This window comes from Pogona vitticeps, chromosome 15, assembly GCF_051106095.1.
Source record: "Pogona vitticeps strain Pit_001003342236 chromosome 15, PviZW2.1, whole genome shotgun sequence".
In the NCBI taxonomy this organism is placed as follows: Eukaryota; Metazoa; Chordata; class Lepidosauria; order Squamata; family Agamidae; genus Pogona; species Pogona vitticeps.
The window spans coordinates 3,089,811-3,227,999 of NC_135797.1; the positions used below are offsets into that span (position 1 = coordinate 3,089,811).

Consider the following 138,189-nt stretch of genomic DNA (forward strand, 5'->3'; position numbering starts at 1 on the left):
TAGTGGAGCCTGCAGGCCCCCTCGTGAGTCATACTTCAGAGAGAGACCCCTTGGTTATGAATCCTTGTTATTTATTTATTTCTTTATTTATTTTCACTTCTCTGTTTCCTTTCTTTGTGGAGAAGTAAATAAATAAATAAGTTACAAGGAAGCATCATTCAATGTGGGAAGCTAAGTAATACCATTGTGAATGGCCCAGGAGGAAATGAAAAGACCGTTCTCTTAATTACCCTCCCTCACAGCTTAAGCAGGTGCATCCGGCCTTCGAGAAGAAGCCGGCAGGCAGATTAAAAAGGAAGAAAACATAATTCTCGCCACCCCGGTTCGGACGCCGTCTTGTACCAATCAACCGCTGACGTAGAAAAAGCTACATTTTGGGAAAGATAAGCTTGTACATTCCGTGCAAAAGCAGAGATGACGAGGGAACGATGTGAAATCAGAACAGTTTTTTCCCTCCCCGGATCTATTTAAAGCCAAATTAGGAAATGAAGTCCATCTTTCGCTCCGTCTTGCTTACGTAGCCTGGTGAACATCGGGTCTCCGTTTTAGTCACAGAGCCCTGAAGTCCGCCACGCGGAGCCGGGAGACCGAAAAACAGACCCTCGGCCGTGGTACCTTTGCGCCCGTGCTGAGCGGAGGGATGCGATCGCCATCCCAAAAAGACACCTCATAGTCTTTGCACCTCGGAGTAGGTTGCCACGAACATGCTCTTCTTTCAGGCTAAAGTTAAAGGGGGAGAAGTCATTTCACTCTCATGGTGGGTGAAACTATTTGGAGCCAGAACCCCCCCCCTTTCTGAGCTGCTTGGCCACCGAACCCCACTTTGCCTTCTCCCTTCCCCCACTGAACCCCAAGGTTTCAAACAAGACTACGCCTGGGTTTGGGATTCAGTACAAAAGCCTATTGGGGGCTTCTTAAAGCCCCCAATGTCAATGATGATGATGAACGGCATCAGGTCCAAACCCTCCCCCTGCTCCCAACGGGAATGATGTAGCGCAGGGGTCCCCAACCTTGGGCTTCCAGATGATCTTGGACTTCAACTCCCATAAATCCTGGCCAGCAGAGGTGGTGGTGAAGGCTTCTGGGAGTTGTAGTCCAAGAACACCTGGAGACCCAAGGTTGGGGACCACAGATGTAGTGGATTGCCAACAGGTTGACTCGCCAGCATGTCTCCAATGAGGTTCCACCATCCTCCATGTCGATCTGCTTCTCTCTCTCCAGGTCCTGGGTTCAGCATCCAGAGCACCTGCAACCTGGCCGTGGGGCCCGATTCCCCATGCTTCGCGGGTCCTCCCGTCCCCGGGGCCAACGGCTGTTGGCCACGTCGTGGGCAAGGAGGTCCACCTCTGACCGCCGACCTCCATCCTTGGCCCGTCTTTCTCACTCTTTCTTCCTGCTTCCCCTGCTCTCTTTCCTTCCTCCTTGCCTCCTTAGGCTCCCTCTCTTTCCCCAACAGAAAGGCGTGATGGAAGGATGATGCCTCCCTCCTCTTTCCTCCCCTGGAGCAGGAGATAGATGGCAGCACCCCTTCCAACTCAATTATTCCGCGACTCTCTTCCGAGGGCTACCATAAAGGTTTCCGCAATCTTGGGCATCCGGTGCTTGCTTCCAAATCCATTCCCATCCTTCCAGAAAACTCGCTCTCCTCAACTTTTCTATCATCCTCAAAGCCCGCTTCCACTTCTTCTCACGCTCATCCACCCCTTTTTCTCCCTTTCTATCCCGTTTTATCTCCAGCCACCTCTGCCTCTACCCGTAGGACACTTCACAGGCTTGGCAACTAGGGTGTATGATTTCGGATAGTGGCCCTTACCCCTTTTCTAGGTTTCAGTGAAATAGGGATGGGGGGGGGATCTGGGAAATCATCCTATATCTGGGGTTGGAAAAGCAAGCATACCGGCAGGAAGCTTCTCCTTCTGGTCTTATTTCTTACACAGACGTAACTGGCTGGTTTCCACACCGATGCGTGTGCTATTCAGAGAGCTAATATGCTCCAAATAAGATTTCGGTGGGGCAGACTAAGCCCCTGAAAATTTGCTTTAAAAAGAAAAACAACAGGAGCAGCAGGGACGAACGTCTTGGGTCAAATCAATTTGAAAATCCATTTTGCTTTAGAATTCACCCTGGGCGATTCTACATGGACTCAGGCGACCCTATAAATCAGCCTGAATCAGGTCGATTCGGTTCGCCTTGGGTTGTTGGTTTTTTTTTTAAAAAACCAAAACATTTCCCTTTGTACCGCCTTCCGATCTTAAGTGCTGTTTGTGCATCGCCATGATCATAAAGATACTTTTATTTATTACGGGGTGAATTTTTTATTTTAACGAGAAACCCTAATGCCATCTTTGCCCATCACGGTGGTAGGGGAGGACAACTCATTTAATTGTGATTTTAAAACAGGAGAACAATTTATTTATTTTTATCCGGGATGACACACAGCTCAACAGCACCTTCTCAACGGCACATATCCCAGCTTCTCGATTCTTAAACTGTGGGAATCCAGAACCAAACACCGCTCTCCAAGCAAGGTCGGAGGAAAACAAAACACAGTCATTCCCTCTCTTGATCTGTTTGGGAGAACAACACCCATTTTCCCTGCCTGGCCAGCCCAAAGAGCATGGCATCTGGGGGAGGAGGGTCATTGTAGTCCAAACCCTCCCAAAGGATGCCGGATTGCGGAATGAGGGTTTAAACTCCCAACCCAACATGGGTGCATACGCACATATTCACACATCCTTTCAGCCACAGGTCAACGTGGAATTGTATTTTTTTTCCAACTGCGTAGGGAGTGAGGTAGCAGCGGCAAGCGACTTAGAGCATGTACAGAGTGTCACTTCCTCAAGGGCGACGGTCATCACAACCAGTCTATACAGAAATGAAGACGATGGCGAGCAAGCGCTTCCAAAGCCGTGTCCATTCGTTCGTTTTATTACAAAACGGAGAGCTGTCGAAAAACGGCGGGCGCAGGAGGGTGATCTTAAGAGACCCACCTCTGTATTTCTTCCCTCCAGAGTTGGGTGGGATCCTGAGCGCCATTTTGTGGACCCACCCCCAGCCTCTGTGGGTCAAGAGAGGCCACAATAAATGCTCCACGCCTCAACCCAGGATGAAGCTCTGGTGGACCTCTCGTGGTGAACCTCTCGGTTCCTGGAGAGCCAGAGAAAAATGCCAAAGGGGAAGAAATCAGTCATAGTCCTGTTTGACCGCCCAGGTCACTGGTGCCCTGTCCAGTCTTTGAGGGTCCGTATACGATGGAGGCCAAGCTGTGGGGCATAAGGACCATGATGGGTTTTGGCTGAGGAGAGAGGATCCTGCAAATTCGGTCCAGATTCTCCCTGACCCCCCCCCAGCCAACAGTTCCCAGGTGGAAGAGCCTTTGGCGATGTGGTTGAGAATATACCCCTCAGCTTCCTGGGGAGCAAGAAGACACAAACTCTCCCACCGGTATCCAGAAGGAGAACCGTCAGTTCCTCAGCCCCGGGTGCTGCTCACACGTTCGCCTAATAACCAGTAGGTCCGGAGTTTTCCCTTGCCCTGTGGGGAAGAAAAGGTGAAGGGCCATGTCCAGCCTCGGGTAGAATCACCAAAAAGATTGCAACAGGAGCCACCTCCCACCATTACTGACAAAAAAGAGAGAGAGAGAGAATAGAAATATAGAGTTTTCTATTCGGCCGGCCCTACCGTTGGGTGCTTAGAAGAAGCAGAGTCTAAAGGACCAGAAAGCAGACCGAGATGCTGATAAAAGATGGAGATTCGCCCCAAATTGGGGCCCGTTTTCCCTGCTACCCACACACCACTCTGCCCCTCTCTCTTGACCCTTGAGGGGATGTTCTGTGTTCGCCCCCCACAAGGTTACAAAGATGAGCAAAGAAAGGAGACAGATCTAAAGGCGAATCTCCAAAATTGAAGCCATAGCCGGACCCCGACACAGGATAGTTTCCCTGGGAATGAAACCCTACAAAATAGGTGCCTCCTTTTAGAAGGTCCTGCACTGGGATTCATGAGGGAGGCAGGGTTTCAGAAGAGGCCCATGGACTGGTATAGGAAGCATGGTTCCATAAAATGCCCTGGAAGTCTAGTTTGGAAATAAGGAGGAAAATGTTCCCAGAAGGTTTTGCGTATGTGTGTGTTACAAGCTTCACGCTTACCTTCATCTCCACATCCCCTCGGAGTTCCAACTCAAAGCACCCAAACTCTTCCAGGATAGATTTGGTGGCTGCCGAGAGGTGGATCTTCAGAGCTGAAAGGTACAGAATTTAAGCAAACAATGAGAAGACTTGAAACGGATGTAGTAGATTGTAATCAAGCCTGCATGGGCCATGAGTAGGTGTTGCTAACCAGACAATAATAAAGAGAAGATGGAAACAATGTGCAGAAGAATTACACAAAAGAGATGGAAGGATGCCAGATTTCCTTGGAGAAGAATCATGTGATGGAGAAACTGCAGTTTTAGAAAGTGAAGTGAAAGCTGCTTTCAGAGCACTTGGAAGAAACAAATCACCAAGAGTAGATGGGATGCCAATAGACTTACTTTAATATAAAGATTATAACCATCTCTGCATGGTCACTGTGGGAGTGTTCTTGAATCTGAAATCAGTGACACTTCTTGCTCAGTTAACAAGCTGGGACCACCCCAGCTTTCTTTAAAGGGTTTCCTAAAGAGTCTGGGATCATCCACCACCACCCTTCATTGGTTGTTCTACTCTTGTGCCCATCTAACCCCTTAATTGCTCAATTTGTGGGAAACACCCCGACTTCTGTCCTTGACAACACACCCATTTTCACAGCCTTCATGCACCCCCCCCCCAAAAATGGGCAGCTTACCTTCACCGTTGGACTCCATGCGTGAAGCTGTGTTGACCGTGTCCCCAAAAAGGCAGTAACGGGGCATCTTTAGGCCCACGACGCCTGCGCAGACAGGACCTTGAGGGCAGTACATGTGGTAAGACAGAAACCAGATTAGGGGGCATAATCTCCCCAAACCATGGTTTGCAAACTAGCTCCAAACTCTGGCTTTACCAGCATGTTTGGCAGTTTCTTCAGACCATCGTCTGTCAAACCATGATGTCGGTTTGAACATCACAACAAACTATGATTGGGCCAAACTGTCTCATTGTTGAACAAACATGGCTCTCAAACCATGGTTTGTCAAATCTACAGCATGTGTGGGCAAGACGCAATAAACCATGGTTTGCAGTTACATCTGAATCATACCAAATGTTGAACCAACATTCCTTTCAAACCATAGTTTGTCTGATCACGGCTTGTGCTCAGCTCTGCAACCAACTCAAGGCTGGACAAACTAAGATGCTCTTTCAGCTCCAGCACGGCTCTGAGAGGTCCTTCTTCCCCCCATGCATCTCCACATCAGCCCTGCTTTCTCACCACTGTGGATCCCAATCCGCAGTTTGAGCTGCTGGTCCGGCCGGTGACGGATCTTGAAGTTGCGGACGGCTTCGAGAAGTGCCAGCGACATGCGGGACACCTCGCGGGCATGCAGCCGCCCGTTGCGCACAGGCAAGCCAGATACAACCATGTACGCGTCACCAATGGTCTCCACCTGTGTGGGAGCAAGAGGGAGGGAGGGAGGCATGGCTCGGAGAGGCTGAAGTCCCTTCCATCTGTTGGAGTTTTATTTGCAATCCTCCATGCCGTCTGTGGTTTGAATGGGAGGGACTTTTCTGTGCTAGGGTGATTTATCTATCAAGCACTAACCAATTATTCTTTCCAGATTTTGAATTCAAAGAGAGTCTCGCCTCTCTCCTGAGTGCTCCCCCCTCCCTTTCCTTAGTCGATGACAGCTGTTTGTTTGCTGTTGACCTGCTTGGATGGTGATGTTGTGCAGTAAACAAAGCAGTACGCACGAAGTCTGTATTTTTATTCTACTGTAAGTAAATAAATGTTTTTCAATTCTTTCACCTACAAATGTCTCAGAGTGGAACTCTAAATGGCAGTGAGTGAGAAAAGGGGTGGACTCTGGGGAACTTATAGCTATTCTCCTCTGTGGTTCTCTGTACTTCTACTTTGTAGCAAAAAGGAATTTTACCAGAAATTCAAAGATCTGCCACACTCTCATGGGTCAGTCTTTTGCCTCTTCACCCCACAACCCAGCCTATTAGCCTATCCTGCTCATTCTTTTCCCCTTCAATCATCCAAGCAGGGCAGGGCCCTCTCACCTTGTAGACGTCAAAGTTGTCAATGATGGCGTCAAAACAAGTGTACAGGTCATTCAAGAGAGCCACCACCTGCACAGGAGACACAAAAACCCAGCACTCTACGGGGCTGAATCTACGGCATACATAACGCCACCAAGATTCCACAACAGAATGGTTCTGAATTCCGCGATTTGTGTGCATAATTAAAAGGAAGCGCATGAGATCACACAATGTGTATAGTACAACTAGACTCCAGAAGCACATCTTTACAAGCAACATAGTTCAAACCTAGAGGTTCTGAGTTTGAGACCCTGCAGTCCTTGCCTGGAGAAGAACATCTCGCACCAGTGCCTCCCAGTTCAACCTCCTAGGGCAGTGGAGGCAAACATTTTTCGGCTTGAGTGCCAAAAATGAGGGGGGTGGGGAAGAAACCGGTGGCTGCCGTGCCGCCCGGAAGACCAGAACCGGAACAGGAAGTGGCAGTTTCAGGGGGAATCATGGGGACGGACAGGAAGTTAAAGGGGGAATCATGGGGACGGACAGGAAGTTAAAGGGGAAATCATGGGGACGGACAGGAAGTGAAAGGACCCAGAACAGGAAGAGAAAAGGGGAATCTCAGTTGCAGCCACTTCAAAAGGTTTGTCGTGTGCCAGAAGAAAGGGCTTCGCGTGCCAGCTGTGGCACGCGTGCCATAGGTTTGCCATCACTGTCCTAGGGGCATCATCCCACTCCTGGTTCTACCTGCATGGGGGTGCTCTCTGCCGACAGGGCCGTGAAACCCACAATGTCGCTGAAGTAGATGGTGACGCTGTCAAAGGCTTCTGCCTGCACCGTCTCGCCACGCTTCAGCTGCTCGGCCACGGAGCTGGACGGGAAGAAGCGGCAATCAGTCCAACTTCGAAGAGAGACTTTTCTGGACTACAAATCCCCAAATCCCCAATGAGGGAGGCCCAGAGACCAACGATAGAAGGCTTCTGGAGAACCCACCAGCTGGGCAGGAGCAGAGTGGTTCATCTCCCGCCTAATTCCTCAAGGATAGACTGCTCCTATACTGGATGCTTTGCTATGAGACAGGGCCTTCTCGGTGGCCGTTCCCACGTGGAGTTCACATCCATGCGAGGCAAGCCTGGCCTTATCATCTTTCCACCAGCAGGCAAGAAGCCTTTAACGCTGGCTTTTAGCAACTGAGAAGTTGATTTTTGATCAGAGGGGCGCTGTTCTTTTGAATCTGCTTCAAAACCGCTTCTTATGTAGTCGTGTTTGAAAACTGCAGCCTTTTTGTGTGTCAATATGGTAGATATTCATATATTTCCCCTATTTTTAGGTGAAGCTGATTTTAATCTCCTTGTGAGCAGCCTGGAGTCCCAGTTTCCAGATATAAATCATATAAAGGAATATATAAAATATAGCTTTCGCCACTACAGTATTAGTAGAGGAGATGGCCAGCAGCCAAATCAGCTCAGAGATTCGGAGGACCAGAGTCTAAAAAAGAAGTTCTCCTAAGCTGAAAAAGGACTTTCTTTTGAGAACCAGGTTCATGGAAAAGAGTGGGTCGGGAACCCCTATTAATTCATTTCAGAGCACAAACCAAACCATTGATTTACTGGCCTTAAGCAAGCAATGTGCATCGCTAATTGGCTAGCCCTCGTTGCATCACTCATTGGTTGGCCCTTATGTTAGCCATGAAACAGAGCCAGCCGGCCTGCATCACTAATTGGCTAGCCCTCGTTGAATCACTCATTGGTTGGCCCTTATGTTAGCCATGAGATAGAGCCAGCCGGCCTGCATCACTAATTGGCTAGCCCTCATTGAATCACTCATTGGTTGGCCCTTATGTTAGCCATGAGACAGAGCTGGCTTGCATGCATCACTAATTGGCTAGCCCTCGTTGAATCACTCATTGGTTGGCCCTTATGTTAGCCATGAGATAGAGCTGGCCTGCATGCATCACTAATTGGCTAGCCCTCGTTGAATCACTCATTGGTTGGCCCTTATGTTAGCCATGAGATAGAGCTGGCCTGCATGCATCACTAATTGGCTAGCCCTCGTTGCATCACTCATTGGTTGGCCCCTACGTTAGCCATGAGACAGAGCCGGCCGGCCTGCATCACTAATTGGCTAGCTCCTGCATACTGGAACAGGAGAGACAGACTTACTGGGGCAGAATCTGGTAGAGCAGAGCCTCCGCCTTGTGCTTCTCCTCCAGGTAGGCCTGCGTGCGCTCCTCCACTAACTCCTCCAGGTTGTTGGCGTACTGCTCCATACGGGACAACAACGTATCCAAGAGGTTGCTGCTGTTCTCCCTGTTGGGCAGACATTCAACAGGTTGAAGAAACCAAGGCACATATTCAACAGGTGGAATCCCCTGCCCCCTCCCCACATATTTCCAGCTAAAGTCCTGGCTCTTACACCCCTTCCGTGAGAAAAACCTGTTGAACTGTGTCCCAACCACTCATTTTTAAGAGGTGCACAAACAGCAGGAAGCAGGCAGGCAGGCTTCAAGGCCCGGCGCCCCACCTGTTGAACTTCTGCAGCATGCCTTTGATGTGGTGGAAGTCGGGGCGCTCCTGGGGGTCCTCGGCCCAGCACCGCTGCATAAGGAGCACCACGTCTTCCAGGCTGGGGGGCAGGTTCACCGAGGGGCGGAAAGGAGGCCGTTCGCTCCGTTTGACTCGGTCGATAATTTCTGGAAGTTAGAAAGAGGTTGAAAAAAAGTAATTTTGGAAGGGAGACAGAATTCACTCCGAGTTTTAGCTCAAACTTTACAGGCACTTTCCTTGATGCTGTGGACTGCCCCCCCCCAAATTAGAGCCTCCAGTGTTGAGAGCAGCCTATCTGTCAACGTTTACCACCCATCCCACACCCAAACGCTCACCCTTGGGGCTCAGATCCATGCCTTCCACGTAAAAGACGCTGTTACGCAGGGCGATCTCCTGGAGGATGATGCCGAAGCTGTAGACATCTCCTTTCTGGGTGCCGGAGCAGGGCGCCATCTCCATCCGCAGGAGCTCGGGAGCCGTCCACAGTTTCTCTAGAGTTCAACAGAAAAGCGGAGTCAGGCAGCGTGAACGTATTCGCGGTCTGGTGGGGGAGGACAAAGGGGAAATGCGCGCGAAGGTTGTCAGGATCCAAGAAAAAAAAAAAAACAAGAGGAGCAGGTCAGAAACATTAGGGTCAAATTATATGTTACAGAAAACCTGACGGCAGAGGGAGGAAGTCCTCGAGGGCTGAAGGACAGTTGTTGTCACAGCAGCTTTTCACCCCTCCTGTAGCTTGCCAATTAGCTCCAATTTGCTTTCTGATTGGCTGTCACACCCTAAGCCTAGCCTCCCTTTGGAGATCTGATGCCTCAGACCCACAAGATGGACACAATCATGTCTCCTCCACAGTGGTTTGAGTTCTAATAACGGGTCGCCTATAATGTACAATTTGGTTTTTATAATGGAGGGTATAAAACGAGACTTTCGAGAGGTTCTGAATAGGAACCAGGGTCCGTTTGGGGGGAAAAGCAATCGCCTCATTACGGCCTTACCACCACCACCACCCTACCCCCCCGACTCTGGCGCCCGTCTCACTGGCGAATAAGGCGTATGCATCATCCGACTCGGGCGCCTGGCGGAAGCTCTCCAGCCCGTAGTCCGTGATCTTCAGGACGAAGCGGCTGTCCACCACACAGTTGGAGGACTTGAGGTTCCCGTGGGAGATGATGGCGCTGTTGTGGAGGAAGGCCATCCCCTGGTGTTGGAAGGGGGGGGGGGGAGAGAGAGAGGGCGGATAATCAAGAAAAAAGCAGAAGAGAAACAACCCAAGCAAGCAAGGTGGGTGCTCTCTGGGTCTATGCGGTGGAACGTGGCGGCCCTCCTGATTTTCCTGGTCAGACTACAATTCCCATCATCCACTGCTTTTCCTGCACGCGAGGGGCCAAGGGCCTGTTTAAGGAAGGTTCCCGACCAGTTACCTTGACAATGTCGTTGGTGAGGGAATAGCGGAACATCCAGTCCAGCGTAATGCTGTCATTTTCTAAGATGTCCTACAAATAAAACAGCCGAACATGAACAGCAAAGAAACTTCCGCACACAAAGCCTTCAGAGAGTCTGTCTTCCCTAGGGGTCTCAACCTACGTCCCTAAGCTTTTAAGCAGAGCTTGGAAATGAGACTTCTGATTCTTGGCCTTCCACACGTTGCTGGACAACAACACCCACCGTCTCCTAACCCTTGGCTTTCATGCCAATCAAGATTTGCAGCAAGAGAGACTGGAGAGTCTCCAGCGGCAGAGTCCTGCTCTAACCACTACACCACCGCTGTCTGGCATACCTTTTCCTCCACCCCGTGCAGCTCTTCATTCCCACCCTGTTTCGTTCATTCCTCCCTCCTGTCGCAACCTCTCCGGCCTCCCCCGTCGTCTCTTTCCGAAAAGGAAATGCTTATCGGGCCAGAGGCAGCCAGGAATCTTGGCCTGTCGAAATCGCTCCTCTGCGGCTCCCACACACACACACATCCCACCCCGAACCCTCCCTGTGTCCGATCCTTTCCCCAGCTCATCCCCCTGCACCATAAATCATCCGTCTTGGAATGAACCTCGCCTCTTTCTCCGGGCGGAGAAGACAGCAGGGCCTCGGTGGCTGGCTGTCCTTTTAATTAAAAACCCTCGCCCGCCCCCGCTGCTGGCGTTTGCACAGCTTGGAGGCCCCGTATAAAAAATGCACACCCGAGAATATTCTCCCGGCTGCCGGAGACGTCTCTGGATTAAGATCCTCAGCGGGGAAGCCCTCCGCCGAGGTTGCCACATGTGTGGAGCACAGACACGTGCAGGGATGTGGCATCCATATATGCATACATTGATCTCGGCAGGCCATGTAGGGTCGTTGCCCCCCCTTTCTCCCTCTAACTCCACAGATACCTGGAGACTCCCCCGGATGCAGTATTCGGTCAGGATGCAGATATTGGGGGGATCGATGCAGGCCCCAATGAAACGGGTCAGGTGCTTGCTCTGAACGTCCCGCATCTGGAAAACAGATCCGCGGCGCGGTGTTGGCCGGAAAAAAAACAAAGCACAAGAAGGGTCGGTCCCGGAGAGGAGATCCAGGATCCCCTTGAGATTTCAGTCTGGAAATCCGCTCCGCCGGCCCCCACACATCAGGTTTCGGAAACACGCCGATAAAGTTCAGGCTAAAACCCAGAATGGACTCAACCGACTCCTCCCCACCGGGGCAGAATGGGAGTCGTCGGCCCTCTGTGGACAGATATGCAAAAATCGCATAACGTGGGTTTAAATTTGTGAAGAGCCGATCAACACCCCCTTACATTCCCTTGTCCACCCTCTTTCCATAGAGGAAATTTTACAGCTCATTTTTACTGCCCAAAGGAAGGACCTTTGGCCTTCTCAATGCTTCGGCTCGCAGCTCCCATCATCCCCTCCCAGTACGGCGTGGAACGAACGGCTGTTGTCATCCACAACGACCGGAATGATTAAAAATGTTGACACCCTAACCGTGCCTTTAGCTTCCAACGCTAGGGTAGGAATCGGAGTGCCTCAGTTTACCCAACCCAAACGCTCAGGAGTGAAAGCCCCCAGGATGGGGGCCAACCCTCGAACCCCAGGCGGTCCTAACAGGGGGAGAAATCAGACACGTGCCATCACGGCCACTGGCAATGCGCGGCTTTTCCCCTCCGATCTGAAAGCATCTCTTGCATTTTTTAAAAGATGCCCACCGGTGAGCGAGCAGGACTGGAGGAAGAGGGAAGGAAAGATCCCCTTCTTAAGCCTTAAATGCCACAAAATCCCGTTGGATCGAGACAGCCGAGGCTCTGTTACAAATGTCCTCCTTCAGGGAAGGACGGAGAAACCAGGATTTTATGGAACGCTGCGTCGAAGATTTCCAGACCTCGAGGCGACCGCGTTCTTTCCGTCTACTCTCCGATGCTCCCATCCCCTCAGATCTAACTGACCCCCTTGGAAAAGCGAAGAGGCTCCTTCAAGCATCCCTTAAGACGCCCTGGCTCATGGAGGATCCGCGCCCCCCCTTGCGCTTGGAGGCACTCGGCTGCCTCTCCCTCCTCTTCCCTGGCAACCGGTCCAGGGTCCATTTCTCCAAAGGTTTTATGGGGTTTTTCAGCTTTCCTCCAGATTCTGGCGTGCCAAAAGAGGTGCGGAGACGATCTTTCCAGTTGGATCTGATCTTTGGCACGGCTACATGTGTGTTAAAGATTATCATCATCCTCTGAGAACGGCAGAGCTGGAAGGGGACCCCTCCGGATCATCCAGTCCAGCCCCTGTTCAAGGAGGGACGGCAGGGGGATTCGAACTCCCAGCCTCTCCGCAGCCAGAGACCTAAAATCACTGAGCTATCCAAATCTTCTGCAAGGAGCAACACACTACAGATTGCATTATCCCCTCATTAATGTGGTGGTGGATACTGGGCTTTGTAGTTCAAAACCTGGATCTCTACCAGACTGCATCTGGCCCCTTTTCCAATGATTATCTTTGCTTGTTCAGGTGGCCCCGGTGGCGATCCAGGTCCTTGTTTATCTTCTTAAACACACAGGACCACACAACCGCATGCACACATACACACACACGCGCGCACACACAGCGCTCTGGCTGTTAATTAAAAGGGGAGCAGATGGTCATCTCCCTGCCGCTTCCCTGCTAATGAGTCATTAAGCTCTCTCTCTCGCCCGCCGCACAGCCGGTCCAGACCGCTCCGACCCCCTTCCGTGGCTCGTTTCCTTCCCATTAATGAGACTTTTCCCAGCAAACGCCCCAGCGGTGCAACGCCCCCTGCTGGTGCCCCATTAAAGCACCGAGGAAAGGACAGGAAGAACCAGAAAGAACAGGAGGACAATGTTCGGACCGAAACCCAGATTAGGACCGGGTTTTTTCCCATCCCATTTCGTGAATTGGGGTGTGTTAGCAGAGAAAAGGTGGTGCCCTCTCCCAACCATGTCTTCTTACAAGCCTGTGACCCATCCTTCAGAAAACCTCCTCTTGCCAGGAGAAAGGATTTGTTTTTAATTTAAAAAATAATTAATTAAAAGAAATCCTTAAGAATTTTTAAAAAAATGCTTTCACCACTCCTGCAGAGGTAATTTGGGTTCACCAGCAAATCTCTCCAATCTAAGCAAGGGACCGTGGCCGGTTGGGAACGTCCAGTTTCATCATTTCATCATCTAGGGGGAAGATTTCAATGACATGTCATATTTTTTTCTGCAGCCTGGGTTTGGACAACATGTTTATGAGCATTCCGGTGAGGCCAGCCAGATCACTCACAAACATGTTTGAACTCGCTTGCGGGCTCAAGCCTAGGTGGCAGAGAAAGTATGACGTGTCATGGAAAACCTCCTCCCCCCTCAATCATCATCACCCTCTTAGAACTGGAAGGGGATGCAATGGATCATGGAGTCCGGCCCCTCTCAAGGAGCCCCGGTGGGGGGAATTCGAACTCCCTGCCTTGGGCTCTGGAGACAAGATTTAAGCCATGACCTATCCAGTTCTTCAATTCTTTGTCAACAAAGGTTGGTTTTCGAAGGTTACGATGAAAGCCGAGCAGGGTACCTACGTGTTTCAGCTCGAAGAGCACCTTCCGGGTCAAGTCGACACGCTTCCGGGTCACGTGTTTGATAGCCACCAGGTTGCCCTGGAGAACGAGAGACACCAAACAGGAAAGAACAGCAAAGGGAAAGGGGATCAGGAGAAAAGAGGAATGCTTATTTCACTGCCTTCCACGTGGGTCTCATCCACCCTCGCGCCCGCGGCCAAAGTACAAAACTGACTCCGACCCCACGGGGGCGGTGAATCCACTCCGGTCTTTACACGGGCTGAGCCTGATTCCCAGCACCGTGGGGAGCTCCTTTTACAGTTCGGACAGAAACCCGGAAGGGATTCCCACACCTCTTTGTCTCCAAGGCAAGGCCCCAATTCTGAGGGCAGCCAGCAAGTCCACTTGCTTCAGCTATAATAATAAGTAATAACCGGAGAAGGGCCAAGCCGGAAGGGACCTTCTGGATCATCTCCTGTCAAGGAGGCCCAGTGTGGGCGGGATTCGAACTCCCAACCTCCATCTCTCCAGCCTCAACCATTGAGCTATCCAACAGGGGCAAGGAGCAAGGGAGGGTGATTAAAAGCTACGAGGCCTTTTCCCCTACGAAGGGGAAGCTGCACTGTTTCCACTAAGACATGCACGGAGAGAGCTTTTTTCGTGCGGAAACAGGGTTGACCCACACACTGGGGTACGGCTGGACTCTCCTAGAGACCGAGACCCCCCCTCCCTCATCCGCCAGTAAAAAGTGAAAATCCTTTCTGAGCCTTACTTTGTAATAGGCTGTCTTAGCATAAACCTGGAACTGTCCTTCCGTGGTGAGTAGGGAGCCGTAGTTTGAACCTCTCTGTGGGTTGGGAGAAAAGCAGTGAGAGAGATGCCCGGCCGAGGAACGTCATTCTAACCCATTCATAACCCCACATTTCACACAAGCGCCATCTCCTGTTTAACACCTTCTCACCGGGAGAATCAAAAGGCCATCGGTCCTTCCCCTGCGCTTAAATCCACCTCTACAACCTGCAAAATATACTTTCTGCCGAACTTTGCGGCCAAGAATCAAGGAGCTACGTCTGCCTTTTTCCTCATCCCTCCCCTTCCCTCTTTCCTTTCGTGCTACGTCCTTTGGCTCATCAGCCTCGCGAAACGGACCGGCTCGTTCCCAAGGCTTGTAAGCTCTCCTAGGAGCCTTTCTGAGTAAGAAAAAGAGTTTAAAAGGTGTTAAATAAATACAAAATCACACGATTCCTAGAAAGCCAGAGGGGGTAGGTAAACATCTACGGTTACCAGGCAAATCCTGATCTGGAGCTCACCTCTGCCATAAAAAGACTTAAAGCAGACCAACCTCTTTCTCCTTCTGCATGATCTCTGATCGACTCAGTGCCAGATCCAGGGATCTGGGCTCCCAAGGAAAACCAGCAAAACATTGCCCTCACCAGTGAGAGAGTGATCTTGCTCCCCATGCTGCGTAGATTTTTCTCCAAATTGCTTGACTGGACATCCTCCCAGTGGACGCGCCACAACTCCGCCGCCAGCTCCTTCTCCAGTTTCATTTTCCTGGGGAAGGCAAGGAGGGAATAAACACATGATCGGCGTCCACGTGCTTTTTGCCCCCCTCCCTGCAAACCTTCTCATGCTTTCCTTTAGATTCATCCGTGCTGCCGGTAACAAGAATGCATACTTTAGGACTCTTCGTTTTTCCTCCTCCCTCCTCCTCCCTCTTTCCTTGTGTGCCGGTTCTTCTTAGAATGTTACGTTCTAACTCCCAACCTCTGGCTCTGTAGCTGTCCAGCGGTGAAGGTGAGTTATGAACGCTGATGGTGGACCAAGCCCCCAGGTATCAGGGACCCAGTCTACTGGTGTGATGAGGCCGATAAGCTGTGCATAACCGGAGGACTTCGAAAGTCCAGTCTACCAGCCCTGTACAGTAAGGATATTTCCAGAGGGTTGGTCTATTCAGGGACAACATCCATGTGCAATGCCTCTTGGAGGCCCGGTCTACTGCCACTGGGGCATATTACTGGGAGATCTATTAAGGTGTGGGGGCAGTAGACCAGCCCTTGGGTATACGGAGGCTTGGTCTACTGGCCTTATAAATGGTGTTTCCTGCAGTCCCAGCCTGCCTCCATAGGTAGACCAAGCCTCTCTCTGGTGCCACAAAACAGGCATCTGAATATATACCGTATTTTTTGCACCATAAGACACTTTTCCCCCACAAAACAGGGGGGGGTGGAAGGTCTGTGCGTCTTATGCAGCGAAGAAAACAGATTATATTTTCCTGTTTTCTTCTCCTAAAAAATTGGTGCGTCTTATGGAGCGAAAAATACGGTATGTTGTAATGAAACACGGTCAAACAGAGCAGCACTATATACAGTACACTCCACCCTATTCCCACCCATCTCACCAAGTCTATGTGGGTTCTACTGGGACTGTTCCTAGAATAACTGAACTGCTGGATAGCTCAGGGGTTTAGGCCTCCGGCTGCAGAACCAGAGGCTGGGAGTTCGAATCCCCCTCCCTGCCTCCTTGACAGGAGCTGGACTCCATAATCTATAACGTCTTTTCCAGCTCTGCAGTTTCAAGATTACCTACTATATACAAGACATAGACAAAACACCACCAGCCCATAGACCCGCTCTCGCCGGTTGCCTCTTCACCTCCGGTAGCCTGTTCTCTTTCTCTCTCTCACACACACACACACACACACACACACACACAAAGACACTTATAAACTCACCGGTAGACAAAGAAAGCGGCAATGATCACAATGGAAAGGATCAGGGTCATCACAAGAGAAAGGATCTCCAGCAAGGAGAAAGACGCTGGGGCAAAAGAAGAAAAGAATAGGGGTGTCAAGGATAAGGCCCACGATTCCCCCATTTAAGCAGCTCCTTTCTCTTTCTTCCTCAAGAGCTCATGAAAAGCTCACCAGCGGCAAAGAACAAAGTATTTCAATTGCACGAGGTTCGATTCTCCTGGAGGACAGACTAGCAGCTGCAAACTTAGCAACCGCTACAGAATAATCGGGGTTTTTTAACTTCTAACAGGGTAGGGACAAGGTCGACACAGCTTCGTAAGGAAACTTTAGGCTCCAGCTGGAGAGCGAGACGCGGAGTGTTCTCTCTTTCTCTCCTCCCCCCCAGCTCTAAATGTCCACAATTTGGACATGGTGGCCACGCATTGACCTGGCGTCCTTTTCGGTTCAGAAACCAGGCACTCCCATGACAAGCGCAACACAGCTGGCGTGGATGTTGAAAAAAAGGGATGCGAGCAACCCATACAAGGCTCCTCTAAGTCTTCAACATCTACGGAAGAAAACGTCGGCTTTCAGAGAGAGGTTGAGGCTATTTTTCATCCTTTTTGGTGAAAAAAACATTCAAGTGGAGAGATTTCGGTCCGGACCAACAGGAAAATCACCCACTCCTTTAACAGGTGTGGATTTTGAACTAGGAGGACTTGGAGAAGGTTAAAAGATTAATCACCCACCCACTGCTGGATAGCTCAGAGGTTCGGAGTTCGAATCCTCTCTTGACAGGGGCTGGACTCAGTGACTCCCTTCTAGCTCTGCACATCTAAGATGATGGTGCTTATGATGATGAAGAGAAAAGATCAGTGACCTCATTGTCCCTTTTATAGCCTCAGACCCCCCAAGCCAGAGAGACAATCAACCCCTGATTTAAGCCCGCAGAGACGTCACTGTGCCATTGAGTTCGGAAGGGACAATTATAGCATTTAAAATGCACAGCTGGCAGCACTCGAACTCCGTCCCTCTCCACCCAATACCTTTCTGGCAAATCGGGTTGCTGTTCTCAAAGCCGCAGATGGGCACGTCTCGGGGAATGGCATTTCCCGGCCAGTGGATCTCCTTCCCGGGGACCATCTCAATTTTCCTGGTGGTTCCATTGTAGTTGGCCACGATCTGTGAGGGAGAAAAGTGAAGGGGGGGAAAAAGAGAGAGTTTTCTTGGCAGAAGAACTAACTGGTGTATGGAACTCCCTGCCACTTCGGGTCTTGCGACTGCTCTTAGCTTCCAAACCTCTGAAAAAAGTTAGGAGTTGGCATGTTTGTGGCACAACAAGCTGATCCGTGGTGATTTTCTGCAAATGAAACCTCCATAGTCGGGGGCAGACTATCTCACAGACTATCCATCCGATCTACTAGGGAAGGTTATGTCCTTAGTTATTTAATCCATTCGCCAACTTCTCTCCTAGCGTTTTCTCCACGACCTAAAGTCAAGCTCTCTCCCCCATTCCTACTTTTTCCTCACAACCACCCTGCGAGGTAGAGCAGTAAGTGAATGTATCCAGATTCCCGTGGCCCCACTAACCTCAAACTCCCCCTTAACGGGGTCCATGTCCCAGAGGGAATAATCTGTTTCTCGGTCACCGTTCTGGTCGATCTTCAAGACGCCCGTAACCCCTGGAGCAAAGAAGGGCGGAAACAACCACGGCGTTATCCACATGGATCCCCAAAGGACGGCATGACCTGTCCAAGATGGCCACCACCCCTGGAAACATGACCTTTTTAGATCTTCCTAATTCAGAGGGACCTACACCTTTCATTAAATTTTCCTCTTTTGCCTTAGAAAAACCTTAGGAATCCAGGTTCAGGGGCACTGTGAATCCAACCCGGGTTTTATTCAGCACTTTCCAGAGGTATTCCAGTACTATGGGACTGCATTCTCCAAGTCAGTTCAGCACTTTGGAAAACTATAAAGTGCGGACTAAAACCCAGAGTGGATTCACACGGTCCAGAAAAATTGAGTCACCAGCAACCAGTGGATTTATTCCCTCCTTCTAACATGATATATGCCATCCTCCATTATCAGCAATCTCTATGCAAGGGAAGAATCTGACGTGAGAAATGGCAACAGACAAAAACCAGTTCTGCCTCCCGGGATACAGTATCTCGGGTCTCAAACTAGCTATTATAAGGAGGAATAAAGGAATACAGAAGGAGATTCGAGGGGGAGATGGCTGAACTGGGATATATTCATAAATTCCACTCTGCGGCTGGTGGCTTAAACAAAGACCATGACTTCTCAGTACACAACATATATGACTAAGTTGATTTTCACTGCAGACTATATACTCTAAAAAGTGGTTTTCTTTCTCACAGCTTGCCCTGTTTGCAACTTATTAGTGACCCAATACGTACAATTCACCCAGAATTTTATTTCAGCCTAAGGATCGGCAAGTTACTTTTTTTTTCCCTTGTGTATAAAGAAGAAAGACCAAGAGCCCCCCGAGAGACACTGACCGTAGAAAGTGCGGTTGCGCATCTGGCGGGTGATGGCCGTGGCGTTCGAGACGGAGCCGCCCTGCTCTAAGGTCTCGTTCACAGCTTGGGCGTAAAGCCGGACCCCATCATGGAAAGCCGCAGCAATATAGTTTTTCTGCAAAGCAAGGCGAAGATTGGGGCAGGACAGGGACCCCGCAGGGCGGGCAGGAAAGGGGTACGCTTGAAGCCTCGTGCAGTTCTGCACAGGTCTTAAACCCCATGGAAAAGGCGAATAACTCGTGGGTCGTTTTTAGGGACATATGCAACAATATCTTCCCTTCTCCGGTGGCCTGTCTCAGTGGGTTGGAGGGCCAGGATGCAGAGGCAGGAGCAGGGAATTCGAATCCCCAAGAAGAGGGTGAGCGCAAAGAGAATGGACTCGCACGTCCATACATTCCTTGGTGATATTATTAAAGTCACCATGACTGGCAATACTTCGGAAATGTACAATCCGTGGTGGGAATCTCAGAATTGTTTGTATTTATAACACCTAAAAGGGTCGGGCAAAGCGGTCCCCGATAGGGCGGAGCCTCCGGAAAAATCGTGGCTGGGGGCGGAGCCTCAGGCAAAATGGTGGCTCACGGGGGGCGCTCACCACAGCCCAGTGTGGGTGGAACTCCCTCCGACAGCATATCTGCTCCTTCCTAACGGGTGGTGGAGAAACAGAGGTCCCGACCCACCGTCCTTACCAGCCCATCTTCCATGGTGAAGTTGAACCATGCCTGGGCTTCCCGCTTGACCTCCTCCAGGAACGGACGGTATTCCGGGTTCGAGGGCTCGGCGTACGTGATGATCATCACAGCCTACAGAGGGAGGACGACCAGGGACAAAAACTGGATGAACACCATGATGCCCTTCCCGACGGGCAGATGTTTTAGCACGAGGGATTTAAAACATCAGCCTCGGGCCTTATTGAACATCACTATTATTCCGCCTCATGGGGTGCCGATTTGTATTATCTATTGTTTAACACCTTTTAGACTTTACATCGGCTTCGCCACCCTGCGTCCTGGAGGATCAGCTGGACGGATCGACACCCATTTATGTTGTCTATTTATGCTCTCTTCTTGGAAGCCATCCAGAGCAGTGGCTTGACGACTAGACGGGACGGGTATATATTTAAATGAATAAAATAAATAATAAATAAATGTTTCATCTTCTCCACGGAGTTATCACTTTTTTTTTCTGAGCCACCCGGTGTTGCAACCTTGAGGCACTGAATCTCGGTTCTCCTCATGGTCAGCGTCCTACCCCTCCCTGCGATTCATTCTGCCTTTCAGCTCCCTGGGTTTATTAATAGCTCCAACCCAGCCGGTTGGTTGTTTTATCACGGGGAATTCTCTTGCTTCCTTCCGAAGGCAGAGGAAAGGAAACGGCAAAGCGAAATCTAGTTTCAGCGATCCGCTCTGTCTCTCTCTCTCTGTTCTCAATGTTCCCCTTTGCCTCTTTCTCTCCTTGCGATCGAAGAGGCGCCAGGCGAGATCCGAATTCAAGACGCCACGGTTAAAACGGCAGGGCGCGGACAGAGGAAAAGAGGAAACAGGGCTCCTCAATGTGAATACAAAGGAGATCTCTTTTTAAATGGATTTGTGGGAATTGTTTGTGGGACAAGGCCGAACCTCAATCAGCTACCTCATGGCAAACTGCTTGTAACAGCCCTGTGAAATCTGCCACTGGAACAATGAGGGCTAGAAACTTGAGGCCCACAGACGACAATAGACTATTTAGTGGCCAAAACCTCAGGTGGCTGCCCCGGTCCCTTCTCTCTTCCTGGCCAAGGACCCACGCTTTTCAACCACTTCACGGGCGGAAGAAATTCAACCCAGCCAGTTTTTTCGCCCTTCACCAAGGCCTCCGAGCTACAAAGAACTTCCCCAGTTGGATTTCTGCCTGTCCTTCAAGCAGCTGGAGGCACAAGAACCATCGGACGAAAGAAAGGCTCCTCTCCCTCCACACAAAAAAAGGCAAACAATTCAGCTTAAAATATTCGGAATCGCCTCCACAAAGATTTCAACGAATTTTGGGCCGGAGCTAAACGAATTAAATCCTGATCTTGAATGGGATATTTGATTTTGAACAGGATACTCATGGGGGAATTGCCATTTGCGGCTTATTTTTTAGCTGGCTGCTGACCTGCAACAGCGTATCATTTTTCACCCTCACAGGATTTCTGCCATGCAACGACGTCATTATGGTTTCGCTATTTTGTTGAATGCAGTGGGATACGTTTCTGCCTCAAGGTGCACACAATCAACAATAAGCGTAAGGCATTTGTTTGTGAGACGGTGGTTTGCATCGTGAAGAGAGTCAAAGAATATAGGCGGCTGCATTCATTGGTACCAAAAAACACAAACACCAAGCTTCAATGATTTTCTCTCCACCAGGAGCGGGTCTTTTGCAAACCTTGTGGCCTTTAATGACCCGTTTGTAACCAAGCCAACAAGGCCTTTCTTGCCAACGAGTCTACCAACAAGCCAGGCCCATGAGACAATCGTCCCTCGGGATAAAAGTCCGAGGACTCCTACAATTCCACTCAGCCTCAGTCATGAAACATATGGGGAAGGAGACCCGGGGCGGGGGGGAGCTTTACCTTGTAAGCCTCCCGGGCAATGGCGTCGTGTCCATCTCCTCGGCGCCACGGCAGCTGCCGGTCCGGGAAGTGAGAGCTCTGCAGGCTGGCCCCGAAGGGGTCGATGAAGAAGAAGGCGTACTCGCCGGCGGTGAGCCCCTCGTGGTGCGCGTGGAGCAGGAGTTCGTGGAAGATGTCGTGGGCGCAACAGACGTAGACGACTGTAAGGCAGACAAAAGGGCGGCTGTGAGCAAGGGGCGCCCCACAAGATGAGACAGAACCCCTCGACCTAACCTCTGCTCTCCGGGCAGCGAAATAACCATGTTTCCAAGGAACGGCAGTCCTTTTGCGTTTATTTTAATCCTGTTCTCGCTATGCGTGGGTGAGCCGGATAAACCCAGCTACCTTACAGCAAACTACTCTTCCACAGCCCTGTAAAACCTGCCACTGGTCCCCAGTACAGCCTAAACGGATGCTTTAGTTTTGATTTTACAAACATTTTTCTAGCACCCTCCAGCTAGGAGTTTATGGAAGTTTCCAAGAAAATCAATGCCAAAGATTACTTAAAAGAACCAAATGAAAAATACGAATCAGGCAGAACTCAGCAAGACCAGTGACTAAGACAACGTCTGACTTTCCATCGCATGGCAGGTACAGGAACCAACGCAAAACCATGCTATTTTCCTAGCCGGTAATAGCATCCTAGATCTTCTGGAAAGGCTCAGGATGAATTATGGGGTTATGAGTTCCTGAAGCACAACAGGGAACGCCGTACCTGAGTGAGGGAATTCGAACCCAGATCTCCCGAGTCCTAGCCCATCACTCCACCCATCACACCACACTGCATGCGTTTAAAGTCCCCTAGCTGCACGAGGCAGCAAAGGGACATAGAGAGAAGGTGGTTTTATGTCACTGTCACCATTGGGGCAAAGTTTTTTTTTCAAGATGGCGAAGGATGTGGCTTGCAACGAGGAGCCCTTCCGGCCGTTGCAGGTGGTTGCAGATCCGTCCGTCCGAGCGGGGAGGAAGGCTGGATGTGTCCCCTAGTGGCACCATTACAGAGGAGAAGGAAAGGCTGAGAAGCCAAGCAATACCGAGAAATTCCACTCTCGGCGTGCCAAAGGGAGTGTGTCACACACCCATACACACGCATCTCCCAGGGGACAAAAGAAAGCAAACACACACATACTCAACAAGGACGGATGCCCTCACAAGGAATAGGAAGGGCTCTCGTCTACCCAAGTAGACGCAGATTTCCGATCCAGGTGACGTCTTTCTAAACCTCGAAAGAAAGCCGAGGCGTACATCCTTTGAACATAACATCATGTTCACTTCCATCGCCGTCCCATCTTCGGCTTCCCTTCTGGGACCAGCGAGGAATGGGGGTGAGTTCTCTGCAAAGGGTCCCCACACCCTTTGGGTGCTCGAGTTTTCGGAAAAAGAAGGAAAGGAGAAGCCGGAGGCTGGGTGCCCAGAAATGTCTTTGGCCATGCTCTTTCTCTTCCCCCTCCGTGGGTCCGAATCCCTCCCCACTGGGGAGTTCTGTGTACACTTTCCCCTAAATTCCTTCGGCACGGGATTAGCAAATGAAAAAAAAAGGACCTTTTCCTCCAACCACGAAAGCTGAGCTCTGCATACCCCGTCGGCCGCCAAATTCTCCCCTCGGGGAGCCATTAGCACCGGCAGAAGGTTGCACAACGGAGGCCTGGATGTTCCTTGGTTCAGAGGCCAGCGCCAAAAGGCCCTCTCTTCCCGTTCCTTGGCGTTCGCACCCATGGCCTCTCACGAAGGAAGGCAGCCGGACCTCCCTTGCTCCCCCCCTCCCCAGATCTGGCCCCAGAAAACAAAACAGAGAAGTCGGAGTGGAGCGAAGAGGTGGCCTGGAGGAGATTCTGATGGAGAGCCGGCCCTACCATGAGGGAGAGTGAGGAAGCGGCCTCAGGTGGCAGATGCTGAGTGGCACAGAAGAGACGTAGCTGCCGCCGACAAGAACAGAAATGGAAGCTGCCCCGTTCTGTCGCTGTACGAGTCCCCGACCCAGCCTGAGACCCTTTCGATCAAAATATCCTTGAAAGCCAAGCCATTTTAAATGCTTCTAAGAGCAATAATCATTTTTCGCTCAAAAAGCAACCAGGGGGTGGGTGGGGGGAAGCTCCCGGTTTTTCACAGAGACAAAGGGAGCGTCTCTGAGTTTGGGAAAAGCCGTTAGCCTGGAGGAGTTCGTGCCAGCTTGGCAGGAAGCCCGTGGGTACCCACCTATGGCGAGGCGAGAGCCACGCAGGGCGATCCAACAGGTTTGTGAACTGCAACAGGCCGAATTTTCTGTCTCTTCCCTCTGTTTTTTTTTCCCTTTCCTTTCGAGGTGTCACAAATGACTTAGAAGTTTATTTTGCAAGGGGCGGCTAATTGGGAGGTAGGACGAAGCCACACACACCACCCCCTGAACATGAAGAACACACTTACAACCTGGCCCTTCTTCTCTTCCTGCTCCTCCACCCGTACCCGGCCTCCCTTTCTGGCCCAACGCCGGTAACGGAGAGCTTCTGCCCAGGCATGTCTTAACAATAAGCGGAGGAGAATAAGGCCCCCCCTGGACCGAGAGGAGAAAATCTGGGCACGTTGTTCCTTCTTAATTGCACCATCCCCTGACGAGCGGAAAAACCTCTCTTTCTAGAGAGGTTTCAGAGAGCCGAGCAAAGCCCATCATCTCCTCGCCTCCAGATTTCCCCCCAAAACGGGCTTTCGTGATGTATGGAAGTGAGAGCTGGACCCTAAAGAAGGCCGACCGCCGAAGAATGGATGCTTTTGAATTGTGGTGCTGGAGGAGGCTCTTGAGAGTCCCCTGGACTGCAAGGAGAACAAACCTATCCATTCTAAGGGAAGGACAGATCCTGAAGCTGAGGCTCCAATCCTTTGGCCATCTCATGAGAAGAGAAGACTCCCTGGAAAAGACCCTGATGTTGGGAAAGGGTGAGGGCAGAAGGAGAAGGGGACGACAGAGGAGGAGATGGATGGACAGGGTCACCAAAGCGACCAACATGAATTTGACCAAACTCCGGAAGGCAGTGGAAGACAGGAGGGCCTGGCATGCTCTTGGTCCATGGGGTCACGAAGAGTTGGACACGACTAAACAACGACGAAAATGTATGAGGAGACCCCGAATACATAAATATGCACAAAAACCAAAGCAAAATCTAAGTGACAGGATGCATCAAATTAATGTAACACTTTTTCTTCTTTTTTGGCAGTGGTGTGGAATGTCATAAATTGGGTCTCGCTTAAGGCCGTGGTGTGTCTTAATGTGACCCTGGGTGTGTGCTGATGATGTTAAGATGGAACCTCCACTGTCAGGAATGGTCTATCTCAGATCAACTCCTGGGCCACAGAAGAGGCCGGGGTTGTAAACCCCAGAGGCCATTTCGGGTCTTAGGCAAAGGGGCTCTACTTCGGACGTAATCCGAACCGCAGTCAAGACCGCCGCTTCCTCTGAGGACCCCTTCGCAGACGCCTCCGACCGCCTTTCGCTTCCTCGGACTCGGTTAAAACACGGAGAGGAAGGTGGCTGAGGGAAAGGTAGCGCCCAGAGGCCTCGCTCCGGGCGGAAGCATGGACTACACAGGTGTTCGTAGCCGGGGGTTCGGCCCCTTTTTCGCTCGCTCGCCCTCCTCCAGGCCTGCGGCCAAGAGGTTTCCTGTTATTTTCCTGCCGGGTGTCCGTTCTTCCACACACACCGGCAGCCGAGGTCAAGGGGACGCCTTCTGTCCACCCCGGGTGGGGTGGCCGCTGTCCGGGGGGTGAGCCCCCCCCGAGCCAGCATTTTCCTGTTTTGCTGACTCGCTGTTTCCACCTCCCACCGGAGAGGCATTTAATCTGGCCCGTTCAAGATGGCCGACCTCTCCGTGTGTACAGTATGTGTGTGTCTTGCACCGGCCTTGCCCTGCCTCGGCCTCACTCTGGTGACCCCCCCCCCGGTGCCATCTCCTCAAGGACACAGGGACACGCTTCGGACACCCCAAGGGCTGTAGGAAAAAAACACCAAACGTTCCCCACAAAGAGCCACTCAAAAACTGCAAAATTCAAATTTGGGCTCTCCCGCGCTTGGCATCCGTTTATTCCCTCGCCTCTCGCATTTCAGGGAGTCAGCGTCAAATCCAGGACCCCTTTGGCACACCCCACAGGCCCCGGTTTCGACCCCCAGCTTGAAACCCTCCCTTGCAAAGGAAACAAGGCGCTAGTCCTCATGGTTCGAAATAAAGTCACATGACAAGGACTGTTGACACGGCTTTAAAAGTGAATCGGACCCACAGCGAGCCTATTTAGCACCAGCAATGAAAGCCCAGCTTCCACGATTTCAAACAGCAAAGGGTTTTGCTGGCATTTCCAGGCCACAGGAGCAGGGCTGACCCCAAGGATTTTGCTGCCTGAGGTCAGCCGGCAAACGAAACTCCCAAATTAACATCGGTCGCGTCCAAAACCAGGACTCCCTTGATACCCGAGGCCAAAGAGAGAGAGAGAGAAACCCTATAACTTTTCTCTTCCCAGGACTAAGAGTAACTATATAGCAGTAAGGAGGGAAATATTTGATTATTTGCTACCTTTTTTTTAAACAACACCCACCAGCCGCTGGTCGAAATGGCCATGCTCTTTGGAAGGGTTTAAAAACAACAACACTTTCCCCAAAAGCTACATTATTTGGGGCTTTAGATCATTAAAAACCGGTGCAAAATAAATAAATACAGGGAGGGGAAATGCCCTCGTTGTGCAACAGGAGGAAAAACACCAGCCCGTCATGTTTAGTATACAAAGGGATCTGCGTTTACAAGCGACTGTTACCATTCCTGGGTGGAAAAGTTACATATTAATTCATGAGGTAAATGATACGCTAAGACAGGAAAGGGGGGGAAGTGACCGCTCGACCGGCGTTTGGGACTTCAGCACTCAGGAGCCTCGTCCGGCTTGGCCTGGAGTAAAGGACGATGGGACCTGGAGTCGGGGGAAAAAATGCCTTGAAGGCCCACATCTTCCATTGCTTTAATGCTTGCATTTGCAAGCTTCGGCGATAAACTGGCCCGGTTTCCAGCCATCAAACCTGCTTTTTGGGGAGCGATGGGTTTTGCAATCACGCACAACGAGGTGGATGGGGAAGGGGGTCCCATAAACCATGAAAAGCAGACCCCCTACCCCCCAAAGGAGCAGAATAATAATAATAATAATAATACTAATAATAATAATACTAATACTAATACTAATACTAATACTAATAATAATAATAATAATAATAATAATAATAATAATAATAATAATAATAATAATAATAATAATAATAATAATAATAATAATAATAATAATAATAATAATAATAATAATAATAATAATAATAATAATAATAATAATGCCTACAGCCTTTTCTTCACGTTTCCAAAGGCCGCCCCTTTTGTCCACTTGGGCTTTTTTTAAAAACAACTTTGAAATTTGGCTTGTCGAGATGCTGCCGGCCCAAGAAAAATAACGAAAAAAGGGGGGCGTTTTTGTTGCTCCGGCTGCGACGTGTGAGAAAAATTTCTGGGGCACATTCCTAACCAAACACGGAGCAGCCCCAGAAATAGCAGCGGCTCCGACGCTGAAATCTAAAAAAAATCCCTAAACATCACCTGGAAAAACAATCCCAGCGGGGGGAGAGATACGGGAGGTGGGTGGGCAAGCCAGCCGTGAAGGGAGAAATCCTGAACCCAGCTCCCCATGGGAACAGCCAGAGGCGAAAAACCCAAGAGATTCGCAGGCAGGGGTGCGAAAGCAGCCGAGAACGCCAAGACCACCTCCGTTTCTTATAGATTTTATTTTCTTTTATTGCCATTTTGCACTTTTAATAATAACAATAAGAATCTGGGAGCTGGAAGGGACCCCTAAAGATCATCCAGTCCAGCCCGTCAAGGAGGCACCGCCGGGAACCGAACCCCCAGCCTTTGGCTCCGCAACCAGAGGCCTCTTCCTCTTCCCCGGTTTTACCCTCAGCACACCCCTGTGAGGGAGGACATGGGGAAAGGAACTGTCCAATTCATGGCCACCCAGTGACTTCTACGGCCCCTCAGGGATTCGAACGCAAGTCTTCTGAGCTTTAACCATCACTGGTGGTCCCGGTTTGGGTCATCCCCAACCCGGCCCTGTTCCCAACGGGCAGGGTTACAACTCCCATCATCCCCAGAGCCATCACCTCCTCCTCCCGGGCTATGAGATCCAATTTCGACAAACCTCAAGGCAAAGAGGTCGGGAACCTTCAGCCGTGGGGCTGAACCTGGCTTAGCAAAACAATTCAAACCTCTCTGTGTCCACTCGCCGTTTCTGGCCTTTTGCTAAAAGGCTTCCCTCCTCCTCCCCCCTCAAGGAGCAAAGAATTTTAAAAAAAAAAAGGGTTATCGTAACCCGGCCAACCCCGAACCGGTTCCAAAATCCACACCCGTTCGACAGCGGAGACGTCCCCATCCTTCCTTCGGCCGCTATCAAGCCGGCCACGGGTAACACCCATCCAGGGTCGGGACTTGGTGCTATTAAAACTCCGCCGGACGAGGAGGAGAAAGGGGGAGAGGTCTCTGCCCCGGGAAGGGCGCCAACCTTCGAGGACGCCAGCATCCACCCCGTCCACACCAGGGTTTAAGCGAAGGCCAGCCACTTCCCTCACACACTCAGCCCTAAACTGGCAGATAATGAGCATGAAAAAAAGCAGCAGTCACCCGAGCATGTGCAGAGGGCCGACCCTCCAGCAAGTGGGATTTGAGCTGGGGTTTCTATTCCTCAGAATTATTTCGGGAGTTTGGGCCCCTCTTGCCTTCTTTCCCGGAGTCAAGAAATGTGCAGCCTCATAGGCATGGGAGAACCACCGCACCCATCGTCCTTTCTTTCCCCCTGGCAGGGGGAAGATGGGAGTTGTAGTCAAGCTGCACCTCGAGGGCCAAACTCCCCCCCTTTAAAATCCTGGCTCTAAATTCAAGCTAAACAGGCCGACAGGGAGGCCATGGCTTGTACGCACCCACGGAGGGGGCTCAAGCTGAAAATGGCCTCAGGGACGCCGATTCCACCCTGTCCCTCGATCGGCCATCAATCTGAACTGGCCACGGTTGTGCTTCCACCCGACCCGATGATTTTCCAGACCCAGGCGTGCCCGCCAGAGCACCAAGGTCTTACCCGAATAATCCCACACTTCGAAACACAACAAGGATGTGTTCTCCACTCTCACCGAGAGGCTACGAACATCCGTGTCTCCCTAGAAGCAGGCGTGAAATCTGGCACGCTTACAGATCTCACAGAAGTCTTGCAACGAGGCTACCTCTTTTCTGAGCCAGCGCGATGAGACCCCCCCTGCTTTGTCACGGAGCTGCTTCCGAACCAGTAAACTCCCGCACACCCGGGCGAGAGTTTACTGGTTCAGAAGCAGCTCTGTGACAAGGCGGGGGGGGGGGGTTCTCATCGCGCTGGCCCACTGAAATATTAACAACAAGCCAGTTTTCCAGTCCCACAGGAGTGTTCTTCAGATGGGGCGCTGGAGAGGTAGAAAAATCCAGAATTTATCCGGGGTCCAGGCCGAAGGTCAGTCCTGCTGGCTGCAAAACCTCACCGATTTCTAAAATAATTCTAAATATTTCTAAAAGCAATATGTTTCTTTTTTCACTTGAGTGAAGGACGGGGTCGAAAGTCTCTCTAAACATGCCCAGAGGCACACTTTTTCCTTCCATTTGATTGCACACAACGCAAAGCTAGGGATCCTCGCAGGAAAAAAAAAAACAACTTGGGGAGCCGTGAAGTGTGGCTTGGATCGCATGGGGAGGACACAAACAGCAGAATAGACTGTCTTGCTCGTTTCTCTGTTTGTTCTCTTTCATGCCTTGTTTTTCCTGCAGCCAGCTCAAACCTGCCCAGGTCGCTCTCCGGCGCCAGCGCTCTACCCTTCAAACGACAGCCTTGGTGTGCAGATCAGGCTGCAGAAATTGGAAATACCTCGGGCACGGGATTCGAACCCGGGACTTCTGAGCCCAACAAGCCAGCCGCAAACAAAACCCACCCAGGTTCCTCGCCGGGTGATCGGCCGAGGGAAGACACCCACAGCCTCCCTCGGATTGTGGGTTCAAGCCCCATGGACGGATCTTTTACGGTTCCCTAGCCGGAGGGCCCACCTGGGTTAAGTCCCATCTTGTGGGAGCAAAGGGTCAAATCCTCCCAAACAATTCTGTAAATAATTGAGGCCAACAAAAAGCAAGCAAATCACTCCAAGCAAGCGCAGCAGGGTTGAAAAGGAGGAAAATCTATGCGAGTTTTCGGCTACATGAAATGCCCACAATTTTATTCCCACCTTTAATGGGTTTGGCTTTTTAAATGCATTTGTGACCCAGTGGGAAGGTGTACAACTCGATCCAGGCTTGACGAAAAGAGGAAGAGGAAATTCAAGAATATCCATGCAAAAGGTGGATTAAAAGGGACCCGAAGGACGGAGAGCAGCCTTCAGATGACACAAGGGGCCGACTGAGCGAAGATTTTTTTTCCCCTCTGGGATGGCACAGGGGGAAATAGCCCCCCGTAGGGGTGTGGAAGACGGGGAATTAAGGAAGGGGGTTAGGGTAAAATTCAAGGCGAGCCACAGAAGCTGGGAATTGAAGCAGAGAACCAGGGAAAAAGATATAATACACTATAAATAAAATGAATTAATTAATAAACCGTCGCTGGAATGAAAGCACAGCCAAGGAGGAATGGTTTTATCCGAGTGCTGGAAGAACAACAAAAAAAAGAGGAACAGGGAAATAGAAATAAAATAGTTTGCTAAACCGGAATCTGACAGGATTTGAGACCACCAGAAAGGGTCACCCACTCCCCACATCTTGAAAAATATTATTATTTATCATCATCATCATCTTAGAACTGTTGAGCTGGAAGGGACTCTGCAGATCATCAAGTCTGGCCCCTGTCAAAGGAGGCTCAGTGATCTCAGATATAACAGAATCAGAGCTACCAAAAATGCAATATTGGGAACAGCGTACACAATGTTATACAATACCAGTCAATGTTTTTATAATTTGGATTGCCTGGGCCTGGTGTTTCTGAATCGTCATAATCTTAGAACCACAGAGCTGGAAGGGACCCTCTAGATCATCAAGTCCAGCCCCTTTCAAGGAGGCGCTGGGGGGATTCGAACTCCCAACCTCTGGCTCGACACGCAAAAAACTAATATTTCCCCCATTGCGAAGTGACTAGGAAAAAAAAACAAAGCAAAGGCTCTCTTTGCAGGCTCAGAGACACTTTTGACTTAGTCGGGGCCTCTCTCATGCCCAGCATCTGGGAGAATGTTCCGGGTTCAAATTCAGATTGAGACCGGGGTACGCCAAGCCGATGTCAAGGGTCAGCGACCTTGACATAGGACCGTCACCAGGCTCCTGAAGAGGGAGTCTCTGGGCATGGACAGAGTGCACTCCGTTCTCCATCCCTCTGAGGAGCGGCGAAGGTGCACGGATTTTTGACGAAACATCTCATGCTTTTGGAAGAGAAATAAAAAAAGTAAACCCAAGAAAGGGGGAAACGGAGTTAAGAGGTAGACTCTGGACTTACTCCGCGCCTTGCGCTTGATGTCCTGGATCAGGGCCGTGTAATTCGTCTCCCAGAACGGGATGTCCTCCACAGTGACGTTCAGAGACGGCAGTTTCTGGTACAGCCCCTCCATGGCGAAGTAACACGGACGTTCGTCCATCTTGTTGTCCCAAAAGAGCAACATGGCGCGATGCATCCAGTTGAAGTGTCGGCTGAGGGAGATCCCGAATTCGCCCAGTTTCCCGTGGCTGGGCCCGGTTCGGGTGGTCAGCGAATATTCGTCCCCCTTGTTGCCGAAGCCGCTGGCCTCGGCCGCGGCGGTCACCAGCGGGATCTCCCAGTGGCGGGTGAAGCGGGCCACGGGGGCCGAGGTGTAGACGCACCCGGGCCCCAGGAAGGCGTCCGGCTCGTAAGCCATCTTCAAGTCCACGGCCGACAGCGGGGCCCGGGCGTCGGAGCAGATCCCGTGGTCGTCCTCGCTGCTGCCGAAGACCCACCGCACGGTGTAGCCGGCCAGCAGGTCCGGCTGGGCGTTGATCTTCCGGATGGCGAGGGCCACGGCGGGGCCCACCCGGGGCCAAGCCCACGGATACGTGGTGTTGCGCTCCGGCAGCACCACCGCGATGGTTAAGTTGGCCCCGGCCGCATTGCCCAGCGGCAAGAGGGCCACCAGGAGCCACCAGGCGACGGGGCCACGGAGCCAGACGTGGCCGAGCCGTGGCCCTCCGGGAGCCACGACCTCCCTCGGTCCTTGACAGCCCCTAGCCCTCATCCCCCTTGGAGATGCTCCAGCCGACACCTCTGACTTCTCCGGACCTCAGATCTTCTTAGAGAGGGGGGTCACCACCGGGCTGGGATGCCGAGCCCCCCCAAAAAACCACCCCAGCCCTGAGCCACCCCTGAGGCTGTGAAGCATCCCCAGAAACCAGAGGGATCAAGGTGTTCGGATACACCTTTGGCCCGTAAAATCAGACACCCCTCCCAAGGAGGGGGCAACCTGAACCACCGCCACCCTTGTGTCCCTCTCCTCTTAAGAAAGCCCAGCTGATCCCCTGGCACCCTCCTGAAGTCTTCTCCCTGCTTTACCGCCTCTCCAAAGCCTCTCCCACCCCGTTGCCCCTAATGCTCTCCCCACGTCCCCCCAAGATCTAACCCTCCCTGTCTCTCCTCTTGGGCTTCCACCGACTCCGGAGAGTTTGCTCGACTCTGGACCACCTTCCTGGATTCCCACCCGAGACTCCTCCAACCTCGGCCGGGGTTTTTTCCTCCTTCCTTCCTCCCTCCCGTGAGCCGCCCAGGCAGGAGGAGGACGGGGAGTGAATCAAGAAGCAAGAGGCGAAGGTTTATCTGCCACTAGCTTGGAGTTGCTTTTCCTCCTCATTCAATGAGAAAAGGGCTCCTATCAAACCAACACACAGGGCAGCTTAACCCCTTCCTCGCCAGGATTCCCTTTTCTTTCCAACCCGGGCAAAAAAAAGGAGGCGCCAGATCTCTTCCCACCCACCCCAAAAGATCCCCCCCAAAAAAACCAGCTTCAGGCTGGCAAACCCAGGACAGACGGAGAGAAAAATGCTATGGGTACAGTTAAGACATTTTTTTTTCAAACCCAGGGTTTGACTGCAAATCAGTTTTAGAAATTCTAAAACCAAAGATGTCATTGCAAATCACACAGACGTTTTAGAATTTTGTTGACACCGAGAGGTCGAATGGCAAACCATGCAGACTTTTTCGAACTTGTTTAAACCAAAAGGGCGAATTGCAAACCACACCGAAGTGTTGCAAATGTTAAAAAGAAGGATTGAATCGCAAAGCAGGCAACACATTTTTAAACTAAGGATTTAATCGCAACTCACACCAGCATTTGAGACGTTTTCCAACCAAGGGTTGAATTGCAAATCATACAGCTCTAAAGGGCCCGACCGACTTATTGAAAAATCTCCGGCGCTGTGCTAGGTGCTGTACTTTTTTAAAAAAAATTATTAGTCCAACTGCTTTTTGAAAATTCCAACATTTAAAATTCTTTTTTTTGCTTCTGTTTTCTTTCAATCCGAGTCGGCCGCAGCTTTTCTTCAAACAGTGAAGAAAGGGTTTATCCCCGGATAGTTTTAACCCTGCACGACAACCCTGTGAGGTAGGCCAAGAGCTAACCCAGCTGGATCCGTGCACAGGGACGCTTGGCAAAACTGTAGAGTTGAATGTAATATTTTAAAATCTGGGTGGTTTTGCCTTCTAACCCCAACACTCTCGAGGTAATACAAGCCAAAAGGGGTGCATAAAATACCAGCGAATGAATGAGAGGAAAACAGACCAAAATATCTAAACAATTTTAAAAAGCGTTGTGGCTTGACCGTTAGCATTAGCCTGTTCGGCTGCAAGATCAAGGCTGCAGTCGTCGTGATGAAGGCTCAAGTTTCTAGTCCTCAATGTGAGAAGTAGGAAACTCCCAGGTAACCCTAGGCCAGTATCTGCTCCTGAGTGAGATCCTCCCTCACAGGGTTAGCGTGAGATGCCGTGTGGAGGAAAGAAGCCCCCCTAACCCCACCTCGAGGTGATCCGAGCAAAAATAGGATGTACAGGCAAACAGCTTACAATATTAATAATATTTTTGTTTTGATGGAAGGGAAATATAGGAGAGAGGGAGAACAGCACGAAGAGAAATAGGTGCAAATACCATTAAAGGGAGTTAAATATACTGTACAGTATATATAATAGGACAGTCTTTTTCCCAATGGACCCCGTCCAGATGTATCCAAGTAGAGCTCCCACCGTCCCCTTCACCTGACTGGGGGATGATGGGAAACGTAGTCTGATGCCTCTGAGTGGACACAGGTTGGAGGGAAAAGCTGCCCTCGGAGAGGAAGATAAAGGGGTTAAAGCTGAAATGTCTGAAAAGGAGATTTATGGCAAGGGGGGGGAGAGAGGAAGAAAGGTCCAGATTCCAGGAAACAGCGTCACCAGGATGAGGCGTTGTTTGATTTTTCACACGGAGTCCACCGTGCAAGGCGCTGTATTTGTTGCCCAGAACGATACCACCCCTGCCTGCCCAAATGGGATAAACTTGGTTTTTTGTCCTGCCTGAAGATCACTCTGTCTTCTAGATAAAGCATATCTAGTCTTCCTTGTGACCCATTTATAGTTCACCCGGCCTTGAATAATTCCTTCCTTGGTCGCCGTGGGTGAGCAGGAATGCCACACAGGCGAGTGAGAGGTGTGATCCGTGAACCCCCTTCTTTCCCAGTATCGGAGCCTCAGCTTCAGGATCTGTCCTTCCAGTGAGCACTCAGGGTTGATTTCCTTCAGAATGGATACGTTTGATCTCCTTGCAGTCCAGGGGACTCTCAAGAGCCTCCTCTAGCACCACCAGCATCAATTCTTCAGCGGTCAGCCTTCTTTATGGTCCAGCTCCATACACCACTACAGGAAAAACTACAGCTTTGACTACGCGGACCTTTGCCGGCAAGGCGATGTCTCTGCTCTTTAAGATGCTGTCAAGGTTTGTCATGGCTTTCCTCCCAAGAAGCAGGTGTGTTTTAATTTCGTGGCTGCTGTCACCGTCTGCAGTGATCATGGAGCCCAAGAAAGTAAAATCTGTCACTGCTTCGATCTCTTCCCCTTCTATTTGCCAGGAGGTGATGGGACCAGTGGCCATGATCTTAAGGGTTTTTGTTTTTTTTTTTGATGTTGAGCTTCAGATCATTTTTTGTGCTCTCCTCTTTCACCCTCATTAAGACTTTCACCCTCCTCACTTTCTGCCATCAGAATGGTATCATCTGCATATCTGAGGTTGTTGATATTTCTTCAGGCAATTCCGGCTTGGGATTCATCCAGTCCTGCCTTTCACATGATGTATTCTGCATATAAGTTAAATAGAGAGACAATATACAGCCTTGTCGTCCTCTTTTTCCCAATTTTGAACCAAACAGTCGCTCCATATCATAGTTCTTTGGGGCGTGCTATGGGTCTCCCCAAAGTAAGACTTACCCCCTGCCCTTAATTTAGGGCATCTAGCAAGGTCCTGCTAGCTAAGCGGTGGAATCCTCTTCAAAGTCCAAGAGCGCCATCTAAAGGTCAGACCAAGCATTTCACCCTTAGCTTTGGAAAACATCCATAGGAAATTATTTACACTTTTCTCCCTTGATTTGCAAACTCCTTTGGGTTTAAGAAGCCTGCTTTGGTTATAAATGTTTTTTTTCCCCCTCCGTTAAATAAACATTCCAGTAAATTCATAAAGATTTCACCAATTCGATAAGCATTCTATAAATCAATATGCAATAAATATATTGTAAATAAATTTTCTAGCATCAAATGAAACGCCTATTTTAAAGGCTCTTTGGCTCAAACCAAGTTTGTTTTTAAAGTGTTTTCACCCACCAATTGCAAAATTGTAACTCTTGCTTCTGCAAAAAAACAGGAATCAAACAAAAATCTGCAGGCAATTGGTTTCTTAAGATCAACAGATAATGTGCAAGCTTTTGTACATATTTTTTTAAAAAAAGGAAAACTAGGGAGAACTTTCTTTCTATAATTTAAGCACAATTAAAAAAATAAATGGGGAGATAACTCAGCTATAAATTCCAACAGGAGCCCAGAAAACAAGATTAAGCTTTGGAAAATACATTGAACTGCTTAGAATAAAATATATTACTGATTTTAATTTCCCAAACCTGTGTTTCCTTTAGGCAAATCAGAGTACAGTATATTCTTTTGATATTTAAGGAAACGTTTCAAGGTGTTGCTAAAGTTATCCAAATTTTCAGTCCCTCTTGACATAGGAGATGATTTTTTAAAAAAAATATTTAGCCTAGCAGAGGATGGTTTCGATCCATCGACCTCTGGGTTATGGGCCCAGCACGCTTCCGCTGCGCCACTCTGCTGCCTCTGAAGGAGCCTTTCCCGCTGAAGGTACAGAAATGACATCTGCGACGCGCGCATGCGCACCAGTCACCCTACCTTCCTTTTCTTCTCTCATGCATTCCACGCCTTTCTCTCCCTCTAGTGGTTTTGAAGCCGCGCTCTTTCTCCCTCGGCGCATGCGCATTCCAAACTCTACCGAAGCCCCGCCTTTCCCCCCACCCTCCCATTGGCGGCCGGCCTCCAGCGCCTGCTTTGGCGATTGGCCACCCCCGTCCAATAGCCCGGCGGCGCGAGAGGAGCCGCGTGCCGGGTCCGGAACGAGCCAATCCAAACCGCCCCGACCGGAGAAAAGCGAGGCCGGGATTGGGCGAAGCCTGAGGGCCAATCAGGACGGGTCTTACTCCCCCCCCCTCCGGCCAATAGCGGCGAGGATTGGTGCGAAGTGGGCAGAGCGGCGACCGCCAGAAGCAGGCCGGGTGCTCTTTTCTTCTTCTAGCCGCGTTTCTAGGCGAGAGAAAGAGTTTTTTTTCCTCTTGAACGCTCGGCGACGGCTGTTATTGAACCATGAGGTGAGGGAAGAGGGGGAGGGGAAGCCCATGAAGAGGGGGAGGGGAATGGGGGGAGGGGAAGTTCACGACGGGGGGGAGGGGAATGGGGAGGGGAATGGGGGAGGGGAAGGAATTGGCCTGGAACCCCACCCCCACCCCCTTCGCCAGCCAGGCTAGAAGAACCAGGCCTGCACATTTTAAATTTATTATTATGCTTCCCCCTATGAAGAAGGAAGTCTGGCTCCCTGGAAGGGCTCGAGAAGCTAAACACACACACACACCTCTTTGCATGCCTCTAACCCCTTATATATACACACACACACACACACACACACACACACACTTCTAAGAGTGGTTAACAAGCAGAAGAGTGTATACAGATATGGATACACAGAGAGTGACATGGATAGCTATTGAACGAATCCCTCAATCTATTAACAGTTTAATTCTTAATATAATAACGGGGGGGGGGGAAGCTCAAAACGGGGTGCAAAGGCTCGAATAAGGGCTGTTGGGGTAGGGAACCAGTCCACCAGGTCTTGTGAAAAGCCTTTTTTTGAGTATCCGGTGGCCTTTTTGGGCTGGTTTCACGAAGGCACTGCCCTGGAAGGAGCAGTACGTTTATTTTTTGAAGGCATCAGAGGAGGAAGGGGGTAAGGAAATGCAAGCCACCATAACAGCTTGGTGGGGGGGAGAGAGAAAAAGAGCTCACCAGGGAGGCAGGATGAGCTGGAAGAGACAGGTGGATAGTGAAGGTTCTTGGGAGGTCCATTTTTGCAATTTCCAGGGGTAGCAGAGCAGAAAAAAAGGATTAATTTTCCCGCCACGTTGCCCAGAGAGAGATGCAGGAGGGTCTGTGCTTTGCTGGCAAAGAGGAGATGGCTGTCCCAGGAGGGAGGGCCCGGGAAGGAAGCGCCACCAGCCTCCCGGGGTCCCCTTTGCTTCAGCTAACCCTGCTCTTGTTCTTCCTTGGCTTCTTTCAGAGGTGACAGAGGCCGTGGCCGTGGTGGGCGCTTTGGTTCCCGGGGAGGCCCTGGCAGCGGGTAAGTCCCACATAAAAGCTGGAGGCTTGTGATAATTGGAGGGATGTAGAACACAGCCCTCTGAAACCCTGAGAGGTGCCATCTCCCACCACCACCGGGCTCTTCCCTGCTTTCCCCGGCCTCTCCTGTTTAGGGAAAAATTAAGCCACTTTTGCAGCAGTGGGAGTTTTAACTGCACAAAGTTGAAACAGGCAGACCTACCTTGATGCTTTTTTCTTCGTGATTCTGTGACGGCTGCTTGGCTGCTCCTGAGCCTGCTTGGGAAAGCTTGGGGCCAGAAAGAGGTGGCAGCTGCTTCCCTGCCACTGTGTGTTCTTCTATTGAACCTGCATAAGGTGCTTCTGCTTTGCAAAGGAAAGCTTCCCTGGGCCCTGCTCAATTTATAACTTCCTGACTTCCTGTTAACTGATTACCTCCCAGCTGTGATCCCATGTAGCCGGGGCCTCATCCTGATACTACCTAGCTGCTTTTCTAGACTCGTTTTGCTTTCCTAGCTAGATAATCAACACTCTTTCCCCAGTGCCATCCCTGGCCTTCTCTGTCCCCACATGAGAAATCAACCAGACCTCTTCATTTTATAATGTACCATAGCTATACATCAAATCATTTGGGTCCCTCCCAAGGTGGGAACCAGGGCTTTCAGGGAAACAGGACAGAACCATTTTCAGGAGCGGCTCTAACCATCTGCTTTGCTGGCTAGGGCTGATGGGAATCGTAGTCCCAAGTTTTTGGAAAGCTTGCTGGGGATTAACTCCCCCAAACCCATTGGAACATGCATCTAAAATTGCAAAGAGTCAGGTAGTTCTCTCTCCTTCCCGCCCCTCCGTAAAATCCTTAAACAAATTGCCATTCCCCTTACACCACCCCATTAGCCTTGTGAGATCAACCAAATACATCTGTGAAGTGGCTTTGGAGAGACTTACCTGTCTTTGTTACCTGTGTTTCCAGGTTCCGTCCGTTTGTGCCTCACATCCCCTTTGACTTCTATGTGGTAAGTCGGTCCTGCCTCATGGTTTAAATAAGGTTTTATTTCAGTTTGCGGTGTGTGGTTTCTTTCCTTGGGTACTTAGAAACATAAAAAGCAGGGTGCTGTCTCACCAATTAGAGGTGTCTCGGCCGCTTGCTATTGTGGGATGTTAAGCATCAACACAGAGACATTCCTTAAATCATGACATCGGAGGGGAATATAGTAGGTGGTGTTTCGAGTAGAAAAGCAGTTAAAAAGATCATTCTCCTCTGCCTTCAGTGTGAAATGGCTTTCCCCCGGGTGAAGCCAGCCCCGGATGAGACAGCCTTTAGTGAAGCCTTACTGAAGAGAAACCAAGACCTTGCCCCAACTTCAGCTGAGCAGGTAACCTAGATTACTGTTAAAGCTAAGCAGTCTCTCATCTTAAGCACACTTTGACACGAAGGACCACGTCCTTGACCGCTCGCTTTTCCTTCCCTTGCACTAGGCTTCAATCCTCTCCCTGGTGACCAAGATCAACAACGTGATTGATAATTTGATCGTGGCCCCCGGAACATTCGAAGTGGTGAGTTTTCTGCTCCCAATTCCCCAAGAGGTCGCGGGGAAGACATTTTGCCTTCCTCTTGAGGCCTGGTTGCTGGCCAGCCCCGTCTCCTTCAGCGGCACGGACTGGAATTTGGGCTCCCAGACCGCCTTTTCTAAACATCCTCCTCTTGGATCCGACTACAGTGATTCACGAAAGGAAACAAGCCCAGAGTTTGCTAGGCAGGCGGGTCCAGAGGGTGTCTAAGAACAGACCAGGGGTGCCCCATCCATAGCTGGCAGCAGAGCATCCCAATTTTTTTTCTGTATTTATAAAGACTTCTGGGGTTTTCTCTCTCTCTCTCTCTCTCTTGCTCCTTACCAGCAAATTGAAGAGGTCCGCCAGGTAGGATCCTACAAGAAAGGCACCATGATGACCGGTCACAATGTGGCTGATCTAGTTGTTATCCTGAAAATCCTGCCTACATGTAGGTATCCGTGGTGAGAGAGGGAGGGTCGGCTGGACTGGGGGGGGGGGGGCTCTGACACGACGGCCTTGACACTCGGTCCCTTTCCGCAGTGGAAGCCGTGGCAGCTTTGGGGAACAAGGTGGTGGAGAGCCTGAGAGCACAAGACCCGGCAGAAGGTGAGTGCCGTGACCCAGATCCAAAGAAAACCGCTTCAGAGGGAAGGCAGGCTTGTCACACCCAAAGAGTGCTCGTTATTCCCTTCAAGGATAGCCCAGATTTCCTCTCGCACCATAGAAATAGAAGCCCACAGTCCTGAGTAGAATCCGGTAACCGCCGGGGTGGGGATCTTGATTCGCCAGGCGTCAGAACGGTTCTCTTAAGTGACTTTCCGTATTGCTGTGTTTCCCCCTCTTCCATTATTTTCCCCATCCAGTGCTGACCATGCTGACCAACGAGACCGGCTTTGAAATCAGCTCCGCCGACGCCACCGTGAAGATCCTCATCACCACGGTGCCTCCCAATCTTCGCAAGCTGGACCCTGAGCTGCACTGTAAGATTTCGGGGGGGGGGAGGCTTGACCTTGAACTGTGAGGGGAGGCGAATAAGGGGCAGGGATTGGGCGAGATCTGGGCGAGGGGGGGGCGTGGAGGAGTTAAGCCCCAGCCTGGCCCAAAGGGGCCTTGCCACCTTTTCAGAACGGCTGGAGGGTTTTCCCCGGAGGGCGGGCCACAGGGTTTACCTTCCAAAGGAACCCAATGCTCTCTTCTCTCTTGCTTTCTTTCGGCCTTCATCAGTGGATATCAAAGTGCTGCAGAGCGCCCTGGCCGCTATACGGCATGCCCGTTGGTTTGAGGAGAACGCCTCTCAGTCCACGTAAGTCGTCCTTGTGCTTGCTTCGTAGAGCTGGCCTTATCCCAGGTGGTACGGCCTCTGCCACGCATCTCTTCCATAAATTCACACAGTTGCTTTAGAATGCAGCCTCGACCACCTCCCATCAGCTGGTTTTGACTAGACCAGTCCCACAACCTTAGTTGTGCATGAGGTGGAGTGCTTTCTTGGGCTGTGTTCGAATTTGTCAGATTCTTTTCAACCGGGAGGAGGGCGTAGCGTAGTATTCCAGAGAGAATGAGCGACAATGCTTGCTGCTGGAATGACTCCCCCCCCCCAATCTTCTTTCAGGGTGAAGGTCTTGATCCGCCTGTTGAAGGACCTCAGGATGCGTTTCCCAGGCTTCGAGCCCCTCACACCCTGGATCCTTGACCTGCTGGTACGTGGAAAGGGGCGCAGAGGGGTGGAAGGGTCTCCTGTTTGAGTTTACATCTAATAGCAGATTCATCTTTGCTCACTAATTCCTTAAGAAGTGCCGTGAAGCATCTTGTTTTATGGAGCTGAGCGTGTTTAAAAGACCTGATTGGAATATGCTCCACAGTCCTTTAACCTTCTTGATGGGTTATTTCTTCGTCTGGAAGTTCAAAAGATTAAGGAGGACAGCGAAGGGGAAGGGACCGAGGAAAGGTGTGGGGATGGGTTGACATTCCAGACTATAGCCTGATTTTACGACACCTGAGTTGTAGGAGATGATGCACGCCGGGCCCTTTCTTGTGTATCCCTTTCCTCCACTTGGGAACTAAATATACATCCCCCTGAGGGTATTGCAGAGACTTATGGATAAGGCAGGGCTTATTCCAAGCAAGCAGAGTGGCGGGGATGCGGAAGAGAAGAAGGAGAGGAAAGCCGGCTCCGAAACCCATGTTCCTCATCTCTCCTCGCCTCTTCTAGGGCCACTATGCCGTCATGAACAACCCGACTCGGCAGCCCTTGGCTCTCAACGTCGCCTACAGGTAGGGTCGGAAGGGATGTTGCTTCTCTGAAAGCTGGAGAGGGGAGCCGTCTGTATCTCTGCGGCCTCCCGGAAGTTGTTAAAAATCACAATTCCCCATTATTCCTCACTGCCGCTTAATACAGTTAAAGCCCACTGGCTGCGTTCAGGCAAAGCCTGGAGGTCTGCAAGTTGCCTGTTCCTACCCTACAGCTGTTCTGAAATCTGGGGTTTCCGGGAAGCGAACCATCAAGCGGTCCCAAAGAAGCTTGCTGCTCCTTGTGCGCGCTGGACTCGGAGTTTTCTCCCTCCTTTAAATTCTCAGTTATATGGGAAATGAAACCAGTAATAAGTTACGAGTCAAACACAGAAAAAAATCAGAATTAAAGGGCTCTTTATGCCTAGTCTTGCAGCCACTGTAACTCCAGGGCTGCAGACCCCCCCCCCCCCGCCTGTGTTTCCTCTTCATCAAGATCTCATGGTTGAGTATGGCTGGAGAAGAGAATCAGTCTCACAAGACTAATCTCTGCTAGCAAGGAATTCCCATTTTAAGGAATTCCCATTTCTAAGTCAGGCAGTGTCTGGGGAGTGAAGCTGGGTGTTGTTGTCCTCAGCTTTGCTGCTTTTAGAGTTTTTCCTACCCTGTTTCCCCGAAAATAAGATGGGGTCTTATATTAATTTTTGCCCCAAAAAAACGCATTAGGGCTTATTTTCAGGGGATGTTTTTCATGTAAAATAATCTACATTTATTCAAATACAGCCCTGCCCTCTTCTTTGGTTGCTGCACAAGTGTGGAGGGTGGGGCTTCACTTCACTGGGGCTTATTTTTGGGGTAGGGCTTATATGACGAGCATCCTGAAAAATCATACTAGGGTTTATTCTTAGGTTAGGTCTTATTTTCGGGGGAACAGGGCATACACAGGAAATACCGTATACCTTTCACCAACTTTCCCCCCGAGCCTCCCATACACGCATTTCATATTTGTTGGATCCCACAGTGCCTCTTCGAAGAGACCCACAAAGAAGGAGCGATGACTCCCCCCCCAAAGCACCCTCGGATCATCCTAACCGTGCGGCTTCCTTCTTTCCAGGCGCTGCCTCCAGATCTTGGCAGCCGGGCTTTTCCTTCCCGGCTCGGTCGGCATCACCGACCCCTGCGAGAGCGGGAATTTCAGAGTCCACACCGTCATGACCCTGGAGCAGCAGGTCAGCCTGGTCCCTGTTTTGTCTCCTTGGTGGCAGAAGGAAGATCCTAGCCGTCGTGGATTAAACCCTGACCGCATCATTCCCTTGGCCATTCGAGCAATCAGAGTTGTGGCGATAAGAGGTTTATTACACACTGGCTTTGACGATGTTTTCGCACATCTAAGCCCAAACAACTGTTTCATACCTATTAGATCATGTCACTATTAGCAGTCAGGAGGAAGACGTGCCAAGTTGCCATTTCTATATTACTAAAAACACCAGAGGCGGAATAGCGATTATAACACGCTGATCCCTTTTTTCTTCCACCCTTTTTTTTTTTTAGGACATGGTCTGCTACACGGCTCAAACCCTCGTCCGCATTCTGTCTCACGGCGGGTATCGGAAGATCCTTGGCCAGGAAGGAGATGCCAGCTGTAAGTCGGAGCCCCTTGAAAGGAAGGGAGGTTTGGCGCGTGTGGCCACAAGGGATGTCGTGTGTACATAGGCATTTAATTCCCTGTTTACCACGGCATGCTAATCTGGGGCCTGCTTAAACTGGATTTAGCGCCATCTTGGATGGAGCGTTTTAAGGCTGGCTTGCGGGCGACTTGCTTCCAAACCAAGCCAAGGAACGACTTTCCTCAGTTCTTACATCTGTGAGCAGCAGCTCCAGCCCCCATTCCCTGTGGTGCTTTGCAGATCTGGCTACGGAAATGTCCACCTGGGACGGGGTGATTGTGACCCCATCAGAGAAGGCCTACGAAAAGCCCCCCGAGAAGAAGGAGGGGGAAGAGGAGGAGGAGAACCAGGAAGAGCCGGCGGCTGGGGAAGAAGAGGAGAGCATGGAGACTCAAGAGTGACCTCTCCGGTAAGCGCCTCAGTTTAAAGAGGATTGCTAAGAGCGGGAATTCAGGCTTCCTCTCGGCACCTCCAAAAATCAGGGGGAGGCGGCGGCTTCTCTCTTAACTACCAAAACCAAGATCACGTGGGAATTAATTCTTTTTCTACTACCCTGGCAAAGTGGTCTCCAAACACAGCGGTTTTGTACGGTAACGGGCAGTGTTGGGAAGGAAGGTAAAAACGGGCGTTCAAAGCATGTGTTTGCACCCGGTTTGTTTCTGTCTTCCAGGGGAACGTTCTCTGCCTTCAATACTTGACGGATGAACCAGCTGACGGAAATTGTAGTCCAGGACCAAGCCTGGGTCCTCCTCTTGTTATTTCTATTGTCTTTGTTTTTATAGTTCTGACCATTAAAAATTGTGCTTTCCTTTTATAAAGCTGTGGAGGGTTCATCTAAAGTGCCGGATCGCCCCCTTGGGCAACATGCTGTGGTTCGTCCTCCCCCCCCCTCAGCGAGTGGGCTCTAGCAGTGTTAGGACACCTCACCTCGGATCCCTGGCCAACTTAAGCCACTCCTAGACATATGGCTGCACTCTTAACTATGGTATTTTAAAACGAACAGTGGCTGTGGGAGGGTGCAAAAAACCCCGATCAAAGCAGGAAGCCTCTCACCCTTCAGATCTTTCTGTAAAGTTTGCCCTGTTGGTCTCTTCCCCGAACATCTCGATTCCTCCCTTCAGAATTGGAAGGAGTTTTACTTTGCCTGCAACTCTGAACATTCCTGTCATTCTTATGCAGCGGGGGCTCAAATATATTTCGCTGACTACTCACTCTGGACAGATAAAGAGAGAGACACATATGAACATAGCATCCTTTTACCCGAGGAAAACATGAACAGCACTGAACTTGCTCCCGGGCACAGGAAGCTGAGGACGGCTCTGGGGAAACCTTTCCGTTTTGACAAAAAAAAAAAAAAAATTGTGGCACCTTCAAGATGAACTTCTGTATTTTTCACTGCGAGCTTTTTTTCGTGGAGAAAAGTTCGCACTGAGAAAATACAAAAGTTAGACTTGAAGGCACCAGCACATTTTTGTCCTTTTAAACTTTTTATTTCTAGTTCTGCTTTTACCTACGACACTTGCACAGACTTAACAGGGCTTTTATATCTTGGCATTTTGAGTCTCCAAGAGTGCTACGTTCTGTCAATTTCCTTCTGCCTCGCTCCCATTCCCGCCCCCTCGCTCGGGTATATTTACAAACAAAGCAAACTGTTGTTTGCAATCCCGTCTCCCTTGGTATTGAAACCAGCTTCCAGAAATAAACAGCCGGGCGCTACAAAGACAGAAGGGGGGACCATATTGGCTAGAATATTTCAACTTTATTGCACCAGCGAAAAGCCGTATTGCAGAGCCCGAAGAGGCTCCATCGTACCACCTCCGTCTGTGATGAGTAGCGTGTTAGAATATTTTTTTTCCTGTGCATGAGCCCACCCACCCTTTGGTTCAGCTTACTTCTCAAAGGAGGCAAGAGGAGTTTCCACGCATAGCAGTCCTTTTTTGCTCGTCCGTCGGCTTGTCTGAAAGTCCAGCTTGATCCTGGTTGAACCCCACAAGTCAGCAATATCTGCACGTTTTTAAGAACCCTGCAGGTCCAAGGAACAGCACCTCAGTCAGTTCATGATGCCCGCAGCATTCCTCACTTGCTAGGGGAGCCCTGCGCGTAGCTGCCGCTGGCCTCCAGCATTGCTTTCCTGCGGGCCGTCTCCTTCCCCACGTTGTGGTTGAGCCTCCTCAGGCGCTCCTGCAGTGGGAAATTTCACAAACAGTCTCACCTTAGCCTCTCCCAGCTCATTCTTACCTTTTAAGTTTCTAGTCCTCTTGAAAGGGAGAGAGAGAGACAGGCCAACTTTCCCAGATCAGGAAGAAGCCAACAGTGAGGAGTACTCAGACTGTCTTGACAAATGCAGCTGCCCACATCACTTGCGGTCGGCAGTGCCGCCTGGGGATGATGGGAGCTGCAGTCTGGCCACACTTGACCACTCCCTGGCCTATCGAACCCTGTAGAGCTGGCCGGCTTTGTGTGATTGGTTTTCTGCTACAGCTAACGCTTGGAAGACCTCCTTTCCAACGGGGAAGCAAGGATCCCATCAGGATTTAAAACAAAAACAGCTGGGGGGAAAAAAACCACACAATCCTGCAGTGCGAAGGAAGACAAAAACCTAGCAATTAAACCGCGTTGTGCAAACTTGCATTCTAGCTGGGCCGCACTGTGCAAGGAACGACGGGACCTTACACACGCTGCGCATAACGAAGTAAAAGAAGCTAATATTCGAATGACAGCCATGGCTCAACCATGCGCACCTGGGCGTTCTGCAGGATGTTGTTCACCAAGACCACCCGGCGCCGGGCGTTCAGCAGCTTCTTGACATAGGGGTCCAGGTCAAGCGCCACCTTCTGGTCGTCGTTGATGCGGCAGAGTTCTAGCCGGGGATGATAACGCAGAGAGGAACACTTTTCAAGGATCCCACAGAAACTGGATGGTAACACCCACCCACCCAATCCCATACTATTAACTTTCTTCGGTACCCACTGCTTCACTTATCTGCAGTCAGAAAATATTTGAAGAGAAAAAAAATCTAGAAATACGTATTTTCATGATGTATTACATGGTGAAAATACTTCTTTCCAGATTCCCACTCCACCTTTTCCCATGCTACGTATGGGATTCTCTATTATCCGCAGTTTTCAGGACCCACAGAGGGGCTTGGAGCCAGTCCCCAGTGGGTATGGGGGGTCATACTGTACAAATCTTAGGGCTCCCCCCGAGCAGAAACAGGCAAGAAGGGAGGTTGTCCAAGATCCTCCAGAATCAACCCGATACTTGAGGGCCCAGCACAAAACCCTGAAAACCTTCACAAAAGGTGCCTACAAAAGAATGCAGAAGTGAAATACTTTTCACCCCTTTGAGGAAGTTCTTGCCGCTTCCTGGTTGAAGGGGGTGGTGTATATTTAAGCATGAATGCAACAGGCGAACCCTCGCTCCGACCTCTCGTCCAACCCGCCTCCTTCCTGCCCGCGGTCCAACTTACCTGTGGCCAAACTGTCAATGTGTTCCCGCAGCTCCACCTGACTGACTCTGAGGTGGAAAAACGGGAAGGGTGAGACATAAGAGAGAGAAAAAAATAAATAAAATCGGATTGCAAAATAATTCCAACAACTAATTTTTATTCACGGCATCTACCCTGCAAGAAAATCTCCAGGAAAAGTTTCACCATCCAAACAAAGGAGAACCGCTATGTTCTCTGCTCTCTGGATTACAGCCCTAATAAAAACACAACTTCACAATGGCAAAATTGGGGGGCGGGGGGATCAGCCACGTTACAGCCTGTCACCCCCTCCCCCTGTCTTAACCGATGGCTGACACGCCTAAAATTCCCCCGCTCGTTTGTACAAAACAACTTGAAATACTATATAGCAGGGCCAGAAAAATCCTCACTGAGATGTGCTTCTTGGAAACAAAATAGGTCTTAAAATGGGAAGGGGGATTTGAGGATAAAGGTCGCTCAGCACCATTTATTCCTGGAGTTTGAATCCCCCACTGTTGCTCCTTGACAGAGGCTGGACTGGATGGCTATTATTATTATTATTATTATTATTATTATTATTATTATTATTATTATTATTATTATTATTATTATTATTATTATTATTATTATTATTATTATTATTATTATTATTATTAGCAGCAGCAGCAGCAGCAGCAGCAGCAGCAGCAGCAGCAGCAACTGCACCAGATTTCCACCACTGTTTCTGATCCCTTCTCCGAATCTCAAAGCTGTTATTTTAAAGAAGAAACCAGCCTCCAACCCTTTTATTTATTTCTTTAACGTATTTTGAGCCCACTTTTCTCAAATCTCATAAATCTTTCCTAATGGTGTTTCGGGCGAGCGCTCCTTCCCGCCAGCAGCGCCCATCCTCTAGCAATTCAGGAAGTAAACATGAAATTGTAGTCATATGATTTTCCTTTTATTCCCCTCCCCCAGCCCATTCATCTGAAATAAACTTCCAATTATAGGAATGAATCTGTGCTAATTGGGGTTTAAACAGATCAGAAGTGTCTGGCCCAAAACAGCCTAGATACCCTTTTCTGCGAAAACAGCCAAGGTTTAAGGCAGAGGCGCTGCACCTGGTGGCTTCCCGCCTGCCCTCAGGCGCAATGCAACGACTGCATCTCTAAGGCAAGATAGCTGCCAAGCCAAACACACTGCAGAGCTGGCCTGGCTACACCTGCCAGATTTCTGCCTGCATCCTTCAGCTGTCAAAAAACAGTCAAAAGATTCAACAGCAAAACAACAGCAGTCCCACTCTAATATAGCTACAGTATATCCAGAGACCAATCTTAGAGGAGGAGGAAAGGGGAGCAAAAGCAGTTGCACCTGATGGATTTCTACCCGCATCACACCCACACTTAGGGTTTTTAGTACTAAACCAACTGCAGTCCTACCCTGGGGCTGTATGAAATATCAGGGAGGGGGAGATGGGACAGGAAGCAGCTATACCGGATGGATTTCTGCCTAAGGTATAGCTGAGCGATTTAACAGCAAACCCACAGCAGCCTCCCCTAACGGACGTTTCCAGAGGCCGGGGTTGCTGAAGGCAGGGAGGGGGTGGGGAGGGACAGATGCACCGGACGGATTTCTGCCTGCACCCCCCAGCTATTCACAAACCCCACCGCCAAGGGACTGAATAGTAAACTAAGGGCAGTCCCGCCCCGTGGCTGCGTCCAGGGTCCCCTTTTTGTGGGGAGGAGGCAAGAAGAAGAGGAAGGGGCTCAGCTGCACCGGACGGACCTCTGCCTGCCCCAGCCCTCCCTACCGGACTGCGTGGACGTGGGTGTCCAGCTGCCTCACGGCCGGGCGCAGAAACTCCAGCAGCCCTTCGGCGAAGAGGTCTCGGGCGGCGGGGCCCGCGGGACTGGCCGGACCCGACGGAGGAAGAGGAGGAGGAGGAGGAGGAAGAGCCGCCGCCGCCATTGCAGCCGCTCCGGGCGCCGCCATGACGGTTTGTGAGGCGGCCTCGGCGCAAAGCCTGCCGGGAGAGCTTCTCGGGCCCCGCCCCTCTCGGGCGCGAAGGCTCGCGGGAAGAAAGGGGGCGAGGAAAGGCAGCCCCCGAGGCGAAGTCTCGCGAGATTTCTCTAAGGAGAGGGCGGGGGCAAAAAAAAAGGCCTCACGCGGTGCCCAAAGGGATTATGGGGGATGAAGGCTTTGGCACCCAGGCCGGTGGGAAATGTAGTCCTGAGCCTCACAAGCGTCTGCTGTTAAAAGCCTGGGCTGAAGCCCATAATGTAATAAAAGCGAGACACGCACACACAGAGGGAGTCATATTAGATATGCTGTATATAACATTTGTATATAATGCGCATGTTATAATTTATATACCATAATATACTGTATCAGGCAGTGACAGATTTTACCTTCTTGGCCTCCATGATCACTGCAGAGGGTGACAGCAGCCACGAAATTAAAAGACACCTGCTTCTTGGGAGGAAAGCGATGACAAACCTTGACAGCATCTTAAAAAGCAGAGACATCACCTTGCTGACAAAAGTCCGGATCGTCAAAGCTATGGTTTTTCTAGTAGCGATATATGGAAGTGAGAGCAGGACCCTAAAGAAGGCTGACCGCCGAAGAATGGATGCTTTTGAATTGTGGTGCTGGAGGAGTCTCTTGAGAGTCCCCTGGACTGCAAAGAGAACAAACCTATCTATTCTAAAGGAAATCAACCCTGAGTGCTCCCTGGAAGGACAGATCCTGAAGCTGAGGCTCCAGTACTTTGGCCATCTAAGATTCCCTGGAATAGACCCTGATGTAAGGAAAGTGTGAAGGCAAGAGGAGAAGGGGACGACAGAGGGCGAGATGGCTGGACAGGGTCACCGAAGCGACCAACGTGACTTTGACCCAGCTCCGGGAGGCAGTGGAAGATAGGAGGGCCTGGCGTGCTCTGGTCCATGGGGTCACGAAGAGTCAGACACAATTTAACGACTAAACAAAAACATTATACTGTAACACTACATATACTATTATATAAATATAATACGTAATACATATATAAATTTCTTAAATGACCACCTCCGTGATCAGCAGTAGTAGAGGTCAAACCCCAAACCTTCTGCGTGAGAAGTTATCGCCTTTCTCTTTCTATGGTTTTTACACACTGTGTTCTCCAGCTTTTCTGATTTCTTAAATTCGCGTATAGACATATACCTTTCCACCCTTGACCTTAAGGAGTAGAAACTTGTTCTTAAAACAACAAAATCTGGACATAGGATTCTGTGCTCATTACCTGTTGTTCCTCCCATTATGCAAGACCCCCAGACATTTCTTGGCACCCAAAAATCAACACATATTAACAGACGACGACCAAGATTTTCAAAAGCCTGGCACTCCTTCGAGTTCAGAAATCAACACCTTTCATACCCCTGCCTTCTCAGGACATATAAAACAAAACAATTTCTCCTTTAAATAAGGATTATTTCAAAAATAAAGAGGGGAAAAAAGACAAGAGACAGAAGTTTAAATTAAGAAGTGCTCATTTATAAAGGAACTTCAGTGTTAAAGTTAAGGCCCAGCGATAGACAGGGTGAGCAAAACTGTGCCATTCCTGTTAGTGTACTTTCAGCATCCCATACTTGAATTAGGGCAGATTCTCAATTTACCGGGGAGAAAAATGGCACGTGTTCCTGAGTCTTTGGTGGCTGCTCCGTCTCGAGCGATCAGCAGGGGAAAGATTTCTAAACATTTCCCACTTAACCATACTTAACCACACTTAAACCAAGCTGACATTACAAGAAACAGCGACAGAGTCCCATTAAAATTTTGGAAATGCTTCAAATGAGGTTTCTGGAACTCTCTGAAGCACTTTTAGTTTAAAATGTTATTTATCATTTCCGCATTTTTATTTTTATTTTTTTGGTATTTTCAATTATTTGGTTCTTGAGCTGGCTAAAATCCCAAGGAGGCCATTTGAAACCCATGATCTCGAGTAAGAGCCGTCTACCCATATACCTTTGCACACGAGTAACACCATCATTCCTGAATCAAGGTCTTTGTTTTCAGAAGCATTTGCAGAAATTCAGGATCCCATAATCGAGTTGATCCGTTTCAGCAAATAGCTGCCCCACTTTTCTAAAAACATTTCTGACACATCTTAGAGAGGGCAGAATCCTGAACCGCACATCCCCTCTTTGTGGGGCAGCAAATGGACACTTTTTCTTGAAGAAAAGAAAGCATCGGCCGCTTTTGCAGGTCTGACACTCTTTTTTAAGCACTTGTACTCCTTATAAAATTCCCTAAGTGCATCTTTTTTAAAAGAAAAGGAAAGGAGGAAAAAAGTCCAGGTAAGGTGTTTCGAACCAAATAAGCAAGCTGGCTCATTGATTAACCATAACCCTTCTTCTCTTGATGTGGAATTTAAAATTTGAGAATAAATCTAAGGTGATGGTTTAAGACGAGAGCTCTCGGATGAGGGCTGAATCAGTGGAAATATCTCAGCTGTTTGGATTCTCTGCAGGTGGATCACTGGCGCTCGAGGAGCAAAGGAAGTCCGCATTTAATTCTCCTTTAAAGGCTGGTGTTCAGAGGCATGGAATTAAGGTGAGGCACCGCTTTCTCCAAAGGACAGGAGTCCAGGATGAATTCCACCATCTTGCTCCCAGTGAGAGCATCAGGAAAGGGGGTTTTGGTTCTCCACCCCCACAATCCTGAAGCCGGCGGGCTTCGGAGACCTGCCCTCTTCTCCCGATCTAGTGGACGGGAGCCGGATCGGCCAGCGGCATGGTGTGGAGCACCTCGTCCAGCAGCTGGAGGGCCCGGTGCAAGTGGACCTCAATCCAGCAAGGGGTGTGCTTGATACTCTGGCGAGGATAATCCGGCCCCCAGCCCTTCACAAAGCTCAGTCTCAGGATACAAAGCCGCCGGAGGTCATCCACGCCGATGCCAGCCGCCGCAGAGAGGCCTGGACAAGATATAAAGGGCAGAATGAGGGAGAGCTCAATGACTGGAGGCCGCTCCGGATTTTAATCCGAACCACACACATTCCCCCGTTTGAATGGCTGTCCTCAGCCTCAAAGCCCACACCGTTTAGGAAACCTATAGGTTTGGAAAAGACCTGAGAAGCAGACAATTAATTGTTTCTGGAGGGTAATGAGGTGCTGGCTGCCATCAAAACGGTGTCCAGGAACACAACCAGCACTTTGCAATTGAATGCTGATATACCATTGTGACTTAGACCGTTTCCCTTTACACAAGTGTAAACTGTCAGGTCGGAACCTAGTCTCACATAAGGCACTATGGGTTTTTTTTTCCAAGTTGGAATCTTGATTTTACTTAGTCATGTCTTGTATCTGATACATTTCCATGGGATTTCTGATTGATTTTTGGCAGTTTTCGTCCTTGATCCTGTAGAATCAACTGCACGGCAGGGCATATGGTGTTGGAGCTATTACAACCTCGCATTCCACCTTGAGTAGATTTGGCTGAGAGGGACATTTTGGGCCGGGGTGACTGTCAATCTATCCAGTACTAACGATTCGTTCCTTCCCCGCCTCCGAATTCAAAGAAAGCCCCGCCTTAAGCTTTTTCCCTTCCTGTTGCCTGTTGGAAGCAGTCAGTTGGTTGAAAACCGTTTGTTTATTTATTTATTTATTTATTTATTTGATTTATATCCCGCCTATCTGGACTATAAGTCCACTCTAGGCGGCTGTTGAAAGCAGTCATGTTTCTCAGCGTGCTGTTCAATCTCTTCAACTGTAAGTAGTGAAACCTTTTATTCTTTCTCTTACCAAAAAAATTCTGAAGAGTGAATTGTTGAGACTGCAAGCACCAGTTAATAAGAAAAGGGGTGGACTACTCTGGAGTACTTGAAGCCATTCTGCTCTGTGAATCCCTGCACTTCTGCCGAACGGTGAAAAGTATTTAACCCAAAATTCAAAACTCTGCAACATACGGCTGACATTTCTTCGGATGATCCGGCTACAACTAGAGCACTTTCTACTTTTCTGCCATTCCTCTCCCTTCCTTGATACGTACCAACAGCCGGAGCAATGCCTCCCACAGAGCCAGGCCCAGGGATGTTGCCGGATACGGCTGCCGCCTGCGCAGCGGCTGCCGCCTGAGCCGTAGCCGCTTGCTGGTGCATTTGCCGGTGGCACTGACGCAGATCGAACACCTGGATGGGGGTTAAGAGAGAAGAGAGGAAGAACCGCTTGTCTCCAACCTATACTGATTACTCCTACCTGGGTTCCCAGAAAATATTTCCCAGGCAGGAATAAATGAGTTTCTTTTCTTTTTTTTTCCCAGCCTTGAGCATAACTTTGTACATTCCTGTGAGTGGTTTCTTCAAACCAATATAATCGACATGGTCACTTCATGCGGGGAAAAAACACCCACAAATAATCAAGGCTTTGGAGGCCCATCCTCTGGATCCCCCCCCTTTTCTTTCTTCTGCTGATGTCTCCGGCCAAACAGGTTGTGCAGGTTTCTGTAGCGCCACAGAACCTGAAGCACCTCTTTGACCAGTCTGCTGGTAGAGCTTGGCTCATGTCTTCCAGCGCTCTTCCATGGAGCAGACCTGTTTCAGCTTCTGCTGGAACATAGCAGTCTCAGAGATGATAGCACTGATTCAGGACAGGGTGAGTCACTCAGGAAGGCCGTCCCCAGTCTCTCTGCCGCCTGAGGCCCAAGAGAAGACAGCTCTCCCTTTCCATGCGCAAAAAAAATATTTTACTGGGCTGGCAGATTAGTCTTGGAAAACAGGACTGCCACCCCTGAAGGCCGCAGGCTGGCGTCAAGGATTCAAAAGCACAGCTTTCTTTCCTCCAACAGCTTGCGGCCGCCCCTAAAAGTCTTCCGCCTGAGTCAACAGCATTCCCCTCACACACCCTCAAAAAAATCCCCCACTCCTCTCACCTTGATGTAAGCACCCGGGTAGATCTTATGCACAGCATCTCCCGGGGCCCGTCCAGCCTCCCGGTCGAGGTAGTAGCTCTGCACGAAGACGGCGTGATCGCTCAGGCACCGCATCCAGACGTCCCCTTCGCCACGACACTGCAGCTGGACCCCTTTCCCAATGTGGAGTCTGCGGGCAGAACCGGGGCTTATTAGAGGGACTGAGCTCCGAGCCAGCATAGCTAGTAGCTGAAGGATGCTCGCCAACCCACAGGCATGCAAAGAAAAAAAAATGGAAAAGCAAAGGAAGAAAATCTCTCTGCCCCACAGAGGTAACTAAATTCGAATTTAAAATAGAGCAAGAGAAGAAAAAGAACAGGTTTCAGGCATTCTAAGCACCATACCGTGTATTTCGGGGTTTCTGTAACTAAGTCTAGGGCTTTTTTCCCCCTGCTCTATCCCTAAATGGAATTCCTGAAACGATAAGTACCGTATTTTCCGTATACAAGACGCCCCCATGTATAAGACGCCCCCCCCCCCACTTTTCTAACCCAAAATTAAGAAATCTAAGTGGGGCTTAGCAAGTGTAGGGGGAAAGGGATCAAAGCGCTGCTGGATCGCTTTGATGCATGCTTCTCCCTTCGTGCTAAGCAAAAGGAGGGGGAAAGGGATCAAAGCAATCCCACTACTGCATGATGGCTTTGATCCCTTTCCCCCTTATACAGCCATGGGATTGTTTTGATCCTTTCCCCCTACACTTGCTAAGCCCCATGGGACTTAGTAAGCAGAGGGGAAAGCAAGGATCAAAGCCATCCTGCAGCGCATTGATCCCTGCTTTACTTTTGCTAAGGCTTAGCAAGTGGAGGGGAAAGCAGGGATCAAAGCCCTGCAGGATCACTTTGATCCCTGCTTTCGCCATCCACTTGTTTTTTTCTCTCCTCAGCTTACTTCCGTGTATAAGACGACCCTCAATTTTAAGTCTAAAGATTTTAGACATAAGTATAGTCTTATACGTGGAAAAATACGGTATCCTATTTCAAATGGCTGCCTAATCGTGAGTTTCCAGGAGTTATTGCTGTTCATGACCATGAGCCTGTGGCACCCTACTAGTTTAAATAACAAATAATCATCCTGACCTGGCACGCTCACTGGCGTCAGTGCGATGGACGTTCGAGAGCTGCCCCAGGCAGAACCGGTCCCCTCCGGAAGGGTCCACATAGCCGTCCACAGTGACCACGGAGCAGTTGGCGGGGACCTTGAAAATCTCCCCCACTTGGACGTCCATCTCAAAGTAAGCAATGGAACACCAGAACTCGGGACCTGCAGAGAGCCAAGAGTTCAAAATCCGGGCTGTTCTGGAAATGGAAGGAAACTGAGGGGGGTGGTACTTTGCTCACCTGGATGGCTAGAGACCGGCTGCTGATAGGGGGCATTGTTGTGGTGTGTTGACCCTAAAAAGAAAGATTAAAAATAAGAAGCTATGTCGGGGGAGCACCTGCATATGTTCTTGGCCTGCAACTCCCATCATCCCCACCAGTGATGAGGGAACATGGGAACTGGAGTTGAGAAACAACTGGAGGGGCTATTCACTCACTCCAACTCTACCATCAGCCTCCCCTCCCCCCAACATTTAAGAAGGTAAGACTTCATAGACCCGGTCAGGGATCTGTTACAAGCATCTTGTGGCAGGGAGTCCCGCAAGCTAATTCCACATTCCACAAGGGAGGATCTCTTTCTTCTGTCTACCCATCCTCTCGAAAGAATGATGCTAAGCTTCTGATGTGTGAAAAGGGTGGGTGGGATAGTTCCTCCTGGATCCGAAACAGGCATCCTTGCATACAATTCCAAAATTAGAAAAGGGACTCTTTTTTGGACGGCAACTCAAAGAACGCCCCAGTGACTATGCTGGCTAGTGGGCCTCCTCCCACCCTCTTCACCCCTTTCATCGATCCTCTTCCCACCCTGTCCCGTCCGTTCCCGTTTTTGATTCTTCTTCTTGGGGACTTACAGTAATGGTTGGAGTGGTGGACAGGAGGCGGCGGGTGACTCCGTCCATTCTGCGGTGGTGGCGGTGGCGGAGGACTGGGGAGGGGGGGGTGGGGTGCACGGCGGACGCCTCCCTCCGGCGCCAAACTGGGGGGCGCCGCCGTTCCCCGTCCAATTGACTGCTGCTGAATCTTGAAAAGGAAGAAATGGATAAAAACAAGGGTCAAGTTGGACATTATCTGCCCTATTGACCCCACCACCACCCCCAGATTCCTCCATGATACTTACTCGGATAGGATAATTTGGGGATGCTGCCATTTTGCTGAGGCCCCAGAGGAGCCGGTGGCTGTGGGGGGCTGGAGATCCTAAGCAGGCCCTCGCCGTGCACGAGAGGAAGCAAAGGACCAGTGGGAGGACCTGGGGGTGAAAAAAGGGATGGGGGAGATTCGTGTTCTCGCACGGCACCCCAATTGTGTCCTTACGCCCATCGCTCCTTGGAAAGGAACCACCAGGGGAGTCTGTCCTGATCTCAGGGACCCAGTGACCACACCCTGCTGGACTACTGTACTCTGCTTAACGTGGGTCGACCCTTGAAGGCTATCCAAAAACCTCAGTCAATTGCACCGTAATGGAACAGATGGTAGGAACTGAAAAATGGAAGGCAGAACATCGTTCCTTCACATCTACCACATAGGCCTACGAGTCTTTCATTTCTTTTGACACCATTTTTGCGGTGGAGAAGCTTTGGAAAGCAACTCTCAAATAATCAGGCAAAAAACCCAACAACCTGGGAGCAGAATGGAAAGATGCTCATTATTTTAGCTTCTGTTTACATTCTCCTTTTCTCTCCCACTTCCCCAAAAAGAGAAATCTTAACTGGATTTTACATGTAGAGGAATGTACGATGAAGGGGACAAAGATATAAGGACAGACTTTAGGAACCCTGTATCTGCGGGATCAGTATCCACTGATTCACTTAACCTGGGTCTGAAAATATTCAAATATAATTCCTAGAAATACATATTTCTAAATATGAAGTTTCCTATGGTCTCCTCGTACAGGCTTTGGTTCCCTTAGATATTCTTAGAAATATATTTTGCATTTTTGGTAGCCTGTGGAAATTCGTTCCCTGTCAATTCAACTGCCACCAAGTTTTGTAAAAAGATCGGCTCTTTTTAATTCTTCTCTCTCTCTCTCAATGTTAATTCCTCGCTTTCCTAAATAATGTGGGGTCCCCAACGTTCTTACCTGGGGGAGATAAAGGCAGGGAAGTATAGATGCTCCCAGAGGAACGGGCCGGTTCTGGGAGCTGAAGGGGTGATAGAGGCCGGAAATGCTCAGCCTGAGTGCGAGCGCTTTTAATCCCAGGGCCCGGACGCTCCGGTGGCGGCGCTGCCATTTCCATCTGAATGCAGTCCGGGACGAATTCTTCCTTCACCAGCCGAGTGGGAGGGGCTGGAGGGAGCCAAAAAAAATACAGCAACTCACAAAGCTTAGAAAACCTACTGAACCTTCTGATCCCAAGTCACGATTCTCAAAAGGGCTTCCCATGGGCCCCCTTAATGAAGGGCAGAGGATGGTGCCCTTTTGGTCTTCGGGGGGGTTGAGCTAAATGAAATTTGGTGCCCCCTTCCAACTCCAGAACCATCTAATTCTAATCAAGAATTCACTCATTCTTGCTTTTATAGCCTAGTCTCCCTTATCCCACACAATTGGCTTTGAGAAGCCCGTAAGGACGTCTGGATCAACGGCGCCGGTCATTTCTGGTCATTTTCGTATTTTAAAGGTATACTTCACTTGCTGCCAGAAGCTCCATTGCCGTATCATCCAAAGCAGGGAGGAGAATGACTTCGGCTGCCAGAATTCCCCCCCCTACTCAACCCCATATAATAGGTGCTGAGGGGTTCTGGAAGGATTAGTCCCCAAAAGTAACTTTTCCCAAAACTTTGGGGTCTTCTGTCAATGTGGCGTCACTCACCTGTGTTCTGGATATTTAGCCCTGTCACGGAAGAGAGAGAGAGAAAAAGAGAGAGTGGTTAGGAATTCCGGGAGAATTCATTCCTGCTTCTTCCCGCTTGGCTTTCACCCTCCCCATTCATAATTTTTTTTCTCACAAAGCCCAGATCATGGTGGGTCCAGTGCCACCCCAAAAGACCTGGCTGCCTGAGGCCGGCCAGCCGGCCGGCAAACGTTCCCTTCCACAAAGCCTTCACATCAAGATGTGAGCGCCCAAAGCTGAGGCCTGGAAAAAGTTAAGTCCGAAGGATCGATGACTCCCAGTATGGTGGAGAGCGGCAGACACGGGACTCAGGAGACCCGAGTTCGAATTCCCCTCTGGGCCACGGAAATTCCCAGGGGGAAGATGGAACGGTAAAAAGATTAGGAAGAGTCGGCCCAAATGATCCGTGGCCTGGCAAGTCCCCCACCTCAACCACATGAGGCCCGGTTCTCGGCTTCTGTCCCACCCACCCACCCCTTCTTGGCCGCTTACCGATGGCCGGAGACACCACCCGCTCGTAGTGGTAAGGGTTGACGCACACGCTGTCGTATTTCAGGTCGAAGGCGAACTGGCAGAACTTGACGTGCTTGAGTTCGTTCTTGTGCAAATCCGGCCAGCGCCAGAGGCGGGCGTAAATCACGTGGGGGAAACCCTTGCGCCCGGCCACCTTCCGAGAAAACACAACAGAGCGGATGCCCCCCGGTTATATACGTGCCCGTGAGCTGCCTGGAGACCCTGCGATACAGGGAGGGTTGTTGGCACTGTAACCGGCTGGGTAGCTCTGTGGTTTAGATCTCCGGCTGCGAAGCCAGAGGCCGAAGAATTCGGCTCCTACCAGAACAGCCAGCCTGGGTAGCCTTGGGCAAGGGGCACGGTCCCAGGGCACCCCAGGAAACGGGAACAGTAAAACCCTTCTGAGCGTTCTCTACCTAGCAAAATGTAGAAAGGGGTTGCCCTAAATCAGGACCGACCTCATGCCGTGCAACGAGGAATAATTTTTTTAAAACAAAGAAACCAATAAATATCAAGACAATACTAAATGATCCTGTGCCATTCAGGATTGCGATGACCCTTTGTAGGATTTTCCAGGTAGAGAATACACGGAAGTGGTTTACCCTTGCCTTTTTTTTCTCTGGGGACCCCCACGGGACGGCGCAGCTGGCCCAAGGCTACCCAGGCTGGCCCTTCTCCCTGGACGTACAGCATGGGGAATTCGAACTCCCAGCCTCTCCGGCTCTGCCACCAGAGACCTCCACCCCTGAGCAACCCAGCCAGCTTTACCAAGACAAGGAGGAAGAGGAGATCCCTACAGAGCATCCTCTACCCCATGTTCCCTTAATCCGAATCTTGGATCTGCAGATCTGGAAGGGACCCCGAGGGATCCCTCAAGCCAGCCTGCTCTCGAGCTTTCTCCGGCAGGACGAGACCCTACACAAACACACACACACAGACAAATGCACCTCTCTGCCGCTGGACACCCGCACGCTGCCAATTGTGTGGGATGGATGCCAAAAGCCAGCCAGACCCTGCAACAAGGGCTGAAATACATCAGCCTCCTTCCATGCAAGGCAAGGTAACCATGTTCACCTTCTCTGGGTAGGAGAAGAAGGAGGGGGGGAAAGGAGACAGGGGTTTGTGGTTCTTCCCCTTAAGGCTTTTGGCTGAGGCTGAATCCAGACATAACTAAGAGTCTCTCTCTCACACACACACACACACACACACGCCTCCTTCTCTCCTCTCCGACAGGCTGGAGAACCAGACAGTGACTCATCTCGGTGGCGGCTGGGCGCGGAGGATAAATGAGTGATCAGCGTTGGGGAGTGATTAAAAGGGGTTAATGCCTTCCCGGGCTTGACCCGAAAAACCAAGAGCCTCCCCCCCCCTCAAACCCTCCCCCTGTCTACAGAAGCAGGGAAGGGATATAGGAAGGGGGAAAAACAACAACAGATGAGAAGACAGACAGAGACACGTACCCAGAGGATGTTTCTTCCCTGGATCTCCTCTAAGTGTTCAGAAAGATTCAGCTCTTCTGTCTCTCTGGCTGATCTGTGCCTTAATCCCACAGCGGCAAAACACACACACACACATACACAAAAGCCACCACCAACCCAACCCACACACGCCTGCCTTGGCTGCCCACGAAGGGAGGGTGTCGGAGAAGCCGAGGGTGGGCAGGAATCCGGAGTCTCTCAACCCTCGGTCCCACATGGACTTAAAAGCAAACCAGCGCATCACTTCAGATTCAAGCGGAAGGTCTGTTTCCCAGGATAAATAACCCCCTCGGAGTTCCAGAGAGAGGGAAGGATAATGCCAGGAAGAGGATCCAAAAAGGATTTGGCGATTCACAACAAAAAAAGGGGGGGAGTTTGACTCTCTCCTCATGCAGAGAGAAGCAGAAGGCAAGCTTAAGAGAGGTGTCGGCTTCTGGGTCACACAGAAGGAGACTTCACAACCGCTTCTGCTTTTCTCAGCTTTTGTGAGGCTCACCAGAGTCGAAGGAGCGCAACCTCTGGGTCCCACAAGATTCTATCCGAGGCTCACCACCCCAGAACCAAATTTAAGGGGATAACCAAGGTTTCAGAGGCGCCGTCTTCCAGATCTCACAGAATTCTTCGGATTTGTCTGACTGCGCCCAAAAACCCTACCTTAATCCCCTTAAAGTCTAGCTACGGTCAAGCAAGAGCTTTCAGTGGAAGCTATGCTGGTATTTGAGCGCTACACCCCTTTTTCAAGCTGCCCACCCCAGACCCCCTCCACTCACCTGCAGGCGGCCGTCTAGCGTCCGCTGGATGGTGACGCACTTGGTGGGGTGGGCGCCGTTGGTGGTGATGGCCGTGATGAGGGAGTCCAGCTCGTCCTTCTTCTCCTTCAGCTTCTTGACCAAGCTCTCGATGGCCCGCTTGGCGAAGGACTCGTTCTCGCCGCCCTGGCGGTGGCACAGCAGGCTGTGGACGATGCTCAAGCAGGCGTCGCTACTGCTGGGCTGGTTCAGGGACATGGCGAGGGCAACGCTTCCCTGGGAAAGAAGGGGTGGGTGGGTGGGGGAGGAAAAATATAAGCAGAGAGGGTTGTCTATCTTTGCCGCCACCGTCCCCAAAAAGGAGACACACCTCCGTATAACGGCTCGTCTAAATCTGTCAGCCACCAAAGAAGCCACGTGGAGCCACTGTTCATCGATACCGCCAAGATCAAACTCCTAATCTTCAAGAGAGTAAGTGAAGTCTAACTTAAGTCCCATTGGATGCACATTCCCTGTTTAGACAGGATTGTTTAAAATGGGCTCCCAGAAATCAGTGCTGAAAATCCTGTTGGGTAGTTATACCTGAAGTCAAATAGCGCTAACCTCATAGCAGCTTCTCGTTGGCGTGGATTTTCATGCCAACCCAGCGCTGACACGCACCTGGGAATCCAAGCTGAGATTCATTGATTACCAGCAAGAAGCCACTCAAGAGATACCCTCTTTGGCCTTCTGCAGGCGTAGCTACACGATAGGATTTTGACCCTTGATTTCACTGGGTCCGACCTAAATAGGCCTGCATTCAGATTCAAGGAAAGGCACAACCTAAGAAGGATTGTTACTACCCACCTCGTCCTTCCATCAAGTTGGAATTTTAAAGATTAATCATGGAACTGCTGGATAGCTGGCTTAGGAGCCAAAGGTTGGCAGTTCAATTCCCCACTGTGTCTCATTGACAGGCACTGGATTCGATCGCCAGGGTCCCTTCCAGCTGATATTATTATTATCATTATAGTTACCATTCCTAAACCCAAACATTATAGCTTCAGTCTTTTAAAGGTAACAATTTGCCTTCCTGTTTTGAAACAGAAAACTACTTATTTTGCTATTATATTTTGGGGTGGTGGTGGTGGGGACACCTTTCATTCAATAGCTGAGTCACAATGTGAAAACGTCCTCCACCCATTCGGCCACGCTGCCATCACAAAATGGTGAAAAACAACCCACAAAAGTTGGATTACAGCGCCAAAGAAAAAGAAAAAGAGGTTTTCCTATTAAGTTACGCTCATAACGTAACTCGGTCATATTTGGTGAAAAGTCAAAAAGTAGAGTCTGCGAAGGCAATAGAGCCTAGCGGTTGGAAAGCACAAGGGAAGGTCCTTTCAGCAAACCCCACAGGCATCGCGAGCAGGCCTTAGAGAGGACGTTCGCCCCTCCGAACCGCGTGGGACAAGGCAGGAAAAGAAAGTTACAAACCAGAGAGGGCCAAGATCTGGAGCATCATTAGAAACTCTGCCCGCGTGCAGAGTCCTGCAAGGGGGGGGGAGAGAGAAAGCAGGCTGGGGGGAGATCCCCCCAAAAAAGAGCGGGTCCAGAATCCAAACCCACCTGGCTGTCTACTCACCTGCTACCGGCCTTCCCTCTTTGGGGTGCGCAGGGGGTCACGAGGGGCGGCAGGCATGCTCTCCGTCAGGGCCGGCCGGGCATACACACGCTCTCCCTCCTCAAGGCATATCTGGGGCTTTCCCCCTCCTGCCTCTGAAGCTTCCTTGGACAACGGGAAAGGAGGAGGAGGAGGAGGAGGAGGAAAGGGGAGGCAGGGGCTTCCCAGACTAAACACAACCGTCCCAGACAGTCCTGCTGCTGCCGATGCCGGAGAATTATGCTCTCAACCGCATCGCCTGGGGAGGGTAGGTGGGTGGGTGGACGGGGTTTGGGGTGGGGTGGCAGAAGGAAAAAGAAAAACAAGGGCTCTTAAAGGCAAGGCTCTGAGCCGCGATAAAATCTTCCCACCTCCCAATTTTTTCCACCAGGAAGGAACGAGCCCAGCCTTTCTTTCTGGCCCCTTTAGGACAGTCTCTACCCACTAGGCCTCTCTGCCAGAAGTTCTTACTCTTTCTCCTCTCGGGTCCCTTCCCTCTACATCCTTCAATTTTGGAGTCTTCCCCCCCCCCAGCTCAAGAACAGAAACCGATTCAGAGGCTCCCAAGCCGGGTTTCTTCCCCCCCCCCCACTTCCTTCACCCCAAAAATGTATTTTATTTCTGTTCAGGTAACCGTGTTTCGATCCCACACCCTGTTCCCACCAGATGTCAGAAAAGAAGCACCTTTCGGAACAAGTCGAAAGAGCTGGAAGCCTATCTTAAAAAGATTGTTTGCCCCCAAGTTTAAAAACATGGCAAAGCAAAGCAAAACAACGGAAGTTGGAACGGCTTTGGTGAGCAGCCACTGAAGACTCGTGCAGAAATCCAACAGGCGAAGTCTTCTCGGGACCAACACAGCTGCCTTCTTAAGAAGCCTATCCAATTCGGAGGGGGGTCCCCCGCATACGCATTGCAGGGGAACCCCAATCTTGGATTCAGACCGGGAGGCATCCTTTCCGCTCGGAACACGGAGAAAGAACTTCCTTGGACTACAAAGCCCAGAAAAATGGGATCTGTAGTCCCTCAAAGCGGCTTGCTTTGGGACAGAGACTTCAAAAAAAGAGATCCAGATGAGCTGCTAAGGCCAGGGAAGGAAAAGATGCAGCCCTTCCGTCCAGATGTGGCTGGACGGCTCGAGCTGATGGGCTCTGTAGTCCTGCCCACCTCTGGAGGGCCTCCCCCATTCCGGGGCCACCCCTCCCCGGCGGCAAAGCCAATGGCCGTAGCAGCCGGGGAGAGCCCAAACTCTCTTCCCTTCACCTACCTCTCCCTGTTATTGTTCTGCGGCGCTCAAAACCCGTCTGCCCGGCCCCTCGCTGACTCAGAGACTGGCGAGACGGGGAGGCCAGGCCTGGCGGCGGCGCGCTGGGAAAATCCTTGGCGACTCAGCAGACAAAACAACAGCGATGGGGTGGGTGGGAAAAGAGGCTTAGATTTCAGGCAAACCTGGGACACCGGCCGAGCGCAGGATCCCTTCCCCGTGTTCTCCAAAAAGGATGCACAGACACACAGATGGACTCCAGAGCGATCCTGTCACCTTCCTTTGTGCTGATCAAATAAACAAATAAAAAATAATTCAATAGGCAGGTAGATAGAACGATGATGACCCTCCTCATCCTAGCCCTTAGAAGGCACCGAAATGTACGAGGTCTCAGAAATGGCAGGGTCATAGCAGAGGACTCGGGAGGCCTGGGTTCAAATCCCCTCTCGGCCTGATCCTACTTTGCAGGGGTGTTAGGGTGATGATAGAAGTGGGAGGAGGGGAGCTATGTATGCCAAGGTTAGCTCACTGATGGGAACGTGAGATGGGAATAGAATAAAGAAATTCTAAAAAGGAAAACTTGGTGGTGTAGGTATAGACATAAATACCTGGGAGAGCTCAAGGTCTTCCCTCCTGACCAAATGTTTACTTGAAAGTATTTAATTAATTAATTAATATGCTGCCCATCTAGACATAGATGGGCGGCATATAAATGTAGGTCCTTCTGTCATCACCGCAGTTACCATGTTTGGTCTTATATCTTTAAACTCCCTGCATTTAAAAAGCTAGCATGTCAAGGAAGAAAAGCGTTCCCACTAGGCCTTTTCCTGACATGCTAGCTTTCAACTTGCAGGGCTCAGAACCTGGATGAGTTTCCCCAGGATTAAGGGTTGTGAGAGATGGAGAACCTGAAACTTCACCAGGGAATGTGGGATCATTAATATATTTCGAGTTGATTCAGGGTCTAGCGTTGCTTTTAGTATTTTGGATATTCTGCTTGGCTAGACCCCCTCCAACAAGATTATGTTGCGGGGAGATCCACTCGGGGCCGGACAGAGAAAACGGCTGCAACTGATTGTGCCCAGAGCTTCATTTGAGGAAGTGTAGAGGCAGCTGTCTCCTCTCTGTTGGTCAGGGGATTATGGGACCTGTAGTGTATACACAGACTAGTTTGCAGTGGATTTTCTCCCCCTTTATCTCTGGATTTTAGTGATGTGGGGAATATTTTTTCTTTCTTGGTGCAGATCAATTTCCCGATGGGGCTCCAGCAAAACTGACCAGGAGTCTTGTGTCGCCTTAAAGCCTGTCACCAACCAAGAGTCTTGTAGCATCCCTTAAGACTGTTGTCGTGGGATGCAGTCAAGCTCGAAAGCTGGTGCCAACTCAAAAACTTTTGACGCCACCAAAACTTCGTCAGGTTTCGATGTAGAAATATGGAAATGCCTGCTTCCGCCCAGATCTTACTTAATTTTAATTTTGGTAAGGAGCCAGACTCCTCCTGAAGGGAGCCATGTACTCACCCCTCCGCCTCGGGCACCGCTTGGACCCTCAGGCTGGGCAACCCTAATTTCCTCCCTAATACTGCAATAATTAAAGCTGTCTGCCTTTGTTAACTTGCTTGCTACAGCAAATGCAAGACATCCTCTGAGGTGCGTTAAGAGTGCACCGGGAAAACGGCCAATGAGAAGCACCAGCACAGGCCTCCCTTAAGATTCTGGCCAATAGAGGCCCTGGACCTGTCAAAGAGGGGCATGACCTCTCAATGAAAGAGGAAGGGACCCCCTAAGTCTTGGGAAGGGTCTCCAGATGCAAAGCAGAGATTCGGATCAGCAATGGATGGAAGTAGCAGAGTGCCTCTGAGCATGCACAGAAGGCAAGATCTAGCTCTCGTTTCTATCCATAACCGGATAAACAGGCAGAAGGGGAATTCTCTGGATACGAGGCCGAAGGGGGTGCCTGGTTCCTCGTGGCCTTTCTTTCCCATCCCTCCTGTTGTGATACTACAGGTCCCACTGGCCAGCAGGGTGGGGATGCTGGGCATTATAATCCCACACATCTAAAAGGCACCAATCTGGACAATGGTCTGTTCAGATTTTCACAGATTCAACCTCCACGGTGCCTCCGAACATCAAAAACACCTAGGTGCGCCCACGTTTCCATTAACAAACATTGGAAGACATAATCCCATTAAGCACACACCATTACTGATTTGAGCCAGCTTTGCCTGATCCTATTTGCTATTTCAATATTAAAATGTGGCTTTCGGCGTGACAGGTTTCAACGCACCTTTCTTACGGAGAAATAGGTAGACAGGCAACCAATCTTGTCTCATGTTTGAACACAGACCAGCTCCGATTCACCATTACAATAGTTTTCAACACCCAAAGTGATTTTTGGGAGCAGATGACACAGTAAACAGATTTTGACTCATTTCCTCCTTTTATTTCCCAGCGAGGAATTCTCCAGTTACAAGTACGTTGCTTATAGGATGTGTCACGAAGCTAAGCCAAATACCTATTTAATACTTTAGTAGTCTTCCCTCTTCCAACCCGGGGGGCGGGATTCACTCCCTGCCCGACACCCACATCCAAGCACCCCTCTGCACCTTAGGTGGGCTTCACTTTCAGGAATTACGCCTACCGATGAAGGAGCAATAGTTAAAACCAACGGGGAATTCTAAGGGAAGTGGGCAACCCTAAACTGCCACTGCCGGGGTGGCACCCCCACGCAATTCCCCACCTGAAACCATAGTGCATTTCACCCAGTGCAAATTATCGGCACTTACCTTTAAATATCTGTGCTCATTCCACTCGGCCGCTCTCGGTTCCTGGTAGGTACACCCAGAGGCACCCAAAAAGATTCCCCCCCCCCACTGTAGCCTCTCTCTGCCAATAGTGGCCTGTATGGAAAAAAGAGGAGCAATCTGGCATACGCCTCTGATAAAGTTAACAAATAGCGTTAAGATGCAGCGGGCTTGAGTCTTTAAGTACCTCAAGCCACTCCTGCTTCTGAGCCATAATGAATTTAAAAAGTGACCACGCTCAAAGCGGTCACTGGGGGATTTAAGAATTTTATTAAGTCTGCTGCTTGGGAGACACCAAAAGGTTCACATTTTGATGTTTGTCACCTCCTTCCAGTTTGAGGAGGAGCCATCGACAAGGAAAATTCTGTAACCAACAGTGTTTCCATCCACCTGATAATTGTTCTGTCCAGTACACACTTAGCTTGCTAATCAAAATATTGTTGGGGGGGGTGGGGCGTCAAAGGATCTGCTGAAGGCAAGATATATTATGTCTACAGCATTCCCACTGTCTACCAGGGAGGTTACCTGCTAGATCACCAGACCAGAGAAATCTCAGTCACTTCAGGGTTATTTCAAAGAAAGATGTGTTAAACGAGGAGGCTGTGGCATCACAAGGTGGCTGAGGAACCACTTAACCAAGCAACATTTCTGCAAGACCTGTTAAACTCTTGCTAGTCAAGGATTTGAGTGAGACTAATTTGCATTGTCACCAGAAAAAGAGAGCATAGGTCTGAAAGATCGTTCTGGTTGGTGTTCAGGTCTTAGAAGAAGGTGCAAAAAGGAGGAGGATCGGGGTAAAGTTGGAGAGAGCCTTAAACATACTTGCTAATGCTGAAGGTTTACCGGCTGAAACAGCCAGGTGAGCTGAAGGCTGTTTGAAAAACGAGAAGGCTTCCAAAATCTGAAATGTTAGTAGGCATGTATTTGTATCACACAATCATGTCTTTCAGTGCCAGCTTTCCACAATAAAAGGAAACACACACACATTTTTTTTCCTTTCCCTGCAATTGTTTCTTACAATAAACTGGAAAAAAAATACAAGATGGCGTTGGAAACTGGAGCAGAACACTAGCGCTCACAAGAAACAAGAGTAACAGACAAGGCAAACGCTTCCTTAAAAAAACCTCAACCAGCAGGCTGGCAACAAGAGCGTGAACGAGTGAGAGAGAGGAAAAAAAGATTAAATGACAATCACAACTGTTTTCAGCCACCTCAGGGTGGGCAAATTCGAGCCCCCTTTGGTTCACAGGGAGAAGACTCAACGAAGACGTATTCACGATCCTGAAAGAATCCATACCATTATGCTCAGGCAGATCAATAAGTCGTGGGTGGGTTCGGGAGCCGACCCAAAATGCAATTATAGCAGCAGCGGTAGCTGCCAGACGTCAGGGCTCACGAGAAGCACCAGACCTACTATTTACAGCAAGCCTCGGCTGGACTGGAGGCGGGTGTGTGTGTGTGTGTTTCGTGCGCTGCATCTTCCCGCTGAAGAGAAATGAAGAGCGTTCTGGAGGGTTCAGCGCTTGTGAGCCACCCATAAAACCCATGCCATCCATAGGGTCTGTCAGTCACATTCATTTTCAAAGTCATTTGAGAAATAGGCGTATGTGTGTGTGTGTCTGTTTATGTATATATAAAAAACCCTCCCCAAAGTTTCATACAACACAAGAGTATCAAAATGGAAAAAGAACACATTAGAGTGACATCTTCTGCCCTGTCCCACCGTGCCCAGTCTGTGGGTCATCCCAGAATTGTCAGCTGCTGTCGGCCTCGGCTTCCAGAAAAGGGGGGGAGAGGGGAGAGGACACACACCCGCGCACACCCGCCCTCTGCCTCAGGAAAGCATCTCTGGCATCAGTCATTGGTTTCCGGATCCGTCTGGGCCATGTAAGCATCCAGCTCCGCATCCAGGTGGCCTTTCGTTTTCGACATGTACGCATCCAGCTGGTTGTCGAGCTGCTCTTTAGTCAGCGCCGGGCGAGTGGCACCTCGGCCTCGGCCTCGCCCTCTTCCTCGGCCAAAGCCGCCTCTTCCCCGGCCTGCCATGCCCCGACCTGGCCACACAGAGGGGAACAAGGAGACCATTAGATGCTGCAAACCGGATCTACTCCCCCTCTCTCGGAATGGGATTCAAAACCCGTCTTTGCTGATCCAAATATTTCCCCCCCCCCCCAATTGTCTGCCACTAGGCACTGGTCGGCCAGCCTGCAGGGTGAGGATGGCGGGAGCTGCAAGGCACCAGGAAGTGAACACAAGAACTGGTACAGCTGGCCTGTGGGTCTGATGTGGGCAGAGCTGGCGCAAGCAGCTGATTGGAGGTACCGTGCCCAAAATCCTTCCAACCAGCAGGATAGAGCAGCCTCCCACACAATCCTAAATACGTCTGCCTTTGAGTCTCGGCACCACTAGCTGACGAGAGATACCCATAGAAAATTGTCCTGCTAATTTCAAGAGGCTGCCAGGGTACCCGGAAAAGGTGTCACTGCATCCCCGGAAAAATCCTGCTCTGTAGCATGCTTCAGGGGGACCTAAATGTACGTAAACACTCAGCTGGGGAACCGCAGTCCAGCATCGTTCTAAGGATCAAGCTGTCAGGCCCAGCCAAGCGGACAGTCACAGCTAAAGCCAATTGGGCACCAAGGAGTTTTAGAAAAGGTCCAATTCAAGAAAAGGGGCCCACGTCCAGCGATGCATTTCAAACAGAAAGAAAAGAAAAACAAAACAGAGCGAGAGAAAGAGATTCCTGTGGGTTACTAGTTCAGTATTCCTTCTCCTCACCCGCAGGAGATTAACCGTTCACTCACCTCGGCCGCCGAGGCCACCACGCCCCATGGTTCCTCTGTTAATCCCACCTCTGCCCGGCCCGCCTCGTCCTCTGAGGCCTCTTCTCATGCCCATCCGAGGGGCGATGCCACGGCCTCCCCGAAGTAAGGTCTGTCCTGTAATGGAGGGGGGAAGGAGGAATCTACTGCTATTTCAGAGAACCTTAAAGAAAGGATTGCAAACAGCACACAGAAGCTATTGACACCACTTCAGAGGGTTACAAAGTCCTACACATGGTGCTTAACTACTGTCTCTCCAAAGTTAAAAAAAGAGGCGCACATTTATTAGGGTAAACTCTCTGCCGCTTGTAGATCTTTTTCTAATGCGTTGCTGGCCTAGAGATCCTATACAGCAAAGAATAAATCAGTTTATACTGTTGTTCTGGGCGCCCATGGTCTCTTGCGTTCCCAAACCAGTGGAAGGGACGACAGCCCTCCCCTTCACAAGCTGTGCTGCTGAAGGCGCTTCCTACCAGGTGTGACCCATTTTTCTGATGTGCTGTTACAACCAGCGAGCTATAGGCAGCAACCCTAGAGTGCCCACAGATTTCCAGCCGGCACGGTTGTATAAAATACGACCCACCAAGCCGTTTGGAGGACACGAGGGTCAACGAAATTGAGAAGTCAAGGGACCTCCTTGCTCTGCCTGTTTTAGAACTGCAATCTTAACCCAAGGTGACAACTCAGAAGGAGGTCCAGCAAGATCTGCTACACCGCCTGGTCTCTGTCCAGGCCTTACTAACCTCTCAGGGGAATTCCTCCTCGCAGCAAGGCTCTGGCGCCGCGACCCCCACGCATCGCTCCACGGGGCAGTCCTCTCTGACCCATCGGCAATCCACGGCCCCCTAAGGCTCCCCGGGCCAGCGCCCCGGCTGGGCGGCCTAAACGTGCCTGGATGTTACTCTTCCCCAGGCGTTGTTTCAGACTCTTCTGGAAGAAGAGAGTGTTAAACAGGGAAGGGCCCCCACAAACCAGCTGCAAGCAACCGGCCCTGAGGACTACGCTCTAAACTGCAAGGAGCAAGAAGAGCTTGCTTTGCGAAGCCCCCTTCTCGGGAGAAAGGCGGCCTATAAAGGAGACAAATAAATAAATAAAAAATCAGTTGCACAGAGTCATCTGATCCATTGTTAAAGGCAGAGGAAGGCCGAGGAACGCAGCGCAGAACCAAAACATTCATTTCTGGGGAACTGGAAAATGCAATAGGACACAAAGATGATAATTACATGACTGACAGAACAGCATTTACTACATGAGCAGCGTGATGGGTGCTTGACTATACTCCCTGCCATGTAATTCAGCTGCACCCCATTAAACATGGGTTTCCAGCTTTTACAGCAGTAATAAAGCAGCTCATGAAATCCTAGTTCAGCGAGGGAATGCCACCATTGTAGTGAAGTCAGGAAAGAAAGGGAACACAGAGGGCCTGGATCTGCGGGTGCAATGGTCTGTTTCTATCCCAGACTTCTCCAGTTAAAGCCATGGTGAGTAATTTGTGGACCTCCAAGACATGGCGGAACAGCCATTACTCCCACAATCCCTTGCAAACAGAAGGCAGCAGGGAAGGATGTTAGGAGAGGGTCATCCAGAAACCCCTGCACAGCCACAGCCTCTCAGCACTGAATTAAAAGAAGAGCCCAAGGACGCTGGCCATGATGGGACAAAAAGACATTTTAAGAAGGATGAGAAAAACCAGAGAACATTTTCTTTTAAGATGCCGAAGAATCAGAGTGCAAAGGGGCGATGCATGTTAGCCAAGTCCTTTGATTTTATGTTAACACTCCCTTTAGTGCAGCCAGGCTATTAAAAGAATGTGAAGTCCCTTTAAAGAGGATGGCTTTAAAGGCACAAACACCTCAGCAGCGCTGGTTTGGGGGGGGGGGGATTCTGTGTTCTGTTGCCTTGAGGCGAATGGAAGAGTATCAGCTAATCCTATTCCCCCGTGTTCTATCTCTCTCCAAACCCTTTGGGGTTCGTACAAATGAGGAAGGGATCCACAAGAGCAAAGTGAACGAAAGTCGGATTTCTGCTTCTGGCAGGCCAAACGTTTCTCTGGAATACTTCCTCTTAAGCAGCCAGCCACCTTGGCAGAGCGGCTTCTCAAGCAACCTCCCCGGCCGACGACAGGATTAAAGCGATGGCCTGTTCGTCCCTGCCAGAGCAACTCCCAAAGGGAGGTAGCCAGAGGGGGGGGCGGCTGTAAGGGGAAGGAGTGTCTCGTTGCCAGGAAGGCCAGGCTACTCTCCAACTCTGCCAAGCAGCCGGCAAGAATCCCAAACTAGGCAGCAAATCCCCTGTGGTCTCCCACCCCACATGCCAAGGAACCAAGGCAGGGGTGCTATATTTAACCTTTCCCCCTGAGTCATGCGAGGCTGTCATTTCAAAGTCAGAGGCAGCCAAAGAAGCAAGCTCGCCGCTGAACCGTGGAAGCAATCTCTCCCTCTAGGACAAATACGGGGCAGCTCAAGAGGAACACAGCCACCCTTCGCATCTCGGGAAACCCACCGCTGCCCTCTCTAACATCACTTTTAAGTTTGGGGCTCACTCTAAAACCGGGTCTCAAAATTCAGCCTGAGCTTTCTAGCCATCTCTGTTTTTGATTCGGATTTGCCAAAATCAAGTAGCAACTCGACAGGCCAAGGAGAGCCCTGGGGGATTTAATGAGCCAGTTCCTCTGTGAGACACACTGATTCCCTGGTCCTATTCTAGTGGTGACTTCCGACTGGCTTTCAGTCCTTGAGAGATGCCTTGGCTCTTAAGCTGTGGGACGTAAATGAATCAATAAAATTATGGCACTACCCTCAAAACCTCTCTCTGTCTCTCTCTCTCTTGTGCACACACACACACACACACACACACACAGAGCCGGCGGTCCCGCATGAGTCTTACCTGCTTGAGTTTTAAGGCTGCCTGGACAGAAGGCCTATTTTCCATCTGCTGGGCTAGCCTTCTGTTTCGGGCGCTGGCTAGCTGCTGCTGCTGCATGGTGGCCCGAATGTTCACCGGGATCGGCTGTTTGTTCTTCAGCATATTAGTGAAGCTTCAAGGTCGAACAGAATGGGTGTTTAGATAAAAAGTTTCATTACAAAAGCATTTTTCAACCGGCATTGCACAGCCCAGAGAGAGGGACAGCCGCACCCCAGGAACTTTTATGCAACAACGTGGTACAGAATGTCATGTTAACGAGTTAGATGCCATTTAGTTATTTATTTTCCTCATTTTTTTTTTCCGGAAAACGTGCAAGGACAGAACATTCAAAAGGTGAGGGTTAGTGCAATACATTAAAACCAGGAGGAGGAATCTTAATCAGGCTTCTGTGATTTCAAATAAACAGAAATGAAGACAGACAAAGGCGGAAGCAGGGGGGGAGACAGAAAATGAAGAGAGGCACACAGACGAAGACGAAAAAGCAATGCAAATTTTAAACTGGAGCGCTAGCAGCCAAGAGAGGGAAAGCACAGTACAGGAAAACACCTACTCAAACCTCTAGGTAACCAGCCAGCCAAGGTGAAGGTTATATTTACAGCCTCCACAGTTCTAAGCCTGTACTCGATGTGCCTTTCACATTATTCCAATTTCTGCACCAGGTTAAAAAAAGCCCTGAGACAGCTCCGTGGCCCTAGCTAGCAACATTTGACAGGGTTCAATACAACCTGGACTAAATTTCCGAGATTGCTTCTGTATTACCGGGAGGGGAAGAAAAAAAACAGGACATTTCATTTCCTCTTTACAGGTCCAAAGCCCTCTCCCTAGAGATGCATACACCCCCAACAGAGCATGGGGGCTGCTAAGGGAGAGGGGGGGAAAGCCTTTCCTGGAAGTATTTTCTACTGATCTATGGAGCAACCAAACTCCACAAGCGGGCCATTCAAAGAGCACACAGAATGTGTGTTCAAGTTCCCTGCAGTAAGCCTGAATTTTGACCTCAGAAATAGCTCCTTTTGCAAGCCGCTTCTGTTCTGCCAGGACCGAGAGAAGAACCCCGGCCATCGTCACACAAAGCTGGGGCTCTCCCGCTGCCTAGGAGCCCTGTGCCGTAATGAGCAGACTGACCGCCGGAACCCAAATATATATACCACTGAACGCAACAAACCTGCATGGTACTATTAAACAACATATGACTACTGCATATGAATTTATGGGCAGAAAAAGGGGTCACTGCAAAAATAGTGCAGTGTTCTGCAAAGCATACAAGCGGTAGTCAACTTGGGAGAGCTTTCAAGAAGCAGAGCTGACAAATTCACAACGGATACGTCTACCAATGTCTCACTCGTCCTGATGCTGCGGGGTCTAGTCAGTCGACTAGGCACCCCAATGCTAGCTGCAGGAAAACTCGACCGGGAGGGTCACTGGCTGGTGACTATGAGGACGGAACAGTGGCCAAGGCAGGCTGTTGCCACCTGACTGTGGAGCCTGAAATTGGTAGTTCAGTCCCACTCTGTGTCTCCTCGATATAGGCTAGACATGAGGTTCCATATAGTCCCTCTCTGCTCTGTAGTTCTAAGATATTATTATATCATCATTACTTCGCCATGGAAGGGGCTTTTAACTGGATGGCCGATTTATATTTTTCTACTGCTGAGGCATTTAATTTTTAAAAGCTTCCTTTTAATGTTTTCGAGGCTATGCTAAATCGTATGTTCCAAATACGTTTGCTTTAACGGCAAACTGTCCTGTACCCAGTGAAATGATACATAAACTAGGTAAATCAGCAGGCCTGATCCGGCACAACTCTTCACTGGTCTCAAGTGGGCCTCTTTGCCCTCTCAAGTCAAAGCATGAGCGCACACGACAAGAAGAGTCGTATGTGACTGTCACCCCGCTACACATCCCTCTTCCAGTCCAGTTCCAAAGGGTTTGCAAAACAGCGGAGTTGAAGGACCCTCCCAGCTCTAAGAAGAAACCTTAGCAAAGGAGAGCAACACACCCATTGGTTGAACACTTAAAATGCACAGAAAAGGAAAGGAAGGAGAGAAAGAAGGCATGCGGAAGGGAAGAAGCCGAGGACAGATGGAGCACGCACTTGCCTCTTACAAGGTCCAAGGTGGTGGCCAAGGAGCCTTCGGGCTGATCACGGTTGCCAGCTGCCTGCCTCTTACAGGCCAGACCACACAAGTCTGTGTGTCCGCCTTGGACATACCAGCCGGACTCCTGCAGCTGCGGTCACATGCTACCACACTGCAGAGTCACTTATATCTATATAATGTGAACACATGTGGAAGAGAAAGGAGGGTGCGCAGTTTGCTTAAAACACATCCCACCATGTCAACGTTTGCCATTTACTCTCAGACAGACACTTTGGCCCTTTTAACCTTCCGTACCACCGTTTGCCGTGGGGTTTAAGGCAGACCTGGGCGGCCCTCTGCTTCTCTACCTCTCGGCAGACTGAAAGCAAGTTAAGGGCCATGTTGTGCTCGGGTACGGAACACAGGGACAATTAAGCAAAAAATAAAAAAAGTTTTAAAAATTAAAAAAATCTTATGAGCTGAAGTTGGCCGCTGCGTTCCTCACCGCTCGTTGAGAGACATCTTGGTGGTACTCTTAAGCACAACTTTCGGCGCTGATTGTGCAGCCATCTCAGCTCCCCAGAATCTGCAAAGAAAGAGAGAAGGCAAAGTGAAGGAGCAGGAAAGACTTGACACATCTGCACCTCCAGGAAGCTCAGGCAGGCAGAGCGGACAAATCTCCAAGAGCCTTCCTGCCAGGTAAGGGACCACTTCGGTCAACGTGGCGTCCGAGTCTGAACCACGCTGAGAATCTGTAAAGACTCTTCCGGTCGTCTCTTTTTAAAAGGTATTTATCTCATTAAAACACACACATAGACATGAAAATTCAGGACAGAATCTCCAGGTGGTGCTGCCTTAACGTAAACTGAAGGTTAAAAAGCAGGGGTTTGCTCCAACTGAGGTCCCCTCCCTCCCAATCTTTAAAGGATATTTGAAGACGCTGCTTTACAGAGATCCTTTTTGTGGGCAACAACCCTGCCTGATCCATTCCTCGCTGCTCTACACCCCTGTGCGGCATCTTATTTGATATTTCCACCACTTAATACAACTATTTTTTTTACAAAAATTATTATATTTATTGCTCATTTTTATTTATATATTGCTTTAGTTAGTTGATGGCAAAACACAGAGGAGTGCATTTGCACAAGGCAATGGACAAACTGAATAAATACTATATTTCATTTATTTTCATAACGCCAATCTCGGTGGTGTATTTTTTGTGTGTGTACACACACACACACTGTTATATAATAGAATACAGACTCTAAAGCAATGCAACATTTTACCCTAATATAAATCTTTTTTTTTTAAAAAAGGATGAGAAACAAACCTTTCAAAAGGCACAGAAGTGAGGGAAAGAGGGTGAAAGTTTGGGGGCGGAGCAAAAAAAGAAAGGGGCGGGGCAGGGGCTCGAATGCAAACCCCCCCCCCAACATCCGGGGCTCCCGCTGAAGATTCCGAGCCGGGTCACGTGGTGCCGCCGGGGTGGGGGGGGAAGAAGAGGCCTCGCGCGGCCCGTGGTTTTGGGGGTGCCGCCAACGGTTCCCGTAGCCACGCCCCTTTCCACCCCTCCCCCTCCCCCCTCCGGGGCAACGGCCGTTTTTTCTCTCACCGTCCGGGTCGGGGCTGGCTCTGAGGACAACGGGAGGCTCCGGCTTCCCCTCAGAGGAAGGAAGGCGGGCGGCTTCTTCGTTTTTATCCACACACGCCCCCACTTTCCCCTCAGCGTCTCTTTTCCTTCGGCGAAGGCGGCCTCCTCCTCGTCGCTCCTTTCCAGTCCCGGACGGTTTAGAGAAAAAGGTTTTTCCTCTCTCCTCAGAAAGGAGCCCGGCAATATGGCGCCGCCTGACTGGCCTCGCGCGCGGGGACGGCTGCGCATGCGCCGGCGGGCCTTGCGGCTCCCTCCTGCGCAGGCGCGAGACGGAGAAGACGGGCGCCCGGCAGCCGCGTCGGGCGCTCTTCAACCGCCGGGGAGGCGGGCTCGGAGCCTTTGGGCGAAGGCGATTGGCCGCGGCGGCGTCGGGGGGAAAGGGATTGGGCAGTGAGGAAGCAAAAGGGCGGGGCTTCCTCTCGGCCACGCGGGGCAGGCGCTTGAATGAATGAATACAAAGCGAGGGAGAGGCGTCCGCCGGCTTGGCTGGAAGGGGCGGGGCTTCATTCCTTCCCCTCATCTCATTGGCTCTTAAGCTTCTGGGGGCGGGCATGGGGAAATTCCAAGGGGGCGGGTACTGAGAATCATATTTTTTTAAAGGAATCCCCATATATGGCTAATTTGTATGACACGATTATTAGGATTTGGGGGCTTCCCTCGTTCCTTTTTCTTCTTACATGAAAAGCGTGTTTGTTATTACTTTTTGGACATTCTTTATTTAAAGCATGAATTGATTTCCCCCCCCCCCAAGAAGCATGGTTTCCCCCTTCTTTTCCCCTAGTGGCACCACGTGACCGGTTAGTAACCTTGAGTAGAAGCCCCGGATGTGGGCGGTATTTGTATTCATGCCCGCCCCTTTCCTTTGGCTCCGCCCCCAAATTTTCATCCTCTTTCCCTCACCCCTTGTTTCTTTTTAATACAGTTTTTTTTTCCTGAGCCTTGTTTTAATTTATGTCAAATAAATGTTGAGTAAGAAGACATGCAGAAGCAGGAGTGTTCTCAAAAATCCAAAGAAAACATGAGGCCCAAAAAGTTGGCATCTTCTGGAAAGAGAAAGATCATTTATCTTCCTTGGCTTTGATTTTTATGGGGAAATTTTTCATATTTTTATGGGTTTAAAAATAAACGTGATTGTATTCTACTGTTAAAAAGAGAAAAAAAACAGAATAGTGTTTAAGAATTTGTTTCGGCCGCTGCGGCAACACTTCTGTCCTTCCGTTAAACCCAGAAACTAACTAGGATGCCGGGATGTAGAAATGGGCATCTGTGCAAATGGATAGGCAGTGCATGTGCTCCGGGTTTTAGTTGGAACTTTAAAGGAGGAACCACAAGGGTGGTGAGCCTGTTTTGTGGAATCTGATCCAGTACCCCCTAGAAAATGCTGGGTAACTCCTGGCTGGAGAGCTTCCAAAACATTATCCTACACAAGAGAAAAAGACCAGACCAGTAGCAAGGTAGATGGCTTTATTATTAAGCATTGCTGTCTCGCTGTGGAATTACATCGCCCCTAAAGGTGCTCTTTCCTCCCGGCCGGAAGGAGAAGGCGCAAGACTAGAAATGGGGCCTGGGAGGGGGTGGCAGGAGAGAGGCGCTGGGCTCGGCAGAGCAGGAGCAGCAAACAGCGGCTTCCATGGTTGACCCGCAGCCTTCCTGGATCTGCTCAGCTGTCCTCCCAGAAAAAGGTGTTGCAAGCCACGGTCAAGGTGGCCACCAAGACCACGAATTCCTGGAAATCCACTTCGCCATCGCCGTTCTGATCCAGCTCTTGCATGATCTTGTCCACAGATTCCGTGTCCTTCTGGGTCTGCAACACGGAAGCCCCCCCGGAGAGATTTATTTATAAGATCTTGCAAAAGGGAAGAAGAGAGGAAGCTGGCTTGTACAAATGCCAAGTCAGAACCTGAAATATGGAATTTAAATGGCACCCATTGTTTGTCTCTTGGTGATGGGAGTGGTACGGTCACCATCATGGCTCTGATCTTTTGCATAATGCCTTGCATTGCTCATCATTAAGACATTACTTTGAAATCCCCAACAGGCCAGAAAAAGACAGCGAAGTACTCTCTGGTTCCCTCTAGTGGCCGATTCTGATACTGCTCCCTGGAAATATGTATTAAAATACGTACAAAAGGCTAAACCAAAGCATACTGCCCTTGTCACTTAGGATTAGTAAGAGAGTAGCACAGTAGCGGGAGGACTCCTGCCAAAATGCCCCTAAAGTGTTTTAAAATATTCTTTACAGTAACTGTTGAAAGTAACTGGGTGTTAACTAGTTGTACCTAAGTAACTTGGGTGCTACGTGTCCTTAGAAAGTAATGTTTAATTTACCAGTTGCATAACTTGTTACTCAACAAGGTTATAGATCTAAATAGCTGAGTTGCTTATCAGAGTACATCAGTTGGATATCTTTTGATAGCATTTCACACATGTCAGCTCAGCAAATAGTACTTTCGAGAAGCTGACGGGGCTAAATGTGTAACTTATGAAACTGTAAATTGCGAAGTTGGCTCTCCCAGCCCCCTTCCTCTTTTCTCATGACCCCAAGCCTCGCGCTCTCAGCAGACAGGGAGGACCGGTCCTCAAAATTGAGCTTTTAAGCTCACAAATGGAAGACGGTCTTCCGTAGGAGAATCGCCCCTGCCTGCGGTGTTCAGATCAAGGGAGGCAGACCTCCTCGGCTGCCCCTCTTCAAGAACAACCCGCCTAGGAAGCACAAAAGACAGGGCCTTCTTCGTGGTGGCTCCTAGCTTCTCCCATTCAAGCTCAACAAGCCCTCTGCAACATAGACCTTCAGGTAAAGTTCTCAAGATTCGCCAACCGAAATAGGATTCAGCTAGAGCCACTGTATGCATTTCTAATTTTTTGGGGTTTCTTTAATTACCATTCCTACTGTTAGTTTTGCTGTTTAGTATGGTTACACCCCAGGGCGGGTTTGCCCTCGAAATGGCATTCCTTCGAGGCTCCTGCCTCCTTTCCCACAGTTACCCAGTGTTTTCCTTGCTTTCGTACCATGCTCTTCCGCTTCTAAAGAGTTACAAGACCTCTCCTAAAGCGAGATCCTTCGCAGTCGGCATCGAAAAGATGCTGGCATTTTCCCCCACTCCACTCAGCACCTTCTGGAATGCCTCTGCCCTGCCCTCCTGAGTAAGCCCGAAAATTAAATTTTGCCCTTGGGGTGGCTTGCCCCAAAATGTTGCCCGAAAAATCCTAAGTACCATTCTAGATCCTTTTCCTGGAAGTTGGCGGATTGAGGTTTTAAACACCAGCCGCAACGTCTGGGAGACAGACTTTCCCTCAAAATATTTCTACCCTGGTGATGAATTCTTTTGCTCTCCATTCATTCAAATCTTAATTGCATAAAGAACAGATCATGGCAAGTTTTTAAAAGAAATCTTTTGCTCTCAGTTCCAGTGGGTGGGCTCCTGAGACTTTCAGCCTGAAGCCTCAAGACTCCCCAGAAAGCCGTTCCGGGAGCCTTAAGTCTGCCCACACGGACTTTCAGCACATCTGACGCATACAGAGACGACGACACTGGAGTTAGGGAGCTGGAAAACGTACAAAACGCCCAGCCCCTCTGCATCGCATAAAAGCTGCGAAAGGAACATCTCTCAGTTCCAACAGCACAAACCGTCTGCTTACAAGTCCCTCCATTGTGACAGAGTGGTGAGCCAGGCAGCCCACCATCATCAGGGAAAAAAATTGACCCATCTCTGTCTTTCTTGGACCCCAAAGATCTGGTCTTCGGTGGTAGACTGCCTCTGAACCTGGAGTCTCCACCCAGCCATTGTGGCTGACCAATCTCCCTGCATACGTCCTCATTTCATGCCATCCATTCATATCTGGTGGCCATGAGTTCTGCAGGTTACCTGATGCCCTGTGTCAAGAATAGGAAGCAACACTGCGGGCTAGCAAATATGGGTTTGCGTCACCAGCACAAACCTTTCGGGGTGCGTTCCAGGCATGTGTTCCTGCCGAGACCTGGTTCCCAGCTAGGGCCAACCGTCCTCCCTCTAGCCTCTCAGACCTATCGAGTTATCTTTCTGCGGCCCACTGATCTGGCTTGTATGTGCATGTGGGCATCTGGGGTGGACTGAGCCCCCCCAAAAAAAGAGAGGCTCAGCGGTAAGTCAGAGAAAGAACATCATTTTGGTTTTTCTCTCCGGCTTTCATCCAGAAAGCAAAATCTCTCTCCCCTTCTCCAGGGATCTACCAACAAAATTTGGACAAAGTTCCCGTTTGGGACGACCCGCTTCCCCGAGGTGGTCGGAGAGGCTACCCCGGAGCTTGATCCGGGAAGGAACATCGAACAGCGTTACCTCCAGGAAACTGCCCAGCTCGTTCTGCAGGAGGTCCTTCAGCTCTTTCTTGCTCAGCTTATATTTGTCCCCTTCCTTGCCCGAGTAGCTGTGGAAGACGGAAATGAGGGCGCCCATCGCGTTCTCCAGTTCGGACCCCATGGCGGCGCGGAGGGCGTTAAGGGCAGCTCGTCAAAGGAACCGGACCTAAGGGGAGAAATGAAAGCCTTTGGGTGCGTCGGATGGTTAAAACAGGACAAGAGAGGGGGAAGTAAAATTAAAAGGAAAACCAGGATAGGCCATCACATGGGGTAAAATCCCACTCCCCAGGAAGGAACTGGAGTCACAGGGTGAGACCAGTCTTCATGCTCTTTGGGAGTTGTTTGAATTTCCGGGAAAGAAATAGGAGCGCAAGGTCATTGCCACGAGCCCAAAATTGCAAGAAAGCAATATATTCTTAGGTTCCTGCTCGGCGGAGGCCAGAGGGAAGCTGATGGAGGCATCGTCCCCGAGGGAAGTGAAAGTATGAGGGTAGACAACATCTCCGTCAGACGAGAGCTGGAGAGACCCGGGTTCGAGTCTCCGCTTACCCCTGCTTAACTTTGGGGCCTATGTTAATCTCTTGAGCTGGCTTCACCTATAGGATCATTGGGAAGGTGCAAAGCGTCTCGGCCAAGGAAGAGTCAAAACACAAAGAGCAATGAAATAATCATAATAATAGAATTGGAGAGCTGGGAGGGACCCCGAGGATCATCAAGTATAGGCCTTATCCAAGTATTGGCACCGCAGGAGAATCGAACTCCCAACCCTCTGGCTCTGAAACGCCAGAGCTCTTAGCGCAATGGACGCTTCCCAACGTTCAGCAGCCTGTCGTCCAGCGTGGAGACCTTTCCCTCTAATTGCGGCTACTCAAGTATCTTCCCCTCGCCCGCCCACCCCTCCTTTACAGGTGGCCAACCTCACCTGGTTGAGCACCTGAAACCACCGTCAGCACCTCTCCCTCCTCTCTCTCTCTCTCTCACCCGGATCTCGGCTTTCGTCCTCCGGAGGCTCTCTCTGACAAAGCAGGTCCGAAATAGCCGTCCAGTGGCTTTAAATAAGAACCTTTCTCCTCCCCCCGGAGAGAATCCGATACCGGCCACTGGACAGCCTGGCTTCTGTCCGAATTTAAAGGAGCCATGAAATGCCGGAGTGGGGAAGGGAAGGTTTTCATTTTTTCCAGTAAAGCCATTAAGCTCCATGACAGCCTGTGCATACAATGGAAAATTCATCTCCATTGTAAGCCACAGAGACCTTTTCTCCTCCTCCCAGTTGAATACACAACACCCAAGTGTGGGGAAATGTCCTTTTTAAAAAAGAGACTACAGTGTCCATAATCCACAGCGACCGTGCTGGCTGAGGAATGACAGGGGTTGTAGTCCCAAAACCGGGGGGGGGGGACTCCATCCCCACCTCCAAACTTTACCCAAGAACTTGGTACGTGCTTCGGCTTCTCCTTTCCGAGTGCAAGCCGCATAGAGAATAAGTGCTTGAAATATTCCTTCTAAAAAGTAATTACTAGCAGGTACCGTTCCGAGGCACCCTGCCATTGTTACTCGCCTTACAACAAAGTGACTCTTTGCTTCCTTGTTATTCATAGAGATTTCGTCAATATTTGTGACTAACGTAGATCTTTTTCTGTTACTTTGAAAAACATCGCCCCCAAAACAAAATTTGCAAAAACTGAAAGTAACTGCCCGCCTTAACTATACATGTAACTGGAAACAGATACAGTATGAAAAACCAAAAGTATATAAAAACAACAACAACAGAGGTCTTCCTTGTAACATTGCAATTAAAATGTGCTTTATTTAAGCAGTGCCGTCGGAAAAGGTATGCCTTAGGTATTGCAAGGAAGGAAGTACGGGCAATTGCAGTTTTAAAAAAAAGTTACTTCCCATCTTTCAAAGTGGCTTCCCAGAAGGCACCTATTCAATTTCTCTTCCATAACATTTGATATAATTTTGTGTCTGTTCATGCAAATCCAATTTTTCATAGCTGGGACAGAGAGAAGGCCTAAAATACTGTAATACAAAACAGAAGAGAATGTGGAATCGGACGATTCCCCCCAATCCATCCTGCTTACTCTGTAGAAAGTGTGCATAGGATAGCCACCTTTTAAAAAAGCTGTTTTTTCTTCTTTTTTTAAAAAAAAGATATGTTAAAATCGTTCCCAGCCAGCAAAAGGAAGTGAGCCGGTGATGCACATGGAACCAGAAAAACGCAGATGGAGATTTGGGGAATTCAGAGATTTTGTGAAATCTCAGCAGCCGTGTGAGGTTCAGGCATGACTTCCCAGAAGTATCGTCAGCAGGCTGGCTATGAATACCACAACTCTGATTCCTGCCGTCAGAGAACCTGCAACCCATCTTTCCGATAAGAGACCCAGGATCGGGTGTCTCTGCTGGTCCCATTCAGACAAAGGCGGCTGTCAAAGCAGCTGCTCGGGTGACGGATCCGAGGCCCATCTGACTCAGGGCAACGCAGGGAGGAAACAAGGGCTCTCGTTGAATGAAAACCCTTCGCCCTGAATGGTCACCTCGGAAACGATGGAGCCACGAAACCAGATCCGGGGCCTGGCGCAGAGTCAAGGGCAGCCCGATCAAAACCACCTCCGATCTCGTTACGAGCCCCCCTCGCTTGCGGGGAAGAATAAACCTTCCTCGGCATTAATGTTGCAGAGGGAAGTCATGAATCATGAATTGGGTTATTATGTTTTCCCCCTCCGGCGCTGGGTTTCACCTCGTCCTTTACAGGCACATTGTTCCATGCGCTCCGGGACACGCCGGTCCCCGGGAGTCCGGCGAAATGCAGTGCCAAAAAAGGAAAACCCAAGATTTGCCAAAATCTTCGGTTTGGTCTAACCGGCGCCTTCTCGCAAGCCTTCAAAGAATGTGGTGGAGAATATTCTGTACATCTACAAAAGCAGGAGTTCCCAACCTTAGTTCCCCCTCCCCAAATGTTCTTGGACTACAACTCCCAGAAGCCTTCCCCACGAGCTGCGCTGGGCAAGATTTCTGAGGGTCGGAGTCCAAGAACATCGGGGAAACCAAGGCTAGCAACCCCTGCTCTTTCGTAGCAAGGCCACGTCAAGTAAGCTCAAAAGAGAAAATTCTCAGAAAACTTTGTGGGAGGGGGGTTGGAAATCTCCAGCGATAATTTGGCCCGGCTGGGTATGGCAGTATCCTGAACTTTCCACTAGTGGGCAATGTGAGCTGCCCTCACGGAGGCTTCCCGAGGATGTGGAACTGATTTGGCAAAGCGAGAGACGTCAAGTCGGCTGCCTGCATTCCATCTCTCTGAATTTCAACCCGGTTTAATCTTTCTCCTGTGCTTCCTGTCCTCAGACACTTGAGGAAATCTGTCCTGGCATGGCAGAATCATCTTACTATTTTCTGACGACAGGACGTTCGTTGTTTTGGAACATTCCCATTTCTACGTAATGTGACACATGGCCCTTGATGCGTGTCGTTTACTGATTTTTAAATATATATAGCCATTTTTTCCATTATATAGCCATTTTTCCATTATCAGGATACAGCAGCTCCTCAAAGGCACACCCTTTCAGAATTCCTTAAATTTTCTTTGGATGGGCCTAAATCTATGATGTACTCATGTACTGCCCAGTAGCAAAATACTATAGCTTATCAAGGAAGGAAGGATGGGATTTTCAGATTGTTTTGGACTACAAATCCCATTATTCTCCGTTCTGGGCATTCTACCCAGCAGATGGACACCTTATAGGCAGCTAAATGTGGCTCGCCTGGGAGAAGGGCCTTAACTGGAAGGTTCTGAGGCCTAGCTAGGCCTAGCTTCCTGTTCAGAGAGGAAGCTCCCAGCTAGCACTGGGGCAGGAACAGGAAGCTGACACCAAGCTAGGCCTAGCTAGGCCTCAGAACTTTCTAGTTAAGGCCCTTCTCCCAGGCGAGCCACATTTAGCTGCCCGTCTTGTCTGTCTGTCTGTCTGTCAGGCAGAATTCAAGTACTGTAGATCCTTGAAACGGTTGAAATGGTCACAAAGTTGGGAAAACATTTTTATTTTTAATATATATTTGGCAGGAAGAGAAAAACACTTATCACATGATCAGAGGTTCTTTTTAATATTTTTCATCTCCTGGAATTCTTTTTGGCTCTGAGGTGGGCCTCTTGAAAAAAACAAACTTTCCGTATCCTGCTGAGTCAGTCCAATATTATTTGTTATGATGAGTGGCTTTATCTGTGTACTCTATATATCACCTACTGATGTAATTAATTAATCAAGTTGAGGGCCAATGTTAATTGGTGATGTCATGCCTTACTACCTTTTCTTATGTTTTAAAGCGCTGTTGTTTTGGGTGTGTTTGTTACTGTAATAAAAAACACTGTACATATACTGAACAGTGATCCTATGCACACATACTTGGGAGCCAATTTGATGTAATTACATTTGGCTTCCTTTTAATTAGGCCTGTGGCAAAGCCCACAGTCCCTCGGGTTATTGGAAGTATTTATTTATTTTAAATTAACTCTACTTAGAAGCTATTCAAAACTCTGGAGTCTGTGGCGTGAAAGTGAAGCATTGTTTATTTGCGAGGTGGGATTTTAAATTTTTTTTCTTGGACTCCAAATCCCATCATTCTTCATCCTAGGAGCTTGCCTGTCAGACATCCCACCTTCAGTGAATTCAGCTTACTCTATGTGGCCCCTCCTTCTACCTTTTCCTCATACCAGCCCTGTGAGGAAGATCAAGAAGGGGAGCGATAGAGACGGAGGGAGAGTACTCTAAGGCCGACCAGAGAATTTCATAGCCAGGAGGGACCAAAACCTCAGCATCGTGAATCCCAGTCCATCCACTACACAGCCATGGTTCTCTATAGTTTTCTCTCCATTTAACTTCACAACAACCCTCTGAGGGAGGCCAGAGAGAACGAGACTCGGCAAATTTCATGGCGCACCGAGAACAGACATTCCCGTCGCCAGATCCCATTGTGCTAGCCGCTCCGTCAGCCCCGGTTCTCCTCCCATTTTGTCCTTTCAACCTCCCTGTGGGGTGGACTTCCTAGTCCTTTTCTTGGCTCGGTGGAGAACTCGAACCCAGGACCTCCCAAACCGAGGCCCGAACTTCTCACCATTAAACCACACCACTGAATATTCTGGGTCTAACTCTTCCCAGCCTGCCTCAAACAAAATTCCACTCTTCCCCAGGATATTTCTGTACTCAAAACAGCGCGTTCTCCCCTCCTGATGGATGTCTACCCAGGCTGGTGCTTAAACAGGGAGCGCCCGGGAGGGTTGCTGTTTACGGCTCTTTTCCGGCGCTCTCCCACCCTCCGCCGCGACAGAGGACCCATTCATTTCTTGGCCCCCGCTGGCGCACGCAAGGCGGTTTTAGGAAGGGGCGTGTGTGTCGGGGCAGGAATGGGAAAAGGTGGTGCGAGGTCTGGACAGCCAACCAGTGTCCTCAATAATCCAGATTTAGCCGCGATCAACCCCAAGCAGGGCCCCAGGGCACGGGAGTTGTGGGTGTGCGCGCACACCAGGCAGGGGATTGGACAGAGCGCACACTCCCAAACTCTGATTCAGGGTCTATCTCATTTTTTCCCCTCAGCTTCTAGCCCCCAAACATGAGCCTTCTGAGATAGACTATGGTTGCACATGGAGGTTCCACTTAACGTTCGTTCAGCCCCCCCCCCCCCCCGATAACCAACAATCAGAGATAGACTGCTGTGGCGTATGGAGGTTCTATTAAACTATAGTTTGGCCCCAAGTAGACGTCTCGAATTCTTCCCAGGAAAGAATTAAAGGATTCGGACTAATTTTTCGTTAAAGATGTCTAATGGCTATCGTCATCTTCTTTCCATCCCCCTTCTCCATCATCTGTCATGGCTGTTAGCTTATTTTTATTGCATCAGAAAGCAAACGGCAAGGAAACAATATTACTCTTGAATATTACCCTTGAACAGCGCAATACAATGGAGCAGTCCGACATAAACCACACAATAGACAATAAAAAAATCTAGTGGCCGTGAGTTCCACAAGGCTCATTGTATCTGCTGTGGGAGCGTCGCTCCAGCATTTTACTGTCCTCGATTCCCTTCCTTCTGACACACCACCAGGTAACACCGCCACGAAAGGTCACACCTTTGCACACACCTCGCATAACCACTCAACCACCTCCCAAAAATTGTTATCTCATTTTTCATCTCAGGGGAAACGGCTGAGCCCCTTCACACTGAGCCGCCTTGAGGGTTGCCAACACGCGTTGGGGTCTGTCCCGGATCCCACCTTTCTCAGCTAAACCCCCAAACGCCTCTCAAACAACTAAATCTCAGCGCCAGACCCCATCAAGCGAGAGCCATCCTGCTGAAGAGCTTAGGGGTCAAGGTCACCGGCTACAGAGCTGGTGGTTGGGGGTTCGAATCCCCCGTGCTGTGCCTCCTTGACAGGGGCTGGACTAGTTGACCCACAGGGTCCCGTCCAGCTTCGGCCATTCTCAGACGACGATGACGACGTTTCATAGAGACGCACAGGACCGTGTTCTTCGGCCCCCCCCCTTTTTCTGGTATATTTTTTTTCCAGAGTTTTTGGACAAAAAGCCCTTCCTGTCCCCTAGCCAAGTCACAACTTTTAACGCTTGCACCAGAGGCGGCAAACCGGCTGGATTGTGCCTCCTCGCCTTCTGTCGGCAGGCACTCACCCTGTGGCCCATGGGGTGAACGCAGAGGAGACCCTTACCCAATATCCTATGCCCCCTTTCCCCCCCTTTAAACCCCAAACTACTTACTTAAAAGAGGATGGGAACCGTCTCGCGACCGGACCGGGTGCTTGGGGGGGGGTGTTTGCTGGAGTGCCCTGCCTAATACTGGGGCCGGATCCTCCCCCCTGACCCTCCCCACTTTAAGACACCAATGGGGGAAAGGCTGGCACGCAGACAGGAGCGTGCTTGTTTTCGCCTGGCGAGGCCTGGCGGTCGGGGCACGACAAAGACAGCTATTGTACCCCAGTCTCCAAAGGCATCTGGTAATCATCCTACCCCCCCTTTCTCTCCATTCCTGCTTCATCAAACAAGGTGCGATTCGACTGTCCTGCTGGATGCTGGAGATGCTGAACTCGCTCTCCCCCCCCCCCCACAGCCGGGCCCAGCGGAGGCCAGACCAAGCGATGAAATCAGCCTGCGTCTGTTCTCCATTTCCGAATTTCGGGTCTTTCTGTGCAACTTTGCTACCTTTAAAAAAAAAATCTCAAGAGAACCAGCTTCTTGAATGTCTCATTCCCTCGGAGGGGAAAAAATGAAGCAGGAGAAAGAGACAACCTTGAGAGCTCCAGTTTTCAAAGAACAAAAACGCGCAAGCTTTTGAGCCTTGCAGGTCTCCTCATCAGGCCTGGTGGATGAAGACTCCTGTCAGACTCAGAAGCCTGGCTTTTAATGGTATTTGAACGGAATTCCCTCCACCCTGGATTTTGGATCTTGCACAATCCTTTGGGGTTTTGTCTGGAGGGCTGCTTTGGGAAAAAAAAATAGCTCCCAACGGGTACAGAACTAAGGCCAGGGTAATTAGTTGCCCTTATAGTTCCTGTGTTTAAAAAGTAACTCTTTGCTTTCTCATGTAACTAAAAGCTTTTCCAGACAAGACACTGGCGTTCTGTACTCTCCTTGATCCATCCCTGACATCCTTGCTCTTTCTTCATCACAGGACGACTTGGTTAAAACAGGGACCAGATTGAGGACTTTTTTTAGTCCACTGCTCTATAATGGTTTCTTTTTTGACGTGGTTCTTTCCAGGCTGCAGAGCTTAGCACGGCGTCGCTTCCCGATAGGGAGTTAGTGTCCGCGTTTCTGTCCGAACACCAACCTTTCTCCATTTGAACGCTCGAGGGACTCTGATGAGTTCATCCTATCTGAACTTGTTCATTATTCATGGGTCAATTAGTCCTGGAAATTCATCTCCGGTCAACTCTGCTTGACTTCTCTCCCATCATCACAATGAAAAGAACTTGGAAAGGGGGGAATGGAGACAGAGTCAGCGGGCAAGGCAGGAGGGCAATCCAGCATCTCCTGCCGATGCAAAGCATCCATTCATCATCTTGCATTCTTCGTAAACTCCTGCGGTCATCATCCCCACCGGAAAGATGGGCAGAGCGGAGGAAACAAAGAGCCACAGAGAGGAGAAGGAGAGAGAAGGAGATAAATGGAGAGACAGAAATGGAGGGGGGCAGGAGAAAGGAAAGGAAGGCTCTAATATGGAGAGAAAATATAGAGGGGAGCCATAGGGTGGAGGATATACAGATGGAAAGACAGGGAGAGGAAGGTGTTTTGCTATGTGGTTCTGCCTTCAAGTCTCTTCTGACTTCCGGCGACCCTCTGAATGAGCCATCTTCCAAAAGGCCCTGTCCCCAGGAAGTCTGATCAGCTCTTGAAAACTCAAGCTTGTGGCTTCCTTTAGGGACTCTGTCCATCTTGTATTCTCTCTCTTCCTCTTTTCCTGACCCCTTCCGCCTTTCCCAAGGTTATCGTCTTTTCCAGAGAATCCTGCCTTTTCTTCAGAAAGGAAGATAGAGACAGAGATGTAGACGAAGGACAGAAGCTGATGATGGACAGAAGGAAGGAAGGAAGGAAGGAAGGAAGGAAGGAAGGAAGGAAGGAAGGAAGGAAGGAAGGAAGGAAGGAAGGAAGGAAAAATAGAGAGGAAGGAAGGAAGGAAGGAAAAATAGAGAGGAAGGAAGGAAGGAAGGAAGGAAGGAAGGAAGGAAGGAAGGAAGGAAGGAAGGAAGGAAGGAAGGAAGGAAGGAAGGAAGGAAGGAAGGAAGGAAGGAAGGAATTTGAATTCTGACCTCTGCAGCCAACTATTTCTAACTCCAAATCCCAGATTCCCTTATTTTTGGCCACGATGGCTGTGGATGATGGGAGTTGCGAGCCAAGTCACCCAGAGGGTCCGAGATTCCCCTCCCTCCTGCTCTAGCCACTCCACCAGACTGCCTTGCAGCCATTTGGGGCCAGATTCCACACACACACATCCCACCACCTCCCCTGGGGATCCATCCGGTTTCCCTCCTCTTCCTTTACAATCCTTTCCAGGAGAGATGCCTTCTTCTCTGTGGCCGACGCACCAGCTCCGAAAAGGCAACGGGAGGGGCAGGGTGGGGCATCGGTGGCCCCCAACAGGTCCAAGCTTGCCCGGTAGCCAGCAAACCAGCGGGTGGACAGAAAGCCAGCCTGCATGTTCTTGGGAGAAGAGCCCTCTCTCTCTCTCTCTCTCTCTCTCTCTCTGCAAACAGGTTTAACCAACATTGCATCAAGCCGACACTCAGATAAACCAGTCGTTCTTGCCGTCCACGGTGCGGAATTGGGAATGCTTAGGTTTTGCACACAAAAAAACAGGCGGCTTCGGAGATGGCAGGCCAAAATGTCTCCACTCTATTTCTTCCTGCATCAATGCATTTTTTAAAAGCCTCCGGGATTATTTTTGCAAACACATTGTTTGCAAAGTTTGGTTCATTCTGCCCAAACACAAATTGAAATGAACCTTGCCTTCTGTCTCTGTTGCCCCAACTCCGTAAAGACAGTTCTGTCCAGAAGACAAGTCAACCCTGTTGGCCACAGCAAAATGACTGATTATACAGTTTCCAGAAGAGTATAAAACACACATACTGGGTCTGATCCAGACCGTAAAGATAATTGTTTTCAGAACAAAAATGTGGAACACTTTGATTTTCTATCAATTTCCAGTAGCCACTTTCATTGATCATGAAAGAATCTGAAAGTTGTGCAAAAATTAGTATATTTTTTCCCCCGAGCCCTGGATTTAAACATTAGATCTTGCAGAAACGCCTTAAAATCCCGGCTCAAGCGTATCCTCAGGTCGTGGTGGAAGTGAGAACTGTAAAAAAGATCTGGAGATCTCTCTACCCTGAACCGCCTTTCCCCGGCAGAGAAAGCTTGCTCAACTTGACTGATAGCGAGAGAGTTTTATTAGGCTTGGAAATCAAGTAGGCGTTGGAAAGATTTATAGGCGAATCCTGCCAAGCATCCTACAAAGATCTCCCCCCACCTGCTTAAAAGTTTTAAGACTGAAACAGGTTTTGGATCTGCTCGGATCTGGGAGTCTCGGAGAAACCAACCTCGATTTGGTTTGGGGATGAGAGGCTCAGCCCTAGCCGACAGAGAGCCATGACTTTAGGTGGTACCCGGGTGGAGTGCAAACCCTCTTTTACGAATGCTTGGGACCGAAATTCGTCAGGATTCGGTGCCGTGAAAGGAGTCCAGCCTCTCTCTTAGCTAATCGTGGAACCAGGCTGATGAAATGCAGGGTGGACCAAAGTCACACCCACCAAAAGCATACCGAAATGTAACTTTTTTTGGGGGGTGAGCTATTCAAAATAATGGAAAACAGCTTAACTGATGTCTCAAGGATTAGAATAATTCTTTAACTATGGGGTGGCGAGCCTTTTTTTTTTTTTAATCACTTCAGGCAATGTTTTTTTACAGGAAGAGAGGCCGTTCATTCCAACCCACACGTGAAGCCATTGTCGTTTCTAACTTCTGCGAATTTTTGTGCACTCTTTCCACGAATAATGTGGATTTTTGTAAATTTCCACAATTTCTTACCAAAATAAAGGACTGCAATGAAATTCGCCCCAGTCCCCACCCTGTAGCACCCCTTTCAGCTTAATCCATGGGTCTACAGACAACTTCCTGATGTTTGGGACAACAACTCCCATCATGCTTTATCCACATTGGGTGGGTCTCATGGGAGGTGAGGCGTGAAATATTCAGGGGAGGATATCCTCTGGTGCTCTAGACTTTACCGCAACTTAGTCAAGACATGTGGAACTGAAATAATAGCTCATCTGTTTCCCCATACAAGCGAGAGGCCGTGTGGTATAATGGTTAGGGCATGGAGACTGAAGAGTTGCTGGTTCTAATCCCCACAGATCCAAGAAGATACATTGGAATCTGTGAAAATCTTACCTGAGATAAGTCTCTCTCGCACACACAATTTCCAACTGTCCCACCTTGTCAGGTTGTTGTTAGCAGATGAAATGTGGAGGAAAGGAAAGTGAGGAAAGGCATACAGGAAATTAAGAAACAAACAAATTGATAAAACAACTAGTCTGAACCCACGTCTTCCAAGTCCTGTCCGGCGCTCTATCAGCGCTGTCCGGCGCTCTATCAGCGCTGTCCGGAGCTCTATCAATGACGCCATGCCGGCTCTTACTTTGGACGTGGACAGAGCTATATTCCTAATGGTTCTCCTAATCAGAAACTATGAGCCACAAAGACAACAGCGTGCGCTGATGGGAGCATGCCATACATTCCTGAAATAACGCCGGGATGTGGCCTGATCCTTGTGGCTAATGTCTGACATTCCCCAAGATTTCAAAATGCAGCAGATGGGGGATCCACGTCCCCGTTTCCTTCTGATGTCAGGGAATTGAGATGCGAAGCGCTCCAGGCCTCTCCGTCTTGGGGTGTGTAGGCGAAACTCCTCGGGGTTCAGAAACAGGGCAGCTTATTGCCATTCCTTAACCGTTGAGGTTCCCCCACTTAGCTCACCGGCGCCCCCTTGGTTCGGTTCAGGGTATTACCCAGGGACAGGCACACCCAATCCCATCTGGTTGGGCGTGATTCATTGGGGTGACTCAGGGCCACTCACGTTCTGAGTCCCACCTCAAGTTGTAACAACCGAGGAAGGTTTTCTCCAGAGACGGTGATGGAGGAGAATGAGGAGAAAAGATAACAATGATTTCACCTCACCCGATTCGCGCCGGAAGCGCTTTTAACCGCCCACGGTGATGGCATGGGGCTCAACCGGCCTCATGTCGTTGAGTCGAAGATGGCATTAGCATACGGACAAGCAATGTTGGCATTTTTGTGTGGGCACACAACCAGCCGGGCCGGCTTTCCCGCTATGATTACAAACCACAACGGAAGGGACGAATACATTTTTTTAAAAAATCAACAGCGATTGTCACCCACGGGCTGCTGTGGATTGCCAGAAACGGGTCCAACTGGGAAGGAAACACAGGGACACATTTTAAAAAGGTGAGAAAAGGTGGAGTTTTCTCCAAAACTTGAAAAAGTTACTTGTCTGGAACTCTTTCTTCCAGATGATGGTAGTTCCACAGGCAATTTCATGTCGGCCGTGCCACGTGGGCACCTCTGGGGACCGGCAGTCAAAAAAAAATTCTAATTCTAAATGCCTGAATCTCTTTTTTGGCCATCTTCTGACACCACACACAGATTTTCCTCTCTGGTCAGGAATGGGAATTATCCAGGCAAGGAGGCCTCTGAGCATGTGCAAAGGTCATTTCCCTCCCAGCCATGCCTGAGAGAGTAGTAAAGAGGATTTTCGGGCTATGATTTTCAGCAAGGCTTCGGCGCCGACTCCTCGTTCCAAGGAAGGCGGGAAGCTTTTAATTGGCTTAATTGGTCAGTGAAATCCACCTACTCTAAATGGCAGGGAGATGACGGCACATTTTTTAAAAATTCATCCGCCAGATTAGAGCAAGAGGGTCAGTGTTATTAACATGCTCCTCATGACATTGAAGAACAGTAAGTGCACCCCCCCAAAGTAGGAAAAAGCAGAGACCACCAAAATCCACTCCAAAAAAAAGTTACACATCTGAAATAACAAATAATCCTCATGATGCAAACCCCAGTCTTTGCCCCTCAGTGTGGTGGTGCATACTGGATTTTGTAGTCCAAACTGTAACTGAAGCAGCGTGCAAACGGCTCAGTGCTGAGCAATGTTATTCAACGATGCATGTTTCGATGTGGCCTGCCATAAACACGCACAACGCATCCTCCCTTCCCCGGCATCTGTGACTTTTTCAAGTCAAAACCCCATATATTTCTGCGGGATATTTTCTGCCTTTCTGTGCACAGAAGAATCTTACCCGTAATTCCGGTCTAGCCTGTCCTTCTGCGTTCCTCCTCTATCTCTGCGAGGGAATCCAAAACACAGCATAGCTCATTATTTCTATTATTGTGGTCAAATCGCTTCCCAGGCTATTTATGGCACCGCCTCGTGTTGAGTTAGACAATGGGCCCATCGAGGTTGGGGTGGGCTAACTTCCTCACCTCCAGCCCTGCTGATATTTGGGACTCCAAAGCCCATCAGCCCGCCCCCCTGTGAACACGGCCAAGGAGCGGGAATTTAGAAAGCTGTTGTTCAAAAATTTGGAGGGAAACAGCTTTCAATTGGAGAGAGCTCTTTAAAGTTCGGACAAAAACCCAGCACAGGCCAACTGCCCCCCCCCACAGACATCGAAGCCATGGGTCTCCCCGAGAGGATTAGAGTTGGGTTTTACAATTCCACGTCACAAAGAGAAATAAGGACGGAAGGACACAGTTGACCGATCCATTGTCCGCTCCGCTTTGGCCTTTAAGCCTGGATGCAAAACCAATTATCCTTCCATTATGTATAACTCTGCAAAGCCAGAGCGGAGCGGAGTGGATAATGCCCTTAAACCCATCCTTTCCTCTTTCCCCCAATCCTCATTTATTTTTCATGTCCTCGAATCTTGATCACAACGGTGTCGCTTTCCCTTGCTTTGGGTCTCTAAGCTTGTAATCCCTTCGCCCAACAATGACGACAACGGGTTTCAATCCGATTTGAAAAACGGCCGCTCCTGCTCTTGGGGAGAAAATGCAAAATGCCGTGGTAGCCCCCCCCCTTAAAATTATCCCTCAGCTGTTGCCACGAGCCTCTGTGCTTCAGCATGTTGTTTCTGCACAGGTACATCTCTGGCTTAAAGAAAGATATGTTTAGTGCCATCATTTCCTTGGTGGAATTGTAACGTATCCTTTGCGGGATTTCAAGTGGGATATCCTGCTCTGGCCCTTTGGGGTCCCCAGGTAGCCAACCCCCTATCCCGCTAAAACTGGGTGACTTATTTTTCTACCCTTCCAAAAAGCTGCCGGCCCTGTTTTAAATTTTAATTGCTGGAATATACTTGTAGGTATACAGTAACAGGATTTCAGAGCTAATTTTTTGCTCCAGAGACTGAAAGATACCCCCCACCCAAAAACGAACCATAGCTGAGACTGAATGCTCCCTGGCTTTAAAGACCCCTGGTACAAAACACATCAACGGTGATGCTTTTGGGGAAAAACGAGAAACCCAATGGATTTTGTAGTTCATGCATGAGTTACTGGTTCTGTGCCCGGTCACTGCTAGACACGAGGCTGGGCACACCACCCGCCACGCAAACCCTCAACGCCATTGATGAGCTGCGGTTCTCTATCGTGACTCCCACCCTTTCCGTTACCGTGGGGTCAAACCCCAACAACAAAGCTTGTTAAAATTCCTGGGCACCTCTTTTCTCAAGAAAGAAAGAAAGAATAGGGATTTGTTTGGTAACGCCATTGCTGTAACTCACAACTTCCAGATTTCTGGTTGTTACCAACGCAACACGCTCTTTTCTGGCTGACCTACTCCAAAACTAAGCTCACTGGGATGAAAAGCACAGTGAGACAACCTGTTTAGTTTTGCAACAAAGATAATAAAAATCGAAGAAATGTGGTTTTTCTTCTTTCTCTCTCTCCCCCTCCCTCTCCCTGTTTACCAATCTGAAAAGTGACTAGTCATGGATTGTTGTTTTTTTCCTCAATGTTTGGGCCAGATCCCGCCCTCTCCCGGCGAAACGGATTTTCCTGGAGGGCTCCCATCTTGTCAACTCATGGCAAAACTCTCGGAGCAAAAGTTTTCCCCCGGCACAAACGTCCGCCTTGTCTTCTTGCGCCCCCCCCCAACACCCACCCAGCTGTGTTTGGCTTTCTGCCCATGTGGGCCGGATTCCTTCCACCTTGCAAAAAATAAAAAAAATAATTAAAAATAAAAACGGTGCTTGTGGAAAAAGCAGCTGGTCAAAGGGCTGGAAAAATATTGCAATTTTTTTTTTGAACAGGGCGAGCCACCAGAGGGGGGGGGGGAATAGTCCTGCAGGCTGGGCAGAGGTTGTGGGGATGTGGGATGAGCCTGCGAGATGGGTGTGGGCGGTGTTCGCCTCTGGAAAAAGAAACCAAACACCGTTAATGCTGTCTCCGCTCGTGGAGCACGGATCCAACCCCCCCCCCCCTTTGTGCCACAGATCCTGGCAACCTAAGAGTGGTATAAAAAGCCCCTCCACGCTTCTAGCCGGCCAGTTTTCTCTGCAGGGAGACCACGGCGGGGGTAAGTGGCTGGTGGGCGGGGGGGGGCTTGCTGCCAGATGTGCGCCACCACTGGATTCTGCCAGAGGGGGTGAAAAACTGGGTGTTTTTTTTTCCCCCCTCCACTGTTTTCAGGGAGGGTGAAAAAAGGGATCAAGGAAATAAGCAGCCAGGTAAAAATCTGAATTCTTCAGAGCCAGGAAATCTTTGGGAAGGGGGGAAAGGGGTCTTATCTATAAATACTGGGTGGATTTCATCCAGAAGGAGTGTGAAGACCGTTGCAATTTAACCCATAACGAGCACTGCTTAATTTTTTTTGCAGAGCAGAGCCCTGAATTAAAGAGGTATTTATTTCTGAGTCACCAAGCTTAGGAAAGAACCATCAAGTTATCTAGTATTATCAGATGGAAACCTTGCTATCCAACCAACTCTCTCTCTTGTGGTGTAATGGATGGGACACAGGGGCTGGTGTTTTGGGGTTCTGGGGGGGGTCTAATCCTGCACGTACCCCTGAAACCCCTTTTTCTTTTTTCAATCCTTTTTTCTCCTCTTTTCTCTCTGCTTGGTCTACCTTTTCAGGTCGACGCTGAACAGAGAAGCGAGGGAACGCGGACAGGGACCGTTAGCTTAGCGTGGCACGGCGGACGAGAGAGAAGTTTTTATCTGTGTTGGCACAGATAAAAACTGGGGGGGGGAAGCTGGCCATGGGGGGGGAAGCGCTCTTACTGAAATGCATGCAGTCAGAATTTAGCTCTTAGAGGGGGGAGAAGAAAGTCGTAGGGTTTTGCTGACCTATATGTGTCTTTTTCCCCCTGTTGGAACCCTTCCGTCCATTTCCATCCTTCTTCCCCCCTAAAAAAATAAAAAACCAACACCCTGCCGGACTTGGCAAACAGGTACCAGCAAAAACAGTAAAACTATTGAAACCCTCCAATTAAGACAAACTATTTGAAGACGTCAGGCGGGATTTTTTTCCTCTCTGACGTGACTCACAAGATCTGCCTGGAAGGTTACCCAGCCACTGCTTCAGACCATCCCTGCTTCTTTTTGGCCATGTTCTGAAGAGCTCCTTCTCAGAGGTAGACTGCCACTGAACCAAGAGGCTCGTCTAACGTCACGGACGGTCCTCTCCGAAGAGGGCAGATCAAGAACAGACCAGTTCTGCCCATTTCTGAGTTACTTTTTTCCCCCTGTGTCATAATTGAAGTTTTTCACGCCCTGTTTCCACGCAGGTTGCAACCTGGTTTTGAAAAAAATGCCCCGAGATGCATTCTCATTTTTAATTTCTCCAAATGTCAATGTTTTGGGGCCAAATTTCTGCCTAACGGAGGCACTAAATAACGGAAGCAGTGCCCATAAATAAGATATGTTTTCGAACATTATATTTACCGATACATGGATCACAGCCTTGGCGCAAAAAGGAATTAATTACTTGCAAGTTCAATATAGCTAACTAGTTACTCATCAATAATGCCTTTTCTCTCCAATAACAAAACTATAAGCGCATCACCTTACAACTGTAACTTGAGACATAAATTTCTCCTCTTTCCCAACATAACTGTAACTTTTGAGACCATTTTTAGAACAGCTTAATTAAATGGCAAAGAAGCATTATCTATTAGCTAGCTATTTTGGGAGTGGGGGCGACGGCAATAACGACGGTAACTAATTACTTGTCGAAGTAACTTTTTGAGCTCTGGCTTGTAAGCGGACGCCTTCTGCCGCAAGGTAAAGTAATTTTAAATAGAGAAATACATGCCTCTCAATGCTTCATTTGCCTCTTGCTTCTTCCTGTTTCAGAGCTTGGCCAGGCTGGATCGGGGATTCTGGGAGTCGGAGTCCAAAAAACGAGGAACTGTCCTGGACGCTATTCTGATAGGTTTCACCTCTCCTCTCTTTTTCTGTCCTTAGCACCCATCTGACGCCTCAGGAGACGCCTCAGGCTTGGCAGACTTGAAAGGAGAAGAAGGGGTGTAAAAAAAATAAAACCCACCCCGCACGCAACGCAACATGGCTACCGTGGAGCTGACCGAGCTGGAGACGGCCATTGAGAAAATCGTCCAGATCTTCTTCACGTACGCCGCCCGCGAGGGGAAAAAGGGGACCCTGACGACCGGCGAATTCAAGGAGCTTGTGACGTTGCAGCTGCCGAACCTCATGAAGGTGGGCAAGCCGACGGGGCCTAAAGAGACGTCAACTCAAGAGAACGTTGACCTAGCCTTTCTTCCTCGGGCCGGACTACAAAGCCTATCAGCCCCAGTCCCAACCCCTTTGGCCAGGCGCTGTCCGTCGAGGCCTTTCCTCGGGAGCTTATGGGGGAAACTCTTCCTCATGGGAGCTGTAGTCAGACCACCATGGCTCCTTCCGAAGGGGTGCTGGGTTTTGTAGTCCAGTAAGAGATCCAGCCTTCTCTTCTAGAGAAGGACCTCCGAGGCCGGTTTTCTGATCCCAACCCCACCACTGTCAGGAAGAGCGGCCAAAATAACATCACAAAATAAGATCCCCATAAGGCAGAAGCCGCTTGACGCCAACAGAACCATTTCCAACGGGAAAGGAGGCGACGTCTATGACGGAACCTTCTCCCTGGCCCTCAAAATCCCCTCGCTATGAAATCTAGCCTCTCAGGATGAAAGGGAGCAGGGATATTTCTCCCGGGCTGACTCCTTAGAAAATCCTTCCTTCCTTCCTTTCTGGCAACAGCAAATGGCAGAAGGGAATTAGACTGTACTTTCTCCGAAACAGCCTTCCTTGACAGGGTCTGGACATGATGATCTATAAGGTCCCTACTGGGTTCTAAGATGATGATGATATTATTCCTATCTTTGTTCTTATTCCACCCCCCTTATATTTCAGGGTTCCCCCAGCTTCCAGGCCCTTTGGACTACAAGCCCCATCACCCCCAACAGGCGCCAGCTGGGCGTGATGGGCTTTGTAGTCTGCTGGATCCGAAAGGCCGGGGGAGGTCCGCTCTCTGTCCTACTCCCCCGGTCCTCAACATACTGCCACCCCGGGCTCAAATAGAAGGGATACACGCCAACGTTTGCAAGGTTTGCAAACATAATAATAATTTTAAAATGACGCACCTTCTCTCTCTATTTTTAAGAAAAGCAAACCTCAGATAATATAGCCTCATAAGATCTAAGTCTGCTCAGCAACCAGAGAGTGCCAACTGATTCCTGAAAGGGAGAAAGAAAAAAGGCTGAGTAAATATAGTTTTTAACATTTGTTTACTTCTGATTACTCAGTTTTCGTCCAATTCAAATGTAGTTTCATTGCTTTTTAAGGTTTAGCTTATGATGCTTTTAATTCCGTTCTTTTGAATCTTCTGAGGCGCCTTGGGTCCCCTGACCGGGAGATAGGCGGCCTATAAATAAAACAAAAAATATAAAATAATAAAGAAAAACCAGATTGGCGTGCAAAAGAACGGAGGATGCCCAAGCAGGGCCTGACCGGCTAGCTGGCAGCACAATTTTAATGCAATTCCAAACTTATAATTTCAGCTTCATAAATCTCTACCATGTATCCCTCCATTCCAGCCCCTCAGCTTGTCTATTTTCCCTGATAAAGAATTTCCAAATATTTTAGGTTTTGATGCATGTTAGGGTTGATGTTCTAAATCTTTGCTCTAGATCGGCACAAACCTTCCATTCCGACACTCCTATTTAACTGCCTCATTTTTCGGATGGATACGAGACTACCGGATGGCAGGAAAAAACATCCTTCCAAGTCCCATTATTATTTTTCTCACCAGCCCGTACGTGGAAGCAGTCCTCTCAGCCCTTTATGCCAGTACCAAAAAAGCTAGATTGCTCCTGTCCAAGGAGGTTCGTGGCCACCCTTCTTCTCTCGATCCCCTCTAACTGATCCTCTCATCTCTGCCCCCTTTTTTTCCTCCAGGACGTCGGGGATCTAGACGAGAAGATGCGGAGCCTGGACGTCAACAACGACCAGGAGCTGAAATTCGGAGAGTACTGGAGGCTCATCGGGGAACTGGCCAAAGAAATCAAGAGGGAGAAGGTCGGGAAAAAGAAGTGACCGGCATAGGGGTGAGGGAGGGTTTGGTGGAGGGAGAGAAGGGCATGGACCGGGAGCCACAGAGGATGATGAAGGAGAAATCAATCTGTCCTCAGGTCGCAAATTTCAAATTAAAATAATTTTTCTCCGAGGGAGAGTTTCTTGTTATGTGTTTGCTAGGCAGGAGAGAAGTAACCCTCTTAGAACGGCAGAGCTAGAAGGGACCCTATAGATCATCCAGTCCAACCCCGGTCAAGGATGCTCAGTGGGGAAAACCGATCTCCCAACCTCGGCCTCCGCAGCCGGAGACCGAAACCCCTGAGCACTCCAGCCCATTCTCAAAACCGATAACTAGATAAACCCATAAAATTCAAATCATTCCCTTCTTATATTTATCACTTGCTTTTCTCCCGAGGAGTCTAAGGTGGGATATACAGCTTTCCATCTGCCTGCCCTTTTGTCCTCACATGACGACCCTGTGAGGCGGGCCAGACCAGGAGAGTTTCATGGCTCTTTAGGGTCGCGAACCTGGATCCCCACTAAACCATCCCACCCCCACCCGCCATCGGCTCTAGTATGGCCGGCTTCTTTGCTGCCCCCTTTCCATCTGTGGGTTCCTCTCCTCCACATGAAAGATGATGATGAGCCCTCCATCATCTCCCCTAAGAGGCAACTCTACTCTGAACCAACACGAGAAATAGGGGGAGGGGCTTGTGAGCCACCGACTATTTGATTGGCCCAGACCGCAGGAGGGGGGGAGCACCTTTGCACCAATGAGGTCTCGCAGCAGCCTTTGGGAGCTCTCCATGGTCCTGAACAAACTGGCTTCTCCCTCCTGCTCCCGGACAATGGCTAGTGGTTCCCATCCTTGGGCAACCTAGAAGTTCTTGGACAACAACTCCCAGAAACCCTGGCTCATGGTGAAGGCTTCTGGGAGTTGTAGTCCAAGACCCCCGTGGGGACCCAAAGTTGAGAAACCACTGGTCTATGCTCCTCTTCCTTCCCTCCCGTTGAGCTCTCCAAGGTGCTGGAAAGTCCACCTACTTTTATCCATTTTTTTCCCCCTTCATATTTCCATTTCTGTTTCTTTCTGAAGCATCGACCCGATGTCCCCAATTTTCTCCACATTTCGGGGCAGCAAACCACTGAAATGTGAACGATTTTAATTCGGGAAGGGGCAAATGACAATTTCCCCCCTAGTGTGGCCGGCCTCCTCGTTAGGGAGAGTGAGGCATTCCCCCCTACGTGACAAATTCGAGTGCGCTGAAGAAAGCCAACAACAGATTGCTTATTTAATGACACACATACAGTCAGAAAGCAGTGACACATTTGTAAGATATCGTGCCTCGGATGGTGAAATAACTTGGGCTTCCTCCAGACCAAGACAAGATTCGTCGTGAACTGCCTGGGGTTCCCCAGAAAGGTGGCTTACAAAAAGATACAAAATAAACACATATATTTCTGTCCCCTTTTCTCTCGCTTCGTCAGAAAGGAACATGGAGTATATCAAGAACTGGCATCCTAAAATCCCGTCGAAACGCCACGTCTCTTCTCAAAAAAAGCTCCTTCTCTTAGAAAATCTCTTTTTCTCAAGTGTTTAAATTTAATTTTCATTTCATTTGAATCTGATTTTTAAACATTTAAATTCGGCTTTGATTTTTTGGAAATCCGCTTCCCTGCCGGAGCTTCTCTTTTGCTTGTTTGGCGAGAAACGGAAAACTGTGGGCATTGGTGCTTTAGCTTCCGTAGAAAGTGGCACAGCGCTCAAGCTGTTGACAAGCACAATAGCGCTAAACTTCTTTTTTTATATAATTTTATTAAACAAACATCTGACCTAAGCAACATAAACCTAACACCACAATAAAATACAATTACATAATACACCAGTGTCACCATCACCCTCACGGCTAGCATTAATAATATTTTTAAAATTCATTCAGTCCATTTTCTCTCCAAAATTTAATTGTTTCTTCCCTCGGTGTAGACCCCTTCCCTCTCCAAAATACATATTCCAAGAATACACTCCATATTTTCTTAAAATCATTATTTTTTGAGAGGCCTCTTATTTTCACATCACATGTCAGTTTATCATTAATTGCCATATCCCATAGTTCTCCATTCCTCTAAATTGAGTTGGTTATCCTTTTTTCCAGCTTCTTGCAAGAATTAACCTTGCTGCCGTAACCATTATTACTATTAAGTCCTTATTTTCTTTCAACAATTGATCCTTCTTGACCAAATTCAATAAAGCCATTGACGGGGACATTAGAATATTTAATCCAGTTATTTCCCTTATTTCTTTCAAAATTTGCTTCCGTTCTTGCTTTCTTACTTCACATAACCACCACATATGTATATATGTCCCCTTCTCTTTTTTGCACCTCCAGCATACTGATGATAAATTTTTATTTATTATATTCAGTTTTACCGGTGTTAAATACCACCTCCATGTTACCTTATGACATTTTTCCTTTATCCTTACAGACATGTTCTTCATAATTCTTTGGTCCCACATTTTATCCCATTCTTCTCCTATTACTTCTTTATCCAAATCATGTTGCCACTGTATTTTTAAGCGCTAAACTTCATAAACAGACAGACCTCCCCCCCAAAAAAACACCACACTTTCGAGAGACACCAAAAAGCACGTCCAGTTATGGGGAAAGATATTGAGCTATGCAAGGAAGCTGGAAGATTGTGCGGCCGGTGTGGGAAAATACATGTAGAACAAGTACATTAGACTTGATGATTTATAGGCTCCCCTCTAGCTCTGGACCTCTAAGATATTATAATATTATTAGTTAAACAGAAGATCCTTTAGCTAGCCTAGTTCTACGTTCACTTCTTTGACGTTTGAGGATTTTCATGTCTGCATCTTTGCACGAGTCCATTTGAGTAGCAGCTAGAAAGGCCTCTATATTGACTGCAAGAACGCACTTCTTAATTCCCAGTGATTTATCCCAATGCATTTGAGTCGACACCAGCATTATTTCACTCCCTGTCATATTCGGGCTGTTCCTTAAGAGCGTTCCCCACCGCCTTTAGACAGGTGGCTTGGAACCGAACACGCCTCGTGTGAGTCGTAAAGTTGTCGCTACCTCTGAGGAGGAGGAGGCGCTCGTAACAGGACCAGTATGACCAGTAGCAACGAGCCACAGGGAGCTTTAGGTCAGCACCTGGCCCAGGAATGACAGCCTTGTCTCTCTCCCTTCGCAGCCGGAAATGGAGCATCTCAAGGACAGGAGGAGGCCGATTTTGGGAGCAGGGAGGAATGCGTTCTGGAATGCGGGCCGCAGAGGTGTGGCTGCTGTTACGGGGTGGCCATGGCAACAGGCGGGGTGCCCGGGCCAGCATAAGCCCGGATCTCAAGCACCGTGTGTGTGTGTGAGAGAGAGACAGAACCCCCAGGCACCGAAGCACTGACTCCTTTATCCACACAAAACTTTCACAAAAGTTGTCCAGCCTCGCAAGATCAGGCTTCGTGCGCCTGATTCTCAAAATGTGCCATAAACACACTTTAAAGAAACAATTATAGAATAATGGGGTTGGAAGTGGGTCCCCATAAGGCCATAGGGTCCAACCGACCCCCCCAAAATCCAAAATAATACTAAGGGGGGTAAAACCATGAGGGGCTACCCCATTTCCTCCATGCTCAGCTCAGGGGCGCCTGGCTCTAGCCACTGCACAAAGCCGCGGCCCACTCCTCAGGGCAGGACGACGGAGCCGTGCTCCCTGTCTGTGGAGCATGGGATAAGGAACTCTTGACCCGTAAGAGCCCGGACTCTGTGGAAGGAATGGCTTCGGCGCCAGCCTTTCTCGTGGCTCATCCTTCAGGACTTTAAAAACGAAGGAAAGGGCGGTGCTGGAGCGCGCCGGGTTGGCCGGGCGCCAAGCGACGCAAGGAGACACCTTGCGCCACCGTCGCAACCCTCTTTGGTATCTCCCACAAGTGTCTCACACACACACACACCTCCTTGGGATATAAAACAGGGGCAGGAAACACGGCGCTCATCAGCACACCGGATTCCACCTTGCAGGTAAGTTGGCTTTCCCCTTTCAGGGCACGATCCGTGGCCTCCACGGGCGGGCGGCGGGGGTCCTTGTCGACAGTGGTGGGGCATGTGGGACATGGAGTTTTCGTGAGATCCTTCCGGGGCGCCGGCCCCACCCTGTTCTTCTCCAGCTCCATTACTTGGACAAGTTCGGGCAAATTCCACATGTTCGCTCTCCGAAACTCCCAGCCGGAGCCGAGGAAGGCGTGTGGGCGAGAGAAAGACAGAAAACTCCAAGGATTCAGAAGTGGGTTTCGGATCTAAAACCGGTCCGTTTCTCTTCTCTCTTGCTTGCCTTAGGATCGACACCGTTGCCAGCTTCTGAGTCGGCCCGTGGGAACGTCTCGAGTGGACCTCGAGGGACCAAGCCGTGGGACTTCGAGAGGAAATTCTGCCAGCGTATAGGATCCAGTCGCACCGAGGGAAATGGGGTGCAGATGCTGCAAGAGGAGAAAGGTCATTTGAACAGATCTTCCGATTTTCTGGGGAAGGGAGAGAGAGAGAGAGAGAGATGCAGGAGTAAGCCATCCTGGAACAGAGGGATGATGCCTATAGCTATAGGGAGGAGTGGGTTGAGGATGCTGCTTTGGGCTTGCCCGAGGACTCAACATCTTAACAGTGGTGATGGTTTTCTGTGTATTTAAGAGAACCCACTCCATGTTTGAGAGGGGCTGGGTGATCGCACGCACCCCCCTCCCTCAAAATGGCTCGGTCTTTTTGTGGCATCGGACACTGGATGTTTTTGAACAATTCCAGGTCTTTTCTCCCTTGCGGCTGATGGTGGAGCAGAGACAGCGTTCAAAGGGTCAAAGGGCGAGCGCTTCTAAGGAGGCCGGGTGGGTCCAGCATCATCTTCCACCTTGGGCCTTCGTCGTTTCTCCCAAACTCGGCTGCGACCCTCGCCGCAGCCGGGATTAAAACGGGACAACCTGCAGTCTCAAGCGATCCCTGTGATAATACCTAGGATTGGAGGGCGGTTGGGTCTTGAGTGGGCAATTAGGAGCCGTTTGATTTACAAAAGACCGGCTCTCCGGAGTGACTCTGTTTTCATGGTTGCTATCGGGGGCTCGGAAGATGACATCGGTCCTTCCAAAATTTACTCCTGCTTAAAATTCCAGCGCGCCGCCGGCAGATGGCTGGCCTTGAGCAACCGGCTTCCCCTGACGAAACGCCAGAAACCAGTCTGCCAGACCAAACCAGTTCTTCCTAGTCCTCCAGAAGCCTCGCATACAGGCTATCTAAACGTTTGACTCGCGCCTTAATAATGTTATTGGCGCCTTTGGAAGGGCTTCCTGCCACCAAGGCACCGACCTGCTTGAGCTAGCAATAAGCCCCGCGGGAGCGGTTTACGTGTGGTGTAGAGTGGAGGGTGGGTGGGGATCCGGGCCAAGATGAAGCTGAGAAGGTTGCCAAGATGAGGGTGTTGTCGGAGGATCTTCGCCGTCAAGTGTGATGCTCTTGGCTTCGGAGGACAGCCAATGATCAGGGGAAACAAGAGGGCCCAGATTGAAGACACAGAGGGGGCTTGTACTACAACTGCCATGCTTCCCAGATGGTCCACCATTCAGGTCCCGTCCCACCCCAGCTGTGTAGAACACACACAAGGGGTCCCAGATAATATGAGCGAAGCTGCTTCTGTCACAGACGCTGTAGGTGGTCCTCGAGCAAATTTTAAATATATCAGGTTGAACGGACCAGGTGGAATAAAGTTCCCCCAGGTGAACAACCAGCCACCTGTGTTCCCTTGATTTTCAAACAGGTTGTCCCTTCTGGTCGTAGATCTTTCTGTCTACATAACAGAGCATTGCATAATTTAGCAGTATGGACCTTTATGAAATATAGGTAAAATCAAAACCAGATCAAAATGTCAAATTAAGACTATTTTTGAAAGGAAGCAAGCTGCTTCAGCAACATTCTCCCGGCCGTTTGCTAGATCTTCTTTTGTACATACAGAGAAGCATAAACTGTACGTTCGGAAGCGCTGCATGGATTGAATTTCTCCGCAGTCCCAGAAAATTTGTCCTGTATCCAAGTTAGCCCCATTTTGGACTTGGCGATTGAAGAGTTGCGCTTAAACTCACTGAGCGTAGCTAGAAAAGACAGACAGACGGATGGATCTCAACTAAATACAGAATTTTGCAGAAACCAGCTTCCCATTCAAATATGGAAATCGCCATGTTTGCGATATGGTCTCTTTGGGTTTTTTTAAGAAAACATTTTCATGTTCTGGTTTTGCCGTTCCAGTGCCCAACCGACTCCTATGCTTGGTGATCTCTCTGCCAGCTTCGGGGAAATCAATGGGATTTCATCTACAGGAATAACCCTAACAGCTTTAGAAGAGTTTTTAATTTTTTTTTTTTTTAAAGACTGCCATTCCTTTTACAAACTGAAAAATCCTGTAGAATAGAATGGACATACTTTCAACTAAGGAATCAAAAAATACTGGGTGTCAGTGCTCGTCAGATCTTTTGAAGACAACGCTGTCCATTTGTATTTCATCACCATCAAGGATTTCAGCGTTCCTTCCTTGATTTTTATATTTTGAATGTAAAAAAACAAAATACGAATTTTGAATCAAGGCAGTAGGTTTAATAGCCACTGTGTTATCATCTGCTTTAGAGTGCAAGGAATTCTGATAACTTCTTTGGAGATGAAACAGCAGACAAGACATAAGAAACCTATGTGGATTTCCAGAATCCATCTTTGAAGATAGCTCTCTGGGGCTTATCATCCTCTTTTGATTCTCTTACTGCCTTCAGGACTTGACTGGGCTACAACCCCCATCATCCTCAAACATGGCCCATGCAGGGAGATGCACAGGCTCCTCATCTCCCTTTTGCTGGATCAGACTCTTATCTAGTCCGACTTAGCCCCTTTTCTGCTCACTTTGTACAACAACGGCCATCATCGGCTAGCCCCCGGATTGAGGGGGCAGGATCCTTGCCATCGTTCGGGCTGGTTGGCAGAGATGACTAGAGCACCGATCGGTGTTTTTATTTGGAAAGAAATGTCAAAGGCTCTCTCCTCGGGACACGATCAGGCATGGAATGAAGCTTCCGAAGTCAAAATGAGTCTAAAAATGATTTAGAAGTTGACCAAACCATAGAGGAACCACACTTGGGGGCTTCTAACGTATTGGAAGACAGCTTACTCAGAAGGGATCCCTCCATCGTAGAGTGATAGGGACCTAGAGAAGGAGGTGGACATCAAAGAGGTTCTGGAAGAAGTTCAGAGCTGATCCAGACAGACCTTTCAAGAAAGGATGAGGAGGAAGAGGATGGTCTTCACAAACCGGTTAAATAATCTGGTGTGGAAGCGGAGTGTTTTGAGCCTATCTTGCTTAGAGCTGAGAACGGATCTTGAGTCAAAAGGATATCATCTCGAGATGGCTCATCATGAGCTGGAATGCAATCCTAGGTGTTTCTAAGGTTGGTCGCCAGAGTTTCAGGGAGGGTGTGATAGTGTAGGAGGGAGTAGGGCTGGTTGAACGGCTTTTTGAGATCTTGCGCTCCTCGTTGATGCCTCACATCTCATTCCCTTCTCCACCTTTTTTCTCCTCCTCTCTCTCTCTCTTTCTCCTGGGCTTTCCTTGGGCTGCAGGAAAGCCAAGAGCTGACCAATGTGGAGCGGTCCATCGAAATCCTCATCAACAACTTCCACTGCTACGCCATGAAGGGCCGGAAGGAGTGCCTTACCCCTGGGGAGCTAAAAGACCTGGTGGGCCAGCGGCTGCCGCATTTAGCAAAGGTAAGAAGAAGGATGACAGCATGATGGTGTGGGGGGGATCCCACCCAAGGATGATGCTGCAAGGATGATGCTGGAAGGCAGATCAGCTTCTCATCCAAGTCAAAAAAAATCAGCAGAAGAAAGACCCCACATGTTTTCCTTTCAACCAGAAAGAGGCCATCTTGACGTCTCTAGTTGGGTTGGGTCAACTCCATCATCTCTAATTCTGGGCCAGGCTGCCAAGAACTTATAGGAGATGTGGCCCAAACCAGCCGAAGACCCCAAAAAATCCTCCGCCGCTACCCTAGATTTTAAAGATGGGGATCAAAAGTGTAGGACTCTTAAGTGACTTCCCTCTTTGGAGGGTAGCCCCATTTTTCTCCGAACTTGACGACTCTCGAGTTGGTCCTTCAGAGTCCCAACATGGCGCGTTGGGTGCTCGTGGCATGGAAAAGAGAATTCGGAGTTTGCCCCCGAGCAAACAATGAAAGAGGCCTTGATCCAGCGGTTTTTTCAAACATCTGGCCCTCCAGATGTTTTGAAGTTCAGCTCCAAACTTGGTCACGCCCGAGTTGTGGAATCTGAGAGATATGGAGGGTTGAGGCTTCAGAACTATCTTTTCTGGGAAGGCTTTCAAACAAACAAACAAATGCTATCTCCGGTAGCTTCTTTGTAGTTTATGAAGGCACTTCTGCGAGGCAGAAGACGGGGGGACAGGCATGATTCCAATTCTGTGGGGTGGTTTTAAGTCCAAAACTTACCGGCACCCTCAGAAGTGCTGAATCCTGCTTTGCATCACTCCTTCAAAGTTCGTAACAAAAGCTGGAGCGTGTTCGCCGGTCTCCGCAGCCAATGAATCAAAGCTTCTCGGCTCTCAAACGTTTTTTTGTTTCCTTCTGTCACTTATGGACCACTCTGTTTCCTCCACATAGGGCGCCGTGATGTTGGAGGAGAAAATCGAGTGCCTCGGGGATAACGACGAGGCCAAATTACAGTTCGGGGAATACTGGGATATCATGGGAGACGCGGCCAAGGGCTGTCGGGTCCCTGGAGGCAAGAAGTAACGAACGCCAGGGAAGATCAGAACCGCCAGGCCTTTACAAACCAAGAAAAGAGACTGTCAACCATGATGCCAATGTATTTTCAATACAGTGTTAATATTGTGAAGATTCTTCTCCCGTTTCCTCCAGCCCTGGAAATCTCGAAATCTAGAGCTGATCTACATTGCTTCAAGGGTCTTTCCATTTCTGGTTCCCTTTCCTCCTGCTCCTAAGGTTTGCTCTAGAACACTATGGCAAGCCTTTCTGGAACCCTGCAGTCCCGGTTCCCAACCACTCAACTCTAGAACCCTAAATCCGAGAGGTGTTGGCAGATCATTTCTGGAGCAGCAAGGCGCCACTTTTGGCAAACGGTTTCCTTTTAGATTTCTCAATCTTCTAGACGCTAAAACCTTTTAAAGGGTATAGCCACAACCCTCCTACTCTAGATCAGCAATGGCCTGGATCCAGAACCTCCTCGGCGCAGTGTTTCCCTTCTTTTTCTAGATGCCCCAAAACCTCAAACCATTCTTCTCCAGATGTTTGAATTGTCAAATAATAATAATATACATATATTTAATGAAAATCGTGAGATGAATCTCAGTTTCTCTCGTTTGGGAAGGATTTGCAATTTCTTTGCTTGCGATTTTTGCTCTTTCTTTGGGTCCACTCCTGGTTACTATTTTTTTCCATCTTTCTAGCTCACAAGGTAAACTAGAAAGATGAAAAAAAATAAGGCGTTTGATTCACGAGGTGCTGACAATGCCTGTTGAAAACCTAAACTCCACGTTCCATTCCCAGACCCCTAAATCTGTTGATTTTAACCCCTTCTGGCTCCACCTCATCTCCCCAAATCCCCCCACCATCTCCTTCCCAGCTCCAGACTTCGAATGGCTGAAGGAAGCCCTCCTTTCTTGGTCAATACGCCCAAATTCAATCCAGTTAGGAAGAGAGGCTCCTTGGATCGGTCAAAAGGATCCAGGTGGATCCATGGAAGATCGAGTGCCCTCTCCTTAGCTCTTGACCCACCAGGGCTCGCTGGAGGTCGAAACAGGAGGATCCACGTAGAATAACAATAATACAGTGGTGCCTCGCTAGACGATGATAATCCGTTCCACTGAAATCGCTGTCTAGCGAAATCATTGTCTAGCGAAAAGCAAATGTCGTCTAGCGAAAATCGGTTTGCGAAGCAGGGACCAAACATTGTCCGGTGAAATTCCCCCGTAGGAATCACTGTTTTGCGAATCGCTATAGCGATCGCAAAAAGTCAATATCTAGCGAAAAAACTGTCATGCGGGGTAACTGTCTAGCGAGGCACCACTGTAATCTTGAAACTGAAGGGCTAGAAATCGGGTCCAGACTGTGTCAGAGAGGCACAGGCGGGGATTTGAACTCCCAACCTGCGGTCAGAGACCGACACTGCTGAGTTTTGTGTCCACGACTTTCCGCAGAGAGGCCGGGACATCCGTCGCTATAAGATCGGACCTTCATGCTCCATTTCTTCCTGCAGAAAGGAAGTCAAGAACCTGGAATTTCGATCTTGTTCGGCGTTCTTGGCTTTGAGAGCAGAAAGAGAGGTGGGTGTTGAGTCATTAAGCACAGGGTGTTAGCTTCCCCACGGATTAGCCACCCCACAACATCATGTCCCTCCCTGCTCATCCGTGGGTCTCTATAAATCCCGTTGGGGGAAACCTTGGGGCCGAATTCGCTCAAACCCATCCGATGATCTTCATCCGAACATGATTTAGAGGTGGGGTGTGTTTGTTTGTTTTTGTATGGATCAATGGAATAAAAACAGAGGGGATAAAAAAAAGAAAAATTGAATTGAGTGTCATTGCCTCGCCTTGTTCATTGTGTGTTTAATGGGGGGGAAGGAGTTTGGGGGGAAATGGATTGATCCAGGGCCAAAGACTAGCCCAAAACGTCCCGTCTTTGCCGTGAGGGACGGCAAGGGGCTTCAGGCGGCAGAGGCTGGGAGGTGGCGTTAGCAGTTTAAAATCACAGCGAAAGCTTTTCTCCGTACGAAGGTAAAAAGTAAAATCGTCCCCCTGGGCTTTCAGGGAGCCGGGAAGCAACCCCTAGGCTGTCAACGTTTAAACTTTAAATATTTGATTCTTCAGATCGCATCTGTCAGCTCGTCTTCCTGGTTAAATTTGGGGGGGGGGGGGGAGAGAATATTTCTTCATTGGAGTTTGCTGTGTTTTCTTCAGCCTCCATGGGAACTGGTAAATAGGTATTACAGAACTGGGGTGTGTCGTGATTTTAATTAGACAGGCGAGGAAGGTCTCGCGGCGGAGAGGATCGCAAACTTCTTTGGTTGCCAGCCTCCGTTTGGAGAAAAGTAATTTCACGGGTTTCGCCCCACTGAAGAGCATGATATGGCTCCATCATGTCCCAGTGTTCAGCGTGCGGAAACTTATTTTCCAAAAGGAAATAGTTACCAGTACAATCCCCACACCTCAAAAGCAGTCAATTTTTAGGTTATGAAAGCTTCCCAATAAACATCACTAAAAACAACTAAATTGATACTTTGCTGATTTATTTACTTATTTAAAGTCTAAATTTAGCAGCGTGAGGCATTGCACAAGCTGGGTCAGTTCCTCTTCCACCCCTTTAATAAGGCTACCCCGGTAACTGTAAAATTTATTTATTTATTTGATGTATAGACTGCCTTTCTCCTCATAAGGGGCTTCCAATAACTTAGAAGTTAGAAATAAGCTACAAAAAAGAGGCAAAATGCCTTAGTTATACCTTAACTGCTGAGGAAAGGAATTAATCACAAGTAACTGATTTTTCTTTTTTTGCTGCAAGTTACTTCTGAACCTCACACGTATCTGTATGTGGTAGGCAGAGCTTCCTGTTGATCAAGCTCCATTTACTGTGATGCCTCGACTTACGAACTTAATTGGTTCTGGAACGCTGGTCATAACTCGAAATGGTCGTAAGTCGAAGCACCATATCCCATAAGAATGCATTGAAATGCAATTAATCTGTTCTGGCTGAAGGAAAAAAAATCACCAAAAACAAACAAACCAACAAAAAACACTGCAAGACCCATCGGAAACATGATTAATCCGTTCCAGCTGAAAAGGGGGGGGGGAAGAAAAGCAAACAAACTGTGCAAGACCCTTCGGAAATGCAAAACGAACAAAGCAAAAAGCAAACAAGCCATGCAAGACCCTTCGGAAATGTTTTTTTAAAAAAGCAAAGCAAAAAGCAAACAAACGTGCAAGACTCTTCGGAAATGCAAAACGAACAAAGCAAAAAGCAAACAAGCCATGCAAGACCCTTCAGAAATGCAAAAAAGAAAAAGCAAAGCAAAAAGCAAACAAACTGTGCAAGACCTTTCAGAAATGGGGGGGGAGAACCCAAAAAAACAAGCAAACCCTGCGAGACCCATCACAACATAGAAACATAATCCCACCACCCAGCCCAAACCCACGCTGCAAAACCCACCCAGAACAGTTTTTAAAAAGTAGAAAGCAGTGCCTTACCAGGTAGTCCAAAGCCTCCTCCAAATGCACACTCTCTAACCGCCGGGGCGAAAGAGCTAGAAAGAAGCAGCCTCTTCGCTACCAACGGCTAGCGATTTGAATTCCCCGCCTTTTTCTGGTTGTAACTCGAAGCTCCGGTCGCAAGTTGAAACAAAATTTTGCGTCCGGAGCTGGTCGTAACTCGAAATGATTGTATGTTTGGACGTTCGTAAGTCGAGAGGCACCCTTGTATTTCCTAAAGTTCAGCCTCATCTATGAGTGACCTTGAATCTTCTTTGGGGCGGGAAAATGGCCTGTAAACTCCACTCGTAAAGAAATAACTAGGCAGACGGTAAGATAAGAATATTGTTAAAACATAGTAAAATATAACACACGCACGCCAGCAATGGATCGTTTATCGGAGTTTCTCTCCCTAAGGTCTTCTATCTGGATGACTTGTTTATCTCAGGCTTCTTTGTTGAGGGTGGCTATCCGGAGGGAGGCCTCGAAAAATGACATCCAGAAACCGGCTTTCTCGGTGGTGACCACGACATTATGGAACTTCCCGCCCTCTCTTTTGGCCTCCAGGGAAGCTGATTAAAATGGCATTTTATAGATTGGCGTTCAGGAACATCCCTCCTGTTTTTGAGAGCTTCCCCTAACCCATTTTATAGAATTTATTTGATTTAGTTGTTGCCATCTGGAAGGTTATAAGTGTTTCAGGCTTTTTTTTAAAAAAAAATTGTTGTTATCTTTATATTATATTTGATGTTATTTACCTGTTTGGTTTGTGTAAGTCGCCTGGAGTGCTGGCTAGCCACTAGATTGGGGAGATAGGAATATAATAAAGGATGATATTGAGCAGAAGGTGGGACTCGATGGTCTTATAGGCACCTTCCAACTTCATTATTCTATAAGGGAAGGATAGATAATACAATGAGGTTTGAACAGTAACATGAGAAGGAGAGGAAGTTAAGGAAGGTTTCGGTGCCAGGGACTAGAAACTTAGTTGGATCCAAAGTACGCAGGAAACCAAGGAGGAGGTTCAAGGAAGGAGAGGCTATGGTTAGAGAGGCACAGGAGGCAAATTTTAGGGGGCACGCCCAAGGGCATCCCAGATGGATGATCTCATCTCAGCCCCAGGACCTACTCCAAACAAACATGATGAGGTCACCATGATAAACGATGACCCACTGGAAGGACGACGGCAACAGGGCTAATTCCAAAATCGTTGGAATATACAAGTCAGCAGCCTACGCTGATTCATCTTCATCTCATCTCGGTTTGCCAATCGCCCTTCCTCACGATCCAGGAAGACGGTTCTTCAAACGTACCCAATGTACTGTATTTGTCACACCCACTCCCTTCTCTTCCCCAACGATGGTTCGGTCGGGAAACGATGGTTTGGTCGAGATAAAGAAAAAATAATAATAATTAACTGGTTGGAAACAGTCCGCCAGAAGCCTTGAGCGAGGCATTCCAAGATTTCTCCTAGTTTCTAGTCACATATCTGAGTGTCTAGATCATGCTCATCTCTAAGAAGAGATCAGACCCAAGAGTCCAGTTCTTGCGTAAAGAGAACGTGATGCAATGCCACCAAACCAACGTAACCTTGCCTGCCGTGTAGAAATGTGGGTTGTGTCCAGATCAATGTCTTTTTAGAGAGTCATCATACCCAGCTTACACCCCCGTCGATTTCAACAGCCTCCTCTGACTAATAAGTTGGGATCCCAGCTATATTGATGTTTTTCTTTTGGCCCTGCCTCCCTTCCTGCCGGCAAAATAAATAAATAAATAAGATTCCACCTTCCAAGGAGAATGATGGGATGGCTATCGAGAGGTGGAGGTGCATTCCTGACTAACGAGTAGGAAATGCCTGGCAGATGGGACAAGGCGGCAATTAAGGCGGCGGAACCTCCCGCCACAGGATGTGAGGGGAGGCCAAGTCTTGAGAAGCCTTCTCACGGAGAAGTGCCAGTCGGATGGGTCACTGATAGCAAAGGTAGAGCTCGTGCTGTGAATATTGCTGAAAGATGGGAATGCCAAGCGCCTCGGGCTGCTCATCCATCTTGATCACGATGGCAAAAAAAATGCCTCGTGATACTCCTCTTATTTCTTGGCCCTGTTATCCAGAGGTGCATCTGAGGCCACCCCACTGTGCTTCATTTACAAGTTAACCAACACCTTTAAAAAAGAAACAAATACTCTACTCACTGCACCAGACTGCCCTCCAGTCGATCTTCACACCATTGAAGTTTAGAGCGGATTCGTTGTAAAAAAAAAGAGTCCATTAAACACCGAGGCCACCTTGCTGCTCTAATGACCATGTGCACAGGGCAACCGTAGAGACGGATTCATGCGTGTGCTGGTGGTGGGATCAGCCAAACATCTTTGAGCCATCCCCATCATACAGGCCGTCATTCCCAACAGAATACCAGCCCATCAATTTTATTTGGCATACATTTTTTTGCGGACAGTAGTCCATCCTGCCGCATGTGGATTAAAATCCATGCTGGTAGCTTTTCAAACGACAAATTTTCGAGGCCAACTCAGTTGCGGTGTGCCTTTCCCTCATCCAATACAGTGGTGCCTCGCTAGGCGATTGCCTCACGGGACAATTAATCTGCTAGACGATTCGTTTTTGCGATCGCTGTTGTGCTTCGCAAAACGATGGTTTCCTATGGATGATTTTCGCAAGACTACGATTTTTCCCCACTAGAATGCATTGAATAGATTTCAATGCATTCCAATTTGGAACCACGCTTCGCAAAACAATGTTTTCTATGAACGATTTTCGCAAAATGATGATTTTCCCATTGGAACGCACTGAATAGATTTCAATGCATTCCAATGGGGAACCGCATTTCGCAAAACAATGTTTTCGCAAGACATCGATTTTCACGGAACGAATTAACATCGTTTAGCGAGGCACCATTGTAATCAATCATTATGAGAGTCCTTCTGATACCTGGCGAACGGGAAGAATTTCCTTCCTCCTGACCAGCAGCCTGAAATAAATAAGCGAAAGGGATTCTGAAAGATATCACCAAAAAAATATGACAGAGTCATTATTCCATGGCTGCTATTTTCCTACCCAGAATTCCCTGGGATCACACCTGTGTGCATTCTGGGAGGGGGGAAAAATGCTACTCCATAACTGAAAGCCACTGAAATAAGGTTATGATAAAAAAAATCTTATAAACTTTTCATCGTTTCTGCCCCCCTCAAAAAAGTCTCTCCGGCTTCAAGAGGCCACTTCTGTCCCTTCACTCAAATCTGAATCAAAAGCTCTCCGTTTACGAACGGGTTCCGTATCATTTTTCAGAAAGGCTCCGAAGAACCGCAACTTCAGTCCCGCAGAAATTTAGACTTTCAGAAATGATGCACCAGGGGTTTCATCATCAAAACATATCAATTTCCAGCTGTAAGACAGGGCCAAGCCCTCCCCAAGGGAAGTTAGAATGGGGAGGTTCACCCTCTGCCCGCTGACCCTTCCATTTTGGAAACGCCATCCAATTGCTTCAGACACGAACAAAGACGTTGTTATCATGGAGGCTATGACATCAGGGGGGTTTTATCCAACTCCTCTGAAATGTGGAGGAAGGGCTATGGAATGTGATTCTCTTGCTTTCTCGTTGGGGTTCAAAACCTCTGCCTCAAAAAAATCTGGTTTGCCTTTGTGAGCTGCCCCAGGAAGCCGGGGAGCGGATGGAAGGAATCCGACTCAATAAACACAAAGACACACCAAAGCGGGCAGAAGGCAGTAGGAAAAGAGGAAGGCGAAATATGAGATGGATCAGCTGCCTAAAGGAAGTCACAGGCTTAAGTTTGGAAGAGCTGAGCATTTTGGGGATGCCATACATCAGGGGCAAAGTAACAAAACTTCTGAATTGACTGAGGATGACATTCGTTATGGTGAATTTAGGAAACCGAACACTAGAGAATTCACCACCAGAAACCAGAGAATCTACTGAAATTGATGCAACCAACTTTCACCAAACTGTTATCTTCATACCTTTTAAGACTCCTTGAATGTCTGGAACGACGCACAACGCCTGCTATATGTGATTCTCGGAAGTGATCCAAGATTACGTCAACAAAGATAAACCAAACATCAGAGAGTCCAGTGGAAAGGCAACAGAGAAACAATCCAACCACTCCTGTATGTATTATTGCCCTGATATGGTCCATCATATGGTGTCAGAGGAGACTCTTGAGAGTCCCCTGGACTGCAAGGAGAACAAACCTATCCGTTCTGAAGGAAATCAACCCTGAGTGCTCACTGGAAGGACAGATCCTGAAGCTGAGGCTCCAATACTTTGGCCATCTCATGAGAAGAGAAGACTTCCTGGAAAAGACCCTGATGTTGGGAAAGTGTGAAGGCAAGAGGAGGAGGGGACGACAGAGGACGAGAGGGTTGGACAGGGTCATCGAAGCGACCAGCATGAATTTGACCAAACTCCGGGAGGCAGTGGAAGACAGGAGGGCCTGATGTGCTCTGGTCCATGGGGTCACGAAGAGTTGGACACAATTTAACGACTAAACAACAACAATGGTCCATCATATCTATCCAATACTATGTGTTCGAATTGGCCAAAGTTAAAGTCATTGTATCTCTCTGTAGACTCGTCCTAGATGCTCTCTTTGTGTGTGATTGTCTGAACTGAGTGACTATCCATCAAGGTGAGAGAGATCAACTAAGTTTCCCCAGAGCTAACCATGTTAGTCTGTTCCTGTAACAACGAAAACAAAGCTATTGTGGCTGCTTTAAGACTAACACCTTTGTTTAGCGCAAGTTGAAATCTACTTCTTCAAACGCATGGACCACAAACGTTGAGTTAAACTAAACATCAGACAATTTGCCCGCAGAAAAGCGAATAAGACTGGCGAAAACTTCCCTGTTCCGTTCACAACACCTCTGTGTATCCTTGGTGAATAATTCCTTTTTAACAATCCCCCCCAAACACCATAGGAATGGGACGGTTGGAATGGGAGGATGACTACATCTATTAAGAGAAGAAAAATGAACAGAACCTCAGAGAAACTACCAAATAAAGTTCAGAAAAGATACCAAGGCTAATGGAATTTTTCTTAGGTCACCTCAATATATCCCTTTGACAAATCGTATCTCTTTTCTCGACGCTTCCCATAGTCTATATTTAAGAAGATGTTGAGAGGAAAGGCATTTTTTCAGCAACAGTCAATGCAATCAGAACTGGGACCTCAGTTGCTAAGAACGTTTGTTGCTTTCGGTAGCCAGTTGCCACCGGACACACCTTGTGAATTACGACACACCCAGAAGACTAGAAGCTCAACATGGCAGTGATACCAGTGTCTCCCCTTCCAGCTGGATGGCAACAATGACACACACACATCGCCGCTGTGATTCAGGGGTTGTGTGCTTTTCCGCCCGGGGCAAAGCCCTACAGAAAAAATCCCATCCTTTGCACAACAGAAAATTTAAGGCTACTGCAGATGCAATGTTGAATTGACAAATCATGAGAGTAATGCAACCTTTGCTCTGATTCAAAAGCTAGTCTGATCAGATCTTGCAATGTTGCATTTTAAAAAGCAGTCGTTTACTGACGTTGTTCATAGTCCACAACTTCCAATTCATTAATTACCATTATTTTTGCATTTTTTCCTAAGGAACTTATAAAGGTATATTACAAGATAGGGCAGGCATTTCATATGGAAAACCCCAAAGCACAATCCACAATGGAGGGCACCAGGAGCTCAGCAGCACACAGATATTCGCCAACACAAATGACTGAAGCGAAAGAGCATTCCTCATTGAGTTTCAAACAATCCAGGCCCTTTTATAAGTTCACAATTATTGTCTCCCTCCCTGTGTGTTCTGATGGGTTGTGGACTGCAGGCATCATTAAGTTATCAGGTAAAAAGTTTCCTAGGTGATTTGACAAAGGGTGAACAAAAGAAGGAAACACAAAAGAAAAGGAAACTTTTGGGTATCCCTCTTGCATTAATATGAATTATTAGTGTTCTGTTTTCAACCCTTTAGTCAAAGTACAAAACACGCACCCCCTACAAAGACATAACTATGGCCACTCTCATCATCACATCCCTTTTCTAACAGTCAACAATTACCCAAAGATCCATCTTCAGCAGCTCCTCAAGTGCCTATATAAATAGAAAAAAATCTAGGCCTCCTTGTCCCATCTGTCAGATGGGGTGAGAATGATGGGAGTTGGAGTCCAAGATCTCAAAAATGGATTCTTGGTTGGTCAGGGAGCTGATCTAAATGGGACATCCGGGTTCCTCCAATGGTAGCTAGCAAGAGGCCCCCAAGATGCGTAATGATGGCACATTGGGGGGCCCTGCCTCCTTTCTTGTGGGGACAGGATACTGGGGAAACAGAGTAGGTGGACTGAATCCAGCCTGAATGCTCTCTGGCTCCATACTTTGGGCCTTAGACAGAAGCGTAGAATGTGGGCGACAGCTGCATCACTAGCAAGAATGACTGGGAACGGCTCCAAGGATTCTTTAATTTTGCAATCGGATTACACAGTCTTTCTCACACAAGGGCTCCGGCCAGTTGGAAAGCCCCACCCGAAAAGGAAAACACCCCAAAAAGACATGTCGGCCTCTCTCTCTCTCTTGATGCAGGGAGGAATGTTCCTCTTTAAAAAGAAGGCTGTCCTCATGGATGGAGGAGGCCAGGACACGCAAGAAGTGGGAGGTGCCTCGCGTTCCCGCAGATTTAGTCCCGAAAACACAGGAGGAACCAGAAAGAAACAGGCAGACGGGTGCAGACACGTTTGGCAGACGGATCACAGGCTCGTCAGGCGACTGGAACCATGCACGGTAAGGCCGAGTGAAGACCAGATAGGTGGGATGGTGTTCTCCTTCCGGCGGGATCCCGCGGAGAAAATGCAGACGGGCTAATTCAATTTGGAAATGTTGGGCTGGGGAGGGAGAGGAGGATTTTCCTGGCAGGAGAACATGCCCTCACAGGTCTGGAAAAAATCAAAACCAGCAGTTCTTTCATTAAGAGGCCAATGGGGCAGGGCCAGATCTGGAACAAAATAGGAATCGGGAGGGGAAAGACAATCGAGAATTTCAGGCAAGTGTTTCCAGGAGGGATACTGTGGCCATTGTGGGCTTCCTTCTTGATGGTCTTCCAAACAATGCTTGCATAGTCTACTTCATGTTTATCTAGACTTCCTCCATCCCGATGCCGCGCATTTGCACAACATGCCACGCACAAAACAGACGACACTCAACTGTTGTCGTGCGGAAAGTTTCGTCGTACACGGAGGGGGGAACAGATCAAGCTCTCTAGCCCCCGGTGAGCTCTGTTGAGAGTGCCACCGCTAAGGTGGTTGCCTTTGACCTTTGCCGTTCACCCAACTTTGATGGCCTGCAATTCATTTCCTGCCCATCCTGTTGTAATTCTAACACACGGACGTGTGCCGATAAACAACACAGGGACGGATGGTAGAATGGTATCTTAACAGCTCCATCCAATGCACATCTGGCCAGAGGTGAAAACTTATTGGATTAGTACAGTTCTTCCCAAAAAAGGATATAAGAGCGAGAGACAGAGTTTGTCCAGGAATGGACAGGATGGCAATCGCAGACATTCAGAGATTTAGGGCTTCAGAAACACTTTTAGGATCATGGGTAGAGAGTCTCCAAGTTTGTGGGTTCGCTTGCTTGTTTGGCATATTAATTCCTCTCTCCCAGTTCTTCCAACATGGCATGGAAACTCTTCAGAAAGGATAGGAAAGTTTGTTGCTTCCACTACGAGTCCCAGTATCCCCTGTCCCGCACTGGTGCTCTATTTGGGGGCTTGTAGTCCAGAGCAGAAAAAAGGGAACAGCTCCTGGCCGATCCTCACGGACTTAGCTGGCTGTTCCTATCAACATCGCCCAGTTTTTTTTTTTCTAATATCCTAAATTATCGATCAATAGGGGCTAAGAGAAGAGGAAAGCTCTCTGATTTAATTGTATTTCTTGGGAAGCAGGGCCTTTTCAGTAGGGTGTTGAACGGAGAATGGTTTGATGTGTGACAGTGTAAGCGTGGATCCGAGATTTCGCTGAATGAGAAATATATCTGAAATACATGTAGGGTTTTTTAATACGTGCATGCTTTCCGCTTACTGACTCAGAGAGAGAAGCAGAGTTGGAATGTCATGAAGCTGTGAGTGAGGAATGGATGGGCCTCCAGATTCTGAGGGACTCCGGTGCCCATAAGGCTGCACCAATGTGGATAATGGGAACTGCAATCCAGGGACATCTGGAGGGTTGTCCGAACATAAGCTCAGCGTCTTCTTGCTGATGGCCCCGTCTCTTCTGAAATTGACAGAAGTGTTAAATTTTGTCCTGTAGTGAAGCATTAGAAAGATTTTTGTTGTTGTTGTTGTTCAAATGTTATTCACATTTGTAAATCCCACAAGAATTTGATTTAGTCTGGCTGTGTTCCTGAAGTGGAACAGAGCCAGATTATAGATATCGCTTTAAAATACGTTGGTGTTGATTTTCTGTGTTTTTTTCTTTTTTTCTAAGTTTCTGCTTTTCACTCATTCATCGATACTCCAAAATTTGTCTTCCAACCCTAAATTGCTCTGAGCGCCGATAAAAGAAAAAGCAGTGCATGCATAATATGAAATAATTTCTTTTAAAAACCTGAGGCATGACTCAATAGGTTTATTTCCAGAAAAACCTGTAGGGTTTGGTCGTCAGATGCTAAAGCGAAAAAGTCAGAAAGAACTCATTAGATGTAAAAAAAAATCATAAATGTCTCATTTTATGGCAGGCGTATGCTTTAAATCCGGATCCTCCGTCCGCCGATTAGCTCTGAACCAAAGCTGAAATGCAAGCGCTGAATTAGAAGGATTAATTGACGTCTTATGACCCGGCAGAAAAGCAAAACAGGTTATTATGTGCCTGATTGAAGAATCACAGATGTTGGTTGTCTCCTAGCAGCAAATGGAATTTAGCTGTCCATTCCCATCTGGGTTGAAGATGCTGGGCCTGATTTTATTTATAAACTACCACAAGTTTTGATTTGATTTCGCCGTTCGATTTCGCCGTTCTGTGAAAATCAAAAGGGGGAAAGCTGCTATCCCGAGGGTGTTTAAGAATCTAAAACGTACCATAATAAGAGAGCCATCTAAACCATCCTGAACCTTGTGGCCATGAGTTCCACAAATTAAAGTATGTGTTGCACAAATGCAAGCTTCTTCTCAGCAGCCCGGAGCCAGGACGCCATGTTATTTCATGGCGTGACCCCTAATTTTAATAGCATAAGGCGCTTGGAATCTGATGTTTGTTTGAAGCATAATAGCAGCCTAGCAGCCAAGAAGATTCTTGAGAAGAGAGGATTAGCTTCAATTTGGCAGACGGAAAACTATTCCTGTCACTATCCCCCCCGCGTTCAAATTTCGTAAACCTCACGTTCTTTGCAGATTGCGAATTTTGGTGAATTCGTCCGAATTGAACAGAAATTCTCCTACATTCTCCGAATTCAACAAACATTGCTATTTCCAGCCTGGGAAGGAAAGGCTGTTGCACTAGCTTCTCACAGACGTGTTAAAGATGATGACAAAGAAGACTGAGGACATGCACTATCTGGATCTTACAGACTGCATAAATATCCCACAAATCAGGATGTACATTTTGCTCATTCAGAGCAAAGGCATTTCGTCCATTCAGCGTGAGGGAAGAAAACATCGCCCTTGCTCTAAGTTGGCTTTGAAATGCCAAGTCTGATTGGCTACAGGAGACAGTGTAGTAGCATCCGGACAGCTACATGGACCCCTGATTGTTTGGGCCGTGGCCAGAAGAACCACCACTATACAGTCGTGCCCCGCTTAACAATTACCCCGCATTACGACAAGCCCACTTCACGATGATGTTTTGCGATCGCAAAACGATGGTCTAAATGGGTTTTTTTCACTTTGCGAAGATCAGTTCCCTGCTTCGGGAACCGATTCTTCGCATTATGACGATCTTCGCTGGACGGTGAGTTTTTAGCCCATTGGAATGCATTAATCGGGCTTTAATGCATTTCAATGGGTTTTTTATTTTTGCTTTACGATGTTTTCCCTCTACAGCGATTTCGCTGGAACAAATTAACATCGTTAAGCGAGGCACCACTGTATATTTTTTTTATGAAGATGGTGTCATAGTAGCTACCAAGAGGAGAACCCAACAGGACCAAAAGGAAGCAAAATATCTTCAGGAAGTATCTAAGACAGACCAAATACAGTACTAGGGCTTTCTTTCCGATTCAGAGCAGAGTACAAGATTTTTTCACCTTCGTTGCTATTTCCTTGCAATGACCTTGTACGAAAAGGATACTATTATTCCCATTTCACAGACGGGGAACAACTGAGGGTAAGGAAAAGAAGGAGCTTTTCCAAGTTGGTCAGCCAAGAAATTCAAAGCAGATCTTAGTTGAATATAGATTTTTCAAGAACATGTTTTTGAACTCATCCATCCGTAAATTTAATTAACTTTCTTTTAAGGAAACCAACCAAGAATTCCAGTTTCTTCTTTCATTTTCTCCCATGGCTAAACCACAGGATGTGATGATGCACCGGTGAGTTTGATCAGAATGTTCCTCTCTCAAGCGAGGAGAAGCTGGTCGGACTGGATCCTCTGAGGTTGGGCAAGAATTCAGGGCATCTGCCCGTGCTCCTGATCAGGACGGGTGCGCCCCGGACGCCTACGTTTTCTTGCCTGGCTCCGATCCGTAGCACATCACAGACCCCTGGTGCCCACACCCAGAGGGAGCATCTCGGGTCAGCACCCCTCTCCAAAAGCAAATGCAGGAATTCCTAATCGGGGTGGAGGTGAGCCATGGAAAAACAAGATGGAAGCTCCATAAGATCAACCCCATGGACAGACGTTCAGAGAGACGGCTCTTCCAGGATGTCCTTCAGCCTCTCACGCGACAAGGTGGGAGTATTCAGAAATATCCAGAAGTGAGATAGAGAAAAAAACAGTGATTTTTTTTGTCTTCTGCAGAGTTTCATGATGACCAAGTCAAAACCTGAGGAACATCTAAGAAAAGAGCTGGAAGGGGCTTCTAAAGGATGTCCGCCATCCTTGTAGCCTCGTGGTTCCCAACCTTGAGCCCTCGGCTTGTTCTGGAACTGCAACTCTTAGAAATCCCGGCTAGCATGGCTCATGGTGAAGGTTTTCGGGAGGTGCGGTGTGGGGAACCTGGGTGGGGAACCGCCACACCTTCTCTTCCCACGTGGTGCCAGAAGTGAATCCGTTGTTTGCCAAAAAGATTATATAAAAATTGCATATACCTCCTCCTGCACATTCCTTACGCTATATTCCATCCCAACAGGGGTGATGCGGCTGAGGCCGACAGAACAGGTTCCGCATGTGCGCCCCCCCAAGACGGGCAGTTTGCAAACAGAAATTCACAAAAAAAAAACCCTGGAGCTGAAAGGGAGTTTTGGAGTCAGAAGACTCAACCAAACAAAACCCCCAATCGTCACAGCACTGGACAAAACAAACTCAAATAGAATTACAGTAGGTCCCCTTATCCACAGGATCCATATCTGCTGATTCACTTTATCCACGGTCTGAAAAGATTAAAACTCCCAAGAATATATATTTCAATGATGAAGTTACCAGAAGTGACCACTAGAGGCAGCCAGAGACCATAACCCTCACTAGAGAAATATACAGTGGTGCCTCGCATTACGACATTAATTCATTGCAGCGAAATCGCTGTAGAACAAAAACGTAGTAAAGCGAAATAAAAAAGCCCATAGAAATGAATTAAAACCCATTTAATGCGTTCCGATGGGCTGGAAACTCACCGTCCAGCGAAGATCCTCCATAGGGCAGCCATTGCCTGTGCAGCGAGGAATCCGTCCCAGAAAACAGTGGGGGGCCATTTTGTTTACCCGGCGGCCATTTTGAAACCGCCAATCAGCTGTCCAGAAATCATTGTTTTGCGAAGAATCGGTTCCCGAAACAGGGAACCGATCATCGCAAAGCGAAATTCCCCCATAGGAAACATCGTAAAGCCATCGCAAAAGCGATCGCAAAAAGTTCGTCGTAATGCGGTTTCATTGTTAAACGGAGCGATCGTAAAGCGAGGCACCACTGTATTTCCATTATATCCTTACCAGAACTGGCCATGACAGGGAGCCACATGCTCCGCATAGCATTTGCTATTATAATAGGGTTCGCTGTGATCTGTTTGTTTCAGCCATCACAGGGGAGCCTCGGAAGAGATTCCCCAACAGATATATGGGCGGTAGACCTCAAGTTTTAAAATTTAGGACCCTGGTTTTGGTACGAAAATGTCGTCGGGAAACTCAGATGAAACCAACGTGTCCCACGAAATGGAGAAATAAGCAAAATAATGTTTCTTACAGTTGTGTGTGCGTAGAAACATGGACATGCTAGGCAGAAATGCACAGCTTGGTGGGAAGAGCGCAGAAATCTCCACTCCAAACGGCGCGCAGACGAGACCGGATCTGTGCCGTATATTTTTTCTCAAAATCGGAAAACCAGCCAGGAAACGGTCAAATAAAACAATGGGGCCGACTCCTGACCCTTTATCCTGTCCTGTTTTTTCCCCCTCCGGATGGCGTTGTTTCCTGTCATGTAAACCTCCCTGGAAAAGATAAAACCCGGATCGGGAGAGCCTTCCTTTTTCAGATCACCAAACCGGCCCTGAGCCCCTCGGTTCGCTTTTCTTCTTCTTTACTGGATGATTATTTTCTTTTTCTTCATCTTCAAAAGTGAAGGGGCCCAGAACGAGAAGAACAAACATCAGCAGCAGGTAGAGCTTTTCCTTGTTCTGAAAAATGTCATCATCTTCCCCCCTTCGCCCCCAATCCCCAGAATAATAGACGGTGCAAGGCTTCAGGGAGTGCTGCCTGTTAGTTTAGCATAAAGTCGGGGCTGACTGTATCCAGTCAATCTAATCCACTAGTCCTCAGATACGGTGGCGACTTGTTCCAGAAGCTTTCGAGATAAGACTCAGCAGTGGGCCTCTATTAGTCCTGGTAGATGGTGTCACATCCTTCCGTGGTTCATTCAGCTATCTCCTTGAGGATGATCATCCTCCTCCTGGGCCACCCTTGAGGGTAAGAATTAAGGGAATTTTTTTTCATGGAGGGAAAAAAAAGATCTCAATAGGTTGATTCCCCCCCCCCCCCAGGACAATTTCCTTGTTTCTAGATGCCTTCCTCTGCAGTTTCAAAAGCACCCATGTTCCACTATTGGAAAAGTTAGATTCAGAGAAACCTAACATGGGAACCTTCTTGTGGTGACCTGATGATCTATAGGGTCCCTTCTAGCTTTGCAGTTCTAAGATGATGACGACAAGGATTCTATGCAAGCCGTAAGAACCGCCTAGCGCCAGACAAGCAAGAAATGGAACCTCCCCATGCAACAGCAGTGTACCTTGGAAAATAAGTGTGTGTCACGGAGAGAGCGCATTGCATTCCCACAGCTGACTTGCTGGCTTCATGGAGTCAACATAGCTGACCACGGTTGGAAGACCGGATGTAGCAGGGTTTAATTACTCCTGTTGTTCGGACAACTAGATTTATAGACTGTGTGGATTAATTTTTAAAGCATGCCAATGGAGTGAAATATCACAGATTTCCTTATTCTGGATGCTTTGATATAGTTTAAACTGTGAATTTCATACATGGCTCTGCTCCAATCCAAGCGTACGCAAGTCCCTGCTGCTGAACTACAATACCCATAATCCTCTAGTCAGCAGGAAATGCTAGGCGGATCAGGGGTTCGTGGAGCCAAAAGTTCGAGGTTCGATTCCCCACTGGGCTTCCTTGACAAGGGCTGGACTTGATGTTCTAGAGAGGTGGTCTAGAATCTAGATCACCACTCTAGAGCATCACGTCCAGCCTCTAGATGACGATGATAATGATTTCAGAAAATGTTAGACTCTAGCTCTCAGAGTCTTCTTTCCTGGACAAAGGTATTCAAGAAATGGAGAGGATGATGATGATTTTCTTCCCATCATCCCCACCCACTGGACAATGGAGTCCAACCCAATCAGAAAGGACACCACCTCTGCCTTGGGGTGAGGTGGGGGGAACAGTGAAATTAACACCATGTAAATGTTTTGCGAGACCGTGGTGATTTCTGGATTCTTTCACTTATTTTGAAATAAATTAGGAAAGACTGAACTTAACCCAGCCATTGTACACCACACCAACCAACCAATAATTAAATACAGTCGTGCCCCGCTGAACGATTACCCCGCTCTACGACGAATCTGCATTATAAGCGATCGCAAAACAATGGTTTAAATGGGGGAATTTTGCTTAGCGATGATCGGTTCCCTGCTTAGGGAACCGATTTTCGCTTTACGACGATCAGCAAACAGCTGATCGTCGGGTTTCAAACTGGCCACCAGCTGCTCAAAATGGCCCCCCGCTGTTTACTAGGATGGATTCCTCGCTTTACAGGCACCAAAAATGGCTGTCATATGGAGGATCTTCGCTGGATGAGCAGGTGGTATTCAGCCCATTGGAACGCATTGTTTTCAATGTGTTTTTTCGTTTCGTTTGACGATGTTTTCGCTCTACAGCGATTTCACTGGAACGAATTAACATCGTCAAGCGAGGCACCATTTTACATAAATGTTCCAGCTAGCAGTCTCTGGATCTGAGGACACCTCCCAGTCTTGCCAATGATAATTCCGCCTGCTTAAGGTGACTTTCACCGTTTTGTTTCAGCAGAGGCCCCATCTCTTTGCTCCAGTTTCCCAGGCATCCAGATGGCTTCCACGCCCAGTCCCGGATCAGCAGGATGGGGTGGAATGGACGCTAAGGAAAAAGGAAGATTTAAATGCAATACGAGCAGCCCGGGCTGCTATCGCACGTTGTGTAGCAGGAAAAGAGGCAGGCGGTAATTACAGCCTTGGCAGTGCTCCACCTCTTCTCCCACAAGTTATACCAAAAAAATGCCCTACAACGAGTTAGGCAGTTTCCCTCCCAACCCATGCCTCGTTAGACCTAGGCGGAGAGTGCATTCCAAACGGATAATTACTGTTAATTGCATGGCTTTGCTAGAATGGCAGTTTTGATGACCTGGGGCAGCGAGGCGGGAGGAAGAAGGACAGGGCGATTGTGGAAAGAGCCCTTCCTCAAAATACAGTAATAACAATTTTAAAAAGAGGGTGCATTGTCAACAGCAGCCACTAGAGGGCAATACATACACAAAAAGGAGGAAGGGACAGAAATTAAAAAAACGAAGACAGGGTTTAAGGAATAGTTGGGGGTAATATCTATCCCATAATACCCAAAACGGCAGATTCCACATCAGGGGAGAGTGGAAATGGTGGCCTCTTGGGAAAAAAGTTAAAGGCAAAAAAAGTGAAAACTAAGATTTCTCAGGGAAGTTCTACTCTCAGGAAATCACATTCACTCATAGTTACGACGTGCCTACAATATCGGTTCTGCCTGGATCTTGGAAATCACACATCACGGTTAACATGTCAACGTTAACCATTTTTTGCATCAACAGGTTAACCAAATGGATGTGCCTAGTCTTCTAAAAATAACCTTTGAACATTACTGTATAAGCAACTTTGTGAGGAATCAGTTGCCTATGAGCTAACATTTATAGAACCCAAAATAACTATTTATAGAACCCAGAATAACAGCAGCGTTTTAGTCATCATCATAGTTTTTATCATCGCTCTGGTAGCTTTCCTTACCTTTATAGATCTGTGAGCGTGTGGGAAAGACAACTTGGAAATTACTTTTTAGAAGAAATTTGTTCCTAGTTGTTCCAGTGTTTGAAAAGGAATGCTTTGTTGTTCCCCATTACGGTGTAGAACAAGTAATTCCCTGCACGGCTTCCTGTGCTGCTCTCTACTTTGGTATTATTGACCCCGTTGTTGTTATTCGAGGAACCCTTAGTCTTGAAAAAAGAATAAAACCTGAAACATTACTTTTTAAAGGCCTGCCAAAAATGACATCAAATACCACGTGGAAGTAATCGGATGTTCCTCACTACACTAATAAAGTGCTTCCTCCTTGTTAAATTGCTTTTTAAAATGTAACTTCACTCTATTCTCCTTTTCCCAAAAGTAACTGCATTACTTTTGACAGAATGAAAACTTAGAACTGAAGAGCTGGAAAGGACCCTATAGAGTAGGGGTCATCAACCCCTGGTCTGTGGCCCTGTGACGGTCCGTGGCCTTAACCAGACTGGGCCGTGGAGACAGATCTCCCCCCCCCGCACGCACTCCCCTCCCCACAGCTGCTTTGCGCACACACGCGTGTGTCAGCGCCGGCGCGAGCGCTCCCCCATCCCTTCACGGATGTGCCTGAGCACTTTAATTCAAATCAAAAGGCTTCTAGCGTGATCCTGAACTGGAATGGCATGCCAATCTATGACACTCTCCCCCCCCTTTTCTATTCTTCCCACAGGGACAAAGGGAGCGAAAGGTGGTGAGTTCATGGGCGGGGACCCATCAGAGCTGGAGTGGGCCATCCAGACGCTGGTGAAGAACTATGACAAATACGCCGGGAAACGCGGTTGCTGCTGCTGCAAGAGACGGCGAGGCATCAGCAAGAAAGGTTTCCGGAAGATGCTGAGCCATGAGCTCAACCACATGCTCACGGTGAGACGAGGAGGACCAGAGGTGGTTCCCTCCCCCCAAAAAAGCTTCAATTGACTCAGCTGAACCATGAGGTTGCCCCTCAAACTCTACAACGATCCCCTTTGCCTCCTTTCTTTCCATGTGTTTTGGGTCGGGGCTCCATCCATACTAATTCTGGGTCCTGAAATCCGAAACATTGGCAGGGCAAGAGGTTGGGAAGGGTTGGCCAACACCAACGTTGGATCTCCAGATGTTCTCGGACTAAAACTCCCCGAAAGAAGCCTTCACTCCTTGCTTTAAAATACCGTATTTTTTTCAGTGTATAAGATGCCCCCTCACTTTTCTAACCCAAAATTAAGAAATCTAAGTGGGGCTTAGCAAGTGTAGGGGGAAAGGGATCAAAGCCCTGCAGGATCGCTTTGATCCCTGCTTTCCCCTCCACTTGTTTTTTCTCTCCTCGGCTTACTTCCGTGTATAAGACAACCCTCAATTTTTTAGTCTAAAGATTTTAGACAAAAGTATAGTCTTATACGTGGAAAAAATACTGTAATCAAAGGGCAAGAGTCACCAAAAAAATTGTGGAAGTTGCCGTAGTCAGCTGAAGGATGGGTTGTGTATTCAGACTAGGAGGGGAAACCCACGTGGGAAAAGTTTCTCGTGTTTCTTCTCCCCCATATCCTCGAGCTCATACTTTCTTCCTCCTCTTTCCGCCCCTCGCCCTCGCAGGACACGAAGAACAAGCACGCCGCCGACAAACTGATCTGCGACCTGGACGAAAACCAAGATGGCAGGATCAGCTTCAACGAGTACTGGAATCTGATCGGCGGCATCGCCGGCCCAATCTCATGCCTGATCCGGCAACAGGAGGAAAGTGTGAAGTTCACCAAGTAGAGAGCCTTCCAGGGAGCCCGGGAGGATTCCAGATCCGAGTTCAGCCACCCCCCGTTCTCTCTCTTCTCAAAACCAGCTCGCTTCTCGCCTTTATCGGGCCATCACTGTGGCTCGGCTGGGCTACACATTACACCCACTCGCGGTGTGTTTGTGTGAAATCCAAATCCGTAATGGGGGTCAGGAAACGGGAACCCACCTCCGGAAATTCTTAGTCCCTCCGTCTGTTCCTTTGCAAGAGTTATACCTTGGGATGTGGTGTCTGGGACGATGTAGACATGGCTTCCCAAGCGTCAGTCCCCAGATGTTCTTGGACTACAACTCCCAGAAATCCTGGCCAGGACAGTAGTGGTGAAGGCTTCTGGGAGTTGTAGTCCAAGAACCTCTGGGGAACCAAGGTTGGGAACCACTGAATCTGGGAAGTCTACCAATGTACTATCACCTGTCAATTTATGTACAGGACTAAAATAAAGTCTGGAGTCAGATTGGTGTTTTTGAGTCCTTCCATTTTCCTATCTCAAGCATGCCACTAGTCCTCATTACTGCAAGAAGATTGAAAGTAAAGATGGTCTTGTACTGCCTTTCTATTCCAGATCATCTGTAGAGATGAGATTCTCTAGATTTTTCTGAATTACAAACACTACCATTCTCCATTCTGGGAGTTCTGCCTGCCTGGAAGACAATGGGATGGGCGTGGGAGAAAGGCCTTACATGGAAAGGCTCTGGGACCCTTCTAGGCCTAACTCCACCTAACTTCCTGCGCAGAAAGGAAGCTCCCAGCTAGCACTGGGGCAGGAACAGGAAGCCTCAGAGGCTCCTAATTCAGGCCCTTCTCCCAGGCGAGCCACCTTTGTCAAGGTCCTGGAAGGGAACTAGAAATCCCAATTTACGGCCATTTTCAGCAATGTCCTCGAGCACAATACAACTGCACCTAACTTTAGCACACTAGGAAGGACAAAGATTTAAGAAGGGGATCCATGAAGGAGCTTGGCTCTTTTTTTTTTAAGGCCCCATGCAAGAACTATGGCCTGCAAGCTTAAGTTTCACTACCTGTAGTAGATATTGATCCTAACAAATTTAGATACATATATATAAATTTATATATATATATAAAACTTACATATATGTGTGGTATTATTATTCTTTTTAAATGGATGTGCTGCCCATTCTGTGATGTAGCCTGAAACTAGCTCAGAGACAAGTATCTGCCCGCAAGGAGCTTCCAGTGTCAGACACAGACGGTGGAAAGAAACAGCAGAAGGGGAACGAGAAAAAAGTCAAAGTTTCTGCCCACTTCTTGAAATGCAAGGACCATAATCTTTGGATTGAAAAGCTGCCCTTAGAAAAGCTAATAAAACTGGGAGGGAGGGGGGAATCCTGCAGTTTCTGCTTGTCTCAGTGAACTATTGGTCAATTATTTATTTATTTTTACAGCTTTCCCCGACTGCTATATGAGCATGAGTGGTAGCAAGGGTTGATGATTACCCCTACTAAGGCAAGATAGGTAAACAAAATATCAGAGAATCAACGGCTAGAAGACACCAGGGCAGAGGGAACAGAGGAGCAGCTATGACACACACATCGCCGCTGTGATTCAGGGGTTGTGTGCCTTTACACAGTGCAAAACCATACAGAAAAATCCCATCCTCTGCACAACAGAAAATTTACGGCTACTGCAGATGCAATGTTGAATTGACATATCATGAGATCAATGCATGAGCAACCTCTGCTCAGATTCAAAAGCTAGTCTGATCAGATCTTGCAAAATTGCATTTCAAATAGTAATCAGTTGCTATCATAGTTCTAAGCTACACCTTCCAAGTAATTAATTCCCATTATTTCTACAATTTTTTTTCTAAGATGCCACAGTATTCTCTGTTATAAAGACATATTAGAAGATAAGGCGGGTGTGTCATGTGTGAAAACTCAAATCACAATCCACAATGGAGGGCACCAGGAACTCAGCAGCACAGTTATTTGCCCACACGAATGACTAAAGCAAAAGCGCATTCCTCATAAGGTTTCAAACAATCCAGCCCTTTTATAAGTTCAGAATTACTATCCCTCCTTCCCCCGCCCCATGTGTTCTGATGGGTTGCGGACTGCAGGCATCATTATGTTATCAGGTGAAAAGTTTCCTGGGCGATTTGACAGACAAAGGGTGAACAAAAGAAGGAAATACAAAAGAAAAGGAAACCTTTGAGTATCCCTCTTGCATTAATATGAATTATTCATGGTAGAGAAGCTCTCTTTCTTCTGTTTTCAACTCCTTAGTCAAAGTAACAAAACACACACACCCTACAAAGAGACATTATGTTAAAAAAATCTGTGATTCACAAAAATATACTTTGAGAACAACAGAGAATGAGCATCCCTCCAGATGTTGCTAGATTACGCATCCCATTAGCCCCAGCCCCAGTTGTGATACCTTGGGCTGATGGGAGTTGTAGTATGGATCTTTGGATGACCCATCATTCTTGCCCCATCTGACAGATCAGTTGGGGTAGAGGGGAACAGGAGGCCTAGATTATATATATTTATAAATAAATCTAGGCCTCCTTTTCCCCTCTACCCCAACTGATCTGTCAGATGGGGAATGAATGATGGGAGTTGGAGTCCAAGAATTCAAAAATGGATTCTTGGTTGGGCAGGGAGCTGATCTAAACAGGACACCCGGGTTACTCCCACGGTAGCTAGCAAGAGGCCCACAAGATGTGTAACGACACATGGGGGGCCCAGCCTCCTTCCTCGTAGATTCTTTGATTGTGCAATCAGATTGTACCATCTTTCTCAGCCCGTTGGAGAGCCCTGCCTGAAAGGAAAACACCCCCCCCCCAAATCTATGCACTTTGGACTACTGTAACCCACTCTACATGGGGGGCCTCCTATGGAAAGTGTCAGGAAACCTCAAGACACAGAAGCTAGCCTGCCGACTGGGGCTGCTTACAGGGATCACATCTCCCCGCGCCCACCCACCTCTGTGACAGCAGCTCCACTAGCTGCTGATCCATTTCCAGGCTGAATTCAAAGAGCCGGTTCAAACCGATAAAGCCCTAAACCCACTTGGGTCCAAGCGATCTCAAGGACCGCGTCTTCCATCATGAGCCTCTCCCTCCGTCCCACCACCTTCACTGGTGCGTTTGGGTGGCGACATGGGAGAAGGTCTTCTTTGCCCCTGCTCCCAGACGTTGGAACTCCCTTCCACTGGAAGCCAGGAACGCTCCATCTTGGCAGTCCTTCCTCATGCAGGAGACAAGCTTTCTCCTCAGGCGAGCTTTCCCTGGGCAAACGGCTGCTCGAGGGTCCATCTTATTGCTTTGAATGTGTTTTTGGTATGGCTTTCATTAACCTTTATTTTAATGCGGTATTTGTTTTGACCCTTTTTAGTTTGTGGTGGACTCACTGCCGCTTGCTTTAAATCCTGTCTTTGAAGGACAACGACTACCCTGGGTCCTTGCTCAGGAGGAACAGCCGGGTGAAAAGGTTTTAAATGAATAAAATAATATGTCGCCATCTCTGTCAACACAGGGAGGAACATTTCTCTTTAAAAAAAAAAAAAGAGGGCCATACTCAGGACAAAAGGCGCTCGGGACGCAGAAGAGGTGGGAGGCGCTTTGCGTTCCCATGGATTTCTTCTCGAAAGCACAGGAACCAGAAAGAGATAAATAGACAGGCAGTGATACATCTGGCAGACCGTTTGCAGGAACCGTGGACCACAGCAAACAGAAGACGGTAAGGTCAAGAAGGGGCAAAAATCGGTGTGCCTTTCAGAACCAGATGTGTGGGAAGCGGCTTCCCTACAGACCCTGCGGGGGGAAAAATGCAGAGAAGTTATTTTAGTTTGGAGACGAAGAACTGGAAATGGGTTAGGAATTTTTTTCCGGGCAGGAGGACATGCCTCGGCAAGGTGGGATCAGAAGCCAAACCAACAGCCTCCTTTGTTAAGATGATAGGCTAATAGGTGGGGGCAGATTTGGGACGATATAGAAATGAAAGGGGGAGACGACCAAGAATCTCGGGCAAGTGTTTACAGAAGGAATACTTGGGGGCCCTCCTGGTCTTGGTGGTCTTCCAGACAACTCAACGCCCGAGCAGTCTCCTTCGTGTTTATCTAGACTCCCCCCCGGTCCCGACACTCTGTGTTTGCACAACAAATCAAACACAAATGAGGCAGTGCTCGGTGGCTGGCATGGCAAAATCTTCCCTGGGTGTGATGGCAGAACGCTCTCCCGCTTGGAGAACTAGATTAGATCCCACACTAGGCGATCAACTTAGACAGTGGTTTCAACCTCCAGTTAATTGTCTGCCTTCGCCGGAGCAGGATGTTCTGATGATCTGGAGCGGCAGAACAGGAAGAGGGAGGAAAGAGGCGTTCCTCAAAAATATTGGGGGATGCATTATCAACAGAAGCCACTAGGGGGTGCTACATACATAAAAAGGAGGATCGTATTAAAACCAATTATGTAGTTGAAGGAATGGTTTGGGGAGTTATCTCTCCCATAATGTCCAAGGTGGCAGATTCTGCATGGGGGAGAGGGAGAGGTGAAAAAATATGAAAAAAAATATGAAATATGAAAATTTAAAATGATTTTTTAAAAAGTGAAAGTCTCCTCAAAACAACATTTGGACATTATTGCCTAAGTAGCTCTGTGAGGATTCGGCCACCTGTGAGCAACCATCTATAGAACCTAAAATAACAGCAAAGGATTCTAGTCCTCATAATAATGGTTATTATCCCTCTGTGGTCCTGGATAAGAGACTGGAGATGAGCTATGTCTCTCCTCATAGGGGGGTGAGCGTGGGAGAAAGAAATTGCTTTTTAAAAGAAATCTAAAATGTTGAAAATCAACCCTTTGTTGTTCCTCATTGCTTGTTTGTGGTTCTCTTTACTTCGTTGTTCCTGTTGTCGTTATTAGCAAAAACGTTTGACACAGAAAAGAGAATCAAACCTAAAGCGTTTCTCTCTAAAGACCTCCCAAGAATGCGATCGAATACCACCTAGAAGTAATTGGATATTCGTCACTACACCAGTAAAAGTACAGTGCTCACTACTTGTTAAATTACTTTTGGGGCATAACTTTGTTTTATCTCCCTCTCTCAAAAGAGTAACTGCATTACTTTGGACTTAATCCATCCTCTTAGAACTGCAGACCTAGAAGGGACCCTATGGGTCATGGAGTCCCCAGCGGGGAATCGAACTCCCAACCTCTGGCTCCGTAGCCAGAGGCTTCAAGCACTGAATTCTCCAGGGGTTCCCTCCACTGGATCAGATGATATGACACAAGTCCCCCTTCAGCAGCCGATTCACTGGTTCTCATTGAGTTGAGGCTACAAATTGGCTTTAGGACAGACTCGTCGCAAAGTGATTTCATCGCTAAACGGAGCACTCGCTAAGCGAGGCACCACTGTACATGCACAGGCAATATGTTAACCTCTGTGGGTCTCTGCCTTTTACAAACCCAGAGGCCCATCATCTCTTCTTCCTCACAGGGGCCAAAGGCGTGAGAGGTGGCGAGGCCATGGGGGAACCGTCGGAGCTGGAGTCGGCCATCGAGACGCTGGTGAAGACGTACGACAAGCACGCCGAGAGGGGCCTCGCCTTCTGGCAAGAGCGCCGTATCCGGAAGAAAGCGTTCCGGAAGATGCTGAACCAAGAGCTCAACCACATGCTCACGGTGAGACGAGGGGGAACAGAGGTGGTTCCCCCCCCCCCAAAAAAAGCTTCAGTTCACTAAGGCGAGCCGTGGGTTTATTTTCTGTATTTATTTCTGTCCTTTATAAAAACCACTCTGTGCATAGTGCATAGCGCTATTCTGGGCGGTATATAAAAACCACAAAGTCACACAAACAAACAAAAGATGAAACCAAAGGACAGCAGGAATAAGCCAGCTTTAAGCCATGATGGCACAGCGTTCCAGAGGTGAAATGGACACGGGGGGAAAGTCCACGAAAGTCTGCCTCCAAAGGCCCCTCGAAAGAGAGGCGTCTTCAGCAGCGTCTCTTAAAATCTAGGGAAGGAGAAGGGCAGAAGGTGCCGCTTCACCAGGAAGGGATTCCAAAGCAGAGGGGGCCACCACCGAAAAGGCCCGGCCTCTTGGGGAAGATCCGCTGGCCTCCGCGAGCATAGCCTGAGAGGATCTGGTGGGGCAGGGAGATGACTTTGGGGGGAGAGACACTCCGACGAGCGATGGGTCCCAAATCGTGAAGGACTTTGATGGGAGAGTCCGTCCCTTGATCCAGGAGGCCACCGGACGGAGGTAAGCCAAAACTGGGGAGGTGTGATCAGATCTGCTCACACCAGCCACCCGTTTGGCCCCCCCCACTCTCGACCAGCCTGTCGGAGGGGCATCCCAAGAGGACGATCTCCATCTTGTCTGGGTTCAACTGGAGGCTGTTGGCCCTGGTCCATCTCAACACCAAAGCCAGACCCCCCACCGATGTGAAAGAGCACCGGGGAGATGGACGGGCCCTCAGGGAAACCGAGGAAAGACCGGAGCCAGCTCAAAGCCAGACCCACCCACCCCAAATCCCCATCTCTGAGAACCCTTCTGGGAGGATACTGTGGCCGATGGTCTCCAAAGCTGTTGCGAGATATGGGAGAATCCGGGGAGTCACCATAAACAAGCCACAAAGCAGCATCCCATCGTCATAACAACGGGCCGTATTCACAACGGATGTGCAAGACGCAAAGCGATGTGAAATATTCACAACAATGTGGAAGGATCAAAGCAAGTGGAACCGTCACAAGCGAGGCGCCCGGGTTGCCGGAAGGGTGGGCTGCGCTTCCGGACTGGGAGGGCAGCCCCCGCGGAAAGGGTTCCTAAGGATTCTTCCCCATTCCTAGAACTCATCCTGTCTTTCCTCTTCTTTTCACGCCTTTTCCCTTCTTTGTAGGGAACCCAGTACAAGTCGGCGGCGGACAAGCTGTTCGAGGAGCGGGACGACGACGGAGACGGCGCTCTCAGTTTCGATGAATACTGGGACCTCATCGGTGACATTGCCGACGTCTGCGCCCGACTGAAACAGCAAGAGGTGGAAAGTGGGAAGTAGGGAGGCCCAACAGGATCCTCGTTTGGCCACCCTGTTGTCTCTCGACGCCTGCCCACTTCTTGCCTGTCCCCGGGGCCACCTTCACGCACTCTGGCTGCTCGGCTGGGCTACGTGGGATGCCCACCTGCAGTGTCTCTGGGTGACATCAAAATCTATGCAGGAGGTGAAGAACTGCTGGAGGGTTCGGTGGTTTGGGGGTTCAACTCCCTGCTGGTTCTCCTTGACAGGGGCTGGACCGGATGATGTGGAGGGTCCCTTCTAGTTCTGCAGTTCCGAGATGATTATGAATCTGATTGCCCACCTATGGAAAGCCTTAGTCCCTCCATCTGCTCTTTTGCAAGAGTTAAACCTGTGAATGTTGTGTCTGCGGAATGGGATGACCGAGGGGAACCAACCGGGGGGGTGGTGCGCTATCAGTGTACTATCACCTGTCAATTTATGTACAGGACTAAAATGAAGTCTGGAGTCAGATTGGTGTTTTTTGAGTCCTTCCATTTTCCTATCTCAAGCACGCCACTAGTCCTCATTACTGCAAGAAGATTGAAAGTAAAGATGGTCTCGTACTGCCTTTCTGTTCCAGATCATCTGTAGAGATGAGATTCTCTAATTTTTTTCTGAATTACAAACACTACAATTCTCCATTCCGGGAGTTCTGCCTGCCTGGAAGACAATGGGATGGGCCTGGGAGAAAGGCCTTACATGGAGAGGCTCTGGGATCCTTCTAGGCCTAACTCCACCTAACTTCCTGCGCAGAAAGGAAGCTCCCAGCTAGCACTGGGGCAGGAACAGGAAGCCTGAGAGGATCCTAATTCAGGCCCTTCTCCCAGGCGAGCCACCTTTGTCAGGGTCCTGGAAGGGAACTAGAACTCCCAGAGTGGAGAATGGTGGCCTCTGTAAATCTGAAAAATCTAAATATCTTGTCCCTAGTTGTTTCCAGGATATTATTAAGCAAAGCGCGCGTGGACACACATACAAAATGAATCCTAATGTCAAGCAAAACCTGAACCCGAGCCCCAATTCCATGAAGAGCAAGAGAGTGAGAGAGCAGTTCTCGAACCTCACCCTTAGAGGGCAGCAAAGACACCCTTTCACCCCCTGCACTGAGCCGCCATCACCACCAGGTGTCGCCAGATGCCGCCGGTTCACCCAGAAAACCCGGTCTCTGAAATGGCTTCCAGCCTTCAAAATATATATATTTATTTAATTCTTAAAATGAGAGCGGGCAGCAGACAATCCGCGAGGAGGTTCGTGGCCTCTTAACCCATCCCCTGCTCTACAAACCTGTAGTTTTTCCACTAGGAAAGCTACCGAGGAACTTTGTGCATGTTCAGAGGCCACGCTGGGGCCACCGTGGTGAGGGTATGAACCCAAGACATTGATCACTACTGTTGTTATTACAGTAGTGCCTCGCAGGACAGAAAACTCGCAAGACAAATGGTTTTTGGCAATGGGGGTTGATGACTCGCAAGACAAAATGTTCCTATGGCCGTGCTTCGCAAGACGAATGTTTTCCGTTATTTGTTCCTGCCTCATGTTTGCTGATTTTTAAATGTTTTTCTACGATGTTTAAAAAGTTAAAAGCTTTTTGATTGATTTTTTTAAAAATCATCTGCACAATATGTATGGCTTTAAAGAGCACTTCATCAACCCTTTGTAAACCAAAACTGACTTTTTTTTGCCCATAGGAATGCATGAATTAGATTTCAATGCATTCCTATGGCAAAACGCGTTTCGCAAGACGAATTTTTTCACAAGACAACATTAACCGTGGAACGAATTAAATTCGTCATGCGAGGCACCACTGTATTTTAAATCGATGTGCTGCCCATTCTTTTGGAAATCAAATGCACTGTCTTTCTGTGATGTAGCCTGACGTAGTCTTTCTCTGATATAGCCTCACAGACAAGTCTCTGCCCGCAAGGAGCTTCCAGTGTCAGACACAGAGAGTGGAAAAAAACAGCAGAGGAAGGGAAAAGGAGGAAATAACATACGCATGAGAGGATTATCCACCCTTCCTTGAACTGGGCACCTTTTTCTATCCCCTCCGGCTATGTACAAGGCATTTCGAAGACCCAGCCCTATCTTTGAACCAGTGGGACCTTTGTCCCAACTGATGGGGGGGCCGATCAGCCGGGCACCTCTTCGCTTCTCCCACTCCTGGAAATCCAAGGGGTGGGTGGGAAGGAGAGAGACATCCAGACTCCTTCTGTGGAGACTCCGGAATCTGGGTGTGTGTATGCGCCGGGTGACTTCACCCCCTCCGGCATGGTGAACTCCGAAAGCTTGAGTCATCGGCTTAAAAGAAAAATGACTCAGCCCGGGCCAGAGAAAGCTGGAATTTCCCCCTCGCCCCCAGCTTTTAAAGGCACAGCAAGCCTTTATGATTGATCCATGCCATATTAAATGACGGATAAGCTGTTGGTATTTATTCAGGCCCTGCAGGAGCAAAAAAGAAAAACCTGCGCCAAAAGAACAGCCTATGATTTATGACGATAATAATCCTCTTGGAACGGCAGAGCTGGAAGGGACCCTCGCGATCATCCAGTCCAGCCCCGGTCAAGGAGGCTCCCTGGGGATTTGAACTCCCAGTTCTGCAGCCAGAGATCTAAACCAATGAGCCCTCCATAAGGTTATAAATGCTTTTTTCCAGGCTTCGGATGGGGGAAAACCAGGTGGTGGCTCCGGGCTGGGTCACTA

General features: G+C 48.9%; 10 protein-coding genes and 1 non-coding gene across 17 annotated transcripts in view; 5 read left to right on the forward strand and 6 right to left on the reverse strand.

Moving 5' to 3' along the window:
- Positions 1-2,290: 2,290 nt before the first annotated feature.
- NPR1 (natriuretic peptide receptor 1) lies at positions 2,291-32,581 on the reverse strand. Its single transcript, XM_072984390.2, has 22 exons — positions 31,128-32,581; positions 21,561-21,760; positions 19,660-19,773; positions 18,950-19,085; positions 18,018-18,109; positions 17,474-17,609; positions 16,428-16,512; positions 15,127-15,247; positions 14,466-14,540; positions 13,715-13,792; positions 11,056-11,160; positions 10,114-10,185; positions 9,731-9,890; positions 9,031-9,186; positions 8,673-8,841; positions 8,312-8,458; positions 6,897-7,020; positions 6,177-6,245; positions 5,386-5,560; positions 4,825-4,923; positions 4,149-4,240; positions 2,291-3,534 (listed from the first exon to the last, which is right to left on the reverse strand). Exons 1-22 carry the CDS (start codon positions 31,876-31,878, stop codon positions 3,472-3,474), a joined length of 3,219 nt encoding a protein of 1,072 aa, XP_072840491.2. The 5' UTR covers positions 31,879-32,581; the 3' UTR covers positions 2,291-3,471.
- A 3,327-nt stretch (positions 32,582-35,908) lies between these two features.
- Positions 35,909-35,980, reverse strand: TRNAM-CAU (transfer RNA methionine (anticodon CAU)). Its single transcript has one exon. It is a non-coding gene; the product is annotated as a tRNA-Met (tRNA).
- A 393-nt stretch (positions 35,981-36,373) lies between these two features.
- On the forward strand, positions 36,374-43,791 carry ILF2 (interleukin enhancer binding factor 2). Of its 2 annotated transcripts, XM_072984391.2 has the most exons (15): positions 36,374-36,529; positions 37,492-37,551; positions 38,500-38,542; positions 38,798-38,902; positions 39,006-39,083; positions 39,426-39,528; positions 39,621-39,686; positions 39,944-40,060; positions 40,305-40,383; positions 40,690-40,777; positions 41,290-41,351; positions 42,421-42,535; positions 42,858-42,948; positions 43,214-43,382; positions 43,644-43,791. In XM_072984391.2, exons 1-14 carry the CDS (start codon positions 36,525-36,527, stop codon positions 43,372-43,374), a joined length of 1,173 nt encoding a protein of 390 aa, XP_072840492.1. In that variant the 5' UTR covers positions 36,374-36,524; the 3' UTR covers positions 43,375-43,382; positions 43,644-43,791. The 2 variants fall into 2 exon arrangements, with proteins under 2 accessions (XP_072840492.1, XP_072840493.1); XM_072984392.2 differs by lacking the exon at positions 37,492-37,551 and having other exon boundaries at positions 36,387-36,529.
- Positions 43,792-44,712: 921 nt separating this feature from the next.
- Positions 44,713-48,439, reverse strand: SNAPIN (SNAP associated protein). The gene is made up of 4 exons (XM_020810772.3): positions 48,229-48,439; positions 46,443-46,489; positions 45,715-45,833; positions 44,713-45,154 (listed from the first exon to the last, which is right to left on the reverse strand). The coding sequence occupies exons 1-4, from the start codon at positions 48,408-48,410 to the stop codon at positions 45,050-45,052; spliced, it is 453 nt and encodes a 150-aa protein (XP_020666431.3). The 5' UTR covers positions 48,411-48,439; the 3' UTR covers positions 44,713-45,049.
- A 1,485-nt stretch (positions 48,440-49,924) lies between these two features.
- On the reverse strand, positions 49,925-65,224 carry LOC110088492 (mothers against decapentaplegic homolog 4). Its single transcript, XM_078382215.1, has 13 exons — positions 62,926-65,224; positions 61,644-61,920; positions 60,044-60,298; positions 57,775-57,949; positions 57,262-57,282; positions 56,497-56,738; positions 55,572-55,700; positions 55,306-55,474; positions 54,695-54,748; positions 54,434-54,617; positions 53,319-53,487; positions 52,440-52,578; positions 49,925-51,366 (listed from the first exon to the last, which is right to left on the reverse strand). Exons 3-13 carry the CDS (start codon positions 60,278-60,280, stop codon positions 51,155-51,157), a joined length of 1,731 nt encoding a protein of 576 aa, XP_078238341.1. The 5' UTR covers positions 60,281-60,298; positions 61,644-61,920; positions 62,926-65,224; the 3' UTR covers positions 49,925-51,154.
- Positions 65,225-66,627: 1,403 nt separating this feature from the next.
- Positions 66,628-75,497, reverse strand: CHTOP (chromatin target of PRMT1). 3 transcript variants are annotated; one of them, XM_020810773.3, is made up of 6 exons: positions 75,163-75,430; positions 74,056-74,136; positions 71,434-71,584; positions 69,291-69,477; positions 68,530-68,664; positions 66,628-67,779 (listed from the first exon to the last, which is right to left on the reverse strand). In XM_020810773.3, exons 2-6 carry the CDS (start codon positions 74,118-74,120, stop codon positions 67,580-67,582), a joined length of 738 nt encoding a protein of 245 aa, XP_020666432.2. In that variant the 5' UTR covers positions 74,121-74,136; positions 75,163-75,430; the 3' UTR covers positions 66,628-67,579. The 3 variants fall into 3 exon arrangements, with proteins under 3 accessions (XP_020666432.2, XP_020666433.2, XP_020666434.3); XM_020810774.3 differs by having other exon boundaries at positions 69,291-69,474; positions 75,163-75,428; XM_020810775.3 differs by lacking the exons at positions 66,628-67,779; positions 68,530-68,664 and having other exon boundaries at positions 69,334-69,614; positions 75,163-75,497.
- Positions 75,498-76,648: 1,151 nt separating this feature from the next.
- On the reverse strand, positions 76,649-86,456 carry S100A1 (S100 calcium binding protein A1). Of its 2 annotated transcripts, none has more exons than XM_020810765.3 (3): positions 86,299-86,456; positions 79,518-79,703; positions 76,649-77,005 (listed from the first exon to the last, which is right to left on the reverse strand). In XM_020810765.3, the coding sequence occupies exons 2-3, from the start codon at positions 79,656-79,658 to the stop codon at positions 76,862-76,864; spliced, it is 285 nt and encodes a 94-aa protein (XP_020666424.2). In that variant the 5' UTR covers positions 79,659-79,703; positions 86,299-86,456; the 3' UTR covers positions 76,649-76,861. The 2 variants fall into 2 exon arrangements, with proteins under 2 accessions (XP_020666424.2, XP_020666426.2); XM_020810767.3 differs by lacking the exon at positions 86,299-86,456 and adding an exon at positions 80,460-80,564.
- An 8,014-nt stretch (positions 86,457-94,470) lies between these two features.
- S100A13 (S100 calcium binding protein A13) lies at positions 94,471-98,833 on the forward strand. Its single transcript, XM_020810764.3, has 3 exons — positions 94,471-94,690; positions 96,580-96,831; positions 98,566-98,833. Exons 2-3 carry the CDS (start codon positions 96,679-96,681, stop codon positions 98,701-98,703), a joined length of 291 nt encoding a protein of 96 aa, XP_020666423.1. The 5' UTR covers positions 94,471-94,690; positions 96,580-96,678; the 3' UTR covers positions 98,704-98,833.
- A 123-nt stretch (positions 98,834-98,956) lies between these two features.
- Positions 98,957-111,299, forward strand: S100A14 (S100 calcium binding protein A14). Its single transcript, XM_020810759.3, has 4 exons — positions 98,957-102,719; positions 103,035-103,190; positions 106,335-106,481; positions 107,393-111,299. The coding sequence occupies exons 2-4, from the start codon at positions 103,161-103,163 to the stop codon at positions 107,522-107,524; spliced, it is 309 nt and encodes a 102-aa protein (XP_020666418.2). The 5' UTR covers positions 98,957-102,719; positions 103,035-103,160; the 3' UTR covers positions 107,525-111,299.
- A 6,206-nt stretch (positions 111,300-117,505) lies between these two features.
- S100A16 (S100 calcium binding protein A16) lies at positions 117,506-128,927 on the forward strand. 2 transcript variants are annotated; one of them, XM_072983999.2, is made up of 3 exons: positions 117,506-117,795; positions 127,382-127,575; positions 128,281-128,927. In XM_072983999.2, the coding sequence occupies exons 1-3, from the start codon at positions 117,789-117,791 to the stop codon at positions 128,443-128,445; spliced, it is 366 nt and encodes a 121-aa protein (XP_072840100.2). In that variant the 5' UTR covers positions 117,506-117,788; the 3' UTR covers positions 128,446-128,927. The 2 variants fall into 2 exon arrangements, with proteins under 2 accessions (XP_072840100.2, XP_020666415.1); XM_020810756.3 differs by lacking the exon at positions 117,506-117,795 and adding an exon at positions 123,588-123,750.
- A 3,056-nt stretch (positions 128,928-131,983) lies between these two features.
- The window catches only part of LOC110088461 (protein S100-A16), a 7,606-nt gene continuing 1,400 nt past the window's right edge, over positions 131,984-138,189 (forward strand). Inside the window, exons 1-3 of one of the 2 annotated variants that reach the window (XM_072983994.2) lie at positions 131,984-132,174; positions 133,906-134,117; positions 135,337-138,189. The exon at positions 135,337-138,189 is cut by the window's right edge and continues 1,400 nt beyond it. In XM_072983994.2, coding sequence (XP_072840095.1) covers positions 133,962-134,117; positions 135,337-135,492 — 312 coding nt within the window. In that variant the 5' untranslated portion in view covers positions 131,984-132,174; positions 133,906-133,961 and the 3' untranslated portion in view covers positions 135,493-138,189. The remainder of the gene's footprint in view (positions 132,175-133,905; positions 134,118-135,336) is intronic. The other variant, XM_020810757.3, reaches the window with a different exon arrangement.

Bases quoted from the DNA above. Each gene is read 5' to 3' on its own strand.
- S100A1 (XM_020810765.3), bottom strand. From the start codon at position 79,658: ATGGGGTCCGAACTGGAGAACGCGATGGGCGCCCTCATTTCCGTCTTC. The intron at 77,006-79,517 runs GTAACGCTGTTC...TCCGTGTTGCAG, and splicing joins AGCTGGGCAGTTTCCTGGAG to ACCCAGAAGGACACGGAATC.
- S100A14 (XM_020810759.3), top strand. From the start codon at position 103,161: ATGGGGTGCAGATGCTGCAAGAGGAGAAAG. The intron at 103,191-106,334 runs GTCATTTGAACA...CTTGGGCTGCAG, and splicing joins GATGCTGCAAGAGGAGAAAG to GAAAGCCAAGAGCTGACCAA. The intron at 106,482-107,392 runs GTAAGAAGAAGG...TCCTCCACATAG, and splicing joins GGCTGCCGCATTTAGCAAAG to GGCGCCGTGATGTTGGAGGA.
- CHTOP (XM_020810773.3), bottom strand. From the start codon at position 74,120: ATGGCTGCACAATCAGCGCCGAAAGTTGTGCTTAAGAGTACCACCAAG. The intron at 69,478-71,433 runs GTAAGACTCATG...CTCTTCTTCCAG, and splicing joins CAGCCTTAAAACTCAAGCAG to AAGAGTCTGAAACAACGCCT. The intron at 68,665-69,290 runs GTTAGTAAGGCC...CCTCCATTACAG, and splicing joins AGGAGGAATTCCCCTGAGAG to GACAGACCTTACTTCGGGGA.
- S100A13 (XM_020810764.3), top strand. From the start codon at position 96,679: ATGGCTACCGTGGAGCTGACCGAGCTGGAGACGGCCATTGAGAAAATC. The intron at 96,832-98,565 runs GTGGGCAAGCCG...TTTTTCCTCCAG, and splicing joins AGCTGCCGAACCTCATGAAG to GACGTCGGGGATCTAGACGA.
- SNAPIN (XM_020810772.3), bottom strand. From the start codon at position 48,410: ATGGCGGCGCCCGGAGCGGCTGCAATGGCGGCGGCGGCTCTTCCTCCT. The intron at 46,490-48,228 runs GTAGGGAGGGCT...TTTCCACCTCAG, and splicing joins ACCCACGTCCACGCAGTCCG to AGTCAGTCAGGTGGAGCTGC. The intron at 45,155-45,714 runs GTGCGCATGGTT...TTCCCACTGCAG, and splicing joins ACATCCTGCAGAACGCCCAG to GAGCGCCTGAGGAGGCTCAA.
- S100A16 (XM_072983999.2), top strand. The intron at 127,576-128,280 runs GTGAGACGAGGA...TCGCCCTCGCAG, and splicing joins AGCTCAACCACATGCTCACG to GACACGAAGAACAAGCACGC.
- ILF2 (XM_072984391.2), top strand. The intron at 39,084-39,425 runs GTGAGTTTTCTG...GCTCCTTACCAG, and splicing joins CCCCCGGAACATTCGAAGTG to CAAATTGAAGAGGTCCGCCA. The intron at 40,778-41,289 runs GTACGTGGAAAG...CGCCTCTTCTAG, and splicing joins CCTGGATCCTTGACCTGCTG to GGCCACTATGCCGTCATGAA.
- NPR1 (XM_072984390.2), bottom strand. From the start codon at position 31,878: ATGAGGGCTAGGGGCTGTCAAGGACCGAGGGAGGTCGTGGCTCCCGGA. The intron at 10,186-11,055 runs GTATCTGTGGAG...TTTTATTTGTAG, and splicing joins GCATCCGGGGGAGTCTCCAG to GACATCTTAGAAAATGACAG. The intron at 4,924-5,385 runs GTGAGAAAGCAG...ACTGCCCTCAAG, and splicing joins GCGGATTGGGATCCACAGTG to GTCCTGTCTGCGCAGGCGTC.
- LOC110088492 (XM_078382215.1), bottom strand. From the start codon at position 60,280: ATGTCCCTGAACCAGCCCAGCAGTAGCGACGCCTGCTTGAGCATCGTC. The intron at 54,749-55,305 runs GTAAGTCCCCAA...CTTTCTTTTTAG, and splicing joins CCACCACTCCAACCATTACT to GGTCAACACACCACAACAAT. The intron at 51,367-52,439 runs GTACGTATCAAG...TATCTTGTCCAG, and splicing joins AGGCATTGCTCCGGCTGTTG to GCCTCTCTGCGGCGGCTGGC.